Source organism: Manis pentadactyla, chromosome 12 (genome assembly GCF_030020395.1).
Source record: "Manis pentadactyla isolate mManPen7 chromosome 12, mManPen7.hap1, whole genome shotgun sequence".
Lineage (NCBI taxonomy): Eukaryota > Metazoa > Chordata > Mammalia > Pholidota > Manidae > Manis > Manis pentadactyla.
The window spans coordinates 56,450,676-56,572,571 of record NC_080030.1 but is presented as its reverse complement, the minus strand read 5'-3'; the positions used below and the strand labels follow the sequence as shown (position 1 = coordinate 56,572,571).

At 39.2% G+C, this 121,896-nt stretch overlaps 1 protein-coding gene and 1 long non-coding RNA gene across 7 annotated transcripts; one reads left to right on the top strand and one right to left on the bottom strand.

Annotated features, from left to right (window-relative positions):
- Positions 1-5,899: 5,899 nt before the first annotated feature.
- On the bottom strand, positions 5,900-110,645 carry SGK1 (serum/glucocorticoid regulated kinase 1). Of its 6 annotated transcripts, XM_036903734.2 has the most exons (14): positions 110,386-110,645; positions 68,167-68,382; positions 33,957-34,032; positions 11,208-11,283; positions 10,706-10,781; positions 10,188-10,292; positions 9,998-10,081; positions 9,749-9,880; positions 9,369-9,481; positions 8,888-9,011; positions 8,340-8,435; positions 7,711-7,866; positions 7,513-7,602; positions 5,900-7,103 (listed from the first exon to the last, which is right to left on the bottom strand). In XM_036903734.2, exons 1-14 carry the CDS (start codon positions 110,452-110,454, stop codon positions 6,936-6,938), a joined length of 1,581 nt encoding a protein of 526 aa, XP_036759629.1. In that variant the 5' UTR covers positions 110,455-110,645; the 3' UTR covers positions 5,900-6,935. The 6 variants fall into 6 exon arrangements, with proteins under 6 accessions (XP_036759629.1, XP_036759630.1, XP_057345240.1 ...); XM_036903735.2 differs by lacking the exon at positions 68,167-68,382; XM_057489257.1 differs by lacking the exons at positions 68,167-68,382; positions 110,386-110,645 and adding an exon at positions 35,840-36,049.
- Positions 14,452-16,148, top strand: LOC118921752 (uncharacterized). The gene is made up of 2 exons (XR_005028499.2): positions 14,452-14,842; positions 15,018-16,148. It is a non-coding gene; the product is annotated as an uncharacterized LOC118921752 (long non-coding RNA).
- Positions 110,646-121,896: the final 11,251 nt, after the last annotated feature.

Sequence of the window (121,896 nt, the reverse complement as noted above, 5' to 3'; positions counted from 1 at the left end):
ACTTAAAGGAATGTAGGAATGGTTGGAAGGGAGAATATTATCCCCTAATCAGGAAACTTGTGAAAACTGTTAGGTATGTGCTAGGCATGTGGTTGGAAAAGTAAGATGTTTAAAAATTTTTTTTTAGAAGGAAAGAGTGTAGGTAGGTCAAGTGAAACTGCTGAGCTATTAGCCTCTAAAGATTGTAGGTAAGTCAACAATTGTGTGTAATTGCAAAGGGCAACCTTAAAGCCAAGCCTTGGTTTCAGCCAGTCTGCCACATTATCTGTTCTGCAATGTGAAACCAGATTTCCGAGTCTTCATTCAGCACCATATGAAAAAGCCCACATGCAATATAAGAGTTAGATGGAACTAAAAATTTTTAAACACTGGAATTACACATTAACATTGGTTATCTCCAGAAGGAGAGAATTGGGATGGGTATGGCTGAGAGAGTCAGTTTTGAAAACTGTTACTCGTATCAACTAATCATGCTTTTATTTATTTGTTTTACCATGAGCATATTGTCCAGTTATAAATAAAAGAAAAATGTCAGGAACTGTCATTTCATTCACATTCTTTCCTCCTCCATGATTATTTCACGTTCGGTTTGCTGTATTTTAAAGCCATTGTCACATATGTTTAATTTGAAATTATTTTCTTTAAGTTGATCTCAAAGTGTCCACCATTTTTAGGTAGCATGTAACCCAGTTCACGCATCATATCATTGCTGCAGTTCTCTTCTCCATGACCTCGCAGAGGAAAATACAATCATTGTGTTCAATTTGGACCCTAAATCATTTCCATCTTAACTTAATTAATTTAATTAAATAAACTTTAATTTAATTAATCATTGCCAAAACAGATAGAGATCTGTGGTGTGCTTTGCTAGCCACATAGCAACACACTTGGAATCAGATGGCTCAGGTCTGGGTCAGGAAGGGCAATGACACTGGCTTCTGGAATGCTATATTATGAGTCAATGACTATCCAAAGTGGCAGTGATATAAGACTGAGCATAAGTGTGTTAAAATTATTAAGACATCATGAACAAATTGTCCATCACTCATCTGTTTTATATATGTGTATATAACGTGACACTGTGTCTTTATGCTATGACCCTTGGTATACTGTTCACATAAAGTGATTTCAGCAAGTACATTTTCCTGTGAACAGTCTGTACCTCATATACTGTTACAGCATCATCATCGTGCCTGCCGTGATACTAGGTGGAGCACAGAACAGATGCCACTGAAAAGAGCAAACTAAGAACCCTGCCTGTCAGAGTCCATGGTTTCCAAGATACATCCAAATATACAAACATATCTGTCTGAACACAATGTTATAGGTAAACACTCAGTAAACATCAAGGGTTGTTCCTCGTCTTGTTGCTAAAGTCCTTCATGGGAAAGATGTGGACAGCAGAGAAAACATATATAAATTAAATATGTTTGTATAGAGCAAGGAAGTAGTGGCCAAAGCAGGCCAGGGAAGGTCACACATAAGCCACAAGTCAGATCTTAGCAATAGTAGTTTAAGTGCTGGTTTTTGTGAGCAGTTAACAATTTTCATGCACTAGGAGAAAAAATCTCAAATTGGGCTTAGTTCATTTGGATGACTGTTTTTCTTAATGGAAGTATTGTTCTGATAACACCAGGTTAACTTTAACATCACCGTGCTCCTAAGACAAGGCTTGAGGCCTATGAAACAGGATATAGGAGCTTTTTGATAGATGAGGCAAGAAATTTCATAACAAGAGGAGGCGGAGATTGACTTCCGTGTGCCGCATGTAACATCTTGCCTTGCCAATTACATTGACTGATTATTGACTGGCAGATCCATTATGCCTTGGGGATGTTGAAGAAACTGGTGGGTAGCCTTTGTCCTAGACGCTCTTTCTGCAGCTGTGACAACCACTTCAGTAAGTCAGTTACCTTAATGAAATAAGCTACATTAAACGTGCGTTCCTTTTGATTCATCCTTGTTCTTCCTTCATTTCCAACAGCTCACTAAGCTCATTGGTTTGGGGGTCTTCAGAATATCTCTTCTCTATCCTTCCCTTGCCACTGCCAATGGGGTGAGCTGTTAGAAGTCCCTTTAGTGGCTTTCCCCACACTCACAACTCGTGGCAAGAGTCATCAGAACGCTCCATCTGATCACCTTACTTTTCTCATGGATAATCTCCAAATGCTCCTATATATCAATAAAGATATATGAAATCTGAACTTCCTTATGTGATTTTCAAGAGCATAAACGATGAGGTCCATTTCCCACCTCAAAATGATTTCTTACTGCTTTTTAAATATCTTTTTCTTTCTCTCCTATAATCTAGTACAGAGGAGGAGAAATTGAGAAAGTAGTGAGTGTGGAAAGAAGAAGCTAATTAGCATTCTTTAAATTCCAGTTCCTTCTGACATTGTCAGTGCTTTGAGGAGATAGGCACTGGCTGTTCATTCTCCCCTGAAGAAACTGAAGTTAGGAGAGGTTTACCCAGGTTACTACTTGCCCAAAGCTAAAAGAATGATCAGCAAAGCTGGGATTCTGGCCTAGGTCTGTCTGGGACCCTTCTTGCAGTATCTCATTTGTTGTGCTTCTGCAAGCTGCCCTCACACTCCCCCACCTCTAGCAACCAGCATGTGGGATGCCCTTCTTTCTGCCATACCTTTGAGATCCCGTTCCCAGGATAGGCTACCTGAACACTCCAGATCTTCCTAAACACTTCTGTCCTAACCTGCTTGAAAGCTTAGCCCCTTTGCCTGACCCTCAAAGTGGGTAGGGTGTCCCCATAACATCCTTTTTTCTCATCATACCAGATATCCTTAATAAACATCTTTACCGATATATAACAGAGACAAATGCACATAAGTATAAAGCTTGATGGAATACCAAGAATCGAAACCACTCCCTGAAATCACCAACTAGAAATTACCGGCACACACAAGATTGCCTGCATCATGTGCCCTATTGATCATTATCTCTGCCCCCCTCCCCTTTCCAAAGGTGATCATATCCTGACTACTACATAGATACATTTTCTTTTCTTTCAAATTTTATATAAATCAAGTCATACAATCTGGTTTCTATGTTTGGTTCTGAGGTTTATTCTCTGTCATCACATGCAGCAATTATTCATTCATTGTCATTGTAGTATACTGTTCCATTGTAGGAAAATCACACTAATTTGTTCACTTTACTATTGGTGGACATTTTGAATTGTTCGCATTTGGGGGCTAAGATGAATAGTACTACTATTCACATTATATTTTATTGAATACGTGTATATGCTTTGGGGAACTACTGGGCCATAAGTTATATGTACATTCACCATTAGTAGACAGTGCAAAACAGTTTTCCAAAATGATTGTGCTAATTTGCCCTCCCACTGCAAAGCATATTTCCAGCTGCTCTTCATCTTCATCAGCAACTGGTGATGTCTACATTATAATTGCAAATGCCCCCTCTCTTTCTCTCTCTTCACCTAGTATGACACCTAGAAGATACCTTAGTAGAAGTCTGGCAAAATAATAAGTGAATGACTCACAAACACATAACTGTTTGCCTCTGTACTCTGTTGTCATCTGTTAAGAACAATAATGGCTACAAGCATAGGCTTTGGGGCCTGACTGTCATGATCTGACTTCTTGTTTCACCACTTCCAGGCCTGCAGATTAGCTTTCTGTGCTGGTTTTTTCACTTGTAACATCACATTGTTCCGATGATTAAACAGATAAAGTACTTAGTACAGTGTCTGCTTCTGCTCAGTGGCATTAGCTCCTAATGCTATTATCTATCCTCAGGGCCTGCATTCCACTGGACTCCCTAGAAGTAGATTTGGTTAGTATGAACCATTGGCATCCCCCCTTGTGAAGCCTGCCCTAACCAGCCAACTCCATGGAAAGCCTCTGGATGTCTGAAGTTCTCTTTAGCTCTTACTCAGCCCCTGTCATATACATGGGGTGGTGGTCACAGCTCCCCAGGTAGATGACAGATTCCCTAAGTGCAGTGAATGACTTACTCTTCATGGCAGCAGTGGTTTCGAAGTCCCATTTTAACTTGTGGGAATCTTAGCTGGTGTTTCCCCAAATCCATATTTGAACAGATCCACAGCTAGAAGCTATGGAGAAGTGGATTGTTCCCTTTGCAACCATCATGCTCAAATGTAGCTTCAAATGCCAGCAGGGATGTGCCCCAGTCCCCTAGATAAAAGATAGCTCTGAACATACACTACTTAACATCACAGTACTTAGTAAATATTTACCTTTTTTTTTTAATTGATCCCTGTTCTTTCTAGACCTTCCTGTTCTTACCTTGTTCCCTTCCCACCCACTTGTGTTTGGTGTCCTCCCGTTTATGTGACAACACTTGGGACACCTCTGACTCTTATCAGTTCCCAAGCAATACAAATCAGATCTTATATAGTGATTGACTGTCGCCCAATAAGCCAAATGTCTACCTTTAAAGAAGTGAGAATCTTTTAAATCCATGACTAGCCTCTTTGAGTTAACCTATAATGAGACCGGAGATTCCCAGCCTGCAAGAACGATGTTCAGATAAAAATATGATTTAAGCACTTTTGTTTGGGGAATATATAACTGTTATTGATAATGAGGATGGGGGGGTGACAAGCAAAAAGTCTCCCAGCAGAGCCAGCAGCAGTCCTTACCAGGAAAATGCAGGCTTCAGATTCTCTTTGTCACTGTAGTTGACTTTGGCAGGGATTTAAAAATCCTAATATCTAATACCTAATACCTGTAACTCAAATGCAGATCTGGATGGGGGCCCACCTTCGGCAAAAAGCCGCTGACTTGCTTTGATCGCATCCCTTCACTGGATTAAGAGGGAGAAGGACTAAGTGATCCCCAAACACCTGCTCAGCCCTTAGGAGCCTTGGCAGGTGGGATGTGAGGTGAGATGGAAAGGGGAAAATAACACACCTGTCCCTGGGCAGAGCCTTGTGCACACGGAGGTCAGGGCAGAGGGAACACAGTGGTTAGAGGGTAAGGCTGCAGCCCCCTCAACTGTTGGAGGACTCCTTATGTGCTAGGCATTTGAGTGACAGGCCTAGAAAAGTGAGAAAGTCCAGACTGTTTGTACTCAGAGATGATCTCCTAATACCATGCCATCTTCCCCTTGCTCAGGGCAAATTATCCAGTTCAGTGGGCTATAGGAGTGGCTTCTGTCTGCCAGACCCAGAGTGAGCTGGGCCCACACAGTGCTGGGTGCTCACTGGCTCACGTCTTCTAAGCCAGGGATGTGCTGCTTCTTGCAGATCCTTCTGAGTTGGCACTGATTTGGTTCAGCTCTGGGTATGCTCAGAAACCAGAAGTCCTGGTTATGTTTATCCATTTATGTTTCTGAGGTCAAACATCCTTACCCTTGTTAGTGACATTCTCCTACACTTGCAGGCTACTGTGTTGACTTCCATTTCAATCAACTGCTTGATTGACAAAGTCTGCCTTTCCCATCAGGCTCTGTAAGGGCAGAGATTTGCCTGCCTTACTCACTGCTATATCCCCAGCCTCAGAAGAGAGCCTGGCCCCAGCAGAGGCACTCAAATATTTGTTGGATTACCTGCTACGTCAGACAAGCTAAATGTCAGGACAAACAGCTAACTTCACAGGGCAGGCAATAAATACAGGGAACATTACTTCATGGCTGTCCTTGCAAGACTGGTAAACTGAAAAGGATTTGTTGGGTTGGATTTATGAATGACTGACATCATAAAATGCTGCCAAGAGCACCTGGAGTATAAACTGGCTTTAAGACTATCCTACACTCTCTTGGAGTCTGAAGCTACAGCAACATTGGAGGCAAACCACTGAGATTGAAATTGCAACAGCATTTTGCTAATTTTAAATTTTAAACAGACCCATTACTGCCTCTTTAACTGAAATATACAAAATAACACACATGACAAAACTTGTAAATATTTTTCAAGGTTTTATTGCAAACCAAAGTTGGTTTATTACATTCACACAAAAAATTGTGTGGTGGGGAAGGGGGAGAACTGTACATATTATAACCATGTTAATTACAGTACTAAAATGGTGGTTTACATTACAAATACGCCTCTAAGTTTAAATATACTAGTGTTATAACCCAATGTACAGACTTTCTTTATACAATACATACAATTATCAGGAATGCAAAATAAAACCCATAAATAATGCCCATTTTACAGGTGACATTTTAAACAATGAAAACAACAGGCTTTGACCGACAACTGGGGCATTGGTCCATAAAAACCCTTTCTAAAAATAGAAATATTTGTAGCAGCAATGCTTTCGTTAAGCATCTGGATACAAGTCATTGCAAGACCATTTTCAATAAATTTTAGTTATTAACTATGTCTTACAAAAAAAAAAACCAGTCTACACATAAATTTATCTTCCAAATATGGAAGAAACAAACAATGTCCCACATTGTAGTGTCCTGCAAGTGTCACATTGATGCTTATAACTAAATCTACCTGTGATCAAGCATACCGCACTCATACCACTGTTCATACAGAAAACCCACAAAGAGAAATCAAGAATTGGAACAATCTGCAATAGGAAAAGCTTTGGAGCTAACACAATCTCGTTAGAAAAGGCACATTTCATAAGATTCGTTATCACGGCCTGGACAGACAGACCTTCAGCAGATCCTTCTGAGGACAGCGTCATCCCTCTAACAGGCTACAGCATCTAAGGCGGCGCTCTAACGCCCATTTCAGAGATAGCACCACATTGGAAGGAAGAATAAAAGTGAAAACCTCATGAGCTCACTGAGAGGAGGATGTGCTCTTCGGAAAGCTTCCAGCAACCAGGGTGCAGTAAGACTGCCAAGATGTGCAAGCTTCCAGAGATGTGCAAATTCTCTCTTAAAATGTCCTATCAGCTGGCAGCTCCGCCAAAATGCTAACTAAAACGTTTAGGAACACACATAACATCCTTCACAACCACCCCTAAGACTGTTCAGAGGAAAGAGTCCATGGGAGGTGCATAGGAAAAGCCTAGGAAGGCCTCGGCGGCTTCCTTGACGCTGGCTGTGAGGAGGATGCTGTCGGGAGACCTGCCGATGGAGTTGGGGACCGGCTCTTCGGTGAACTCAGGGTCAAAGTGCCGCAGGTCGTTGGGCCCACTCTGTGGAAGGAAGGACAAGATGCACTCAGTGCCAGTGTCAAGAATTCAGTGGAGGCAGGGCAGGGAAATCCTCACTTAGGCCTTAAATACTGGAGCTCAAGGTTGAGGGCACTGTATGGCAACTCCCATAGTAACTATCCATTTCTAGCACAAAACTCACAGGCCACACCAAGTTTAAATGGTGAGAATAATGTTCACTGTTTGTCTTTGGTTGATAAACATGTTGAAAAGTTATATCTCCTTGGCTGGGACAAAAATGCTACTTTTTCTTGAGGTACAATAGTGGCCTATGAAGAGGATATATGCCTATGTATTCCCTGAGGGCCCTCCCCGCTCCACCACCACCACGTCAGACTTAGAGGAGTACACTCTGGGCCTCCTTATACTTAGGGGAGAGACAGGTACTCACCACATTTGGGTTAAAAGGGGGGGTAATCTTCTTATTAATGAGGTCATCCCAGTTAATTAGGGAGAAGAAGACATGATTCTTAATCTCCATCTGTTGAGAAGAAACATGAGATGGATTTAGACAGGAGAATTCAAGGAGGGCAGGGAGGTCTCGTGCACTTCGCAGACAGCCCAGGACAACAGGAAATACATTACTCACAAAGTCGTCCTTGGCACCCAGCCGCTTTGTCCTGTCCTTCTGCAGGAGGCACTCCAGGAGGTGTCTTGCAGAATTTGTAATATTTGGCTTCAACTGGAGGGGCTTGTTCAGAATGTTGTCATACATCTCAGCTGTGTTTCGGCTATAAAAAGGAGGCTGAAAGAAGGGGGAAAGTTACTGAATACTTAATTGGCAGTTTTGTATAGTATACATTACCCAAACAGAAAAAGACTTAAGCTGCATTATATTACACTGGCTTTTACCAAGTCTATCCCTTCAGAGGTTTTCTTTGCCCCAGATTTTGAAATGTCCATTCTGCAACCCTTATCAGGGGGTATATGCTCCTGAGTCACCTTTATCACACTCATGTAGGTTAAGTGTGGTCCTATCTAATAACATGTGAATTTACCAAAGAAAGATCTACTACGTGAGAGTTTACCCTAAAACACTTACAAAAGAACCAATGTGCCTCTCTTATTTGATAAGTTTACTGATAAAGGGCAACACACAATGACCACGTGTGTGAATGGGGCCTGTGCATCCAGGTAAGTCTGGATTTAAGAAGACTAGGTTCTAGAGAGCATCCTCAAACCAGGGCAGTACTCCATGATTTTCAATGTTCTGCTCACCAGGCCATACAGCATCTCATATAAGACGGCTCCCAGGCACCACCAGTCCACGGTCCTGTCATAAGGCTGCTTATGAAGCACCTCAGGTGCGAGATACTGAAAGACAAGCCAGGAAAAGAGAGTTTAGACCCTGTGAAGCCAGGCACTCATAAGACCAGGTACACACTTTGAAAGGTCTGCAAGATCCTGGGTCCACTTGGAGGATATATTTCTTTAAATTACTCTTTGATAAGACTGCTGGACTTTGAGGCTGACTGGCCACTTACATGTACTGATATTTATAGGAAGCTTTTGGGCATCCAACAGATATCTCGCTTGGGGATTTAGAAACCTTTTAAGACATGGATCTTGCAAACAACTAGTTTTAATTAAAGTAGCACTAGGCCTTGGAATTTCTCATGCTCAAACAGCACATATACTTTACTTGCACTGGACTAGACTAGGAAGTCTCTGCAAAGAGCTTACTCTTTCAGTACTTGAAAGCATTCTTGCACCTGTCTCCCTGGAAGGGATGGGTGGACCAGGCCCCAAATCATTCGTGCTCCTACCTCAGGCGTGCCACAGAAGGTAGATGTCGTGCCGTTGTGCTCAATGTTCTCCTTGCAGAGTCCAAAGTCAGTAAGGACAATGTGTCCCTGTGAATCTAGCAAAATATTCTCTGGTTTTAAGTCTCTGTAAAAAAAAAAAAAAAAACAGGAACAGTAAAGTAGTTGCGTAAGTGAATTTCACTTCATTAAGAAATCCTCTGTAAACGTAATTGCTAAGGCTATCAGAAGCATTTTAAATTCACTGTACTGTAGTTGTCTGAATGAAAAAGGGAGTCCTTGTTCTGCTAATCTATTCTGGATTAGGCACAATCTTAGCTGGCTAGTTCCCTTGTGGCATGGAGTCAAGACGGCTCACATGCTGGGGATTTGGTATTAGGTTCCAAGCTGTACCTAAACACAAATTATTTTCAGGCTCTGTCAAAGGCTAGGACTGTGTCTCCTCTATACCCGGGAAAGCAGCCTACGGAGCTCTTCAGCTCACCTATAAACGATGTTCAAAGAGTGCAGGTAACCCAAGGCACTGGCTATTTCAGCAGCATAGAAACGAGCCCGTGGTTCCAGGAAGCAACGCTCCCTCTGGAGATGGTAGAACAACTGCAAGAGGCAGAACAAAGTTAGTCTGGCTTGCCAAAGCCTCATAACAATGCATTTAATTAGTCTTGACATATACAGCTAAAGAGAACAATTGCAGGAAGTGGCCCTAAATAGTCTATTAACAATTTGGAACCTGGTAGGTTAAAGGAAGCGCTAATTCTGGTGACTTTCCTTAAAATATCTCTTAAAAACTTTCTTTTCAAACTAAAACTAAGTAAGTAGGCTCTGCACAGACCTCCGGGGTTAGCTCTTATTCCCTCTGCTCACCTCTCCACCGTTAATGTAGTCTAGGACAAAGTACAACTTGTCAGCAGTCTGGAAAGAGAAGTGAAGGCCCACCAGGAAAGGGTGTTTCACATTCTTCAGTAGAACATTCCGCTCCGACATAATATGCTTTTCCTAGAAAAAGGACAATTAAGATTTAGCGGCAAATTTCAACTTGGCACCACAATGCCAAGGTGAAACCACCCAATAAATGTCTGGCTCCAACCTCAGCCCATCAAGCAAATCCCTTACCTCTTTCTTTTTCAGGATCGCTTTCTTCTGTAAAACTTTGACTGCATAGAACGCTTCTTCTGCTTTGTGTCTTGCCAGAAGAACCTGAAATTTCAATTAGAAAAAATCATTTTGCTGTCCACATCCAGGGTGAATGTAAGATGAGTACATGCAAGACTATAAATTCTGAGGCCTTCAGATCTGAAATTACCTTTCCAAAACTGCCCTTCCCAATCACTTTCAAGAAGTGAAAGTCAGATGGTTTAGCGTGAGGATTGGATGATGGACCAAGGTTGATTTGCTGAGAAGGACTTGGCTGGAAAACAGAGTTTTCTTTTAATATCCTTGCTTCACAGGAAGACATCAGTAAGCACAGGCAATGTCAAAAATGTCACATCAGCAGAAGACTGAGGCAACTAACCATACATCTATAAATACATTCAAAACTACTTTCATCCATACATGTTAGTATTTCAAATGAGTATGGAAATAACTCACAATCACATTATTGTAAGCAGATAAAACTTTATGCAATATGTCTTTTAAAATACTTCACTGACTCAATACTTAAGTACTTATGACACTTGTTATGCCATGAATGAACAAGGCATTCCTGACTTGATACTAATTTTCTAGAAACGATGCTCATTTAATTCATCAAAGTAGGAAAACTAGCTGACTCATTTACAAGATTCCTCCACAGAGGCATCACAAAAAGAGACTACTTACTGGAGGAGAAGGGTTGGCATTCATAAGCTCAGGCTCCTGAGGTTGGGAGATTTTCAAAATGGACTGAACTTCAGGGCTGCAGAGGAGAAAGGCACCATTTAGAACCTCCTACCTCACCACAAGGGGGCACTCCGACACCAAGAGTGAGGTTTGGCCTCAACTTTTCCGGGAGAATTCTATACTTAAACACACAATAATTCACTCAGTTGAAGAAAATAATAAACCCAGTTAAACACAGCCATGCGGGTTGTTCTTCATGGAGAGGGGGGTCAATGAGGCAAACATTTAAATTTTATTTTATAGCTCTAGAGCAAGTTAAACCAGCACATTAATTTTAACGTTTAAAATGTTTAAACTAAATTGGAGCTTAAAGAGAAAAAGGATTCCCCACCCCCGGAGAAGCCTTCGGCTTCCTGATAACCTACTGAGAATGGAATGTGTCTTTAGTGCTGATAAACTGAACATACACTGTTTTTATTTTCCCCAATCCCCACAAACTTACTGTTTGCACGCATAGGAGTTATTGGCAATCTTCTGAATAAAGTCGTTCAGGCCCATCCTCCTCTGTTTCATAAAAGCTGTGAATTAGGAGAAATAAACGTTTAGACGGCTTCGTTACATTTGACGCCACACAAGCTAATCCAATCGGGGCCTTAAAAATTTTTCCACTTCCAATCTCCTAAATGTCCAGTCTACTCCTACACTCACCGATGAGAATTGCTACCATTCCCCTCATTCTGGAGTAGGTGAGGGTGCCCTTGGCAGCCTCGGTCTTGACCGTCATCACCACCGTGAGGATCCCAGGAGACGGAGGTGACAGGAGACCGGCTCTGCCAACTGCCAACACTGGGCTCGCGCCGCGCCTCCCGCCTTATAAGCGCAGCGCCTCCTCGGGGGCGGGGCCCGCGGGACTGGGGGGGAGGTGGTGCTGCCTGGCCCCGCCCCCGGCCCGGCGGCCGCGCTTCTGGGCTGGCGGTCCCCCGGCGGCCGGCGGGCGGCGGGCGGCGCGACCCCGGCGGGAGGGCGCGCCCGGGCGCGGGGACCGCCCGCGGAGGGCCCAGCGCGGGGCTGTTATCAGCCTGCCTCGGCTCCCGGACCGGAGAGAGAGAGAGGCCGCAGGCGGAGGGGGCGGGGAGGGAGGGCGAGGTCGGGGTAATTTTCCACTTTTCTCATTTATTCCGCCCGGCGAGGAAATCAGGCGCGGCGCTGGACGCTGGGCGCTTTCCACAGGGTGCGCAGCGACCGGGTGGCTTTGTGCCCGCTCCGCTTTCTCAAACTCTCCCTTTAGATTCACTCCCGGCCCGGGCGCCGACCCTCCCGCCTACTCCGCTGCGCAGCCTCCGCGGCTCCTGCGGGGCGGCCGCACGCGGCCCGCCGGGTTATCGCTCGGGCGCAGGGCGGCGGCGCCCGGGCAGGGCGTCCCCGCGCGCCCTTATCTTCGGGTCACCATGGGGCCGGGGCAGCCGGCCGGTCTCCCGCTCCCACCGCCCTCTCACCCCCGCCTCGGTCCCTCCACCCGCAGAGCGACTGCACACACCCAGCCCCGCTCGCCGGAGCCGAGCCGCTGGTGGGGCGTGCGACCAGCCGCGCGTGCCGGCCGCGGCGCTTACCCAGGCCCGTCAGCAGGAAGGACTCGCTCCTTTTCTGCGCCTCGGCCCTCTTTTTGTGGCGGGGCCGGAGCAGGGACTCGAGCCGGGCCCTGGTCAGCGCGCCTTGCATCTCCCCCATGGGCCGCGGCGGCCGGGCGCGCGGCGGCGAGAGCGACCGGAGAACACTGACGTTTCCTTGAAGGAGCCGCCGTGACTCAGGCCGGGCAAGATTTCCTGCCCCGAGTCCCAAAACAAACAAATGGCCCTTGTGCACGGCCAAGCCGCTTCCGAAAACGCCTTTTTTGTGCTTTTGGCCAAAGCCAAGCAAGGCTGAAAAATCCCAGAACTTGGAAGAGGAGGAAGGAAGAAAGAAGGAAGGGGGAGGGAGAGGTCAGGAATGTGCAGGGGAGGGGGCGGAAATAAAATTCGTCTCTGCACTAAGGAAAAAAAAGTACAATCTGCATTTCACTTCTTTTTTTCCCCTAAAGTAATCTTTGAGAACATTCTGTCCCTTTCCGCAAGCAATTTTTTTCTCTTACATTTTTAATCCCCGCCACGCCGAGAACACGTGAGTTAGTGGCAAGTTAGAGGAGCGGTGGCTCGATGCAGAGGGCTGACCTAGCGCGACCCAGGGGTGGTGTGAGGTACCCCCCCAGCCCCCCGAAGGTCTCATCGATTCCCCTGGTTCTTTATCCTGCTTTCCCACCTGAAAAGTCTGCAAGGTCGCATTGCATTGTCTTAGATCCTTTAGTTTGTCCTGTCTCCCCTACCCTTCCTCCGGCTTATTTCAGGACTGACCCTGGAGTCTTTCTCTCAAGTCCCAGAGAAACTCGGACTCTTTTAACTCCTGAAAGATTAGCCGCGGGCCCCTTTGCTCCGGAAAGCAGAGGATGGAGAGAAGCTCTGCAGAGCAGCGGTGTGGTGTCTTCCAGTAACCCCGCCGCGGGGAGAGGTCTGGGAACTGCAATCTGACCGCCGGCGGGAGGACTCGCGCCAGCGCTAGCAGGGAAGCCACATTGAGCGGCGACCGGGCCAGGAGCCGGGAGACGGCTGCAAGTTAACTGAGATTTGCAGAGCCGGGTACCTGGCGCTTGCTGCTGCTGTCTGAGGTGGCTGCCCTGCCATGACCCCTTAGTGCCAAAAGCCCTGCCATTTTAGAGTTGCCTACTGTGTCCGACACACTCTGAAATACCAGCTGTCAAACCAAGAATAGCATGTAAGGCGGCTTTTTTGGTCCTGATCAAGGGTTTGTTTTGCGGACACAACCACTTCATTTGCCCTAATATGATCTGTAGCCTCAACTGCTTTTTGATTTGCTCAATTACAACAGCTCCACACTGGGATGAGAGAATTTATAAGCTCTCTCCTGGAGACTGGGAAATTTTGCTCAGCACCCAGTATTTAAAAAAAGCACTTATTAGTGCCCCCGGTTGACCTTGCAACCTAAAACAAGGTTTGGGAAATTGCAAATCATAGTAACTGGCCCACTTCTGCTTTGTCTTGCATGGATTCTTCATATAACATAACTTCGTTATTGCCAATGCCATACTCCATCAACTAGCTTAGCCCAGCCCAGCCCTGCTCCCACACTGTTCCATCCCCTTTTAAGACAGAAAATTCTGCAAAGACTACCCAGAAACACCAATCTGCACCAAGATTTCTTCTTGTTTGTTTTTAAAACCTTAATTAAGAAATCTTCCATTAGAGACTCTCCACTCTGCTCCATCTCCTGTGCCCTTGCCATACCAAGTAACCCCAAATCCTCCAAAGCATCTTTATTTTACCCATTCCATCCAAATTAGAGTAATAAAAGCAGACGAACCTTTCAAAGGGGATTTTATAGCCTCCTCTTTCATTCTTCAGGTTGCCTAGGATATGAGGTTGGGGTTTACTTTCTGAAGACTGGAGGTGGAGCTCAGTTAGGGCTGGAGTAGCTCCCTGTTAGGTGCCTGATAAGGCTGAGAGCTGAGATGACAAGGGAGCTCAAGTCAGAGGCTGCTGTCCCTGCTCTGTTATGAACCCAACTTTTTATAAAGGCAATTTACATACAGGAAGGGAGCAAGCTGCAAAGTTCAACACTGGTCCATTTATTCCCTCCGTTGCAACATCACCCAGAAAATTACAGTCATCAGCGTCCTTGGTTTATTACCACCCCTAGCAAGACATACAAGAAATGTAACTTGACTGATTATCATCACAAATCGGTCCAGAAAAAATTCAAAACACATGCAAAGGGTTCATTTTCTCAAAGCTCTGACTTTTGCATTCCAGGAGGAACGTGGAATTTAAGTTAGAGGGCTCGAAGTGGAAGACTGAAGAGGCACAACCGTATAATTTGTGGGCGGAAGAGACAAGGAAAGTCTGATGCTCTCCTTCCTCCCCCTACCCCAATGTTCAGCAGTTGGAGTCGGACGGTCTGCTAAACTTGTCATTTCACGTGGAGAATCAAGTTGTTGAGACTGGCTTTTCTTCCAACCGGATACCTAATGGGTGGAGCAGGCGCCCCCTGTTCTGTCCCAGCAACCTACTAAGACTTCCGAACAGGAAGGTGACACACGGCGGCGGGTGTATGGGGCCGGGGGAGGTAGGCTGGGGTGGGGGGGTACTGTGTGGGACGCGCGCCTGTTAGCTCTGTACAAGCTTTAGGATGCCCTGGAGCCGCTATTCAAAGGTTTGATCTGTTCTTCCTTCCCGTCACCAGCCTTTTTCTTTAGTCCAAACAGTTTTCCTACCGGGAGGAATCCGGCCCCTTCCCTTTAACTCCCCGGTGGCGAAGTGGCCAGAGTTGCGTCACCAGATTCTGCTTGTAAATGCAACCTAGAGGGCGATCGCGTTCTCCGGGAGAACCAGTCCGGAATGCTTGATTTCCCCCGACTTGCCTCCAGAGGATTAATCAGTTCCAGATAATTCCTCCACAGCACCTTGTGCAGCTAGAGAAAATACACACCGCTTGATAGGAGATACGCGAATAACCTTCTCATTCTCCAAACCATCATCTCATTCATCCCTCATCCTGGGAAAACTACAATCAAAACTCACCAATGGAAATGATTCAACAAGATGTAAAGTTTGCACTGAAACAACATTTTCCAGTGAATGTGTATTTTAATACTTCAAAAAATCGTTTTAGCTCATCTACTTTATTTTTCCTTAATGATGGCCTATAAATACTAAAACCTGAAAGGTTTACTAAGATGTGACCTTTTCCTTTCAAAGGCTCGGAAAACAAATTCCTAATGTTTCTGCACACATTAGAGGAAATATTTTGAAAAATGGTTTTATAAGGACCTCAGTATATTCCCTCTTGGACTACTTCTTAATAATGTCAACTGTGTTTATCTTCATTCCCTAGATAGAGTGTCTTCCATTGGTAACAGGGCAATATAATTGCTTTCTATTGATGAAAGTGCCATAAATTCTGGAACAACCCTGTGTACGGTTTAGGCTCCCATACTTACTGATTCATTGGTTGATGCTGATAGCATCCATTTCCTGCAGCATCACTGAAGAAAGTATATATAAATGCCAGAAAACATAATTATTACTCTAGAGAGTTTTTGTTGGATTGGTTTTTGTTAGAAGTTGTTACCAAGTGCATGTCTTTTTTACAGTATTCGTCAAACAGAAAATGATGGCAGCAAGTGAGTTTATTCAGGATCACTATTATAGATAAGTAACAGCTAATGGTAGTTAAATAAATGTCTATAGAACACACATTCTGTATTATCACCTTCTGCATTTGTACCCGTCAAAAGTGATGTGCATAAAGCACAGAAGATTGTGATACAGTGAACTAAGAGAACACAGAACCTAGAATAATAGTGTGAAGAGTTATTAAAACCCATAAAACTACATGTTTTATTATGACAAACTTTTTTTTTTTTAGTATGGAAGCCGTATGTTTTCTCTTATGGCATTTTTTAAACTCTAAGAATTAAGCACTTATTGTTACTTTTCTTCTGAGTTGAGCAGATGATAGACAAAATTGGGAAGTAGCAAAACTTGCTTTAGAATCAAACTTTTCTCCTTCTTGTTACCCTTCTTTGTCACTGAAGTTGACTCCTATGCCTCGCCTACTTCCCACCCATTCCACTGACATGCTGTGTGGTCCTGCAACCTGAAATATTGCCTGCCATCCTGTTTTCACCAATGACAACCACCTCCAAACCCAGCTCTCAGCTAATCACAGGAGATGTTAACCTGATCTTCCTCTTTCCTTTCTTCCTTCCCTTCCTTTCTCCCTGCCTCCTATCCATTCACTTACGCAAGAGTTTAACAAGCTTTTTAAAAGTACAAATACTAAGACAAAGGGACACATTTATGAGTCATCCAGGTATCTGACTCACAGAACCTACCATTCTAAGTGGGGAGACATACATGTACATTTTGACACAATATGATGCATGTTAAAACAGAGGTCTGAGCCATCTGTCATAGAAGAACAGAGGGAGAAATTTTCTGGGGAGAAGCAACAGGCTTAGAATTATTGAGGAAAGTCTCCACAAAGAAATGATATTTGGGCTGGTCCTGGAAAGACGAGCCAGGTACAAAAGAGGAAAGTCATTCCAGGCAGAAGAAATAGCATGAGTACCAAACTCTAAGGTGCTGTGGAGCACCTCTGGAATAATTTGGAAATATAGCCCTTACTCAGGCCTTACACACAAGTTAAATGTATATGGCCCTTTTACTGCTATCACTGAAATGGGAAACAGCACCTGGCAGTGACATGAAAAATATCCCAGTCGTCCCAAATCTGCTTCTCCCTCTCACTGCCTTCCTCACCATAAATATAGAATTAATAATGTCTTTAAAACATATCCATTTGAAAGACAGCTAATTATTGCCCTGTAGGCACCTCTGTGTCTGGTACAGCTCTAGGCATGGTTGGCTTTCATTCATCAATTTTTTGTAGAACTATGCACCAGATACTGTGCTAGATGCAGGAGACACAGCGGTAAATATGAGCGCATATGGCGAGGCACAGGTGGGGAATTACCTACAAAGGCAGAGTGAGCCCTATTGTGAGGAGCTCTAACAGCCACCAAGGAAAATCCCTGCATCAAGGCATTTAAACGGACACATTCCAATGGTTTTGGAAAGTTAATTCAAACCAAAATGTGATTCATAACTATTATTCCTTCAAAGGTTATTTGCCTTTATTTTTATTACCCTATCTCATTAAAAAGGATGAAATTTACATACACAAACATCTAAGAGAGTGTTGGAAGTTGTAATGGGAAATGAATGTAGTTAGATGGATGAACATTTAGAAAAGCATAGTTATAGTCTAGCACAGAGATTAACCATTTTTCAGAGGTCATAGCACCTGTGTTTTAAACCCTTCCACAAAGTCAGGCCCTAGGAAACTTGGCAGGAGGGTGGGGTGTAGTTTTGTAGTAAATTTCTCATTTCAGTCAGGTTGTAGAAGGGAGGCCAGTGAGAGTTCTTGACGAGGGAGGAATGGGAATCTAGTTAACCACAAACCAATGAATCTATGATGGACTGAAAACTCACCTTATCCCCATCTTGGAATGTTGTCAGTGTCTGATGTATCATAATCCAATGAACAATAAATAAAAATTAAAAATAACTGTCAAACAGAATACAAAATAAAGGGCAAGGGACAGCACATATTTGGCAGCTTTATATTTGACTCTCAGGATTGACCTGGAAAATGACATCCAGGAAACTTTCTATATGACTATAAAAAATAGTACAAGAATAAGTTAGAAAAATATTTTAAGTCAAAATCCATTACTATCTGTGACTTTCTGACCACAGAAGGACTACAGCTTTACTGAAAGAAAGCCTTATATATTATTGACATAGCTTTATTATTAGACATTTATCACTAGGCATTTATATATTGTCAGGCATTTGTTTTTAGAAAACTCTGTTAATTCAAAAACATTAATTTGTAAGGATAAAAGATCAGGCATTGAGGTACAGAAAGCCAGAGCTTTGGCTGAGAAGCCTCTCCCTTCTCTCTGTCCAGGGGGATCCCATGCATGCACTTACTTCCCCTGAAGTCCCACAGCCCAGCCTTGGTGTTCAGGAAGCACAGGGTTTGGAATTTTCTTTGCAGGCTGAATCCTTCTTGGGACACACATATGGAAGTTGCGACCTACGCAGAGGCAGTGTAAAGGGTTCTCTTCACCCCCACTTTATTTATAAAGTGCCCACAGTAAATAAGGAGCCTGGTTTTCTTGCAGACATCTGCCAAACCAAAGTGAAACCTGAAGGCTTTAATTTGCTCAGTGCAGATCTCTCCTTCAGTCTCTCCTATTGCTGAACTTATAATCAATCTAGCAAGAAGCAACAGAAGCTCAGGCCACCCCTAAGGACTGTTTCCTGTAAACCCTGACTACAAACCGCAGCAACAAAGTGAGATAAATGTCATAGTAACCAGCGGTGGGAAAATGGGGGACAGGAAGGCTGGCAGAGGGTTGATTGGTGTCATTTTAATATAAAGCAGCTTAGTGAGCTTCCTTTTGATTACTAACCCTGAAGGTAAGCTACGTAAAAGTTTATGTCACCTCCCACAGCACTCTCAGGAGTGTCCGTGACTTGCTGACAATAGGGCTCTTCGTGGTACACTTTAGTTGGCTAAAATCGTATTCTCTAACCCTGACTCTCAATCTGTATAATGGGGACACTAATACTTAATATCAATGGTTACAAATAATTGAAATAAAGAATTTAGTAAGTGTCCTGTTCAAGCTCACATAGAAATATGATGTGTCTATGTCCTTACCTCCACCCTACATATGCCACAACTACAAACAACACCTTACACAACACAAATTAAAATCATAATAGTTATGTGCTATATTGAAAGTGCACAGACAGTATGGGCCACTTAATCTTCTGGGTCAAGATCAGGCCTGTGAGATGGGAATTCCATTAAAGGCCTGATGGGTGAGCCATGTTGTTCTCCCAACTTCCCCCTCCTTCCTGAGTCTCCCCCACAGACAGTGATCCAGAATGCACGCTACCAAAGAACTGAATGTCATGATTACAGAATAAGTACTTGTACACCAAGGGTTTGAAGTACAGGCTAAAGTTTAGGGCCAAAAGGCAGGGGCTAAGCCAAAAGCCAAGCCCAAAGAGATTTTAATTGCTCATGGAGGATGGGAAACAATAGAATGTAAATAGAAGCTTATCAAGACTAGAGGCATTGAAAGCAGGTCAGGGAAGGCTTCCTCACCCACAAGATGCTTTTTCTAGGTCATTCAATTTATCCACCAGTTACAGACAGAGGAACAGTCTCCAAATGATTGTGGTCTGTTATTTTCCATCATATTGACCTCTATGGAGCACATCTTTTGTGCCAGCCACTGTGCCAACCCCTGGATCTAACAAGAATACCCAAGAGGGCATGGTCTACTTTTATTTAGTTATATTAAATAGAGCTTTTCCCAAAGCAAAGGTAAGCTCTCAGATATTTCTACTTTTTCTGAGGCCCAGTAATGCCTTAATGCCGTTCAAATACAGACTTGGGTAGGTTTAACCATTTAGAATATTCACTTTTACCAGTGAGGAATGAGCTGGAGGTTCTGTAGCACTAAAATTATGCAGTTCTGGGATATCTGGGAAAAGATCAATCTAAAAGGAACTTCTGGAGGCTCAGAACCACCTCACTGGCTTCCTTTAATAATGTCCACACCCACCTAATCCTTGGTAACCTTCCTGTCCTCCCCCCATTGTAGCCTCTTCTCAAGGATTTTGTACTCTTAGTTGTTTAACTCTCAGGTGCCTCTCTGGACCTTGCGTTCCTTGAAAACCAGACAGCACAACCCCCAATTTCTCACCAGCGCAACTTTCTCCAGCTCCCTCCCTGTGCACCCTGCCCTTTGCCCTCCAGGCTTGCACTGTCTTTGCTCTCTGTTCCTTTGGCATGCCAAGCTTGTGTCTGCCTTAGGGACTTTGTGCTTCCCCTCCACCTGAAGTGCTTTCTTTCTGATTTTCCCACAGCTGGATTCTTCTTGGCAATCTGATCTCAGAGTAAATATCACTTAGACGGTGAACCTAAAGTAACCAGCTAATCATCCTCTATCATTCACTCTGATTCAATTATCTGCCTATTAGATTACTACCTGACTTTTTTTCTTGGGTTTATTGTTTGTTTCCCCCCCACTAGAAAGTAGTCCCCCTAGAGAGATAGTGTCTATCTTATTCTCCATACTACCCCTGGTGTCCAGAAGAAGGCCTGGCTTATAGGAAATGCTTAATAAATGAAATCGTTTTATAATATGTACCTTACTTATTGTTGGGCACACAACTGGTTCTCAATCAAATAGATTCCCTCCCTTCACTTAATAATCAAAGGTACATTTCCCAGGTAGTCACTTTGCTTCTCACTATAAAAAGCAAGACAATATCAAACCAAATAAAATAACCCTTGGGTTTAGCTATTTTATTACATATTACATATTATGCTACTCAATTGCTTCTGAAAACGGAGGGACTAGATTTTATGAACGATGTACAATGAGGATTTTGAAATCAAGGCTACTTTTTTTTGGCCCATTGGGGTCATTAAACAATCATACTGAGTCATTTTTCAAGAAAGAGAAAATAGATGCTCCTTTTCACAGACATTTAATGGATACTCTGTCAAGTTCAGAGAATCAAACTATTGGGCGTGGCCATCTAGGCTTTCATCTGCCCAGTTTGTAAAGATGTCAAATGAGCCTCTTGTTCCCAGGACCACAGATAATCTCCCAATCGGTCAGAAAACATACCCTCTTTTTTTCTCTCCTTTTCACCTTGCTCCCCAAATTCTCCTTTGTTCTCCATGGACTCTTCTTTTTATGAACCTCCCCAGTTTTGTAGGTGTGGATGATCATATTCATGAGGCATTGGTAGTTGATTAAGAAGAACTGCCCTTTCTTTAGGGTTTAAAGAAAGTGACAGACAGCAAGCTATCTTTCTAGGAGTGGCACAATGCAGTCATAGCGGCATCCTGGTGCTCTCAGTGCTTCTTAGGACTCTGGTTAATCTGTATAAGTAGATGTACCCCAGTAGGTGATGGTAGCAAAATGTCATACTGCATTTACAGATACATAGAAATGAAAGGACAGATACTATTTTTATTAATGACACTGTATGAGTTTGGTAGAGTGCTGTCTGTCATTCAACCGACTTTCCCCAAGAGTTTCAGAACCTCTCATCCAGCCAGAGGACATGGGGGATAACATGGCCGTTTTCAAGAGTGTTTTCCTCCTATGTTGCAATTATCAAGTTCTTCCATAACTGTCATATTACCAGAAAGCCTGCATGAACACGTAATACAAAACCCTTCTGCTTTATTTTTTTTCTTTATTTCCTTCTCCACACTATGGCAAGGCCTTGATGAAAGGACTCCTATTGTGCACCATCTGTGTGTGGTTTTAAAGCCATAGCAGAATGACTGTTAGGTTGTCAGACATGGCAAGAGCCACAGCTCATGTGCAAGTGCTGTAAATGCTTAGTAACAAGTTGGTGGGTAATTGTATTTTCATATCTTTGTGATTATTTATACATACATAGGTATTAGGGTTCCCCAGAGAGACAGAACCAATAAAATCTATCTATCTATCTGTCTGTCTATCTATCTATCTATCTATCTATCTATCTATCTATCTATCTATCTATCTATCTATCTATCTACCTATCTATCTATCTATCTATCTATCTATCTATCTATCTATCTACCTATCTATCTATATCTATCTAGAGATTTATTATAAGGAATTACAGAGGTTGTTAAGTCCAAAATCTGCAGGGTGGGATGATGACAGGCTGGCGACCCAGGGGAGAACTAAGTTGCTGCTCAAGTCCAAAGGCTGTCCACTGGCAGAATTCCTTCTTGCCCTGGTGTAGGTCAGTTTCTGTTCTGTTTAGGCCTTCCACGACTGGATGAAACCCGCCCACATTACAGAAGCCAAACTGCTTAAGTTACAGACCAGTGATTTAAATGTTAATCTCATATAAAAAGTACCCTCACAGAAACATCCAGAATAATGTTTGACCAAATATTTGGACTCTGTGGCTCAGCCAAGTTGATACATAAAAATAACTATCACACATTAACCTGGCACCCATACACATCTTCTTAAATTATACTTAATCTCCATATAAAGACAATAGCAAGGCCATACGTCCACCTAACATGACACAACTATCCTGCATAGAACCCAAAACCTACTAATCCCTTCCCCAGAAAAGGATGCAAAGTTTTTGCAAGATGTTACTCTTCCCTTTGACAGCCTGTAACTTAAATACTATGATGTAAGGTTCACAATTCTTAAATACTGTGATATAAAGTCAATGAATCTTACGTTACTTGACAAGGGGATAAGAGGGGGGAGAAAACAAAGATATTTACTTCACACACACACACACACATTCATAACAGATAAGGAAGAAATACTCATAATTATAGTCTTTTTTTCTATAATTGGTCACATGGGTGTAGCTGATATTTATAACCATCTTCTCCCATTACCCATTTGTCCTCAGCAAGCACTTCAACTAGTCATGATTCTTCATCTTGTGGGGTGACCCACACTTTCATTGCTGATAGGGGCTGGGCCATCAGTAGTCCCGCGTGGATTGGGTTGTTGGAGATTTCCCTTGCCTTTAATCATAGGGCATCATACACCAAGAGACACCCTATGGGGTCACCTGTATTCCAGACATACTCTTCCTTACTTCCGTTATGGAGTAGCAGTCCAATTTCTCCTTGGTTGTCAGGATCTACCTCCCTTCCTTGCCTGTTGACTTAGGGGCACAAAGAGCCCAAAGTGGATCTGTGGCAGTCTTAACTTTCAGTTTAATGGAATCATTGCATCTCCCAGTGGAAGCATTCCCCCCTTTGAAACTAAGACCTCTAGGCCAGCAGAGCATAAGATTGGGAAGACAGAAAGCAAAACTGCTGCTAATAATTCACTGGAGTTAATAGTGAGCGGTGCCACTCTCATCACTACACCCTGATTTCTGGACCTGTGAATGCCAGTATGGGAGAAATAGCATCTTATACTAGATGCTGATTCAGAGCATAAATAACCTCCTAGAAAACCTTGCCCCAAATCTGCAAAGTACTGCTGTCTAGCTGGCACTGCAACTGAGTTCTCAAAAGGTTATTCCACTATTCTATCAAGCCAGGTGCTTCAGGATAGTGGGGAACCTGCTAAGACCAGCAAATTCCATGAGAATAGGGCCTACTGCCATGTGGTAAAGTTAGTTCCTTGATCAGAAGCAATGTTGTATGGAATACCATGTTGGTATTCTATTAAGTAGAATAAGTAGGTAAGGCATTCATAAGCTGGTGGATGGTTGTTTTGGCAGAAATTTTGCATGCAAGGAAGGCAAATCCATATCCAGAGTAAGTGGATATTCTGGTAAGAACAAAAGGCTATCTTTTCCATGATGGGAAAGTCAGATGTAATCCCCCTGCCACCAGGTAACTGGCTGATCACCCTGGGGAGTGGTGTGGTATCAGGGACTCAGTGTCGGTGTCTGCTGCTGGTAGATTGGGCAGTCAGCAGTGGTTATAGCCACATCAGTTTTGGTAAGAAGTCCACATTGCTAAGCCCTGGATAGCCTCCATCACTGCCATCATGGCCAATTTGTTCATTAGTCCATTCAGTGATGATGGGGGTGGCTGGGAAAGAGGCTGACTGAGATCCACCTAATGGGTCATCCTATCCACTTGACTGTTACAATCCTTCTCTGCTGAAGTTACCCTTTGGTAAGCATTCACATGGGACACAGATAGCTTCACATTTTTTGTCTATTCTAAGAGGTTTATCCACATTCCTCTTCCCCAGACTTCCTTGTCACCAAATTTCTAATCACGTCCCTTCTACTTCCAATTTTATGACTATTCAGCCAAACCATTGGGCACAGCCCATGAATTGCTATATAATCATGTCTAGCCAGTTCTCCTTCCAAGTAAAATGACCAATCAGGTGGATTGCTCTTAAATTCTGCCCACTGGGAGGGTACCGCTTCACCACTGTCCTTTGATGGTGTCCCAGAAAGGAGTGATAGCATTGCAGTTGTTCACTTCTGGGGTTTTACATACATATACATGTTAGTAACTTGGTGGTAACATCCATAATGTGAGTGTGACACACAAGCTTTATCACATACAGAAACATAACAAAGCAATAACCCCTGACTTGGTAGTAAGTACCTCAATTTTTATTTTCTAAGGATTCTACATCTTCATTTGCTGCCTTCTTAGTGCTTAGTAAATTTGAGTACATTTCACTATTTTTAGAACATTTCTGGCTACCTTTGATATCTGGGTTTTGTTGTTTTTCTTATCCTCCCACTCTCTTTTTTGGCTAATAATTTACAACTTTCTTTGTGACCCTATGGGATTGGACATACGCTAGCTTACCAAGCAAAAATTCAAAGAAAGATGACTGTGGATGCCCTAATTATACTGCCTGACCATCCACTTAATGTATTTGAAAATACTGAGTAAATATGTGGAAGGTATTGCCTTAGCACTAGCTAACTTTTATGGGAAAATCAGGGAGTCACCTTTTCACATTTTATATGTTGTGCAGTGGCATAACACATAATCACAACTTGGCAGTGTGAAGTTGCCAGATGCTCCATATGTCAGGGTATGGTACCTGAGTCCTGCTGACACCTAAAAATGCCCTGAAAGAATGTGACTTTTTGATGTCTGTGACTTTGGGAGATGCCCATTATGCCCCCATAACTGGCTACTCCTAGAATTGTGGGAGATTTGGCAGGAACCCCATTTCCCCCACAGCTTATCTTGAAGTTTTGAAGCTCATCCCCAACTCTGAAGGTTACCAAAAACCTCATGGTCCCCTCACCGCTAGCAAAAGTGTTCTAGGAACCTGTGCACATGTTTACAGTTTTCTAATAATTTGACACAGCAAAAGAGGAGGATTATTTTGTGCGATTACCTTTCCTGACTTCCTCACATATGCCTTGCATGTAACTGAGGTTCAGGAAACATTGGGTGTATTTGATGAATAAATCTTTCTGCTGGGCCCCCCATAATTTCTCCTACTTATCTGTATTTCTCAACTTTAGAACCATAAGATGAACATTAAAAAGCTTGATCCTGTATTCAGGTGATGCATTTCAGTGGGAGATGTTCATTCTAGACTAGTTAATATACTAGACTAGTAAATTCATTTTTGTTTTTATTTATGATATCCTGGATCTGAACTTCCATGATTAGCCCTCATAGCCTAATTTTCTTAGAGTGTATGGTCAACCATCAGACTCTTATGATAGTACTATTTGTTTTTGAGTTGTGATTATAGAATCCACTTAACAAATAAGATTAGTTGTCACAGAAGAAACTGACTGATGGTTTGGCCAGCAGTTTCAAATGTATTATTAACTATTTCTGTTTTATGTGTATGTGTGATGACATCAGTCTTCTTTCATAATCACCATTTCACTAAAGACATAGAGGAAATTTAAAAGAATAAAAATATGCTTTTGTGTAAGACCGTAATAAAATTACAGAGAAGAAATTAAGTAGATGTGAGCAAAAGATAGAAATCATGAATAATCCCTCACTTCCCAAACTAAATAAATACTGTGACTTAAGAAGTTATCAAACTAAATAAATTTGGTGACTTAAGAAGTTATATTATCTGTTTATGAACTTAATATTTAAAATTGTATCATACTCTATCCTTATTTACAGCAAATGACTATTCCAAAGAGACAAGATTTACTATCATTAGTATCTACAATGATTCTACTTCATAGTTCATAAAATATTGCTTAAAAATCGAAAGTCTTAGGACTTATAGAACATGATAGACCTACTTGAAATTCATTCTTCAGAGAATGTTGTTTGTATACCTTTTAGTATCAACATAAATCCAATTGGGCAAGTTCTATTTAATAAGCCTTGAGTTTACATTTTAAAGGTAAAAGTATTTTCTTTTTTCTCTTTATCACATTGTAAATACTCTGTTTTTATATCCACAAACTGCTCTTATAACATGGTTGATGGCCCACTGCCTTCAGACTTCCTCTTTTGTAATGAGAAGAAATAACCAAAGGGCAGAAATGAGTCCAACATACGTAGTTTCTGTCTAAGATCCATTTGCCACTCTCCTCTGGTACTTTCTTCCTATCTCTTCTCACTTCCCATTTTCTTTTCTCTGACGTTTATTTTCTTTAGGATTGTTGGTTTCTGTAAGGTGGACAGGGACCTTGTAAGGACCCCCAGGACTGCTATTCCTTTTCCATCTCTTTTCTTAAAAAGTTATTGAGAATTACAATTAATATTACACACATTATATTATGTATATACACACATATATAATATACATGACACATTACATTAATACTATGACAATATTAAAATTTTAATATTTGAAAACATTTGAAGGTACATTTATATAAAGATATCAAAGAACAAATGCACTAGACATAACAAGCTTACTTCCAGGAATTATTGTAAAAGGATCTACTACGGGGAGCCTTGTTAGAACATGGTACTGCTGGATTTAACATCTTATCTGCCTCATATGAGCCAATTATTTTTCCTCACACAGCATTCCTTTGTGATTCTCACACATGCTTTTCACAGATAATTTGTCTCCAAAAAGACACTGGATGAAGACATGAAGATGGATTATTGTCGACTCATTGCCATTTCTAAAAATAACCCAACCACTATTCCTTGAGCTCTGTTGTACTTATGTGCTCCTGTGTATGGACAGTTCACAGCCAGCATGCTGAATGACCTTTTCCCTCTTGGTTTTAAAGTTTGAAACTATTGTATGTATCTGAAAGTAGGTTTTTATTTGAACAGCACTGCCAGCCTCATTTCATGCTATTCATAGAACTGTAAAAAATTCTGTTAGGGTTCAAAGGACCTTAGGAGCTATGACTCTCTCTACAATTTTCCTGAGAACTCTTTATTGAGCTCTCTCTTTAATTTTCCACTGGAATCACCTCTACTTCCAAGGCTATCTCTACCATTGCCAACTAGCATCAGTTGGTAAAGTTTTTCCTTAGACGGTATGCCAATATTTTCATGAAAATGTTTGAAGGAATACCTCGTCTGCACATTCTAGAGCCCAGCACTACAGTGACATACTGATAAGCAGAAATGACCATGTTCTGCTCTTTAACTTCCACAATTCAGTGCATTTATTTTAAATAGCTAACATTGAGTGATTTTAGTGGCAGACACTATGGTTAAGTGTTTTTGGGGAAATTTCTCACTTAATCCTCATAATGACTATGAAAAACTGTTACTATCCCCTTCTGTAATTCTTAAGATCTGAGGCTTAAAGAGGTAAATATTAGTTGTGTCATGCAACATAACTAGTACTGGCAAAACCAGAATGCAAATCTAGGTTTTTCTGACACCTAAAATTCTTCTTTTTACAAGTAAAATAACCTCTCCCCTTTATGTTCCAAATGATAGTCCTTCACATATGTGTAGGAAGCTATTATTATTTTAACTTGTATTTACACTATTTTATTCATAGCCTTCTTGGCAGTTTATCTACCTGAGCTTTCAAGGGAGAAAACTTGCCTCTTTCTTCACAGAACTCAGCAGAAAGCCAGGCCGAAAGGGATACAGTATGTCTCAGTCCTCTAAAACAATCCCTGTATTTGCTAAATTTCTTCCTTTCCCAGCTCCCCGTGAACAATGGCAAAATCACATCTCAGTTTGAATCTCATCCTTAACTTACTGCTCTTTCCCCAAACATTGGTCTCCATTAAAGCTACATTTAATTGCAAAGCTCTACTCTTACCTTTTTGAAGCAGTAGAAAGAGAACTGGAGGAGTTCCTAGGAGCTCTGACTTCAGTTCTGTGTCTTATCATTTATGATACATTTTGCTTTGGGCAAAGCACTTAACTTTATATATTCTCAGAGTTAACACCCATTTTGTTAATCCCACGGGGTGACTGGGAAGATCAGCTGAGATTAGGTATAGAAGGGCAATTTGAAAACTTGTGTGTTATGTAATTCAATACCTAAAAGAACAGTGCAGCTGAACTATTAATATAAAATTATCCTCTAAGAGCCAAAATTTTAATCAGTGGAAAGAGCTGATTGCCACGTATTGCTGAGGAGGCAAGGTCAGGGTTCCCTGAGCTACACCACTCACGGGGTCTATTCCAAGGGCCCCAGCCCATCCTGAGCCACCTTTTTAAAAATTCTTTTGCATTTCCTTTTTATTGTCAATTTACAACTTCATAGAATAAGGGAGATTAGGAATAAGAAAGAATCTTAGTTTTGATTTACTTCAGTCAACTCTCATTTTACAAATAAGTTTCCTGGAGGCTCTCTGTCCTAAACTGTAATTCTTTTCTTATCTCTGAGCATCCCAGGTTTACACTCATCTCTATCTCCCTGTGTTCCTCATACCTGTGTCCAGCCTACCCCTCCAGGCCTATTCCTCACTCTCCATCCTGCACCCAGCCTCTCTGAGGGCCGTTTCATCCCTGGCAGAGCCTGTTTTCATTGCCCTAGTCTGCTTATCATGTATTATTTTAAAGTTGTAAAATAACTTCTCTTCCAATTTTGAAAACTATGTTTGTATTTGGCCAAATATAGTATTTTTGTTATTAAGGGAAAAAACTCCAAACCTCTTTTTCCATTTATTTTTTTCCTGTGATAGACCTGTAACCTCCTAGAAGACGGTCTTATGTATTACATATCTTGCTTTATGGGACACTCTTCTTAGGAATAATGGAAGCTGCCAAAGACTCAATATTTCAGCATGTTTAAAATAATAAAAGACATTAGGACATCTTAGCAGTAGCTACACTAAAATCCACTAGATTTAAAACATCTGCTATTGTATTAGTCTGATATAAACTAACAAAATGAGAAAAAAATGCATTAAAATATGACAAAAATAACTTAGCTGAAATTATGAAGTTGCATTAATCTATTTTTCTTGGATTTTTTAAATGAGAAAGTTTCCTGGTATTCCTTTAGCCATAATAAAATGTTCTTTAATGCTATGGAAATGAAAGATCTTAGACATGAACTGAATGATTTGGATAAAATGGTTACAAGGAAATACTGTGTAAAAATATTTTGAAAGAGTCTTGGGGAATCAGAAGAATCAGTCATTGTGAAACACTGTTAGCTCAGTCTTGAATAAAACAGCAGAAATAATGAGTAACTTGGGTTGTAACAAAGAGAAAGAAAATTCTGAGTTCAACAAAGGGAGAAACAGATTTTGTTCCAACTGTGAAGTCTCAGAAAGTTAACCTTAAGTTACTTACACAATCAGAACAAGAGAGATTGGGCTTCTCTGTGCTGAGCTGAACGGAGTCTCTAGTCACACATTCACACACTTGGCAGAAGCCCAATCATGAGGACCAGAGCTGATGAACTTGTGCTGTCAAACATAACTTAAATGCTAGATGAGCATGACTCTACGTATCTTTAAACAGAGGAGCTTGAAATGACATTTTGCTACTTGCTGGAATAAATAACTCATCCTTGAACTTGGAACCTTCTAAACCATTATAGATGGTTAAAGTCATGCAGAACTAAGTGTTTCTGCTTTACAGATCCTTGCTTAGAAAGGTGATATTTTATCTAAATGACTAGGTGACATCTAAGTTCTTTACATCTTGAGGTTTTTATGTCCAGCCATATGTCTATTCTCAGGAAGCTTATCAGTCTTGTGTCTGGAAACCCAGATAATGAAGACAGTGAATGATGAGCTTATGGTTCAGAGAGAAAACAATAAGCCATAGGTTCAGTAAGAGTATGAAATAGTAACAGTAATGACAAAGTAACATATTTTCTGCTATCCCCTTATAAACCCTACATAGATAGGGCAGAGTGACTCTGATTGGGTTTGTATAAATGACATAATTCTTTCTCCAAGTAAGGAGAGCTAACATAAATTGACACTAAGTCTATGCTAGACAAGGTTCTTAGTACCTTTACCTACATCATCTCCTTTAATGGCTAGATAATACCATACTTTGAGGGAAGAAGCAACTGCTATCTATATATAAATATGAAAGTGTTTTGCTTTTGAAGAAAAAAAATTTAGAAGTTATTTCCTTCACTTTAAAAATCTATATAATGAAGTCCTCCTTCTCCTTATATTAATTCAGTGATCTAATTTGACATAGTCTCTGAAATACTGTAATATTTCTGTAGTCCATATGTTTTCAAACTGTGATTCATTTCATTTCTACATTTAATACATAAACTATTACTGTTCCTGAATAAATATGAATATACCATTTTATAGTGATGTTTACATCCCTAGAAATTTGGATTAAATTTTAATATGTGATGAATCATTAGAAAATATAAAGAAACAATGCATAATACTGATAATATAGGGAAAATTAAATTTTCCTTCTGGGAAAAATTTGCACAATGATCCTTGACCTTTAATTTTTGCTGGAAAGAAAAGCAGACATTTTGAAAATCCCAAGAGTACAACTGCATCTTCTTGTTAAAAGCCATCTTCAAGTTAAAGCCCAGGGAGAACAACAAGGAGCTACATTTTCTTACTGGGCAAAATAAGTGCCAGTTAAAATCATGGCTCTTGCAAAAGAAACCTTACTGTTTAACCACTTCATTATCTGACTTTCTTTCAGCAAAGAACATTATCTGTTTTGCCAATAATAGTACTGGGAAAACACATTCTGAAAGTGTGGGGAAACTCATCCTACCTTGAAATTCTAATTTAAGGGGATGTTACAAGCCACTGAAGGACCAGCAATTGAAAAACAAAGGTGTGGAAACAAACAACTCAGGTTTCAAAGCCTAAAAGCAAAGATAATAGGAGAGAGCCTAAACTTGTGCAGCCTGTTTGCTTATTGTTGGAACAAATCCTGGGAATGCCTGAGAGAGTCCAACCCAAAAGTATGGATGGTAGGAATAAGGGTGATTGATTTTCTTCCTTTCTTTATTTTCCGTTTCTTTCCTGTGATGAACATATGCTCTTCTTGTATTATGATTTTTTAAAAAAATTACTTTTGTTTCTCCACCTACTATATCAGCATATGGCAATTGAGCTTGTCAGTCCTGTCCTCTGGTAGTCATGCAAAAAGACAGGAAGTATGAAAATCTAGGCAATCTCATCAGGTTTCAGGGTGTGTTAACCTTTGTGACTTCCTTACTTCAAAACAAAATAATTTTAAAATTTAACTTATATTTCTATCAACTAATGTGGACTAGTTATCCTAATATTTAACTCTAATAAACTGCATCATGAGACTATGCATTAGATTAATAAATAAAATACCCTCTGGTAATGGCTGGCTTTGTATGGAAATATTCCATTCACTGAAATATATTTTCTATAGGAAATGATGGAATCATTTTATCACAATTATTTCAGCAATTGGAAAAAGCTACCACAATAAAACTCATGCTGTGACTAGAAGCCTTTGTAAAGAATCCATTTATAGGCTCATAAATTTGCATGTTGCAAAAGGATAGCTGTGGATTTACTTTAGCTTACATTTACACTTCACAGAATTGAAGGCATTTAGGAAAAATCTTAGTTAGAGCATTGATATGCTAAAGGAGAAAGGGCACATTGCAGTGTAGAAATCACAGCAGAAGCAGTTGCATCCCTCAGATTCAAATTCTAAGCAAACTACTAATAAGAATGTCTAACTTCCTAAACCTGAGGGGTTTCCATCTCAAAGAATATAGATTCTAGTCTAGACCCATCATGGTCAAACTGATAAGAAGCAGTAAATAAATAAAACAGCCAGTGAAAGACAAGAATATTCAGGGTAGCAATAATTTAACCAATTGCTGACTTTGTATCAGAAGCTATAGAGACCAGAAGACAATGGGCTAACATCTTTAAAGTGCTGAAGGAAAAAAAAAATCACCCACTCAGAATTTCATACCTAGAAAAAATATCCTTCAAGAATGAAGTAAAGATGCTTTCATTTATAAAAGCATATCATGAAGATAAAAGAAAACTGAGAGACATCATAGTCAGAGAATCATTGAATTATAAGTAATGCTGAAAGAAGTTTTTCCAGGCTAAAAGAATAATCCCTGAGGGAAACTTGGATCTTCAAGAAAAAATGAAGAATATCAGAAATGGTGAATATCTGAATAAATACAAAAGATGTTTTTTTTTAATACATTGTACTGTAGGGTTTCTTTCATATGTAGAAGTAATATTTATGACAACAATAATATAAAAAATAGTAGGCCCAGGGTAAATGGACTGACACAAGGTTTCTAAAACAGTCTGTGAAAAGCTAGTTTTTGTAATCCCTACAGCCAGCAAGTCAATAGGCAAATTGATATTGGACTTTTTAAAGAGAGTCATATAATCCTAGAGAAGTCAGGAAAAGAAGAGCAGGCAAACAAAGAAGAGAAGGGACATGGGGAAAACAAGTAGTAAAATGGTATAGTTATATCTGACCAGGCTATTCCATTAAGTGTGGTTATACTACTAATGGGCCAAAATGATGGCATAAATAGGCCAATTCACTTTCATGTTTCTTCAAAGACATAAAACAAAACAGAACAATTTTTTTGTGATGAATGACACTGGTAATAAGTTTAGACCAGGAGCCTGGACTTTGAAAAAAAGCATCAGAGGGTTTTCCCACTGCCCTCCTCAGCCCTCCCCACTGCTTCTGCTAATAGGCATAGTCTTTGACTCTCTTTTACGAAGAGAAGATTAAAGTGTGGATTTCTCCCCTGCTGCTTCCCACAGGAGAGCCTCTTCCTAGGAAGTGTGATGCAGAACTGCGCCCACAGGCTCGCCATTTACCTCCAGGGCTGGCATTTTCTGGTTGTGAGCTTTGGGTATGTCTGCTAACTTGTTTCAGGGTCTGATCTCATCTCTCACACAGGGATAGTGAGGACAGGCTGCCCCTCCTACTTTACAGGGTTGCTGCGAACACTAAATTAGATTTTTGTGAATGCACTTTATGAAACTGTGAGGCCCAATAAGTATATTAGGTATTTAATGAGGCAAGGTGAAAGCTCTAGTATGGCTCACCCTCTTAAGTATTTTAGCTCTATCTGCCGAACCTTCTTTTTTCATTTCTAATGTCTTTAACCTTGTGTAATTAGGCCTCATGGCTCAGAGTGCTTGTGAAGAAGAATGAAAAGATATTTCCTATTTCCTATAAGGACCTACCCTATACTTTGTTTGAGCATGATTTTTAATTATACAACCTGACTCATATTTTCTGATCTCAGAAAGTGCCATTACTTTGATTCTGATTAGATTTATACTCCTGAATCGATATAATAAGTCACACCTGCCCTCCACTAAATATTCTGATGTATGACTCATCTTACATTTTTTAATCCTTTCGTTTCCCTGAAGAGAAACTGGGACCAGTGGACTTGCCTACCTTATCCTATTCCTCTGCCCTCCACTCCAAGAAATAGACTCATTCCTCTGTTTCCCCAACACTCAAATATACTTCAGAATCCATACAGCTGCATCTGATGGCATATATGCTTTAGATACTGAAAAAGAAGAGAAAATAAAGGGACTTATATTCTTTCAAAATGATTGTGAAGTATATTCCAGTCTTGGATGAGGAATAAACAACCAAACAGACAGACAAAACCAAATATTTCCCCCAACCTTTGCCTTTGTGTAGGGCTTTACTAGAGAATGCTTCTTGTATATCACAGGGCCAAAGTATATTTTTCCAATAATACCTGAATCATCATTAGTCCAGAAGGTTCTTGGGTCAGGCTTGGTCAGGATGTTGGCATGATTACATGGCTCTTTCACCTTGAAAACAAAAGGGGAAAAGAAGTGATGTGAAAAATGGCTTCACTGTTTCAGCTGTTTCAGGCCTATGGTTCTCTAGGCAAGAGTCCAAGGCTGAAGCTAACACATACAGCCTATCTGCCCTGTAACAGTCCATTTATAAAAGGTATGTAAAGTAGTTAAACACGAAAGCAAAGAGCAGGATGGTGGTTTCCAGAGGCTGTCGGGGGGGAGGAAAGGGAGAGCTGTTATTCAATGAGTGTAATATTTCAGTTATGCAAGATGATTAAGTGCTAGAGATCCACTGCACAACATTGGTCTGTAGTTAACATTACTGTACTGCACACTTAAAAATTTGTTAAGAGGGTAGATTTCATGCTAAGTGTTCTTAATATGATAAAAAAAGATATAGGAATAGATCACCATCCTATGTCTGTTAGTATATTAGAGAGGCACACAAAATATTTGATACGTAAATATGTCAGTGGTCTACATTTCAGCAGTGGAATTTTCTGGTAATGTGATATGATTTTAATTGATAAGAAACAATTTTAGAGGTAAAGTTTTCATTTAAAAAAACCCATTAAAATGTAAATCTCAAGAGAAAAAAAGAATGTGTGGGTCAATTCTATGGACCACATTTTGAGCAGCAAAACATCCTTCAAAGTTCACTAACCAGCCTCAGTATAAATTCCTTCAAAAGAATTACCTATTCCAGTAAAGTACTGCTCCAATTGTTAGAGAGTTCTTCAGAAGTCAAAATCTGGATCTTTAAAACTTTCCTCACTGGTTCTAGCTCTGTTTTGAATTACACAGAACAGATCTACTCTCTCTTTCATAAAATGATATTTCAAATATTTGAAAGTAACTATTATATCTGACCTTAGCTTCCCATTCCCAAGTAAGCTGGCCCTCTTCCTTTCCACTGTTCCTCATGAAATGGTTTTAAGTCTTTTTACTGAGGTCACTCTGTCACAGAATTCATCTTCTCTCACATGTTGGCTGGTCCTCTGGGAGCACGGTCCCAGGTAACAGCCACTCGAATAAGGAATTGGTTTTGAGACTCTTGGACTCTGCAGACTACAAGCATTATTTCCAGATATGAGTAATTAAAATGTTTCCAAGAACTTATAAATCTAATATACTATGTAAATAAAGCATGCTCTATTACTTAACCACTTTTTAGTACCCATCTATTCCAAAAAGTCCTAATTTATTTTATAGCTATGGACACATTTGGGGAAATCGCCATGTATGAGCATTCTTTCTGCATTAAGCTTGAATTATCTTGTGTCTGCAGGTGGTTTTGCTGTGCCAAAGGTCATTCCTCCAAATCTCATTTACTTATGAATGGGTCTTCTTTTTTATTAAAGTATCCGTGATATACAATCTTCTGTTGCTTTCAAATATACAGCACAGTGGTTCAACAGTTACTCATATTATTAAATTCTAACTCCCTCTAGTACAGTTACTATCTATCAACATAGTAAGATGTTACATAATCATTGACTATTATGAGTGGTTCTTTATCACTGTTTGTTTGAAAAATCTTCTACATGTTGAAGCTGTTAAATTCAGAGTCATCAAGAATTCCTTCTTGCACTTTGTGTCATTATCACGCAGCTATAACATGCTATCCTCATGATTCCCAAGCACCGAAGTAACTACAGCAAATTATCTTAAGAGTTTATATAGTATATTTTTTAGTGCACATTTATAGAAATCCATTAGTAACTATCTTTACTGCAACAGTTTATAAGCAATGTGTTAAAACTGAGTCTGTAGCTAGTAGATACTACACAGAAGAGAAAATTATCAGATGTCAAACCTGCTGAGTCTGTGCAAGACCCTTGTGGCTGAAGAAGTGACCAGCACTCAGGTCTGACTCCTGGCTGAATCCACAGTGAGTTCTTTGGTTCTTTCCTTCTTTTCTAGGGCCAGAATATACAGTAGGACATGCACCTTGGAAGTGTGATTGAAGGGGTTGAAAGGTAATGATGTAACAAGAAGAGCAGAACAACATTACGGAGTTTTTAAACATCTTTATTAGGGACAATTTCAAGTATATGTCAGAGTAAACAGTATAATAAACCTCTATGTATCTATCATCCAGCTTTATCAATTACCAGCATTTTAACATTTTGCCAACCCTATTTCATCTATCCCCCTTTTTTAGGCAGAAATATTTTAAAGCAAATACCAGACATCATGACATTTCATTTTTGATTTCTTAAGAGTGTGTTTTTAACAGATGACATTTTTGTTTTGCATAACCACATGCCATTGCCACAACTAACAATTTCAAGAATAATTGGATTTATTAAATTTTAATGAAGTCATTAAATTAATTTTTAAAAAAGAGATCCTTTAAAATTGTGAGCTCTATGAAACCAGTGGAACTTATCCTCACTTATTTAAATCCTTACAAGCTTTCTGAGGGACAGTCATCTTAAAAAATTATTTTTCTGATGGAAGTGATATTGTCTTTCAACTTAATTCTAATGCATCCCTGGAGGGAAAGGAGGGAACATTTCCCTGCCTGGTAGAATGGGAAATGTTGGCATGTGTAGGCAAAGAGAGGATGATCATCTTTGGAAGGTAATCACAAGTGCTTAATTCCTACAGTTTTGAAATTTAGAAGTACTTCCATAAGTTACAACAATATTAGAACATTAGAAAGATAGGGGCATTTGAATAAGGACAGAAGGATTATAATATTAGAAAATAGAGTGTAGAAGAATATTACATTTAGGGAGATGTCAGATGTTCATAAGTTTTTAACACACTGGGAATGAACCTGGGAATAAATCATTAAAAGTTCCACTGACATGAGAAATGTATGAAAGTCTCAATTTTCCAAAATGGTCCAATGGATGGAAAATTGGAAAATTTGTGGGATTGCTAGAAAGGAAATGGTTATGGTTATCCTTCTCTATTCCATCTCATCTTGATTTAAAGAACATTGGTCCAAAATAATAAATATACATGCATATATAAAAAATTACAAAATCACCCGTGATAAAGATATAGGGAGAATGAATCAGAACATATTGATTCTCTCTGATGTTATGTATATGCTATTTATTCGCACTGGTTTCTTGTATATGCTAAAGTTGTTAGTTCTTCCTAAAATATAATAAAACTCTCAAATTACTTGTTTCTTATTTGCCAGGGAAGTTGATTCTCTCCCACCTCAGGTTACAAAATGTTAAAAAGTAAGCAAGAATACTTTGTATCTAGGGAAATGAAATTTTGTTTCTTAAAACTATTTAGTGAAGCTTTAGAAAATGTCCCCCGGAAACTATCCCAGGATATAAAGCTATCCTGCAAATATTAATTTTGAATTCAGTTCTGTTTATCCAGGAGGAAGAAAAAACTTCTTTGATTTTTTTCTCATGGATGGGTTGATTACATCCAACAAGTACTGATGAAGCACTTGTGTAAGTCTAAGATTCTGGGCTGGTTGTTATGAGGACACAAAATAAACTCAATGAGTGATAGGACTTTACATTCTGATTTGGGAGCAGGACATAGACATCCACAAAGCTATACAGAAACTGACACCGAGTAGCTTAAATCCAATGTGAAGAATATGGTATACCTGTTAAATTTTGTCAGAATTTAAAGGAGAAAGCAATAGTGTGTGCAAAGTTGTCAAGTAAGGCTTTAAAGAAGAGGGAGGGCTTGAATAGGTTTTTAAAATATGGACAACATCTGGACTAGTGGGCAGGCAGGAGAAAGGTATCCAAAATGGGCAGGGCAAACAAACAAAGGCATTAAAACAAAGCTTAACAAGACATGTTTAGACAACCATTGGTTGAACTATTTCATGGGAATTGAAGGCTCATAGTAGAAATGATTGGAAACTAGACAGAAGCCAGATGGAAAGCTCTGAATGTCAATGTCCTTCACTCTGAGGGAATTCAAGAGCCTTGGCAGTTTGCACAGAAGATCAGAGTTAGAAGAGCTGAGGAGGGGGGAAGTCTGTTGTACATCAGAGGAAAGCTGATGAGAGCACAGTGAGCATGGAAAGGAAGGGATGGGTTTGAAGGGCAGCTGGAGTGATTTGGTAAGATTCGATGCATGACTGAAACCGAGGGAAGATGGAGGAGTCCAAAAAATATTTCAGAGCCTGGGAACTCGGTGACCAGGAGATTGTGGCCACAGCATTCCACAGCTCCAGCAGCTATCGGAGGTCCTCTGTACTGTGCTTCAGCGAGCATGGCAGACCTGCGGAGCACATGGGGCTCTTGTTCACATCCTGGGCCTGCAGTCCTCCTGGAAGCACAGAACCCCTCCTGGCTCCACCTGGGACTTACCCAGACTGTATTACCTCTGGGTGGGTAGTGGTGAGGCCTTACTCACACTATTGTGGACAGGTGGGTTTCTCTGGTTTCTATCTCCAGGCTACAGTCCTTCACACATGGCAGGATGAGACTCCACTCACATGTATTTCACTACAGCAAACATCCCATGATTTGCGAATCTGCTGTCACCAACCTCCACCCTCATAAAGATGGCAGTTTGCACAGGACAGCAGGAGTCTGGTCTAGAGATTAGTTAAGGAACCTCAGCAGAGATCACAAGTTTTACTGTTTTGGTCTCTGAGAGCTAATGATTTATCCTCATTCAGTTGCTTAACATTAATTACAGCCATATAACATGAAGCATAGGGACTATTCTTGGACCCTGATTTCAAGTAACTAGACAAATGTCTTCCTTTTATGGCTTTATTTCATTTGCATTCTTATTGGCTTTTGACATTTTTCAATGTGGCCCTTGTGACTGTGAATTGCTTAAGGCAATTTACTACCCCGACCCACTTGCTTATTTATGTTTCCTGCTCAGCCCAGCAAGCATTCCCATTTCAACCTCTGGGTAAAATCAAAAGATTCAGGTGAAATTAAGTATATTAATTTAAGTCAGATGTTTTCTTTATTCTACACCAGTAGTAAAATACAAAGGATCGGAGATTTGGGGGAACTGGAAGAGATCTTTTCTCACCTCCCTCCTTGCTTTATGGACAGAGGAGAAAGAGGACCAGAGGCTAGCTAGCTTAAGTCAGTAACTGCCTGAGGGCCAGAGTATGAGTTTTGACTGTTACATTTCAAGAAGTCATTTGAGAATGGAGAATGGTTTTTTATAAGCTGGATTTATCTTCAAGTGTAAAATTAATTCAGTGATACATTTCATGCAGTAAATATTTGTGGATAGCCTAGGTACAGTGCTGGGAGCCATGGCATAGACTAGAAGGAGGGATGTGTCCCTGCCCTCAAGGACTTATTTTCTAATGCTGGCAATCAACATAAGCTCTATGGAGCCATAAGTAGGGTGACATGAGTAGGGAGTGAGGCAATAGGTGGTCATTTTAGATACTTAAAAGGAGTCCATCCTCTCACATATTTTTTCAATAATATCACCAGCGTCAACAACCATGCATCTGTGTTTAAACATTAAAACATAAAGCAAAGTAGACACACAGATGTGGTTTGACTGGAATCCAAATTGAACTTTTATATGTTCTCTACCAATTAACCAACTCTTCAGTAAGAATTATTTGGGGACATGGAGTTTGTAGATTTTGCCTGGCTCAGAAAAGGACATGCCTATTGACTAGATCATTGATTTGGTAGGACTCAAGAGATGTTAAAGTGGCCAAAGTTAATGGATGACAGAATAATAGTATTTTGCAGGTAGAATGGATTTAACATCTGACTTAACTCAGCCCCCTTATAAAGAATGGGAAAACAGAGGTAAAGTGACTTACTGAAGGTCACACAGATAGTCAGAAGTTATTTATGTTGTTTATAATACATCCACTGTGATTAAAAGAAAACTGTGCATTTATTTAAGATCAAAATTGAAAGAAATAATTAAATGTAATAATTAAATGTGTTTTGGAGTCAGACAGACCTGGACTGTAATATGACAGCTCCACACTTGGCTATGTATGTGACCCTGGGCAATTAACATAAGCTCTCAAGCCTTAGTCTCCTTATCAGAAAAAACTGGCTAAATTAGAATTAGGGTTAAGGTTGTGGGTAGGGCTAGCACTATCTAGGTTCAATAATTGGTAGGGCTTATTATTATCCAGAGTCATACAGTCAAACAGGTAACAGGAATATAATGACTTAGAATGGAGGCTGGAAGAGATAGGATCTTTTGATAGAGAAACTTGGCTCTGTTAATTGATCCATCTATATGCAAGTAATATTAGCAAAAGTAAAAAGACTTCTTTCCAGGCATTGTGCTTGTTGAGCCCTCAGACTACAGACTAGACCTTTCTTTGCCCAGATACCTACATAACTCTCATCTCCTACAGGTACCTGCTCAAATGTCATCTTCTCAGGGAAGCTTCTCCAGACACCCTGTTTAAAATAGAATTTCTTTCTCCCTTCCTGCTTTATCTATATATCACCATGGCACTTAACACTTCCTCACATGTAATTGTCTTACTCATTTTTCTAATGGTCTCTTGTAAATTTCATGAGTCCTAAAGGAATGCTTTGCACACAGTGAGGCATTCAATAAACACTTGCTGAATGACTGAATTTTTAATTCCTAAACATTTAAAAGTGAAGACTATAATCTCACTCAATTTAGAATTGATATTAGAATTAAAGATATTAGATATTATAATCTAAGATATTAGAATTACAGGAGGTAGCTATTGTGCCAAAATGTTGTAGTTTAACATGTGTCTTTGTCTTCTGGTGTTTTAATCCTCCAGAACTCCTGGTATTGGGGTATGGAAGTAATTTAGAGTGAGGTTAACTCAGAGTGCAGGCGACCCTTGAACAATGCAGAAGCTAAGGGTACTGACCCCCTGTGCAGTCAAAAATCTGTTTATAACTTTTGACTCCCCCAAAACTCAACTCAACCACTAATAGCCCATTGTTGACTGGAAGCTTGTCCAATAATATAAACAGTTGTTTCACACATATTTTGCATGTTATATATATTATATATTGTATTCTTAACATAAAGAAAGCTAGAGAAAAGAAAATTTCAAATTGTGACAGATCTCCAAAATTTTTTCCAGTATACTTATTGAAAATAATTCACATATAAGTGGATCTGTGCAGTTCAAATGCATATTGTTCAAGAGTCAACTGTAGGCAATACTTCCATGAATAATAAAGAGTGAAAGAAACTACTCTCCAGCCTAGCCTGACATTGCCATTCAAATCATTTTTTTTCTTTGCATAATGATGCAGAAAATTATTGGAAAACATTATTAATGACTGGCTGTGTTCATCTTTCAGACTATTATCTGTGACTACAATACAGCATGTGGCTGGGAAAAGCAATCCTCAGCAAAAAAATCCTGTTTGCATAGATTCAGGCTCAAGTCAATAAATTATTTGGATTTTTCCATGAATAGTCTATGCCTAAGCCATGACTAGGTCTTTCTTTCCTCCAATTAAGTCACTTTTTTCCTGTTCTCAATCATAGCTACACATTACAATGAGAAACCTAAATGAATATCAGTGCTGGGATCCCACGTAAGGTGAGAGGGGACTGGGGTGTCAGTGAATTTTTTAACTCTCCAGGAATCTCTAACATGTTTAAACCAACTTCTACCAACAGAAGCAATAGGGATTAAGTGGTATTTACCCACTGGGTGCAGGGAAGAAACTAAGTATGTCTGTTTCAAGGTCATTGTACCATATAAGGTTAATATAAAGAATGATTCCCAGGTCTAAGTTAAACAGTGAACAAGCATCCACCCTTAGGCTTTATGGAAGAAAGAGAATGTTTTGAATATCTCATTGAAAGTGACAATATATTTTAAAATATTTTTCTCCTTGAGCTTACCTCCAGAAAGACATTTGATGAGAGGAGGAAACCAATAGGAATCTGGATCTGGATTTTATGTGAAGTTCTAGGAGAAGTGTTCCTACTACTTCCCTATACAGAAGCTATGGCAGGAATTTGCGATGATAATTTGCTCTATGCTATAATTCTTCATGTTTAATTGCACTTTAATTAAAAAGACTGATATTCAATCTTCCAATAAAATTTTAGCCATGGAGCCTAAACTGTCTAATGCAATTGCCAATGAATGCATAGTTTCTTTTATCCTCTGTGAATGGAACTAGACATCTCCATTTAAATATCTGCTGTTTTTCTCATGCAGTAGGCTAACTGTACAGTATTTAATGGTCTACAGGTCTAAAAACATTTCTTATATGCTTTGGCTTGCACAGAGTGCTTCTGCAAAACCAGTTAATAATCTGGCCATCCCAGGAGTCCAGAATGTTGACTTAACTTTTTACAGAGGTTCCCAGATGTGCTGGAAGACTCACTCAGTGGATCCAGCCAATAATTTTTTTTTTTAGATTTTATTTGACCTTTCTTGTATCTGATATTAAAACATGTTAAAAACAATACCTGGCAACTATGAAATGCATTTTTCACATAAGCAAAAACATCACAAATACATCTTTTACAAAGTTTTGAATGGCAGAGATGGAAGGTTTTCATTGCGAAACTGGGTTAGAAGTGAGCCAAGTTAATCATACATTTTGACAATGATCCTTCATCCAACATCTCTTTGGTATTTAGTGGGTAGGTCATTAGGCCCATGGAGAAATAAATGGGAGAATGTCCAGGGAATGAAAAACATATATATAACATATGGAGAGATGGATAATTTTACTAAGCACTGAATTTCAACTTTAAGAGGTGCAGGTTCTGACCCCAGCCATTTTACTTGAGGGAATTAACTTCTGGGAAGTAAGCAGAATAACAATGTGAGTCTGTGAGAGTTCCAAGAAAACCATGCATTAGTTGATACACTTTGCAGGTATTTTCCATATTCAGCTTTACTTTCACCTTTTCTTTCTACCTGTTCTTCTTTTTGATTTATTTTTCAGTGGTCCCTAGGAAATCCTTACATGTAGTGAGTTTGCATTTTATCATTCCTCATAGCACTCTTATAATATTTATGAAATATAATTGTGGATCCTGTCTTCAGTCAAGGATTAAAGAGACGTCCCAGATATTTAAATGAAAGAGACTGCTGCTGAGGGGTCACTGATGCTACATTTAGCTGTCTTAAAAACGTAAGTGAGCACCACTACAATCTGGTATCGAAGTTTTTCCTAGACCTAGACTTTCAAGCATTTCAAGTCACACTATATTTAAGCATAATAATTACTAATATTTTTATGGAGTGTTTACAGTGGGCCAAGCACATTTAATATCTCATTACTCGGTTAATTCTCAGAGCAACCTCTGGGCACTCTTGTTTCTCTTTTGGGGTAGAGGGAGGGGAAGTGTGAACAAGTTAGTCTTTAAAATCTTATCCAGGGAGGTGACATCAACCAAATGGCAGAGTGGGCACCTCAAGGCTCCTGTCCCTGGACAGAGACATCAAAAGAGCAAGCAGAAACTGTCAGAAGATTTAACCGAATCTGTTACAATTCTGGAAAAGAGTCAAAAGTTTACAGCAACCAAATGAAGGCTGAATGGAGAAAAGGGGAGCGGCAACGTAAAAATGGTAGGAAAGCTTTGTGGTGTTTTTATTGTCCTTACCCCCTCCCTCCCTCCCCAGCCCAATGGCAATCTCTCAAAAAGCCAGCCCCCATGACACGCCCATTCCTAGTCGCTAGCCCTGGAGTGGCTGTCTCTTTAAACCTGTCTGGGAGCTACCAAAGGGCTGATGCAAGTTGCTCATCACTCAGCCAGGCCAGGAAAGCACCAGGTGTTGCTGGAGAACCTTGTGAGGTAGTAAACAAGCTGCAGCCTTCTAGGGTAAAAGACGACGCCTAATGCCAAGGAAGAAAAGCATGCCTGTTCTATGTGCTTCATGCTAACTCACTCACTTTATGCTCACAGCTTCCCTATAAGGAAGCAACTATTACCATTGTGTCCATTTTACAGATGAGGAAACTAAGTTAACTTGGAAAAGGTCAAAGAAGCTAGCAAGTTCAGGCTTTTAATCATTACACCACAATGCCTTCAAATATATACATCCTTGAAGTCAAATGACTTAGTTTATAACTATAGGAAATGAGTATATTGATAAAATCTTACTTGAAAATTTCATTTGCAATTTATTCCTTTTAATTTAGGGCTAATTTATGCCTTATTAACCTGTTCAAAAGAGAGGAAAGAATGGAATTCATTCTTGATACCATCAGTGTTTATTTTCTTCCCAGAGGGTGTAAAATATATTGCTATTTTAATTATTAGTTTGTTTTTGAGGGGGGAAAAAAAGATGAGAAAATAGTATACCCTTTCACAAAGCAATGGTTAAAAAGTAATTAGGGACAAATCCCCATTTCCAGGAAATGCAAATGAAAAAGGCCAGAGTGCAGCAGAAAAAAAACAAAAATATGTAAAACAAAGCCTTTTTATTGCTTATTATTTATAAGTTAGATATTCCTAGACTGTAAACACTGTTTAAGAAGGGACTGTGTCCTGAGTTATTCACTAGTCAATTTCTGGTGGTTTAGCATGGTGCATACTAGCATGGGCCATAGTAGGCCAACAACTGCTACTTTTTAAAAGAATGAAAGATAAACCATGGTTTTACTTTTATATATATCTTACTACAACTCAGTTCTGCTCAAAAGCAGAAGAGTGTCCTGGGTAAAGAGCTATAGGTGGTTGCTTATGTCACCTTCTTTTCAATGTATCCCAAGATCTCCCATGGGGAAGTCCAAACGCTGTTTATAAAGAGCACGAAAATTCAGTATTGTACCTGCTACGGCTAGTTGCTTCAAATCACTGGGCTGCAGAAGAAAGATACTAAAAATAGATTTAATGCAAGGCTTTGTCTCACGTGTACTGTGCTTGTTAGTTATCTTGACTTGGTCCACAAACCTCCCTTACTCCTTCCACTGCGTATTTTAAGTTACCGAGAGTAAACTTGTAGTAAACCTGTCACTCTATCCTGCTACATTTACTCTATAACCATACAAAAGTGTCAATTCCATTTATAGTGGTCATGTATCTTAAAGAAAATGGAAGGTGATCTTTTCTGAACATTCAGGAAAGTAATCCATTTTTTTTAAACTAAGTTGATTTTTGAGGGAAAAGGCAATTCCTAATTATCTGATGATGTACCTGAGGAAGACCTGTCACCAGACCCACATCCTGTAACCACTACCACCAGTTTCTCTTGGGTTTTTCTGAAATTGCCCAGGCATGTCCGCACAACATACACCTGCAGTGATTTCTTCTGTGTGTGTGTGTGCATTCGCACACACATCTCTGGGTTTTGTTCTTTGTAGAGACTAGCAAGAATGAGGCCCCAGAGTCAGGAATAAGGAAATCAGGTATAAATAAAAGGGAAGGTTTATTTAGAATCTTTGTAATTTCTTTCCTGAACTCACCGCTTCCTTTTTTAACACCTTGTTTCCCAATTAAAGCCATTAAATAGTTTGTATGCAAAAAGGTATTTAGTTCAAGGCGTAAGAGTATAATGTGATGATTAACAGGACTTGACCTTGCAATACAGCTGCTGAGTAAGGCTGGAGGCCAACAGCTCAGAACACAGCTGTTTGTTTATGCAGCTCTCCTCAAAATGAGTTAGACTGCAGCCCTTGATGTTATAGAAAATCTGCCTCAAAGATGACTAAGGCAGATTAGAATTTAAGCAATGGTTTATCACTGTACTCCTCAAGTCATCTAAGCTACTTATTGAAAACTTAAGTCCCAAATCCTTTGCCCATGTATTTTAAACAATATGTATTTGACTCTTCCCCTTACAATAAGATAAGCAATGATGTTATTTGGTTAGAATATTCATGTTTGAAAAGAAACTGATATTCAGAATAATACACAACACTGATTTTTCAAATGGCAATATTCAATGTTGGCAAGGTGTTAGTAAAACTGGTAATCATGTAGATTGCTCATTGGAATTTAATTTTTAAAACATTTTCTGAAAGCTATTGTAATGTATTTTCAGGGCTTTAAGATACTCAGTACTTTTATCCCACTTATCTGATTTTAGGTTATTTACCCTAAATAAATGATTCATAAATCTATATGTACAAAACATCTTAACATTATTAATAATTACAAAACACTGGAAGTAACCTAAGGCTTAAAGGGGAAATGATTGCATAACATATCCACTATGTTCTTGGTGCCTCTTTAGAGTTCTTAATATGAGAAGAAATATTATTCATATTATATTAAATGAAAGGAATCACAATATAAAGTTGTATTTTAATGTGTATAGAAGACAAGTTAAGCATGAAGCAGTATTTATTGTTTTACTATAGTGGGATTATAGGTGCTTTTCTTTCCTACTTCTTCAATTTTTAATAATATTTTTGTATTATCTTCATAACTCAAAAATGATCTAACATCTATATCTGTAAATATATCATTTGTCTATCTGCCTATTTATTTTAGTGCAAACAGAATAGTTTTGTCCATATCTAGGAGATGGAGTAGAGGGATGAATGTTCCAATGATTGGAAAAGGCCCTGATATAAAGTATTACTATAAAAAATATGAAAAAATGATATAAATTTTGAGGCTACAATCTCTGACTTGTTTTTAGCATGGAATGACTGATGAACTTGAATGCATGTGTACCCCACCTCACCTACAGTTTTCAATTCAAGGTTGGTGTTCTCAAGTTTTTCTGGACTTGTGCATAGATAAGGCTCTTTAGTACCAATCTATGATATTCATTTTGTGTCATTGGGAAAAGGGGGACAGGGAGTGTCAAGCTTCCCCCATGAAGATTTTATTTTCAGTCCTATGGGCCTCAATCATTATTTCTGATGTCTAGTTTCCCCATGGACCTGGTTCTTTCCCAAGACAAAGGAAAATTCATATTCCAGGTCAGCACTTTGTTGAACTTCCCAAAGACAAATAGCGAATAGGCCAGGCAAGGTTATCACTTCTGAAGGCCTGAAACTTCAAAGGATTAATCAAATTAATTAACTACAAATTGCTGCTCACTTGCCTATGTTGTAATTATTTTCCACCAGCTTTCCAAAAAAAGGAAAACAATAAACCTGGGACTCAAATATAATTCAAGCAGAAATAGCCTAAAACATTCCTAAAAACTCTAAATTTGTTTATAATCACACTGATGCCAAACTAAATTGGCATAGTTATTGTACTAGTATTATTATTATTTTTTTTTGGCCAGAAACTTGCTGGAAAAACATAGAACTGGAAAATTCATCCAAGATTAGACAGAGGGAAAACATTATAAAAAATATTAAAGAGAAATACAATAAAACTATTTTATCTATAGTTATAATTTTTATAAATGCTTCTTAGCAAATCTACCTATGTATCAGTGTTGGCATTAAAATGTTTACTCTGTATTGATATCCTATTTGAAACCCATCAGTTGTATTAAAAGCAAATCCAAATCTAAACAAACCAAAAAATGCTTTGATTAATATTACACATAAAAAGACCAATATACAAATAAATGTAGAATGAGAATATGATGTGAAGAAGCTGTTAGATAATCTCAACTTTGTATTGTCCTGAAAGGTGAGCTCTGCAGTCCATATTTAAAGACTGCTTGGAGAATGGGAATTTAGAAGATAACCACAAAGATGGCGAAGTGATTCAAGTGTTGGAAAATAAGACCAATGAGGAGAGGTAAATGGGACCATTATTCATTTTCTTGAAGAGAAGGCCAGATGGCAGCTGGATACATTCTTTGAGCTTATAGAGCTTTTTATAAGGAGGTGGCTGGCTAAGAACACTGAGTATAAAACAAGGGAAAGCAGATTGGGTTTGAAGGATGAAGGCTTTGCTTAGACAGAGTAAGAGTGTTTAAATGTCAAAATGAGATAGATGCAGGTTGAGGTTGTGCAATCTGGCATGGTATCTTCTTTGCGTGGCTCTGCCCAAAGGTGACAGATGTGCTCACATCTGTTCTAGGCCTAAGATTCAGGTCCCTGGAGAGAATCTTCTTAAAGTCAGGGAGTTAATGTAAATTCTGAAACCAAATTAACTGAACACATTAAACACAAAGAGGAGAAAGCAACTAAGATCAAGATGAAAAATGTGGCTCCAAACCCTTTTGAGAAAAAAGACAATAATGGAATTACTTAAAAATAATAAAGTTCATTATAAAAATGTTTAGGGAAGTTTTGGAAGGAAGTGGAAAAAATAGATATTTTAAAAAAAGAACAAGATCAAATGTTTCACCTAAACTCTAAAGTAGGTATTTCTAATTAACTTATTTTTCTAAACATAACCTTAGGAATCATCACTTCAAAACATGGAGAGCTTAGGTCAGCCTCGACGGAGGCCGTATGCTCAGTCTGTACACGTTTGCACAGGGCCACATGTGTGTGAGGCTCCTTAGTTGGAATTATCTGATTATTCCATTGGTCTCTGACTTTTCTGTATGAATTTTAATCTCTAGTGAAAGGACTGTAGTATTGGCAGGTTTGTCCCAAAATAGACTGTGAGTCAGTTATGAAGGAGGGATTCCAGGAACTAGAATTTAAGAGTGAAGATGTTTAAAAATTTACATGACTCAGTTCCAACATATTTTACATACTATTGGGTACTTTCTCTTCCTATAATCGCTTCTATGTTTCATCTGTAGAGTTTTTTATTTCCATCAATAGCCCTAGAAAAGTGATTTTTAAAAAATCATTCAGAGATGGTTATTTTGGGGTTCCTTGCCAGCAACTCAGATATCTGAAAGAGCCTTATTCTCAGTATTGAATGTTAATGGATTTTGAGATCATTCTGCTCATTGCAGAATGGAATGGCTTGATACTCGATGAGTTTCAGTTCTCCCCTGTCAAAAATCAGGAGGCTATTAACACTCAAGTTCTCATGGGATTCAGGTAAAAGCCATTGCTTCTATTTTCACTTTCTCTACCCATCCCACCTTCATTATGGCTGAACAGCAAAGCACCCAGAGCCAGCACCACCAGCACTGCTGCTGCAGTATTTATAAATGAACTCATTGTTGAGTGAAAACATTCCACTTGTAGAATTCGTTTTCATTGGCTTCATTTTCACAAAGTAAATGCAATCTCCTTTATATACATTATTTTTAGGAAGGTGTTTTTCTACTATTTTGTTTTCTATTAGCTTTTTCCCCCCTGCCCTATGCACAGTCTGACTCCACTGAAATAGCTTGCCACCAAAAAATTCTCTTCTCTCAAAAGATATACTGAAGAGAGTAAATAAGTATGTGTTCACAATCCCAGAGATTCTAAATTAGAATAAAGTTGCCATTGAGAATAACATATAAATAATTCACATAACTTGCAAAATTTTACACACTTGTAAAAGTGTGAATAGAAACCTTGTTCCCCAGTATGACAGCTCTTCAATTTATATGATTTAATAATTCTGATTTGGAGTACAGTTCTGGAGTCTAGAAAACCCTTAAAGAGATTATCTGTATCTCTGGGAAAGGATTGTTTTCCAGCTGGAAAGATAATCTTTCTTCTATTCTCCCGCATAGAAAAGTAAATAACTGACTTCCTGTCTAAACACACCTGGATTATTTCTCATGAGAGTAAGAAATCATTTGATTTATGAATTAGAAAAGTGGCCATAAGGTCTTTGGGAATCATTGACTTTAGATGTAGGAAGGATCTTGGAAATCTGTTTTAAGTCCTTCATAAGTGACAAGAATTGCATATGAAAACCGCTTTTGAGAAGCCAATTAGCATTAAGAGTGAGGTAAGTTTCCTTTCAGCTTAATTACTTCTATATAAAGAACTTCTAATTTCTATATAAAGAAAGGGAATTCTGGCAACTACTTCCCATATGGCAGAAATCCAGAACAGACCCAAAACAAAGGAAGGAGGGGCCAAAGCCAAATGAACGACATGAAAACTTTTTTAAAAAGTGGTACTAAAGAATATTAATTCTCTCAAAATATTCCCAAAGCCAGTTAGTTTTTTTTTTTAATTCCCTTAAAACTTTCATGCATCAAAAGATGTTCCTGAGATACTAGCATGGAAATAATTAGAACTTTTAATTAGTACAACTGGGAAATGAGGCAGACCAGCCTTAATAAGTTGGATCTCCAATCTGGAACACATTAAAACAAAAGCTCTTTTTTTCCCCTAATATCAAAGTACATCCTACTGATGAACACACAAAATGAGTTATTTTGCAAAATGTAAAGAGTATAATTGGATTAAGAAAGGAGATACTTTGGAACTCTGAGACCTGGGAATTGGATTGTCTTAGATGTTCACCACTCCATTTCTAGAACACATTGCTCATACAGCAGGGTTTTAACTACTTAAATCCTAAACATCTTTAAATACTGCATAATGCCTATTTTGAGGATCAAAATTCAAAATAAAAATTATTAATATTAGAAGCATGCTAAACTTTTCTGAATATAGTCTAACAGCTGGATACATACTTGTCAGGAAGACAGCTGCAGCCATGTTACTCTAGATTGACAGTAGCAAGCACATCTGGAATCCTAATGATCCCAGGAGCTTTGCGGCCTTTGGGCGACAATCATCTGTGCAAAGGAAATCTGGACCAAGTGTCCCACCCAAGAGAAAGAACCTCATTGTGCTGCTATAAAAAGCAATCGGCCCTTCTTCCCTCTGGTAACACGTGAGCTCATCAACTAGTGAATGATCAATGGAAATATATGTGCAAAGAGTGTTCACTAACAGACTTGGATCTAAAACTAGGACGATCTGACAGTTAAGAAAGAGGGATATATTGGGGAAATAATTCCTTTTTTTTGAAAGGTAATAAGCAAATTCTGTTACCTTTATCTAATCTTTCATCAATTTCTGCTGATAATGTCAGTTAATGGCTCCTCCAGGCCTCAATTCTTTATCTATAAAATGAAGGGGTTGGGCTTTATGAATTTTATGGCCCCTTCTAATCCTAACTTCTGATCAGCTTCTGAATTTACAGGATATAGGCTAGATACAGAAAGGAAGGTTTATTGAGGAAAAGAAATGACAGGAAACATTTCAAGGTGGCTCTAGGAGAGAAAGCGTGTTACTTGACCTCATCAAGTCATCGGGGGAAGAAGGCGGCACTCAGAGATGACCTCTCAAATGATTATAAATGGGTTTTGTAATCCCACCAGCAAATCAAACCACTGTCACCCCTGCTCTAAACTGTCTACAAACTATGAACAGCTTGCTGGATCCACCCCACATTAAACGCACTGTGGGAATCTCGGGCAGATGGAGGGAGAATGTACAGCTTCAGCAGATAAGGATGGTGTCTGCCTCATGAAGAGCAGCGGTGGGGGCACGAGGCTGGAGGGCACGAGGGAAGAGAAGGGCAGGGCATCGTCAGCGAGAGAAATCAGGGGCAGACAGCCTCAGTAAGGGGTAACGCTTCATCAAGGGTTCAGATACTTGGAGAAGTAGTTTAGGGTATATGTGAGGTCCTACAAATGGCCATGCCGGTAGCTTGATGAAACGGTGGAGCTAGAGAGGCATGGAGACAGAGTCTGAACATCTATAAAGCAGAGAAAGATATTTTGGATCAGCTAAATATGGCTCTGAATTCTGGTTCTACCACTGAATACCTTGTGTATCTTTGGACATGTTAAATAATGTATTTTACTCATTAGCTGATTGGAAATAATATTTATTTCTTAAAGCAGTTGTGGAGGTTACACGAGATAATGCATGTTGAGTGTTAAAGACATTTACTGGTGCACAATAGATATTCAAAAATATGGTAGTTATTATTACTACTCTTATGGTTATTGTTAGCAGAATCATAAGTATGAATATTGAATTTGTCTAGACTGTTGGTGAGAAAGCAGAGAGGAAAATTGTTACATCAGGCACCAAAGAGATTAAAGATTAGGAAGTGTCTTGGAAGCTGTAGGTGATGACAGTATAGGGCACAGTTGAGTAAAGGTAGGGAAGTTCTCGAAGGCCAAGTTAGAGAGTACCCGCCAAGCTCTTGGCCTCCAGATGGAAGAGGCTGGAGAAGAAGTCATTTCCACCTAAGGGTGTCAGAGAAGATGTGTCATCTTTAGTAGAAAGTGAAATCTCAACTAAGGCATCCTTTTCCTGCAGCTGTTTCTTTAAGAGATGTTGGGTCCAGCGTATCTGGGGAATGCTCAGGTTCTTCCCTCTTGGGGAATCACAGAGCACATTGCCCAAATGAAGGCTCCGAGACATTTAACCTGCCTGTTTCAAAACACACTTGGCCAACAAACGCTCTTTAATATATGGCACATACTACAATCTTGCAAAACAAGATGAGAGGGCTGGGGGAGGGTTTTGAGGAAAAGTTTCATAATTTAATGGAGTTTTATGGACAGAAGTCTCAGAAGATGCCGTGGAAAGGGGAAGCCAGGGGACTAATTGTGCCACTGAGTGAGAAAAAGGAAAACCAGAGATGAGTGGGATTAAAACTCCAAGAAGGGATGGAGTGAGCTGACGGGACTGCCGCGTGCTGGTTCTCAGGAACAGTGTGAGGAACACGGTGGCAACAGGGTGCACTCTTAATCGAGATGTCTCTCTGGCTCAGTGTTGAAACGGAACTTTGAAATAAGGCATAAGAGTGAGGTTGATAGGTGGCCTGGGCCAGTTGGGGAGCTGCTCTGCACATGTGAAACTTATCCAATGTTGCCTTAATGCCCTTTGAATATTTAGACTTTATTACACCTGCATACCAGTCTGTTCTTGAGTATGAACTAGATTATACAGCAACAGTCGGAATGGGTATTTCAGTTCATGATAACCTTAAAAAGATTGTCATCAATATCTTTCCTTATTCAGCTTTTTGCATCAATACCTTTGATTGTATGGAATGTATTCACTCAACAGTGAGTTCATTTATAAATGCTATGGCAGCAGTGCTGGGGATGCTGGCTGTGGGTGCTTTGCTGTTCAGCTATAAGGAAGGTGGGATGGGTGGAGGAAGTGAAAATAGGAGCAATGGCTTCTACCTGAATTCCATGAGAACTTGAGTGTTAATAGCCTCCTGAGATTTGAGAGGGGAAAATTGGAACTCAACAGGTAGCAAGCCATTCCATTCTGCAATGAGTAGAGCTACCTCAAAATTGTCATCAATACCTTTCCTTACTTAGCTTTTGCCTTCTGATTTAGGAAGTGAAGAATTTATAATAATGGGTTAGTATGAGAAAAATAGAGAATATGTGCCATCTTTCATATACTAATGGTGAAGTTTTATACCTACTGCCTGAATGGCCTATTAAAAGTCAAGTTAAAATTATCACTGGGACAATCCATTATACACCAAGTCACGGCTTTGTTCTTTTCATTGTAATTTACAGTTTCAAAGTACAATCCTTGAAGACATTCGAACAGTAGTAGATTTCTAATCTATATTTTTCATTAACTCTGCACAAAGGAATTGTACTGTTTGGTTTATTCTCATAAAGCTCAAGATGTTGCTCATTGATATAGAGAAAATTGTTATTTATATTTTTAAAATCCTTTTGCATTTCAATCTTTATCTTGTCTTTTGAAATAAGTGTTTTATGAATTAGGTGTAAGAAAACTAAGTCTTAGTGAGATTAAAATTTAAAATAATAAAGTCAGGCTTGAGAAAACTCAATACAATAAAAAACTCTAGGAGCTGTGGTTTTTGGCCATAATGATTTAGTCTTCTAGGCAGCAATTATCTCCTAGAATAAAGACACACCTGCCTGAGGTGCCTCCTGCTGCGAAGACATAGAGAATCTGCTCTTCCAGAGGGGGCTGCAGGTCAGTGGGATAAAATGTCAGCAGAATTATTTTTCTGTGAGATCATTTCAGACCACAGTATGTCTTGGGTAAATAATGTGTGCGGTTTTGTTAATAATTGGTATTCAGAGGCACTATAACCTTCAGAATTGGGGGTAGGAATCCTAGAAGTTTTGCCCTAGAGAAAACCAACTTGAAAATCTTTCCTCCAGTTTTCCTACTGGTTTAGCTCGAGACTCAAAAATGAGACATAACAACTGGGACAAGAAATAAGTTGATAAAACACTTTGATTAATAAAAGCTCAGTAACTCTAGAAAAGTTACACTGACACAAGTTCATTTAGTAATATACTGACTTTGCAATCTCTACTTCCTTGTTTAATTGTCTTTTTGCTGAACAAAGAGACACAGGACACAGTCCTATGATTCATAAGTATAGTAGCCAATGAACACAAATTAAAAAGGAAAGAGAAATAGCACTGTGCACATAGTTCAGAATCACCATGTAATTTTCATTGTGTAGACCTGTTTGATTTCTTTTGGGCCTGGGAACCTAAGGTGGAACTTGGGGGCAGAGAAAGCAGAGAGAAATGAAATTAATGTCCATACATCGTCTCGTTAAACATCACGGCATCCTTGTTTAGTTTGTTTTTATAGACGGGGAAACTCAAGGATACAGATGGTCTGCAGGTCAGAACAGGGCTTTTAACTGAGATCTAACACCAAAATGATGCTTAAAACATACATGGGCCAGGGATAATTTTTTTAGCATATTGAATAATATCACATTGTATGCCCAGAGATAGGACGGGCTGACTGGAATGTTTAGGGGTTCTTGTTCTTTCTTACTGCCCCTTCCCGTGCTTGTATATCCTCTCACTCCCTATCTCCTCCTACTCACCCTCCAACACCACCACCCACGGTAGAGTAAATTTGTTAGCCATTTTGAGAATATTTTTGTACTGTAGAGTTGAGGTAGAGGAAGGACGTAACGTGTTCCAGAGCAGAAGGGAAAATCCCTGTTTTGATTAAACATCCTGTGTGGCCACTGTGAAGCTCGGATTTCCCCAAAGCGTGCTTAGGGCTGCATGCTGCTGCTTGTCACACGGCCCCAATTCGAAGTCATATCTGCTGTGGCCTTTTGCAAAAGTTTTCTATATATGGTCACACAAAGCCACAAACACAGAACCCAAAATGGAATTCACCTTTGAGATGCTCACAAGATAGTACTGTTTTATGAATTGACTGCACGATGTCTGCCGTAAGAGGAAATGAACCTTATTAGCTTAAACTCACACATCCTCTCAGTACTGGTGACTGAGGTTAATAATATGGTTACTTGTGTTTGGGTACGAATGCAGCTTGACTGATTGGGAAAGCAGGTGCTAGATTGATGTACCATGCCTGAGACCCATGAGTCATGTCACTGATTTACAAGCTGTCCTTACCATGAGAATGAAAGCCAGAGCCAACTCTGTGTCATACAATTTACGCCATTCACTGAAATTACAGATAATTTCAGCCTGTGCATTTGCAAAATCGTCTATGCCATCTTTGCTTTAAACATCTTTTGTACTTGGTATTTCTGACTTGTCTAAACAAATATTATCATTCATAGTAACCATTACCAATCCATTATGAAACTTCATAAGAGTACATGCAGCTTTTAGACTTAGTCCATGAAATAAAGCTTTATAACTTCTGCCAGCATCTTTGATAAACAGTTGAGTTCTTACAGCTGTTATGATTTCAGTTATGAAGAAAATTGGAACTTTTGCATCCTTCAATGGCTACAAATCCCTAAAAAAGGCACTTCAAATTTTGTTTCCTTTAACCTCATATATATTGAAAGCCATGGGTCCGATTAGTGTAAGTTGATTAGAGCATTGTGCTAAAAGGCCAAGGTCTCTTGTTCAAGCCCAAGAAAGGTCAGTCAGATTAACCCTTCAAGTCTGTTGAAAATTTGTTCTATTAGTCTTCAGTGAGATTAGGCCAGAGAGTATAAACAGATCAGTACAAATCCAGTCTTTAATGCTTGCAAATGTAGCTCAAATCACACTCAATTCTGATAGAGGGTCAGTAACATCATCTTCCCCTACAAAGACTGATGATACTCGTACAGAAGCATCTTAGAGACATCCACTCTCTTGTGTCTTTTACAGCCTTTTGCTTACTCATGTACAATCCATCCTAACAGAGAGAACTTCCAGACTGATTTAGGTAGGCTCTGCCTCTCTAAGTCACTGCTGTAACATAAGCACAAAATGAAGTCTGTGATCATTTGTATCACACCCAACCTGTCTCCTTTCTCTTTCTCTTTATTCCCTTCTCCCTCTGATTACTATCTTATTCAAAATTTTTCACTTCTTCCACATATTAATTTTACCTTTTCTCTTCTGTCACTAATTAAGGACAAACTTGGCAATTAACAAGGGTTGTTCTTGGTTACAGACTCCTCTTTTTAATAATTTTTTTCATTGCAGTAATGAGAGCTCTTTGGTTAATATTACCCTTTCCCAAATCTGGAATCTTTGTTTCTCTTTGTAAAACATGAATCAGGTTTATTGTATTAAATCTCAGGCATATTTGTCCTTAACAGGGTCAGAGCCATAAACCTTAATCCAAAGCCATAAATCTCCAAAGGAAGAATTTCTGGAATTTGACTCTCTCCCACCCATTCTTTATGCCTTATGATAACACTGTTGCTGTGGTTGAAACATTTAAATGGATCTTTGTTTCTTGAGGATAGCATATAAGCTATTTAAAATGCCCTGCGAAAAGCCTAAATGATCCTGTTTTCCAATTCAGCTTTATTTTCCTTGCTCCAAATTTACTATGTCTTTCAGGCTTTTGATTATTTGTTCCATCTGACTGGTTTCTCATCCTTACCCCTCCTTATCTCACTAATTTACTCAACCTTCACTTCTTATTTTAGATTTCTCTTCTGCTGGGAAGCCTTCATTGACCCCCCAAAGAGTGGGCCATAGGACCCTCTTAATGTGCAGTGTGTTCCTTCCCCTTATTGTAGCTACCTGGTTATTTGTTAGTATTTCCCCCTCTCTTGGAAGCATTGCATGGGATACTTACTATCTAGTCTGTAATAGAAAACACTATAGAGAAACTGAGGCTCTGTCATGGGTTGGGAGTGCATTTAACATTCCTTGTATCCCTGTCACCATTTTGTGTAGGTGGCTGCTACGTGGAAATGCCTACGTGGAAATAAAGCCTAAGCAATTATCAGGACTTTAAAAAAAGTCTGAGAGGTCTGCCTGCATGCTGGTACCAGATTGCTTGTTTTAAAATTGCTACTGATAACATGCAATGCTAAGTCAAGAAGAGAACTATAATGGTCATTAATTTCATTCTTTCTCTTTTTGGTACCACAAGGTTAAACATTTTCTAATCTACAAAGGCTTATAACCCCTGCTCCCTATTACCTAACTAGGGAGTCACCTGTCTGTTACTTATCTAATCCAGCAAGGGTTGTTCAAATCCTGCATTTTCCCAAGTAGAAATCTAGGTGAAATCTCCTGAAATGGTCATTTTAAAATCAACTCAAAAGGGAAACAACCTATCAGAGCAAGAGAAGTTGAACTGAGAATAGAATTATGTATTCATAGTTATCAAGGCTGATGGACATTAGAAAAGTACGCTACAATTATAGATAGCAAGCTGTGGAGTTTGACTTGATTTCAAAGGTTTTTATTTTTTATTATGTTCTTATATCAATGTCTGCTACTCAGGGTCACAAAGAAAAGTTTAATCTTCTTACGGAATTTAGCTGAATCACTTATATAATATTTGTGTATTTCTGCTGGTTGTGATGATTTGCTCAAGAGATGATGTTACCCAAATTGAGCTTTGCCAGAATCTTCCCTAGAAATAGATTGATTTATTTGCCAGCTCACAAAGACAAGGGGATCCAGCATCAGACACAAGTGAAAATGGAATGATGTATTTATCCTGAACATCATAGATAAATGTGTGTCTTGGCACATTTTGGTGCTTTCTTCCAGGTCCTCTGAATAAACAGAATGAACAAGTCATTCACTTGATGAGAAAAGGAAATATCAAGGTAATAATCATTTTCACTTTTTTTCGTTAGTTTATATGAAGAGTCTTTTCAGATTCCCAAAGACAAATTTTAAAATTGTTATACTATAGAATATCATACTTCTATACCATAAGAAATCATCATTAAATCTTTCCCCAAATTCTTCATATTTTTGCTTAACTTGTTCTTTGTGGAGGAGATTACACTATAGGGATGTCTCTTAATAGATTAAAGTCTGTCATTTCAGTAAGCAATCCAAAAATATGTGTATAATTGTAAACTTGAGGAAAAAAGAGAAGTAACAGCAAACAACAAATCAGGTGGCATGCAATTAAGCTTTGCTTTATCCTCTAAATTCAGTTCTTGCTTGTAGACTTTTAGTAGTTTGTAAAAAGTCATCTTATAAAATTTTCAAAGTCTCTAACTACTAAGAAGGGATATTATTTTAATGGGAAATAGCCATATGGTTTCTGGGAAAGGCTATACTAATGAGTTTAATCAGAAGCAGGGAAGATTTGGTTACATACAACAAGAGCCAGCAAAATATGCTCCAACCCAAGGGTAAGTGTAACCACTGGCTAGGGATTTCCAGGAGAGGCCAGGGAGTAACTTTCCTGTTAATATTCAAAATAGCCTGGACGGATTCCCTTACCCCTTTCTGGACTTACCGCCTGGGAAGTTGGCATGCCAGTGGGAGGTAACTCATAGGAGAGTTCAGGGAATAGAAATGAACTTCACTAAGAGTGCAGGCATAAACTTATTTTACTCCAAAGTCCTGATTCTAAAATTTAATTTTTGTGACCCAAATCATGTGTTTAAATACATCAGAGTCTGTGTCAAGCTGTGGGTAAGGCAGCCCTTTGGTCAGTGCCTAGAGGGGACAGTGGGTGATCTGGAGTTCATGGCGCCTCCTCTGCTGCCCTGGATCCTGGCAGACCTCCCTTCCAGACTCCCAGCCCACACCTCTGGAAGAGAAGGGCAACACTGTGTGTAGGAGGCCTCCTGGATCTAAGAGCCCTGGAAATAGGGAGGTACTCCTGGGAGAGGAGGAGCCAGCTTCCTGGTTATCAAGCTGTCTGGCAAGATACTAAATGCTCACATGGCACAGACAGAAAGCCATAACCACCCAGGACCTGGCATTCTTCTGCATGCCGTCTTCCTGTTGGCAGTCGGGTTTTGCTCAGTACATTTTGGGGAGGAAGAGTGTGCCTATTTTAGCTTTAAGGTAACAAGATATTCCCTCTCTAATTGTACAAAAAGAAAACCAGGTTCATTTTTGAGAATGTAATAACCAAGACTCAGTTTGGGAAAAAATCTGCCATGGATAGGATTGAAAGAGAATTTAAATCTACATAGAAATAATTCATTTAAATTGACAAAAAGAAACACAAAATTCCAATAGATAAGCGACAAGAAAGAATGAAACATTCCCATGGGGAATGACAATAAATTTAAAAATGGAAAACTTCTTTATAACATTTTTGATAATCAAAGAAATGTGCACTATATTATTGAAGTATCATTTAATTAAATTAATAAGAATTAAAACACACCACGTCCTTTAAGGGATAAAGTGCTAGCGGAGTAGGTCTTTCAAATAATACTGGTGGTATTTTTACTAACTTAATTCTTTCGATATCGCTTTCAAAAGTATTTTGGTAAGAACCATAATTATCTTCAAACTCTACTCCCTTACTGGAAACTGATCTTAAGTTTTTAATTTATGTCAAGGTTATTCAAATTGAGGGGAAAAAATCATTTGCAGCCTTACCCAAAAGAGAAAAAAAATTAATAAAATGAAAGTGCTAACAGTGGGTATACGATTACATGAAATGACATCAATTGGCTTCAGTGCTAGCCATAATGATAATTATGAAGTTTATGTTACAATGCGCAAATGTTTCCGGTAAATGTTAAGTGAAAAATGGCAAAAAGAAAAAAAGGCAGCTTCACTATCATATATATGCCATAACAGCAATCATGTGCAAAGGTAGTACATATGGGGAAAAATTGAAAGAGAACATGCAAAAACAAAAGGAGTTGGTATGAAAAGAAAACGGAATTTCTTTTAAATGTCTCAATAATGCCATTATTGCATCTTACATGCATTTTTGAAAATAATGGGGAAAAATAGGGAGAAGGCAGATTTATATTAAAAACATATGAAATCTAAAAAATGGAAATTTCAGCTAACCAATAGCTCTTAGAAGGAGCTATAGGATAAAAAGTTAATCCTTCCTCTGGCTTTTAGCTGAAGAGAACTGGTTGAATTGAATGTTACATAAGACATTTCAAATTATTAGAGATACAGAAAATGAAAAAAATTTTTAAAACTTCAAAGAGAAACCAGTAGGGTTTTGCCTCTATTTTCCCTGACTGAAATCAACTCTTTTTTTCCCCACAAATGCTGCCTTTCTAGGGAAAAGAATTCTGAGTTTTGGGGGTAACACTATTTTTTTTTTTCCAGTTCTACCTCAGCATTAGAGTAATGATATTCGGGTAAGTAATGGCAATAGTAATTATAGGGATTCGCTACCCTTAGAGTGACCCATTCATAATGTTACCTGAGACATATTATTTTACAGGTAGTATTCTATTATTATTATCATATTTTAATTAGGAAAGCTTGGACACATAATGAATGCTTACCTTAAGGCTGATTTACTTGATTTAAAGTTTTTCAGTTTTTATTACCCTTCAGTGTATTTGTCAACTAATAGCATTTCAAGTGCTGTTTATGATTTTTTAAGAGCTTCCATTCTCCCTTTTGATCCCCATCCTCTCATCAGCCCTGTGAGGTGGGCAAGGCCATTTTATTCTTCAGGGTTTGTAGGTGAACCTCACGAGATCAGGTAACAGGTGTAAGGTCTAGTGATCTGCCAATATTAGGACTGGATGTAGAACCCAGGTTTTCTGGTCCTGGGTAGAATGTCATACACTTGGCCGCATTCTAAGCATACAGGCATACCTCATTTTATTGTGCTTCACTTTGCAGATACTGTGTTTTTTCACAAATTAAAGTTTTGTGATAACCCTGCATCAAGCAATTCTATTGGCACTATTTTTATAACAGCATTTGCCCACTTCGTGTCTGTGTCACACTTTGGTAATTCTCGTAGTATTTCAAACTTTTTTGTTGTTTGAATTGCTGCAATCTCATGACAAAATTTTAACAGATGAGGTGTTGCTTCTTATGAATAAGCAAAGAAACTGGTTCCTTGAGATGGACTCTACTGGTGAAGCTGCTATGACGATTGTTGAAATGACAAGGATTAAGAATATTATAGAAATTTAGTTGATAAAGCAGCCTCAGGGTTTGAGAGGATTGACTCTAAGATTGGAAGAAGTTCTACTGTGGAAAAAATGCTATCAAACAGCATCATCTGCTTCAGAGCAATTGTTCATGAAGTGAAGAGTCACTGCATGTGCCAACTTCATTGTTATCTCATTTTAAGAAATTGCCTCATTTGTGGAGTATAACAAGGAAGCAAAACCAAAGGAACAAAATAGCAGCAGACTCAGAGACTCCAAGAAGGGACTAGTGGTTACCAAAGGGGAGGGGTGGGAGAAGGGAGGGAGAAGGGGATTGAGGGGGTATTAGGTTTAGTACCCATGGTGTGGGGGATCATGGGGAAAACAGTGTAGCCCAGAGAAGGCAAATAGTGAGTCTGTGGCATCTTACTACACTGATGGACAGTTGGAGTATGGATGGGGACTTGATAATATGGGTAAATGTAGTAACCACATCGTCTTTTCGTGTGAAACCTTCATAAGAGTGTATATCAATAATAACTTAATAATAAAAAAAATTTCCTCAGTCACCCCAGCCTTCAGCAACCAACAGTCTGTCAGTCAGCAGCCATCAACATGGAGGCAAGACCCATGGTTCAGCAAAAAGATTGTGATTTGCTGGAAGCTCAAATGATGAGCATGTTTTAGCGATAAAGTATTTTTAAATTTTGTTATGTATGTTGTTTTTGTAAGCATAATGCTATTGCACACTTAATCAATCACAATATAATGTAAACATAGCTTTTATATTCATATTCATGTGATTCGTTTTATTGCAATAGTCACATTATTGTTGTGTCTGGAACCAAACCTGGAATATCTCCAAGGAATGCCTGTACAGAGCAAAGGAAAAAGGCATTTTCTTGTCCCTCCCCTAATAGTCTAATCTTTTGTTTTATGTAATGAGGGCTTTCTCAAGAATTACATGGCTTAAAATTTGCTGTAGAACAGGACTATTGTGGGTGATAAGCTTAGAAATCACCAGACATTCCCCAGAGACCATAATATATTATGTTAAGAGCAGAAATCTGGCGGAAGACGGCAATCTAAAGCACTATTACTTTATTCCCTAGAAGCATTCATAAAAAGCCATTTTTATTATATAAATGGAAGGAAACTGGAAACCTATAAAGCTGTATTGTTGATTTAGTACATATTTTATAACCTTTTCTTAAGAAAGATCAGAAAAACTTAAGATGATATGAAAGTAAGTGAGTGTGGAAACCGTTCTGCAGCTGACCACTTTTTCTGAGCTTCCTGGGCTTCAAAGGTGTAGTTCCATGATTTTGAGAAGAAATATAAAAGTAACGGTGCATCTCTTTGAGCTGTGGTTGCCTAACAGACGGCATCTGAAACATTGAACAAGCTATGTGGGCAGACTCTCTTCCAGAGCTGTGTGAAATCAGCTTAATTAAAAGTGCCTATTACTGTCTTTGGTGATTTACTGAGGAGGAAGGAGAGGCAGTGACCTTGTATTTAATCATGTCTAAGGCTCAGTGTTATTTCTTGTGTTTGTAGTAACATGATTAATAAATTCTCCAAGTTGGATGGCTCCTTCTAGTAGACTGACTTCACTAGACCTTAAAAACAGCACACAGCGCCCTGGCTTCAGCTGTTGGCTGACTAAGCACCTTTTGAGCTGCCTTCAGTTGAAAGGAAGACAGAGGAATCTAAGGAAATCCTCACTCAGCCAAATCTACCCCGTGTGAGAGGGCAAACTTAATGAGAATCAGCTGTGAACCCTTGGCATGCCGCGCCTGTGGAATGCATGTGATTTACAGCCAGCATAGGCTGCAGAGTTCTCTTAGACTCTGCTTTTCATGTTAAAAAAAAAAATGCATGAACAGAACTTCTTTTTCAGCTAATAAAGGCAAAGAGAGAAAAGCACATTAACTTTACAGTAGGTATGCAAGATCCTGGGAGGAGATAGGAAGAAAAACATGTTAGATTGAATGACTGCAGGGAGCTTGGAGAATAAACGGACCCCCCACACAAACATCACACAAGGCAGGGCAAAATAATCAGCAGACAGAAGTGTAAGCAAGGTGTTGCGGGAGCATCCAAATTATGTTTTCCATTTTTCTCCAGGAACCTTTTTTTGTAATGATGGAATGGCCTCATGATGTGAAACCACCTCTGTGATGGTGTGTGACTTTCTACTAATAATACTGAGTTGTAACTATTCACTTTCTACAAGTGAGTTTCCTGGTGGGCACTGTATTTTCTAAAACCTATGGGTAAGTTATTATTATGGTCTTGAAAAATTCAACCAACATAGACAAAGCTGAAGTCTTTCTTGACTATTTTTTCCCATCTCATCCCCTCTCAATTCTAATCCCTGGAAGGTGATAATTAACATTTCAGTTTGATGTACATACTTCCAGATCTTTTTATTTGTATTTACACAGACACACAAACACATGTGCACACACTTACAGACACATACACTACATGTACAAAAACATGGAGAAATATGAAGTTTTTAAAAAATAAATGTGATAATGTTACATACATATGCATCTTCAACTTGCTTTCCTATTTAATATATCTTGGGATATGTCAGTATACAGATCTCATTTTTAACTGCTGTATAATATTTCATAATATGGATATACCAATTTAGTAATTCCTTGTGAGTTTATAATTTTGTTATTCACTGACATTTCCATTTTTTTAAACCATATTTAATATTGCAATGGATATCATTGTACCTGAACCCATAATTACATAAGCAAGTATGTATCTAGGGTGGATATGGAGACAGATTTGCCCATTTAAAAGGCATGAGATTTAAAAAGTTTTAATAGAGGAATATTGCCAAAAAACTTTTCTACCAACAGCATTTGGGCCCATACTTTTACCAATAGGACATTATAAATCTTTCACCCTTTGACAATCTGATGGATTAAAAGCAAGTGGGATTTCATTGTTTCAGTTTGCACTTCCTGGTGGTGATGTAAGCACTTAAAATAGTTTTAAATATCCCTTTGTATTTTCTATGTAAATCCAGAATTGTTAGTAAGCGTGCTTGTGGATTCCAGGTGGAAAGATTGGCCTATAGGAGTTGGCTTTCATATTATTGTTAATTTCTAATTTTATTAACTTGTGGCTAGGTGATGTCTGTTTTTTTGGAATTTGATGAGATATGCTGTGTGATTTTATTATTGGTCAGTAACTGTTCCATGTCTGTTTAAAATAATGTGTACTTTTTGTTTATAGAGATAAATCATATTTGGTTAATTATTTTATTAAAATCCTCTATCCTTACATATTTTTAGTCTTCTTGAACTGGGAATTTCTGGAAGAAGTATGGCAGGAATTTCCCTCTGACATGAATTTGCCAATTTTTCTTGTGTTTCTATTAGTTGTTGCTTTGAAGACTTCCATGTTATGTTGTTAAGTGCATAAAACTTTGCAAATGTTTTATCTTCTCAGTGAATATCTTTCATAAAAGTGAAATATTCCTCTTTGTTCTTTTCAAATATTTTTGTCTTGCATTGTATTTTGTCTGAAACTTTTTTTTGCCAAAACCACTTCCCTGTTATTAGGCCTCTACTGGAACATCTTTATTTTCCAACTTAACTGGGTCCTTTGGAATACATAAGCTTGCAGTGTCCCCATCTGTGTCGGCAGTTCCTGGATGTGATCGCTTTGGACTTGGGTTCCTCATCAACTTTATAATACTACCCACCTTCTGTTTTTCAGAGATTCTTAATTATTCCTTATCCATACAATGGCATACCTTGTTTCCTAGCACGATTACAAATTAAAATGTGTGTATGTGTTGTTCTGTCATTTAAAGAGGAAGGAAGATGACCTTATATGTTGAGGCTGCTATCTTGTTCTAATCCTATGCTTTCCGTAACACCACGTTTCCTTCCCCACTCCCATTCCAGAACACTCCTTTCTTTTCCTTCCAGCTTGGTTGATCTGGATATTGAAAGTTCTGTGAGAGAGATACAGTATAGAATAGGGTTTGTGAATGTGTTCAATCGGCAGGTACCCAATGAAAAACTACTTTGGTTTCTATCTCTTTATGGCTTAAAAGTTGATTTCAGATTGAAATGCAGCAACTTGAATTCCATTAGTATGCATTATATTCTGCGACAGCTTACATAGCTCTTAGTTATCATCTTCCCATCTTATTTCTAGAAAGGTCAGTTTAATTTAGAAACAGTCCATCTTACATAACACTACTAGTAACATCACAATATTGCTATCCTTCTGGGTGATTTACTGGCAATATGTATACCCTAGTTTCTTCCATGGGAGAAACATGCTTAAAACCCACCAACTAGACTACTGGCAAGACCTGGCACAAACTACTTGCACTATAAATCTTAGCAATTTTTGGCCATTAAAGGTAGCATTTAGAGTGTACTACTTTTAAAGTCAGGGGGAAAAAAACCCACAGTTATTCATAAAGGACCAGCACTGTTTGCTTTCTTATTTTCTTTAAAACATTCTCACCTCATTTCCGTGTTTTATCTTTACACATCAAATAGAGTTTATTTTCATGTATAGGGCAACAGGATTTCAGACTAAAGAGGGCATTAAAGTTAATTAGGTTAGAGCTATCTTATAACGTTTGAGAGGTTTTGAACTTGCTCAAGTTCATATATTGACCTTGTGGCCAAGTTAGCACCAGAAGGTGGGTTGTCTGATCCCAGCACACAGGTTACAGTTACAAAAGATTTTAAAAATCCCATCTCATCTGCAAATTACTAAAAAACTCCAAGAAAGGAACTGGATGGCAAGCATGTATGATCTCAACTTTCATAGGAGGGAACATTGAGAGGGAAGGATGCATTAATGACTTGCTTAAAATAATCCACACCAGGAGTTGTCAGGGCAACAACCTGGAGTCTTTTTTACCAAGCCTCCATATTTTACAGCCTCTCTGTCTCTTGATCACATAACTCTTCTTCCTAAAAGGACGGAGGTGCCTTCTCAAGGAACTATTTCATAGTTTAATCCCTATAGAAACATAAAATATAGATTTTTTAAATTGTTAAAATATAAGTATCTTCTTGATTTATGGTGACCTCAGGAAAAACCCAGCAAAGTCAGAACCAGGTAATCCATTGTAAATTGGAGAATGATTCACCTGTTAGTCTAGATAAAGTAAAAGGATGAATCACAATATTGTGTTAAATTTCATCCCATTCTTTGTTTATTGTATTCTCTTGTATGGAATTCTATTTATTCATTAACAAATAGGGCATACACCAAAGCCTCAAGTAAACATTTAGTACTAGGCATTTGTGCTTTGTATAAGATTTCTAGAGCCCTCTCTCTGCCTCTAAGTCACAAATAGTTCTTTAGACTCTAAGAAGTTAGCAAACTCTTTTAGACTCTAAGAATTAACAGTCTGAAAATTGTGGCTGGTAGCCTAGTCAATGTTTTTGTAAATAAAAGGTTTATTCAAACACAGGACCATTCATTTGTATATTATCTATGGATGCTTTTCTTACAAGGGCAGAGCTGAACAGAAATGACAGAGACTGTATGACCTGGAAAGCCTAAAATATTTATTATCAGACCCTCTGCAGAAAAATCTTGCCAATCCTTGCATTTAGAATTGATTTGTTGATTTCTGTGTCCAATCTGGACTTGAGCCACCATCTAGCTAAACAAGAAATGCCCTTTGACAAATGTCCACAGGGCAGCAAAGTGCTAACTTAGTTGTGGAAGTCTAATTCAGTGTTGCAGGTTCACAGGCTCAGCTAATAGGCAAATCAGCAAACAAGATATATATATTTGCATAGCACCTTATAGATTAGGAAATATTTCGTATGTGTTATCTCTTTTGATCTTTTCAATAACCCTAGAAAGTGGGCAAGTAGGTATTGTTTTTCAGGAGGAAACTAATTTCTGGGACATTGCATGTCCCAGAGTTAAAAGGAACTCATTCTAGTGAGTTCAATCTTTCTTTTAGCAGCTAAAATGATTCCTTATCTCCATGAAAGGCTTACTTAGAGAAAAAAAGGAGGGAGGAGTTATTAACATTTATCATCTTATGTTGCTCTGATTTGAAATGATATATTGGAAGATCAATTATAATTAACTGTACTTTGTCCTAACATGTTGTGTCTTCTTAATGCTGTGTTTTTATGTCAATAAGCTGGGAATGAAAATAACAAGGATTTAATTTAATGGTTTAAAAACTCAAATAAATATAAGCTAATTGAGTTACAAATTAAAAACACAAGTTTAAGTTTCTAAAACCTTAGCATCTAAAAGATATGTCAGTTATCTGTTTTTTCTTTTGGATAAACAATATTAAAAAAAAAAACCTTTGCAGTAGCAGAGAACCTAAGTTTTAGTAAAAATATGAGTATATACAAAAATATGTGTATATATGGGAAAAATACTGAAGTATGGGTTTGATATAGTGCTGTTATGGGTCAAATCATGTTGAGCTAAATATTTCAGTGGAGGCTACAAACAACTGTTGTATTTCCTGCATTATATAAGAACTGATCTCTGTGTGACCAAACAAATTATCAGGAATTTCCAGTTGACTCAAGCATTGCTATATCACTCTTGGCACAGCATAAAAAGTTAGTATAACATACTGTATGAATCCAACTATATGACATTTGGAAAAGGCCAAATTATGGAGACACTGAAGAGTTCAGTGATTGCCACGGGGTGGGAGAAGGGAGGGTGAATAGGCAGAGCATAGAGGATTTTGAGGGCAGTGAAAATACTCTGTATGATATTGTAATGATGGATACAAGCCATTGTAAATTCAACCAAATCCATAGAATGTACAGCACCAAGAATGAACCCTAGTGTAAACTTTGGACTTTGGGTGATGATGTGGCGATGTAGGTTCATCAGTTGTAACAAGTGTACCACTCGCTCTGGTGGCAGATGTTGATAGTCGGGGAGGCTGTGCATGTGTGGGACAGGGGCCATATGGGGAGTCTCTATACTATCTCCTCAGTTTTGCTGTGAACCTAAAAACTGCTCTAAGAAATAAAGTCTATTTAAAAAAATTAGCACAGTGAGCTAACAAAGGCCACAATTCTATATCCTTCTTGGAAGCTTTTTGAATGTGCCCTAAAGAAAAATTCTTTTTTTGGCAGAAAAATTTACTATAAAATGAGTACAGGAAGAACAAAGGCCTAGAACGCTTTCAGGAAAACGGATCCAGAGCAAAGATGAACTTACTTCACACCCAGATTGAGTTTCCCATGAACATGACTCCTTCTCCTGAGGAAGAACCCCTTTTTGGAAAGCATGGTCTCCCAGGCATGTCTGACACAGGGAAGGCTCAAAGTCTGGCTCCCCTGGAGGGATGTGCACTACCGAGGGGCCCGTGTACTTCAGGCTGGGGCTCTGATGCTTGTCCACACTGACCATTGGACTCTTGATCCATCTTCGTACCTATAATATGCAAAAGAGAAGACAGAACAGATGCATTTTACCTCCTCTGATGTTTAATGGGGCTTTGGTGGGAAATGTGGTGTATGAATACCCATGTAAGGAGAATTCAACCTCACAATTTCTTCATCTTTCAGCTCTTAACATAGGTTAATGCTGACCAATCCCTTTCCGGTGTCTGTATTTTTGGCTAGTCATTTCATCTCACTGAGTCTCTCTCCCCATCCATAAGATTGCAGCAATAATATTTCCTCCTAGGCTGTTGTGAAGATTTAAAATGCTTCTAAATGTTCAAGTGTTTTGCCTGGGACAATAGTGTTCAGTAGATGGTGACTATTTTACTTCAACTGTTACTATTATGATTATGCTGACAGAAGGTCGACAGTGGATAGCCAGTTTTCTTACCAGAGAAAATACTACCCTAGGATGATTAGCTTAGGACCTATTTGCTGCAAAATGAATTAACAAATATTTTACTGTTGCAAAAACTTGATTGTAGAAGAGTTGCTTCTGGCTAAGAAATTATCTTGCAGTCTGTTTAATTCTAAAACTCACCACTTGTCTGCCTTGCAAGTAAGCTTCCTGTAAGGAACAGAAAAAATGTAAAGCTATTCCAATATTGAAAGGGATACTACTTTATTGTTAGAATAATAAATAAATTATTCTTCCTATTGAAGTAGGAAAAGCACTGTCCTAAGTCTTTGACACTCATTGTCATGTTCAATCCTCACAGCAGTCTTACATGATAGGTACTATTACTCATATCATTTTACAGATGAGAAAACAGCACAGAGACGTGAAGCAAATTTTCCCAAGACACAATGCTGGTATCGAACAAAGGCAGGAGCCAGGAACCTTGAATCCAGAGTGTACTTCTTTACAAGAATGTAATTTTGACAAACATTAGAGTATTGTAGGATTTGTGGTTGTAATACTTGAAATTTATCTTGATTTAATATGTCTTTTCCATGCTTTTTGTAACTCCTGAGGATTATTTTATAGTTAACCAATTAGTGAAATTAATATATACTGAAAGGATGAAGAAATAAAATCTCAATACTGAATTTTAGTAATTCTACAGTTAAATGTTTTTAAAATACACTAAGAATAAACTAAAATTGTAATAGCAAAAGAATGTTTAAGCAATTTAAGAGAATATTATGCCACCACTAAAAATAAATATCGTGAAGATTCTGCAGCAGTATGGAAAATGTTTAGAACATAATTATATGAAAAAAAGCCAAATACAGGATTGTTCAATCACTGTAATTACAAATACAAAAATATATGTACTATCTATAGACAAAGCAAGAAAGTAACAGTCAAAATATAGACTTGTATTCATTGTTAGTATTATGGATGTTTTCTCTCTTTTTACAGTGTCCTGCCCTTTAATTTTTTTAATGTTTGCAAGCATCTCAAGCAATTAAAATCATCAGATTTCTTTTTTTGGTTACATATGTGTTTTTTTAATTGCTTTGATTGTGTTATATTTATGTACTCTTTTCAATAACCATTTAAAATATCTTTTTGAGTTTACTATCCTACTGTTAACATTTGGGATATTTCCACTGGTATTTCTCACCCTCTAGGTCCCTATAAACATATTATAGGTGCATTCAAAGTGTTTATTTGATTCATTAATTAATGTCTAAATGAAACTCTAAAAGTTTGAGACAATAGAATCTCTCTTCCTGATGTCAGTACCAAATGTGCTTTTGATCAATCTAAAAAGTACTAAATTTCATTAGGATGGAAAATGTTTATTATTCTTATTTAGAGAATTTTGAACTTGAAGTATGGTGATCTTTCCTGACTAGTTGCCAACTTTGTATTTTAAAAATGGTTTTTAACAAAGGACAGGAATTTAGAGACATGTCTCACTTCAAAGTATACAAATGATCTATAAATTTAAATAATCTGCTGGCTATGAGAAATTATAGGAATGAAGACTCATAAAGAATTAATTGGAAAAGGAAGAATCATGAGGAGCCATTTCAACTGGTATCTAGCTGAGGATTCCCAAAATACTTCAGATAACCCTGAACATAGGCCGTCAAACAACCAATAAGTGTTTTCATAGAATTTCAGAGTCAAAAGAATCAAAGATATTAGTAATTTGTCCTGTAAATTATTATGTGGTCAAAACTACACCTACTGGTTTAAGCAAATCATCAAGCTGATTTCTGCTAGGATATAAACTGGCAAACTCAGAGCCTTCAGAGGCTGGCAGGAATAGGAAATGTGTAAAGGCCTATGACCAGGGTATGAAAATAGGGAATAGTGGGGTCTGTGGCAAAGTAGACTGTATGCTTGCTAAGGGCATTTCAGTCTCAAATAAATAACAAAGCAAGCAAACAAACAGTTCAGAGCCAAACAAAACTGTAGTCAAATATATCCCACACCTTCAAGGGTTACTGCTTGACCCCTGAAGTTATTGTACCAAGCAGAATAAGTATGAAATAGAAATAAAATGATTTGATAATCTTCTAAGTTTTTAAAAAAACAATCTAATGCTTTCAACTTTTATTCATTTGTCTAACATTCATTACTGAAGATCAGCTATGTGTCAGGTATAATCTAAGCATTGACAATAGAGCAGTAAAGACAGATCCCAAAAAACCTATCTTCATGGAGCTTGAGTTATGGCTAAGGGAATACATTTATTTATTAATGAAATAAATTCTTTCTTTAATAAAATAAACAAGCATATATGTAAGGGGAAAAATAAAGCACAGACAGTGACCAGGGTCATTTCGGGTGGGAGGGCTCAACTTTAAATGTATGAGAAAGGCCTCCCTGAGAAGAAGTGTTTTCAGTAAGGACCTGAGAGGTGATAGGTTTTAGGCATTAAGGATATGAGATGTCCAAAGTGAGCTATCAAGTAGGCAGCTGGATCATGAAGCCTGGAATTCAGGGGAAAGATTCAAGCTGCAGATACGAATTGGAGACTTGAAAGAAATAGACATATTCTACTGGAAAAAAACTAATGACTTCCCTGGATCCACTCATTGAAGTATGTGTCTAGGTGTTAAGCTCCTATTCCTGAGGTTTGATTATGAGAATCTATTGTGTTTCACCTGAACTCACTGAAATACGTGATTTACTCAATCTTCTAATAGCTGGTATGTGCTTTGCGCCTTAACACATTCCGCTGGGGGCAAGCTGTGGGTTGGGGTGATAATGCATTAGAAAGGCTATGATTCCAAATAACCATCATCAAATTAACCCATTTTGAGCCTTATGAATGTGGGAATATGATATTCCCTCCCTTTTCACAGAGAATGTGGCAAGGGAAATTTAGAAATTTTCTATTTCTCCAGAAGCATCAGGGAGAAAGGTGTTACAAAAACATACACAGTAATGCATTTCGTAACAACTGTTGCTGGCATTAATCGCACGCTTTGTCTGTAAATGCTAAGTCCTCTCACCGGCTTCAGTAGGTCCCCTCCCGCTACTATTACACATTTTACTGCCTTTGTAGGCTCCCAGGTGTTTTTCATGGGACTGATTAATGACATGGCTTACTATGTTTACTTGATTTTGAGAGAGTGGTGGATTCTGAGTGAAGGCGGGAGGAGGTGGGGGCGCTCTTCCTGGGCCTCAGTCAGGCAAGGTGCCCTCCAAAAGCTGCTGCGTGGAGAACCGCTCCCTGAGCCCTGAGGGAATTCAAGCTGCAACTGGCCTATTGTGTTCCTTCAGGCGGTGAATTGCTCAGCTCGGGAGAGTAGCTGACGAGCCAGCGGGGCTTGGGGAACTCCTCCGTGACCAGGCACAATGGCTCCGGGGGTGCAGCGGCTGTGTGTGCGAGGAGAATGAATGCCCAGATAAAGCCGCAGCCCTGCGTCCTCGGCCACCTGGGCCAGGGTTTTATTCAGAGCTACAAAACCATTTGTGGACAGCACTGTAAACAAACATAGACAGGGGCGAGATAGCCTCCTCGCCGTGAACAAATCAAGAATTCCCTCACTGGGATTTTATAGGAGCCTGCTCTCCAAACTGCACCAGGCTTTTTCTGAAGCAATTACCTCTCAAGACATCCGGGTCAAAGAGTGAGGCCCTTCTTTTTAACCACACAGCTACTCTTGCTGAACAGTCTTATGAAAACATTAGTCTAGTTTCTTTTCTAAACCTAGTCCGCCCTGATTCTAATAATTTCTTTTTTTTTGGAAAAAAAAACAAAGCAATAACCCCTCAGACTAGAAAATCACGTGATTAAAGAGATTGGCCAGCTTCTAGGGATTTTCCACTTGTGGTTTCTCCCTATTATGTGATGTAAACAGATAATTCTTTTAATGTAAAATGGTTTAGCTTATGATGATATCAACCACTGCAGAGAAATTACAGCGTCTCAGGACTTAAGGCTCATTCCTAAGGCAGACAGGCCCTGCTTGTCTCATCGTAGAGGTTGAGTTTGTTCTCCTCCATTCTTGTCCCACTGCAATGAAGAACTGAAAGGCAGAGACACAGTAGCAAAGCAGGGAGAAACTCCAAGGGAGGAGCAGGCCAGAGTCGAGGTAGACAACTGGATCTGTTAGGTGGGAGGCCTTTATATTGCATTCTGGTTAGGAGGTGCATCTTGGACTGACAAGGTGGGGTTGTTTGATTTACAGGTGTTTTTATATAGTCATCCCTCTGGGTGAGCCTGTCCTTTCCCCCAGGCTGCAGTGTGATCTGGGCAGTTCTTAGTTCCATTAGATTGTGTCCCCTTTGGGATCTAGTTGGGGAGACATTTATCTCCCTGCAAAACCTTTGTTGTCTTCACATGGGACTCCCACCTGGACAGAGTTTGGGAGGCTTTTTCTTTGAACTTAATCTGGATGGCTTTCTCTTTGAGCCTTATCTTCCCTTTTCCAGCTGTTCATGTCTATATGTCCACCTAACATTCCTAACATCATCATTCCTTTTCTTGCCTGGGAGTGAAGAACTATCTTGTCCTTAAAATCCAAGTGGACTTGATGTAGGACACAACTTCTGCAATTTCCCCAGGGGCATTTATTACAGAAAACTAACTTTGTTCACATCACGCCACAATAACTTTCAAGTTGGACATAGTCAAGCAAGTTTTCTACTGAAATTGTTTGGATAATTCAGTTGGTTATAAAAAAGGATCTCTGCACCTATTTTTTTTATAGCAGAACCTGCCAGCAGGCTGATTATGACATGAATGTAATTCAGAAGATGGTCCCTGGAAGCAGGTTCCTCTGACGCTGGTGCTTGGGGCTGCTTCACAGCACAGCTCCTAAAATGTAACCGTGCTATAATATAAGGTCGGTGATATTAACCTGATTCCTCACCCCAGCTATGTGTGGTCCTCTTTTCTCTGACCACCATAATGCTGATCACTTACATAAAACCATGGGACTTTTACTCTCACTGGTTGTTATTATGCCCATGTCATTTTTCCAACTTGTCCATAAGGGTGAGGACAGCCTTGTAGGCTTTTTAATTCACTAGAAGCTGGCATATGGTCTTAGAAATAAGCAATAAAAGAAGGAATGTTTGATTATTTCTGACAACTGTTCATTTATAGATCTTGACATGCTTTGCTACCAGCCTTTATCAAGGTAACAAATACATTCTAAATAACTATTTCCCTTTCACAAAGCAGGCACCCTGAGGAAACTAAGTGGCTTTTTTGGAATTCTGGTCCTTCTATGTTATTGCTCTTGAGGATTTCCCATCCTTTTCTCTAAACACTGACTAAGGTACTTGCATCCCATTATGGATTCTCAGAGTCTAAAGGTGTGTTTCCCCAGGCCTAGTATGGGGGGTAGAGTGGCAGAGAGGACTGCGGGGAAGAGGAAGGACATGGAGAGGTGCACACTTCTCCATCCTCTCCTCTGTTGCTGTGCACAGTGGGGGCGCCACGTGTTGCTGTGGGGACTTGACACCAAACACCGTCCTTGCCCTGAACTTCCTGCTCCTTAAACATAAAACCCCCTTCCTCCTCCTTCCCACTGAGGCACCCACCCCACCCCACCCCACCCATCACATTTTAAACAAGCTCAGTAATTCACTGACATAAGTCTTCCCTTTGAAATGGAGGAAAAGTTTTTCTTCATGCGTCAAGCCATGTGACTGATCGTTTTAGTGTGAACCCATCTTTCCTGGATTTAGAAAATGTGGGAAAAAAAGAAAGAAGTAGTAGGAGAGAATTCTTTCATCTCCTGTGTCTAAGGGACAGTATGTGTTATTTGCTTTTGGAAATGAAAAATAAGGCTCAGAAAATGGCAGGTCTGGGCTGGGCCCTGGGAAAGAACCTTGGCCCACCTGTCCACGGCTAATCCCCAGGAACTTTGGAACCTCTCCCTCCTGGCTCCTCCAAGAAATCCCCTTCTCTATAATCTTTAACTTCTTCCTCTCTTGGCTACTGTCTCTTAGCACATTCAACACATTGTTCTTGCAATATTTCTAAAAGCTAGCAAGCTGAAAGCACACACCTTTCCACCCACCGACTTCCTGGTTCAGCAATCCTCCTCCACTGCCACCGGAATGCCTTTCCTTCTTAGCCAAGCTTCATGAAATAATGCTCCCCATTTCCTACCTCACATTTACTCTTCAACCCATGGCAGCTTATTCACTAAGTATCTGTGAATCACCTCATATTTGCTGGGGCTAAAATGAAGAACATGACAAAAACATCTCACTTCATGGAAACAAGTTTTCACTAAGATGCCAATAAACCTCATTACCAAATCTAAAGGACACTTTGCAGTACCTACTCGCATGCTCTGCAGCATTTAAAGGTTTCAACCCAAGTTCAGCTACCTGCCCGGCATTGTGCTGGGAGGGGGGAATCACAAAGAAATGCAAGTGCTTGAGTGCCCTTTGAGCGAGGGTGCTCACATTCCAGAGAGGACTGGCCCACGAACCTGTGTTTCATCACAGCATGGTGATTGTATAATGTAGCAAACAGAAAGCATGAGCTCTAGAACAACACTGCCTGGTGAAACGGCCCACACCACTGCTTTGGCAACTGACTGAGCCTTCCCAGAGGTCAGTTCCTGCACTTGTAAGGCGGTGACAGTAATGGTAACTACCTCATCTGGGCTTTGGAAGAACTGAATGAGATGATGCATATCAGCCCGGGGCTTGGCACTGGGTGAAAATTGGTTAATATTTGCCATTATAGTTATGGGTCCATATCATTAGACAGTTTTATAAAAAGTGCTACGGGAGAAAAGATGGAGAGTGGTTGGCCCCATTGGGAGAAATCAGGGGAGGCTTCCTGGAGGAAGTGGTGCTTAAACTGAGTCTTGATGTCCGAGTTAAAGGAAGTCAAATGAATTGAAATGGAAAAGACATTCTCAGCAGAGAGGATGGCAGATGCCAAAATAGAGAGGCAAGAATCTGCAGGGGATGTGTAGAAAATGAACCCAAAGAGGAGAAGTAAGATGAAGGCTGATAGAAAGGTTGGGTTAAGGGGCAATAAGTAGTAAACAGAACTGTGGGATGGTCAGATGTGGCTTTCAATGTCGTATGAAGGATGGATTTAATATGGTCAAGAACACAAGTAGTTACATGAGTCAGGAATTTATTATAAAAGAAATAATAGGAGTCAAGCAACAATTGTAGCAGTTGGAATGGGAGGGAGGAATAAAGCATCAAATGTATCTATCACTTAGCTTTCAAGTTTACATCCTTTTCTCCATCCAAGTATTAGTATTTTACTGTCTTTCATCTGGATTCCTAAAGCCATCCCCTAAATATCCTTGCCCTTTTAATTTGTTCTTACAGAGACCACAGCTTTCTAAATATAAAAGCCTGTCCCCACCTTAAACTCTTAAACGGTTCCCATCACCAGATCTGTGGCTTTCAAACCTGTACCATCAGTATTGATGTGATGTAAGAAATCCCTGTACACATACACATCTCTAATAAACATAGAGAGACATAACTGAAACAATTAGTTCCACCCCAAAATTTGTCCTTTTACCATGAAATGCACTGATATTTTCTATTCTGGTTTACTCCTTTAAAATGCTGATTACAACCCACCGACTTGATTTCATGGCCCATAAAGGGTGCCAAACAAATTCAAGAACACCTAAATGATAAAATCTAAATTCCTAGGTCTGGGATACCAAATCCCCTAGGGTCTGAATGCTCATGCTGCATTGTACCCCCAGTGCATCCAGATCTTCCACCGTGTCATCTAACCTGCAGTTGTCTTAAGGACTGTTCTTTGAGTGTATGCAAAGCCTTTCCCCTGACCCACCTTGTCCAATGGGGAATTCCTGCCAAGAGTCACACATGTGTGACAGTCTTCCATTGTCTGGCCTCTTAACACCCCTTGACCTATTTTGATTATTTGTTTAAATGGGAGCACACCTTCCCTCTGCTTTACTTGTCTATTTCTTTTATTAGAATGTGAGTTTCACAAGGCCCAAGGCACTATTTTCTCTCACATGTACTTTAATGGGGCACTGGCAAAGCCTCTTTGCTGTGTTCCTTCTTCCTAGCCTATCCCCTCCTCATTTCCTGTCTGCCTTCCCTCTGAGCTGAAGCTCCCCAAGGGAAAGAGACTCACTGTTCTACCCCCAGAACTTAGCACAGCTCCAGCATATAGTAAGTGAGGAAGAGATATTTGTTGATTGGTTTAAAGCCAGGTATTATTTGAGGTACGGGGGAATAAAAAAATAAAAGGCAACTATCCTTAAGAATTAATAAGAAAATCAACCGTTGTAAAACAGTGTTAAAGCTTGTAGGAGTTTTTCTTTGGGGACAAGTGGGATAAAGCTGTGATGGGGATGTGTTTTGGATAGAGAGAGCAGGCATGCTGTTCAAATGCTTTAGACAGGTGTTTAAAGGCATGCTCATAGAGAGGGCTTGACTGGGGCCCACCTACAGTGTAAGCATGCATAAGATGACAGCATAGAGGTAAAGGGGGCAGATATCAAAGGGATCTGAGTGCTTGAATGCTGAAATTTATCCTTAACTCACAGAGAGAGAAAACATAAGGACTGTAAAGTTTACAGTGGTCTGATCAGATCTGCTGTTCTCTGGATGAATTAGAGAGCAGGTCTAAGGGAAAGGCAGCCTAGATTAGAGGATGAGCATTTGTACAGAGGGGGTCTCAAGAAAGTACATCTTCTCCATGTGTTTCCAAACCCACGAAAGCTTTTGAAAAAATGAAGGCTCGTCAGTGGTTTTAACATTTTTTAAATCTTACTTTCAAGCTCTCTCTATGTAACCAGGACGAAAGCCAGGGAAGGCTGAATAGGGCATGAAAAGAGCAGGGCCTTGGAGGTCTGGGGCTCAGTTGGGATAAATAGGAGGTCACCAGGCAGGCTCCGGAGAGGACAACCCCTGGGCATAAAACGCAGCGGAAGTGCCGCCTGCATTGCCTGTGAGAGCTCTACAGGATTGACTGTTTCCTTGTTTCCATTCTTCTACCCCACCCCAAATCTAACAGGGTGCCAGAGGTTTATTATTTCATGTAACTGTTAAATTTCTCAATAATCTAGAAATATTATGAATGTAATAGATCTTATGGTTAAGGGTATGGTCAGGTGTGACTCATGAAAGGTTACTCAACAGGAAGTGTAATATAGTTTTTGTTTTTCTGAGGGTAAACATCATCTTACAAATGATCTGGGATTTCCTCACAATTTACTGAACAAACATTTAAGAAATAAAAATGGTTTTCTACAGAAATGACAACTGTATGAATGCAAAGAGAACTGGATTGTAGTTCCAGCTTGGCAGGTACCTTGAGGATGTCACTTCAGCCATCTACACTTCACTTCCCTTATCTGTAAAATGAAGGACGTGGAGCAGGTAAGCCTGGCAGTGACTTCTAGCCAGGTCACAGATTCAAGGCTATCTGTTCACTGGAGCTCTGTTAACATGATTGGTAGGCCTCCCCACCCCACCTACAGTGGGCGGCACTCAACGCAGGTTTATGGAATGAACAAATGATCAGGTAACATTTCTTTCCCCAGTGCGCTTTCTCCCTGCTTGGCATTCCAATCACACTGCTCCATAATTTTGTATCACCTCCATTAGATAAACTAAAAAACCCCCCACAAGGCTGTTAAAATAATCTTACGGTCTTAAGGGCAGCTGTTCAAAAATCCATTTAAATTGCAGTGATAAAGACTGAATGAAAGTCTCATTATTTGAACTGTGTACATTACTTAATTGAATTGAAAGTACTAAATGAAAGGGAAGATGATTAACATCCAAATAGGGGCTTATTTCTACTTCCTGATGTTCATGCTCCTTCCTTGAGTCCTCTTATAAAAGGATCTGCACAGCACATTCAGTTCCAATTTTATTCAAACACAATTTTCCTCCCAATGATGCTTGCACTGTATTGGTAATGGTTTCTATTTCGTAGTCTATTTTTTTTCTCACTTCATGCTTTATAAAGAAAGTGGTAAGATGTAATTGTTCTCTGAAAACAAGAAGAGAGGGAAAGCTCATAAATACATATTTACCGAGTACTACTATGACCAACAACTGTATGAGGTTCTGAAAATGTGGAAGATGGAAGAAGGGATTGAGAATAAATTGCAGATATTTGAAGATCCTATGGAAATTGCTGAAATCAGAAAACTCATTGTGACCGCAGGACAATTTAGATGGAGGAAAATTACCATTAGTATGTGCTGTGTAAGTCGAAAAGCAACCAAAGATAGTTTTCAGGACGATGCATTTTTGTGGAATGCAAATAATGATAATAAAGGGTCAGAGTCAAAGAAAGATTCTAGCAGCACTTATCACTGGTGATCCCACCCTGTCCAGAAATGGTGTCATCTACTCATGGATATAAGTACCAACCAGCATGAGATGATTTGTTAAAGAAAAAAAAACAGAAAAAAAGGCAATGGTGTATATAATCCAGAAATATGCATTTAACACATTACTACAGTTCTTATGAAACCCCCAAAAGAAAGAGTAAATCCTTCAGCATTATAGAGTTTCATATATAACATTTTACATGAAAAAGTAGTTTATAGAAACTCTGATTATCATGCTGTGCCAATCTTTTACTATAATACCAACACTCAAGTCAGGTATTGGCTTTACATACACATTTGGAGTCAACAGGTGTTCAGTAAGCACTATACTGCAATCTTGGATCCAGTAGGATCCAGGCAGGGTCCCTTAGGTCTCTGCTGTCCTAAGCTTCACCTCTTTGCTTGCTGGATTGTATCGAGTTCTTGAAGATTTCTTTGGGACAGGCATGAACAGCTTGGTTGGCTGGTAGGAGGGGACACTCAGAGGCTCTGGACAGTGGCTATTTACTAACGCTCATAGAAATATTTCAATATTTCAAAAGCAGTATGGTTTATCATCATACCAACTGAGCATCAGCCCTGGTTTGGGGAAAGAGGAGATGGTGTTGGGGCTCTCTTTGTGGAAACGACAGACTGTGTAATATAGATTGCACCGGCTGGACAAACTGTCAAATTGCTTGAACTCAATTGTTCTTACAGTTTTGGATTTTGTAGTCTTTGTTTACAACCCCAAATGATGGTCACCAAGGTTTCATTTATTTTCACAATCCAACTGTCCCTGAGTACTTTACCAAGTGCTGGAAGATAACAAAGGCTGTTAAAGAAAGATCATTGGCTCATGTCCAGGGTTAAACAAAATAAGCCCTTACATATCACAAAGAAATACAGGGCAAATGTTTTGAGCATAAGGGAAACTAACCCTGACTAATCAAATAATAGGGAAGAATTTCCCAAAAACATGGATTTTTGTGGGTACTTTGGCTAATAAATTCGCTAAAACTCAGTAAAACCAAAGCTTAGAGTATTAATGAAAACAAGGAATTTGAACTCCAGGTCTGTCTTTACTGAACCAAATTTAATTGAGGAATTAAATGCTATTGATTGAAAGAAGAACCATGATCAACAGACTAGCTCAGTCACACATTTTCTCTTCTGAGTCCGTCCCACATTTAAAATTTGTTAGGGACCCAAGAGTCACAGGTTAAGTCGTGACGAAAAACCATCACAGCATCTACTCATTTCCTTTGTTTGTCCCCCTTCCAATCCACCCCACACTTTGCCGCTAGATCCATCTTACTAAAAATAGTTTTGGTTGTATTACTTCCTTCCTAAGTAGCCTCAACAACTCTTCATCATCTATTGAATAAGGACCAAATCTCTTTGTTTAGCATGTTACCTGGACTTTCTCCCTGCTTTGGCCTTAGCACAGATTTACAGTTCTGTTCCCTGTGACTCACCTCCCTTTGTGCCATACTACCAGCCAACACAGATTATTTGGTCCTTTCCTAAAAAATCCTCTATTTTTTAACCTTTGAGTCTCCGGCTGTCATATGTTCCTGTCAAAAGAGGTACATTTTTATTCTTCACCTCATCTCGGTTTTACATGGGCAAATCTTACTCAGACTTGAGTACTTGGCTTTAAAAAACATCTTCACGGATGCTCATTGCAATTGCATGAAGTGTCTTCCTCCTTGGATTTTACACGTCTTATGTGAGTCTCCCATGTTGTACAGCCACACTTGATTCACATACTCTTTCGTGATTCTAGCTATTACTTATTTGTATGGACAATTACCATGAGGTATATTCCCTCCTGGGATTATGGGAAATACAGAATTTTTTTTTTTTTACCATAATGTCATGCTAGAAGGGCTAGGAGGAACTAACTCATAACACGTACATGGAATAAGAAGACTTCATTCATACCCTGAGAATGGCCATGAGGGTTCAGTCTATAAAATGAATTTCTTTGCCACTGCTGTTTCTATTCCTCTTTCCAAGAGGATGTACCAGACCTTGAGGGCTAGAGTAAAATTCCTAACATGTCTTTGCACCAATGATTCCCATAACATTTATTTGATTTTGACATTTATTTGACTTGGGGAGTGGCCAATGCTTCATTTATAACTTCATCTCCAGTTATAGCTTCTCACTTTTTTGCCCATTTTATTCATTTTGCTTCTCTGATCATATCAGGCTTTAATATTTTCACTTTTCACCTTCTGAAAAATTGCTTCTTTAGTTATAGCTATTGCCTGCCTAATCATTTCCCCTGGAAACACACAAGGGCCAGCATGAGAATGTCTGGGAGTGGGAGTACTTGGCTCATTTTGCTAGGAATCCTCAACTCTACATTTCATCATTTTCTTCTCTTCGGTGAAGAGTTTCTTCCAGGCCCATTCGAACCTCCAAGAGGCCTTTCTCTGTAGAAATCTTTCTCTGCCCTTAGAGTATGGTTCCTATAACCATTTTACTACCTTTCCCTTACTCATGACTGTTTTGAGGGCACACAAAAGTTCCTCAGTATTTGTTGAATGAATAGATGGGTAAGGAAGGGATAGCTGCCTTATAGTAGTAATTTAGCTTCTTAATCTGTATTCCTTACTGGTTTTAAGTTCCTGTTGGATAAAGATTTCACTTTGGGCATGTGTGTGTCACTTGTCCACCAAGCAGTATTTTGCATGGATCAAATTCAGCAATTATTTGTTGTGCTAATTCCTAAATGTGTACCTGTCACCCCATGAAGTCTGAATGAGGTTGCAAACCCAATCTTAGGAAATTTCACAGCCTCATTATCTTACTCATTCGTTGTTTTAGTTTCTGTCCATTTTGGTGTGGATTTCAGTATCTTCATACTGTTAGAAGCTGTGATTTTGGGTGTTGTTTCTACCACTTATTAGATGTGTGATTTTGAGCAATTAACTTAATCTCTGTTTTCTCATGCATTCAGAGGTAATGATCAGACCTGTCTAACAAGGGGTGAAGATTAGAAAACAAGTTGATGGTAAGTATTCAGATGAATATACATACTGAAGTTTAATTAATTTTGTAATTATTCATAGTTCACTTTCCAAAGATGAACTGACTACCAGAAAAGACAAGCTTTTAGGCACTTGAGTTAACTTCAGAGAAAGTTACAGGCACTCGGCAAGTATGGGCAGAGCGAAGTCGATCTTGTGCAGTTCTATACTATAATCACACATATAACTCATACTAGGAAAGCCACTCATATGCTAATAAAGTTTAACAATGTACTTCAGCTTTTTTTACACTTGAGCTATGACAGGTCAAGTCACTAATTATGTTCCTCTTAATTGTTGAGTAAGAGAGAGTTACAAGCAGTTCAAGTAGAAAAAGTCCCAGCAATTTAGTTCACTCTAAGCCTTATAGGAATAGTCTAATCCATCTTCAGGACTACTGACTCAGGCTATATCAGTAAAAATATTGAGGCCAGAGCAAGGGACATGATGCACTGTCCTCTGTCTTGTTAAATCAAACCTGGGGTGCTGGTTCTAGACCTGTTCTTCTGATTTTTTGGGTATTGACGGACTAGGGAACACCTAAATAGGAGCAGGTAGGATGGGGCAGGAGATAGTGATGATTAGTTATAGGTATTAACTTGGCTAACCTGGTTATTAAATTAAACACTAATCTGTGTGTTGCTTTGAAGGAATTTTGTAGGTGTGGCCAGTATCTGCAGTTAACCGTAACTAAAAGAGTTTATGTTTGATAATCTGGGTGGGCCTCATCCAATCAGTTGAAGAGCTTTAAGAACAAAACCGAGATTTCCCCAAGAAGAAATTCAGTACAAGTTTGCCTTGTACATTTCAGACTTGCCCTGCCTGCCATTGCATGAGCCAATTCATTGAAATAACTCTCTTCATATGTCTCTCCTTATGGTTCTTTTTCTCTGAAGAACCTTAACTCATGCAGACATCAAAGAAGAAAGATGAACTTGAAAAATTCAGCGAAGCGGTAACAACAGTTTTCTGGAATTTGAATGGCTATTATGTGAAAGATGAACCCACGGATGAAGGTAACAGCAAGGCACATTGGGGCTTCCCATATACTAAAAATTAAATGAGGGTTTCTATTAAAGAAGGTAGCTGACCTTCAGGGGGTACATCAAAGAAGAAAACTGACCAGTCTTTCACTCACTGAAATAAAGTGCCAAAAGAATGACTATTTTTTTGGGGTGGGGAGGGAGGTGTTAGGCATTCAGTGGGCCCCTCCCTTATAGCTCTTTTATAGCTCTTTGAAATATTATTTGATCTTACAACTGTTCTTCCCAGAACTTCCCTGTGGCTCATATAAACAGTATTTCTAATCTGTGGACCACTGTATTAAACCTGAAGTTCCTAGACTCATCTTCTGAGTAAGGCTGCACACTAATTCTCATTTTGTAGAAGATAAAGCTGATGCTTTTCTGAAGTTGTCCAACCATTCTATAATAGATGAGGGCTTGGAAGAGGTTAGCAGGTTCATAAACTTTTAGTCAGTGCTTTCTTTACCAACTAGACAGCATCTCTCAGCCAAATGGATTTAGTGATAAGCAATTTCTGAAGGTAAATTCTGGTGCACTAAGACCCTCACCTCTTAAGATTCAATCACCAAGACCAGATGATCACCCCACCCCTTAAGATCCAATCACCAAGACCAGATGATCACCCACCCCTTAAGATCCAATCACCAACGGCCAGATGGTCGTACCACCCCTTAAGATCCAATCACCAATGCAGAACACACCCTACACTTACTCCTTAAAAACGCACCTCCTCACCCTCGAGCTGCTCTCTCCACCTAGAGACAGCCATTAAAATCTCTTGTGTGGGTCCGTGCCTCCCTGAGTTATTTCAGAGTAGGGGAGGGTTGCAGGAGATACCGTTTCAATTTCCACAAATTTTTCCGTGAGATTGGAGCCAGGAAACCAAATTCTATGCCACATAAGCATAGATTTGAGAGCTGAATGTTTAAAACGGCTACCTCTGAAATCCACAAATGGCATTATTATGTTATAAATCCTAATGCTTCTGTCTGAATCTCTCAAAGCTATTGAGTGAATCTTACGAAAATAATTTAAAAGCTAGGAGGTGATCACCCAACTATGCCTTTGAAATATATACTTTAAGTGTGTTCTATGCAACCAACTCTGTGTACTATCATTCAAACACATAGTCAGGAAGGGTTTCTTCCTTGAGTTTTACCTTCCCTGATGTATGTATATAGTTCATGGGATTGCATGCTAGAATTATTTTTTTCTACTCTTCAGCAACTTTAGCTGAAATATGGAGCCAATATAAAATATAATTACAATATAATAATCATTCCTTGCCACTGGAGATGAATATAATGGATTTCCCTCCTTTTAAATGAGACACATTTTTTAACTCTATTAGTTCTTAGATGGAAATCATGCCTGTTTTAAGTCTCTATGTCCATTTATCTTGAAGAATATTGTATGTGTTCTGGTACCAGTTAACATAATCTTGTTTCTGCTTTCTCTTATTTCATTAAATAACATACAATTATATTAATATGGTAGGATGTAGACTTTGAAATGTTTTTAAATGAAATTCTAAAATGGGAAAAGTATAATTTCATATTGATCTGAAGAGAGATACTAAACCTTAGAATTGAACATGTTTTTCACTACTTTCCAGCTCCTAAAATCTCCATCATGCCATTGATTATTTTCTCTTCCTCATTTTCCTGGAAATAAAGAAATTTTAAGCAAATACTTAAAAATTTCCAGAGCTGGCATGTGGTGAAAAAAATATTTTTAGTTTTTGGCTAGAACAAAAGTTCATTCTTCGAAATTTAAAGTTATTCTAAAATTCAAGTTCAATTGCTATTAATTTTCTAGTTAACCTAGGTTTTCAGACCTTATTTTAGTATTCTACATATGATAGCCTGGTAAAGAAAGTGTATCTCAGAATTGATTAAATGACCAATTTAGGTTACAGCATAAAAATAGGCAAATAGAAAAATTTTAACTTTTTCTTAAGCACAACAAAATCAGTTTTCCTGTAATTTCTTGCTTTCCTAAGACTAGGAGAGTTCTGAGGAAAAAAAAAAATGATGGTCTTATTTCTTCTCGCCAGGTTGGTAATTTGGACTGGGGTGACTGAGGTTTCCCTTACATAAAACAGTGAGTGGCGATTTGTCCTGGTCACTCACGTAGATGTTGGTGACAGTCTGGGCTGCCTGAAGCATCAGCCAGATCATCTGGCTCCACCCCAGGCTCCAACCCGAACCCTGACCACATAGGGCCCTGCCTGGGCGCTGGGGGCATGGCCTGGAAGGGGTGTGGTCTACAGGGAGCCGTGCCCATGCAGGTGTGGGACGTATTGCTCCTTGAGATGTCTCACCAAGGCCAATGGCGGCAATATTACATAGATGCGGCCTTAGGGGCAGTATCACTCACTGCCAGGGGGCCCTCCTATCTCACAGGCTCCCTCAGGTCTCTCAGCTTCCGCTAGGCCAGTGGCTGTTAAACATAAGCCTGCCTCAGAATCACTTGGAGGGCTTGTTAAAACACAGATTCTGGACCCCGTCTTCAGAGTTTCTGATTGAGTAGATCTGGGGTGGGGACCAGGGTCTGCATTTCTGTCAAGTTCCCAGGTGAGGCTGACGCTGTTGTTCTGGGAGCCCCACTTCGAGGACCACTGCTCCAGGCCTGCCACAGCCCTTGCTGTTCCCCTCTGTGTCCTTCCTCTCCTCCCCCAAATCAAGGAGGGGTTTTGCAGTCCTGGTATCTTCTCTTTCCTCATAATGTTAGTTTTAAGATAAAATGAAAACACATTTTATCTCTTTGCCGCAGGGCCAAGTTGTCAGCACTCTCTAAAGTGACCATTTACTAATCTGATTAGCTCTTCTGAGTGTGTCCCAGCCCTCTAGAGCCTGTTGGTGCTGGTGCAAATGAGGTCAGCTTAAAGTTAACAGCCAAATTATGTCTCTAGTCACTATATCCCTGCAGAGTGTCCCCAGAAATAAATCCACTTGCGTGTATGCATGTGTGCATATATGTGTGTGTGTGTGCTCTTTAACCTCATCTTTAACCTTTAGCTTCCAGCCTGCTTGCATTTTCTTGGCTCTGCACAGCCTCCTTTGTTGGTGACTGGCATCCTTATGATGCTTTAGCTGCTCTGTGTCAATGTTGGCATGAGAGGGTGATGATGGGTGCAGATAGTTAGGAGGCTGGGGAACACACCTCTGCCCAGCTGTGTCTCATTCAGCCATCATCAGAGCCCAAGTAGCATGATTCATGCTCAGAGTTTCAAAGCCACTGGAGAACACTGCCCTTCAGTGTCCTGTCCTGACATCCCCTTCTCCACCATTACGCAAATGCATCCCTTGATGTGGGCAGGGAAACAGATGCTATGCATTCTCTCCAACCTCACTCCTTCCATTCTCAAGGGCCTGTGCCCTCTAACTAGTCTCTTATCCCCATATAGTGCCTTCTTCTCCCTTCAATCCAAAACCAAAAGCACACATGCCTGTCATTCAGTATAAAGATACTGGGCACCCCTTCTCATTCCATAGATGGATCGAGCTAGTTTAGGGTTCCCCTGGGACATCATGCTATTATCAATGCAAATTCATTGCTTTATATGTCTGAACATTTTTGAAGGCTATTTGTGAGGTGCTGGTAGTGGTATAAAAAACATTCAATTAAAATGGGAGGCAGTTAACTGTACCAAAGGCCTGTAACTTATTAAAAGTGACATAGAGACAAAGTTCTCTAGAAAATAAATATTAGGAGCAATGGATTCAGACTGGCTGAGAGCAAGGATCTGCTAAAGTGTTTGCTTTCCAAAGTGGGGCCCATTTCACCAGCAATTTTCTGAAGACAAGGGTGTCTCCTACTTTACCTGACCTAGGACTGACTCTAATGGATAAAATGCTAAGGAAGGGAAACTAAGAGGCCTCAAGGGCTGTCTACAGATTATCAAGGCTAAAAGCTGGCCTGCCAGAGAGGACAGCAGGCCACAGGTTCCAGGACCCTGGGGGATCACTTAGGCTTTTCTGAGAATGGGGAAAATGAAGGCTAATTAAGTTAAAAACTTGCCCAAGTCAAAACAGGCACACCTTGGTTATAGTGACAAGAACATGAGCACTGGCATTTGGCAGACTGGGATTTGAGTTCTGGCTGGAATACTTGCTATAACCTTGCTCATGTTACCAAACCCTCAGCTTCAACATCCTCATTTACCAAGTAGAGATACCCTTTCACTGGCAGAGCTATTGCAAACACCAGATTAAATGGGGGGATAATATTCACCTAATTAATCTCAGTTTCTTACTTTCCTCCTTTCATTCCAGATGGAGGATTAGAACTAAGAACCCGGGTCTCCTTGGAGCGGGCTTTCTTACATATGCAACCTCTCTTCCTCCCGGGTGATGTTACTGTGCTCTTTCCGAATCATCATCATTATCATCATCATCAGATGCCTACCTACAGGACAGAACAGTTACAGGAGGATTGATAACATTTGTGAAAACACTCTGTGAACTGTACAGGCTTATACAAATGTACAATATTATTAAAGGCTCACCAATTTGCCATGAGACAGTCACACTGGCTATCAAATATACTAAAATCCAAATGATTGACTGAGAGGTTGTTTTGCTCAGTTTTCACTGGATTTTTGGTGCCAAACATTACCAACGACTATGTTTAACAGAGTAATTTGTGAGTGATGAAATATCCAAAGTCACAGAACCTGAGTTTGATGTTTCTCCCCAATTCTAGACTCATAAATGTTCAGTACTCAAAAGAATAAGGACGCTTACTTCAGTAAAATGAAGTCAAATTTCTATCAATGATTCCAGCAATAATGTCCCAAAACACTAAAAGCAGCTTTCTATTATTGAAGGCCTATTGTGTCTCAGGCACTGTGTATTTATCACTTACGCATAATACCTGACAAGGTCAATATCATCACCATTTTATATGTGAAAAATATTGAGGCTCAGAGAAGTTGCTTTCTTGCCTAGAGTCACATAGCAGTTAGGAGGCAGAATCCAAGTCCAACTCCTTTCCTGGTCCTAGCTACTCCCTCCTGCTGCCTCTCCACAGAGTGTGCTTGACCTCAGCAACAAATATTCAAACACATTTGTATCCTAGCACCTGTCATGTGCACTATGCTTGACATAATTAAATAAATTATTTCTAACACAAGTTCTTTGAGCTCAGGAATAAACAGAAAGAACATTTACATAAATAACTATAACACACTGTACATTAGAGAAGAGTTTATTAGTTCTGGGTGTCTGCCACACCTCTGCTCCTTCTGAGGAGAAACCAATAATGTGACTTTGTCACACTGGCAACAATCAATTGATCCGAACTAAGCTTGGAGGCAGCCCGACATAGGCTGCTGTTGCCCTGTGAGAGGATTTAGTATGTGAATTCTTTCCATACCTACTCTTCAATCTGATGGGGTTTTGAGGGGAATATGACTATAAGACATTCAGAGAGAACCGTTGGGGAGCAGCAGGATGAAAGTTGAGGATGGATAAGCATGGATAAACAGCAGGCATTTCAAGAAATAATGAAGAGATAAGTCTGGTTGAACCAGAAGGCTCCTATGAGAGAATGGTGCAGAACAAGTCTGGAGAGAAGACATCTAAAACTAAGCATCTTTCCCTGGTATAAAATGTGTATGACTGAAATCAGGTTTTCTAATTAGCAAAGATGTGTTCCAACCATTTTATGATGAAAAGTACATTTGTTCATCCTCAAAGGTCCCTTAACAAAAAGGAAAGTGTGTATGTGGTCACCATGGAGGAGCCTCTAAGAACCATGAGGATTACTCTAAACCAGAAGTGGTGCAAACAGAGCAATCCATAAGATGACATGTGATACTGGGAAGTCCTCAATACCTTTTCTCAAACCCAAATTGCTTGGTATCCTAACTTGTTCTCTGCATTATGTATGTCTTCTATGCTCTTAATAATTTTCCTTGGTCTATGTCTCATCATCCAAGAAGACCAAGTCAACACTAGAAAATGTCCATATGCAGGAAACCACATTTTATTCCATTGCTCATAAACCATTACTCATAATGATCAGTGTCAGTTTAGCTATAGCAACAGATGTTAAAACACACATGGAGACTACAAAGGCCCTTTTTTAATGTCAATTTAATTTAAACCTTAACCTCAGATTTTTTCCACAGATACAGTGAGAAACCACAGGATCCTCTTGTCCTAGTGTTCCTTCCACGCACTGCAATAAAAGTTCTTGTTTTGGAAACAGAGAAACCTTCTGAATCAGCAGTCATGGCTCATTGTGTTTCCATGGTCACACCACATGTCCCGTACATTAGCCTTCTTAGGGGGGCCTAGGGAAAAATGTGTCTACATCCCACACCCATTAGTTTCACTGTGGAGTTGTGGCTCCACATTTCAGATGGAAAGTAGGTAGTACACTAAAATTGCAAAATCCTTTTTAAAAACCCTTTAAGAATGGCAATGAATTTCAACAATATTTACTGAGTCTTTACTAGGGAAAAGCTAGTGTGTTTCTTAGGGGGATAAACAGATGTATAATTGAATAAACATTCACTATGCAGGAAATGTAGAGTCTGGAAGAGTGCTTTTCAAAAGAAATGCAATGTGAATCACATACGTAATTTAAATGTTCCACTAGCCACATTAAATGACGTAGAAAGCAAGATGACGTGAACTTCAATAATTTAACCCAATATATTTAACCCAAAATATTATCATTACAAAATGTAATCAGTAACATTGAAAAAAATTAAAAATTAAAATTAAAAAATTTAATCAATAAAATTATAAATGAGGTACTTTATATTCATTTTTTTCATACTAAACCTTTAGCTTCTGGTATGTACTTTATACTTACAGCACATCTCAATTCAGACTTGCCACATTTCAGGTGCTCTGTATGTAGCGAGTGGCTACCATATTGAGCCCTAGAGGTTTAGTCCTTGGAAGAGATAAAGACATAAATGATAAGCTCCATTTGACTTAAGGAAAGGAGGAAATTTTCCATGGAGGAGACAGTGTTTGAAATTGGTCTTCTAAATAATGGTTATGAAATGGAGAGATACAGAGTGCAGTTCATGCTAAAGGAACTGTAAGTGCATCAGCTTGAGGAAGAGTTGTGGGGAATTGCAGCTCTGTTCAGTAGAGGGAGTTTCTCCACATGCTTAAGATAATGACACAACTCCTTAAGGTGGTCTATGAGGTCCTATCCAGTTTTTTACTCTCCAAACTTACACATACTTTCAGGCTATCTGCTCCAGCAAGACAGCCTGTTTGCCATCTCTCATTACCTTCCCATTTCTGCACACCTGGAATTTACCTGGATTAGCTCATCATTTGGCTTGTAGCACCTAGCATAGTGCTCAGCAAACAGTCCTTAGGAAATACATTTGAGCACATGAATAACTGTAGGGGACATGCAGCGAAGAAGATGGGGAGGTGGGAAAGGTTCTGTTGGGATACTGCGACAGAGGACTTTGGGGGCTAGCTTAAGGATTTGTAATGAATTCTACGAGCAAGCCAGTTCTATACCTGTCACTTACATATTAAATGCTTATCTGCAGGTCAGCCATGTGTGGAATGGCTTGGAGTGAGGAAAGATAAGTGGTGGAGAGCCGTATTAGGAACCTTTTGAAAGATTCCAGATGAGAATTCATAGGGTCCTGTACTATAGGAGAGTGGTGGGTATATGCATTAGTCACAAATTACACCAAAAAAGCAAGTAATTTTGCAGAAATTGTACACTCTTAGGGGTGAAAAGAACTTCTGCCATTTTATAGATGAAGAAAGTGAGATTCAGGTAAGTTACTTTCCTTTAATTAAACTTTACAGTTCATTACTCTGCACAAATGGATTTTGTTATGAAAATGAAACCCAGGAATAGATTATGTTACAGGACAAGGGGTCGTGTTATAAACATTAAATTTAGCAGATACAAAAAGCAGGCAAAATGATGAAATTTGAATTAATATCAAATGCCAAAATGCATTTGAATTATAAAAGAAGTGGCTTTAAAAAGTTTTTGACACAGCATAACTAACCTTAAAACACTGACATGGTCATGCATTCAGTCAAAGGTTCCGATTTAGCAATTACTTAAGTATTTCCATTTTCTAAGAATGTTAGAAGTACTACCAGTACATATTTACAATGATCCAAATATCAAAGGATTCCCATTTGATAGAATAAAAAAAGACCAAAAGAAGGAAATTAAATGGCAGCACCATGGCCACAGAAATTTATTCTCTAAGTCATATGTTATCTTCATGATTAGATAGCTCACTTATTTGTAAGCTTTGTTCTCAGCTAAACTACATATTTTTTTGACTGTCTCAGAAGGTGAAGAGATACTATTTTTTAATTTTCAAAGATTTAAATTCTGGCAATCTACATGTTAGGTAAGCAGTAAAAGTCTTACCTTTTCAGGGGATTACTCCCTGATAGGATAAAACTAACTATAAATCAACAATTAAAGCATGCTTTAAGTATCCTTAATTTTGATCATTTAAAGGGTGTCAGATGATCAGCTATGGAAGTACATTTTTCTGATAATATTGCTTTCTCTTAAAAAAAAGCAGTTCTTGTGTGGTGATCTCCACTAAGTTCTTCACAATGATATAAAGGGCATATCAAAGTGTGAGCAAAGGGTCTGTTTGTGTATATACAGAGGATCAAAGCCTAATTTGGCTACCCAGAAAACGAATTAAGATACGATATGAAGAAGAACTTCCAACATCAACATTCTCTGGAAGAGTCATTCCAGAAGATGAACATCAAAAAACTTCAACAAAGATCCTGGCACTGTTGTAGTTGTAGCTGCATTCATCCCACCGGTTCCTGGACTTGCCATGGGAATGAAGAAGGAGATATTTAAGCTGGCCTGTGCATACAGTAAAACAACAAATTTGACTGGATCTATACTGTCGGAACTCAACCAAGAATTAGGAGAAGTGCAAGTTGCAGTGCTCCAAAATCTTGCGACTACAGACTATCTACTGTTAAAAGAACATATGGGATGTGAATAGTTCCCAGGAATGTGTTGTTTTAATTTGTCTGATTTTTCTCAAACTATTCAAATACAGTTAGACAATATCCATCATATCATTGATAAGTTTTCACAAATGCCTAGGTGCCTAACTGGTTTTCTTGGTTTCACTGGAGATGGCTGGTAATTGTAGGTCTGCTTTGGTTATGTAGCTGTATTCCTATTATGTTAATGTGTGTGTGCAATTTAATTAGTAGTTTAAAACCTATACATGCTTATGTTACTCTACAAGAAGATATGTCAAAGAAATAATCAATCTTCCCATGTTTTCTTCTGTCTGCTACTTCTATAGCTTTTCTTCTTCCTTCCTAATTACAACCCTTAAGTAGAATTCGTGCCTCATAACGAAATTACCAAGTATCATAATTCTTCCAAGTGGTAAAGATACCTCAAGACAAATGCTGGGCATAGAAGCCACAGGGCATAAATCTGCAAAGAAGTAAAAAGCTAACCTTTTCAAACAATATGGCTTCTCTCTCACTTACCAACTTAACATTTCCCTGTATGGCCCCGGAAGATGACTGGTTAGCCAGAGACGGGTAAGATTCCTCAAGGGAGGAACAACCTAAGACAGGCACAGTCGCAGGGGGGCCATCAGGTGAGAAATCGGGGATCAACAGAGGTGAGGCTTAGAACCCCACCCCCCGTTTTGAGAGAAATCTTCTGCATCCGTGGATGTTTTGTTGCCCTTGTCTAGCTTGGATTAATACTTAGTCTACAGGCACACACCTGATCATCTACATTTCCCCTCTTACAGCACTAAACTATGTTTTCTACTTTTATCTTGCATCTACCTACCACTTCAGCATTTTATTAAAAATAATAATAATAATAATAACAATAATAATAAGGGAGAAATGTGGGATTCACATATAAATCAAGTATAAAAATCAAACGAATATTCATATTTGACCTGATTGTTTATAGTTCAGAATGCGTGATCAACACCAAAAGTTTCTGTGATGACTGCCCTTGTACTATTCACCATGTAAGAACTTATTCACTATGTAAGAATTTGTTCACCATGTAAGAACTTATTCGTTATGCTTCAGAAGATTGGAGACTGTTGAGAACTAGGCTTGGGGTGGATTAATGATTGTGCATTGAGTCCCCTATACAGAATTTTATTGTTGTTAACAACCATTTGATCAATAATATGAGAGATGCCTTCTCAAAAAAAAAAAAGTATTAGCTTTTCATTGAGAAAGATTTGTAAATTAAAAAATTTTAAATAGTTACAACTAACTAAAATAACATTGCAAAAGAATATTAGACATAGTATTTCATGAAGCTTTGCTGGCCATAGTGTCTCTGAATGGTGGACCTTTGAGGTTAAAGGCAAACAAGAGTATTAGAAGATCTGTTTATTTATTGGTTGAACTAACATTAAAAAAAAAAAATCCAGCTAGGCTGTATGGTTGACACTGCAAAGTCCAAACAGCCTTAATTGAATTGAGGTTTCACTTTATAATCAGTTGTTTTTGTAGTGTGTAGATCAAACTTTGATGTCAAATCTTTAAACCTCAAGATTTGATACATTTACTTTAGTAAAAACTTGTATTTTAATGTCAAAAAGAACAGAAGTCAGACCACTTATTAAAAGATTACAATTAGACTTGGGATCCACATTGATTATTTTTGTGAGTTAAGAAAAGTAAAGAGTGTAAGGCCAAACTCAAGGAAGCATGGATATGACAGTGATTTATCAAGACACTGAGGATATAAATCAGATATAATTATCTGATTTTCAAAACCTAGTCATCTTCCCTTCCTCAAGTGGTCTCATAATTCTTTAATGATGCATGGCAGAGAAATGTTTATGTCAAACTGAAATGTGGACAAGGAAAGATAAACGGTAGGTCTGGGTAATTATTTGAGATGCCAATAGTCCTCTTGAGATTTTCACTCATTGACTATACACTTTTTCCTGGAGGTGCTAGGGTAATGAAAGGCATCCAGTTCTTGGGAATTTAGTAACACACATTGTAAAAGCTCTACTTTTGTACCCATTCACAGTCAGAAGGAAGATTTAGGTCTTTCTGAATCTTGCAAACACGTGGCTGTGCATGTAGGTCAGGCCTGAACAAAAGCAGGCACACAATCCTGTGTCAGTGAGGTCTACCCTAACCTCTTACCTCTCAGCCCTCCCTATTGTCCCTTCCCATCTTTATTTTTCTTCAGCACATTTCTCATCTAATATAGTATGATTTACTTTTTTTGCATTATATAAAATACACATATTAGACATAATACGATACACATAAATACATTTACCATTTTAACCATATTTAAGTATGCAATTCAGTACATTCACATTGTTGTGCAACCATCAGTACCATCCATCTCCATAACTTTTGAATCTTCTCAAACTGAAACTCTGTACCCATTAAGCATAATTCCTCATTTCCCCTTCCCCCCAGGCCCTGGCAACCACCATTCTCCTTTCTGCCCCTTTCAATTGGAATACTCTGGGTACCTCATGTAAGTGGAATTGCACAGGGTTTGTCCTGTTGTGACTGGAGTGATGTTTTACTTTTCAAACATTTTGTTTATTGATTGGCTCACTCCTCGAGAATGTGAACATCCAGGGCAGGTAGATCTTTCTGGTATTCTCTGCTCTCTTTCCAGTGCAGGAAGCCTCCGGGACCTGTAGATCTCAATATTTATAAGTGAATGATTCAGGATGGGCCACAGTGCTGCAATGGGGCAACAGTCCACACTGAACAGGGGACTACTGAACACACACACTGTGGATACAACAGGGACAAAGCCACAGGGCTGGCTTCCAAGAGCTCGTGCCTGTACTTGAGTGACATGAGTGAAAGGTAATCATACTGTAATGAAATCAGTTAGAACTGAGGAAAGTTCACTGTTAAGGAAACAGACAGGAGGTGCTCCCGGTCTTGGAGGGTCAGGGAACAGGACTTGCAGGGGTATCTTTCAACCAAGCTCTGAGGGATGCGTGTTTGTTGTTCAGGACAAGAGTGTATCATTCAAGGTCTGAAGAACAGTCTAAGGAAATGGAATAGGTGCTCTTGACATTTTTTGAGCCTAGAACCCTTTTGACAGTGTGGTGAAGGTTACAGACCCCTACCTAAAATAAGTTTTAACAAATAAAGTAAAATATGTAGGATTACAAAGGCAATGAATTAAACTGCAGTTAGCAAAATATTTTTAAAAATTTAGTAGTCTGTAAATACTCTTAATACTATATGGGGTTCTTTGTTAATATATTAGATAACAAGGTCTGGATGAGAGCTAAATGACTATGACAAATTTCTCAGTAATGATAAGCATTCATGATATATTGTGAGACCTTCAATAACTGCCACATGATATGAAAATATCTGTGATTTCTTTTAGTGACAAAATTGCCTGGTCGTACCACTGTGGTTGTTGGCTACATTCATTATTGGATGAAATACTAAATTTCCATTAGAGGTTAATGAAAATAAACATGTAATTTTTTCCATCTAAATTCCTGAATTCCACCCACAGACATCTCTCTCCCCAGGGCTCAGGGCCCTTGGACCACTGCAGAACTGTGCAACTGGGAAAGAGGTAAGCTATTCAGCATGTTTGGAGAACAGCATTCTATGGACAAGGATGAGGAATAAGGAGAAGGCAAAAGAGATGGGGGGCATGAGAGGTAACAAGGGCCCCATCTTAGTAAGCTTTATATGTAGTACTAAATAATTAGGACTTTATTTTGAGATGTATGATGAGCCATTGAAATATTTTAAGCACAGGGTTATCAAGCTGCAATTTGTGTTTTAGAAAGCTTTCCCAGACTGCAGTTTGGTGCAAGACTAGCAGCGTGAGGCCAGTTAGGAAGTAGTGGCAGTTCTCCAGGAGAGGATGAAGGTGATCTGAGCTAGGGCAATGGCAGTACAGACTCTGAGAAAGTGAATGGAAGCAGGAGCCCGCTGCTGCTCAGAAGGGAGAACTGACAAAAGGGGCTTTCCTTTCACTCCTAGACCACAGAATCTGACAAGGCTAGCAGGAAAACCGAAAACCCCATTTCCACTTTCTGAAATTCCTACTGTAATAGATGGTGAGCACAGAAAGCCAGTGAAAAACCATAGCAGTTGCCAGAGAAGTGTTGTGATATAATGTAGAGAGAATCGCCCACGTTATCAATTGATGTGGGCCTTCCTATCTGTGTGACCATGAGGGAAGTTACTTAACCTTTTTGATGCCCAGTCTCCTTGCTGGTAAAGCAAGAAAACCTGCATTCCTGAATTGTGAAACACAAGGGAGAAAAAAAATCATCTAACATTTTCCAAGTTAAGTGCTATAAAAATGTTAAGTATATTAGAACCAGCCAATAAAGGGTAATTATTACTAAAAGTCAGTATTTACAAAGAGTCGAAGAGACATTTTGAAGAAAACAATCCATGCAATTCATAGTAGCTGGGTAAGCATCCTGGATCACATGAAACTACAGCTGGCTATGGAAAAATATGCAGACTTTAGCTAACTGAGGCATAAGGGTGAGGGGTTAGCAAAGCAGGACCTTTCAGGAGGAACAGAAGAATGAAGAGATGGAGGCCCAGTTCATTCCAGAGATAATAAGTAGAGGTGGAGAGTTATGGCAAGGAGTGCAATGTAAGGCAAGTATGCTGATATGTCCCGAGTATTGAGGACACTGAAGTCTATCCAGACAGCCGGCAGACAGCAAAGCACTATGGTCCCAACATTATTATTATTCTTCTCTGGCCTAGCAAATCACTTAAAACAAACAAACAAACAAAAAAAGATTCCCAGTCCGGAAAAAAAATTTCCAATCTGGAAATACTCACTGTTTGAATATGTCTATTTATTCTAGTTTCAAATAAAGAATTAGGCCATTTCCTTCTGACAGGGTTTTGGAGCCTCTAGACCCTTTTCTAACCCCTGTGAAGTTTTTTTTTTTGCCCTGAGGCAGGTGGGGATAAATAACATGGTTTAAAGTAAAGCATATTAGCATCAGCTGTTTTCAAGAGGGCCTGAAGATCTCAATTCTTCACAAAATGAAGTGCTTCTTTCATTCAAGAAACAGAAAGTAAATCAAGAGGAGAGAAACAAAACATAGTAGTCTATCAAAGTGTAAACAAACAAAGTAGTCAATGTCTAAAGAGAATAAAGGAGTTTATTGCCACAAAGAAGGAACCTGGCTTTTAATGTCCTTTGCACCTTCTCCCTGTGACTCTGAGCAAGTTCTTCTGTCATGTCCTGTTTCCTCAGGAAAAACTCACTACTGTGGAAAAGCTATTAATCTGTCTAAAGTGCTGTAATCTCTTCATGGGAAAGTCAAGGAGGAGAAAGGCGGGACAAAGGAGACATGGAGAGAAGAGTAGAAGACTTTATTTAAGAGTCTGAAAGAAGGTGACGGCTTGCACCAAGCCCCTGGAGCTAAAGAGAGGGGGATGTTTAAAAAAATTTGTTTCAGAGGTAAACTCAATAGGATATGTCAGTGAATTGCATCGACGTTGGAAGGAAAGAAGGAGTAATTGCTGGGTTTCTGGCTGTGACAGATTAGTAGATGGCAGTTTTGTTTACTGAGATGAGGATAAACGGAGAAGGAAACAAATTAGGTAGGAAGGAAAATTGAGAGTTCATTTTGAACATGATTAGTCCAAGGTGTCTATGAGACATTTCAATGGGAATATTAAGTAGACAAGTGGAAATAGGGATCTGACATTCAGAGAAATGATACATTTAAGGGGGATATAGGGATTGTTTATAAAGCTCAGGAATGAATGAACTTGTGTGTTGATGGGGAAGAGGAATGGAGAGGAGAGAAAAGACATGGGAAAGAAAGAAAGATGGAGAACCAGAGGGAAAAAGAATGAGATGGTGAGAGGGAGCGAGGCTAGTTACTCAAGGTTTGAGGCCGAGCCACTTCGTAGTAGAGGCAGGACAGAGCAGGAGGAGCCTGGAAGGAATAGCCCCGAGGTGGGAGGAGAACCTGGACAGGGCTGTGTCACAGAAACCACAGCTGAGTCTTTATGGGGGGAGTGACCCCACGGGAGGCAGGCTGAGAAAGGCAAGTCAAGGTGAAGATGGATATGTGTCCGTATGACAAAAGAAATACAAAACCAAAGCGTTTGATCTTAAGAGTTAAGGAAAACAGAGGGATGAAATGCCTTGCAACACAAGTTTTCGAACCTTCCATAAGGAGTATTTTCATGAAAGTGGAGCAATAAAAGGATTTTAAACAAAACTCATGATGTGGAATTTCAAGTGGATTTCAAGTCTTGACTGGGCAGTGCAAAGTAGATGAGAAAACAAAACTTGGCATTAAATTCAGATAGACTCTCATCAATGGCTGATTATATGTTGGACATAGGGGTCTGGGTACTTGTTCCTCCCTCGGTGCTTTATGCACATGTAACTAAAAAAGCAGAGTCATTTAGTGTTACTTGATTTAATGAGATCCTGTGCAGATGAAATGCCATTTTGTCAATGAAGCCAGACCATTACAGTTGCTCTAGGGACAAATATCTTTAGAAGATAAGTTAATTATGTTTACTAGTTCCTGAGCTTCTGGAAACAACTAATTCAATAAAAGTGTGAACTTGCAGACCACGCAGAGGTCTTTTGAGAACTGTCCTTTAATCAATAAAATCCAAAAGCAAAGAGGTTCCATAGCAGCATGTCTACAAGTGGACTCATGAGTAAAATCACAAGTTATACCATGACAAAAAGTATAAAAAGGAAGGCTAGAAAGGTAGACCGTAATTCTGAGGTCTGTCTTGATGATATCTAATATGTTTTGAATGCTAAGAATGTACGAGGCACTTAGGCTAAATATTTTACATAAATTATATCATTTAATCCTTGCAACAGTTTTGCGAAGTTCTATGAAGCTCTATCAAATAAATGTTCTTATTAAACTCATTTTACATATAAATAGATTTAGAACATTACACAGCTTACCCAATGTTACAAAGCTTATAAGGAATGTAGTTAAGAGTCCAGCTGGGTTTGTCTGATCCCATATTAGGAGCCTTAAATATCCTTCTCCTATAAGGGTTTGGGATTTCTGCTTTTTGAGTATAAATGAAAATCTTTTGATTAAAAAAGGATATTGATAAATTCAGTACAGTTGGATATAATCAGAACAATTACATGAGTTTTAGTGGAATAGAAACATTCAATGATTTCATTTTGCCACGCTTGGCATTGAAAGATGGCATTTATTTCTCCTGCTCTTGAATGTGAGCTGGCCCTGAGACTGTTTCGACAAATCAAATGCAGTAGAAGTGACACTGTACAATCTCCAAGGCTGGGCCTTAGGACAGCTGCAGCTTCCGCTGCTCCTTGAAGTCTATCCACTTAGAAGTCAGCAGCCCTCTAAGAAGTCTGACTATCTTAAGACCATGATGTCATGAGGAAGCGCAAGCTACATGGAGAGAGAAAGAGGTCAACAGAGCAGCAGTGAGGTACCAGACTTGGATTTTCTGGCCCAGCTTAGCCACGCGCTAGATGTGGAACGACCCAGCCCATGTCATGGAGCAGAACCATCTTAATGAGTCAACCTGAATTCCTAATCCACAGACTCATGAGCAAAAGTTTAAAAAGTGGTTGTTCTGATCACTAAGCTTTGGGCATTTTGTTATGTAGAAATAGATAACATAAATTTAACATGGTTGGATCTAATTAGACTATATTTTAGTGGGACGAGCAGAACACATTCCTATAGTTTTACTTTGAGTCCAGGTGGTTTATGGTGTATCTCTGAGATAATAAACCTACAGTTTAAAAGGGAGCTCTGATTCAAGGCTTCCTTTCATCTGGTCTGAGACAAGCATTTTCAAGATGAAAAACCAGTAGAGAAGCACTTCATATTTTAGAACTACATTTCTTCTGTGTGTGCTGTTTATCACAGAGTAATGCATTAGTATCACATGCTTTCTATCTTATTAAAAACATGTGAGGCAACTTACAATGAGCTACACATAACAAGAGGGTTAAAATAAAAACACAACATTAAAACTAAATTCTGCAACTGGGAAGTTCTTTCTAAACATTTGTCTAATTTGTTCGCTGAAATTTACCTTTAAACTGAGCTTTGAGTTTCCTGGCAGCTGAAGCAACCCTGGGGGATTGTATCGTGCTAAACAGGATTTCCTCCAGCAAAGGTCTATTGCTAAATTGTAAGAGCACTTTACTGTTTGGATCTCTTCACAGGGAATGGTAAATGATAGAAGGGACAATGGCCTTAAAAGAGATGTCATTTAGAATACAAATATGTCCCAGAGTCTTAACATATGCCTCTGTTTGAAACAGAACAGAATAAAATGTAAAGGACTTTTTATTTCTATGTGGGTTTTTGGATTAATTCCTCTCTCCTCTCCCTCTTAGATCAGAATTTCATAATTTCCTTTTTATTTGTTTCAATAAAGAATTATTGAGACCCCTCCAGGAGCTAAGCTCTGAGGGTATAATTGTAAGCAAATGAGAGAGAGGGTCCCTACTCTCATAGAAATCATAGTCCAGGAAGACATTAATTAGTTAAGAATATCAGTTAAGTAGCTACACCAATGTGTGTGATTACACATTGACAGATACCATAACAAAAGTACAGGAAGCTATAAAGCTTGTGTAACAGCAAGGTGTGATCCAAGTTCCTGGGGATGGGATAGGATGGAGAGAGTGAAGGAAAGTATAATTTCTTATTTGCCCATACCCTAATGCCTGACTGACATATGGAGGTGCTAATTCACATCAGTCATGAATAATGAAAATACCAAAAAAAAGAAAAAAAAGGAGTGGTGGGTGGTTGTTTCAATACTAATTCTGAATCTGTTGTTTGAAGGATAATGACTTTAGGAAGAAAGGCATTTTTAGAAGTCTTTATTGCTCTGATTTTTGGAAAAGAATGAAATGCATAATACAAGAGCTAATTGTCAAGGTGTCAGAGGAAATTATCTGAAATTCTATCTGATTGAGATTAGGTCTGAAGGTTACTCAAACTCCTGATTTAATACACTCATTTTGTACTAGAAGACTAATTATTAGCAATGGTTTCACTATCTTATTAGCCACAGTGTAAGAAGGTGTGGGCCCTTTTATGTAAAAGTTGACTAATAGTCAAATAAATTAGATATGACTGCATTGCTAAAGCTGATAACTAAGGCCCTGGTTACATTAAGTGCCAGGTCCTAGTTCTTACTACGTATCATTTAATCTTTGAGGTCAAATGGTTCAAAGCAAAAGCAATTACATTGATGTTCTTCGGAGAAATTAATTTACAGATCCTTATTATTTAGCTGTAAGTTCTTAAGTGCTGTATTAGACATCCCACCAGCCATCTAGTGCCTAAAGCTTTATTACATAACCTTTAGCAGCATTTTTTTTCAACTGCTATTCCCTTCCCACTTCTATGACATTACCATCATTTTATTTCTTAACATATTCTTGCCTACCAAACCTGTCTCACCTGACACTCTCCAGTGTTATACATTTTCTGCAAAGTGTTTCCAGGACTTACTAGTACATTTAACAAAGTAAAATCTTCTACCTTAGAGTCCATCCTGTTGGAGATGCTCCACTTCAGACAGAAATGAAGCTTGAATAGTAAGGAAAAGCCTGTCATGGATTGAATTGTGTTTTGCACCTCCCTAGCCCCCCACCAAACTCATATATTAAAGACCTAATCCCAGAGCCTTAGGATGGGAACTTACTTGTTGATAGGGTCTTTATGGAGGTATTCCATTTAAAATGAGGTGGGCTTTAATCTAAGATGGCTAATGTCCTTATAAGAAAGGGAAATTTGGACAGATACGTACAGAGAGAAGATGATGTAAAGATACAGGAGAAAACGGCCATCTATAAGCCCAGGAAGAGGCCAGGAGCAGATTCTCCCTCACAGCCCTCAGAAGGAAGCCCCGCCCACACCTGGGTCTCAGACGTCCAGCCTCGGGACTGGGAGACAATACATTTCTGTTGTTTAAGCCACCCAGCTTGTGGGACTTTGTATGGCAAATCTTAGCAAACTAGTACAAACTCCATGTTCTTATGAAAATCAGTTCGTTTTTAGAAGATCTTCTCACTGCTCACCCAAAGAAGTGGGTAAGCAGAACTCTGGAATTTGCTTACGTGAATTAAGTGCCATAGCTGTCTCTGATATCTCTTAACTCCTTAAGCTTTATAATTCCACTAAACATGTTCTTCAGTAAACCGTTAATATTTACATTAGTCTTTTCTTGTTAATGATATGTATTCATATCTTTTATAGAAAAATTGATATGAGATATAAAATATTCATAAATCAAGACCTCCAACTTGTGACAAGGATGTTTTAAAAAATTATTTACATCCAGTATCATAAAAATGCCAAATGAATCATCAAAATAGAACCCAGTTTAGACCTTATTGCTCACATCTGGTTTCTAACAAACCTAATCAAACAAAAATATCCTTTCATTACCTGCTTTAGAGTGTATTAACTTATTAATGCATTAGCTCTTAATCTTTCCTTGTTTTCATTTGCTGGAATAACCAATGGAACTACTGGAAGCACAGCAATTTGCTTTTATTGACCCATTTTAAACCTATATTATTGAGTGTCTATTATGCACCAGGTACTCAGAACTATGAGAAAGATAGACAAGTTCTCTGCCCTCAGAGATTTTATGTTCTATCTTTGAGAGTAACTGTATGAGACTGTAGAGAAAGTTCATTTTTAATGTCTTTGTTTTAATACACCTTTCTACTCCTTTGATATTTAGCCTTTCTCCAATCTTTTTAACCACTCAGGAAGCTATTTACTTAGTTTTCTTTCCCATAATTTTTTCTATACTATTACCCAAATTAATACTGGTTTAGAAGATTCAGGATTCAAAGGAAATTCGGTCAAATTTCAGAAAGATCATTCTATGTAAAAGATTGTATTTGCCACTAATAAGAATTCAAAGTACATATTCTTACTTGTTTTTAATTCTCAAACTATTAACTTTTTTTTTTTTTCCCTTGACATATTTTCATGTTGGTCCTGCAACAACTTGAGGACCCTACTTCGGAACCCTTTTCACCTTGCTCTTTCCAGAAACTGAAGTCTTTGATCTGTCAGGGTTGTCCACAGCGGCTGAGCTCACTCTAACAGACCCACAGATAACAAGGCATTCCTGAAATTACTGGGTTAGAGGAACATGAGTTCTCGGTTTCCTATGGGGTACAAGTCTAGGAGCATTTCACCTCAGACTTCTCTCTCTTTTGCCTTGATGTGAGCTTTTCCTCCAGAGACAAGATGAGGGAGAGAGGGAGAGACAAAGAGAGAGAGAGAGAGAGAGAGAGAGAGAGAGGCAGAAAGAGGAGGAGGAAAGAAGGAGAAGAGAAGAGAGGAAGAAGGGATATGGCCAGCCAGTTCTCCAGGCAAATGCCTTCTTGGGTGAATGCCCTGACCCAGGAAGGGGGAAGAGACCAAGGTGACCCCAGCGCTATAAAAATAGCTAAGTGGACTCTTGCCAGAAACATGTCACAGCAGGCTCTGGGAAGCAATTAGAGTAATATTTTGGCATCTTGCACTACCTAGAGGAAGATTCTCCTACCGCCCTAGTTACAGCCAAGATTTTCATTTGTAAATACGTAGGAAATCATTTTAGGATGCTGCAAAGAAATAGGTGTAAATAAACTAGAGCACTAATCTCTCCAAATGCTGGCACAGTGGCTGCGGAGCCAAGGCCGCGCCTCCCTCGCCCTGCTGTCTGCCCTCCTGCTGTCCTCTTCCCGCCTCCTTTGCTTCTTCCACACAGAACCTTTTCAAATTGGCCAGCCTCCCTGTACTGCCAGGGAAATCTGGCCCCTTGCTAGCTTGCCCTAAGACCAAGGACCTCAACTGCCTTCTCATTTCTGGGCCAGGAGGACGCACTGAGACTATGGGCCAGAGCAATTTCCCAGGAGGAAGGACGCGGGTCTCCAGAGACACTGTGCATGCTGTCACTTCAAGCCCTGCAAACTTAACTTTCCTAAATCCCATGAAAGGATAAAGGTCCTTATCCCCGTTAGGGTGAGGAGCTAAGGAACTCACACTCAGGCAATCCAAAGAGCTGGGTACTAAGGCTCTAAGAAGCAGGCAGCAAACAGCATCCCACTGGTAAGTCAGGATCTCCTTATGTGCCAGTGTTAAGAATGTTGACATTTACCATCTAACTTTCTGGTCTTGCTTCTAAAAAATTAACTGGCATTAAAAAGCAAATCACACTGTAAAACTATGCCTCCATGATATTTCCTCTCATGAACTATCTTTAGCGTGACCTAAATTACTAATTAAACTTTTCTATTGATCCAATTCCTTACAGTTCTTTCTCTTACGCACATTTATAATCAGGAATCTCCAACCAGGGACATGTGTTTCAATGGTACCCCACCCCCATTTGAGCTTTGCTTTATCTTGTTAAGCATTTATAGGCCATAAAATATGGGTGAGCTCAGAATACTTCTTGCTCATGTGTTAGAAGTGGCACCAGCACTTTTGCACCTGTTCTTCAAAACATGGAACTTTCAAGGAATTCTGCTTCATTTTCCTTTCAAAATATTTCCTTAGCGCTGGAGCAGAGTGAGAGCCCAACTGTCATGGCACTTTCTGGAGAGCTTCTGGGATGACAAAGTGTTTACTACTTGAGAACGGCTCCTCACCTGCATCCTAATAGGCACTGCCCAGCGCAGCCCAGCTTGGCCAGCCGGACTTGCGCCTGCTCCGGTCCCAACCCTCTAAAACTTAGGAGTCGAGGTGGAAAAGGCACCTTGAGTCCAATCTTTTCCTCACATTCAGTGACTCCTAAGACTACATTGAAAATGAGGAAAAACAATAACTGGAAAGAGCTATTTAGGATTCTAAGTAAGGGGAATATATAAGGTAAATACAGTAGAGTATTGAAGTCAGTGATTTATATTAATATAAAATAAAGAGAGATTAGTGAATCATTACTACATCTGTCATGTTTGGCCTGACAGGGAAAGCATTACAGAAAAGAAGCTGTGGTTTGGGCCCTGGATCAGCCAGCAAGCCGAGGTCCAGCTTCCTTAAATACCTGCCAGCTATTAAAGGTGGGGCCAACTTGAACCAGACTTAAGTTAGTTTTCAGTCTTCATATATACAAAATTCATATCCAAACATTGAGAGAACTGAAATGTGTTAGATTCCCAAGCCATTAATCTATTTCAAGAAAGAAGAATGGGGAGGAGGGGATGAGACAAGGACTTAGGGACAAGTTAACACAAAAATTCATTCATTCATTTTTTTCATTTAACAAATAAGGTTTGACAAGTAGGGGACATAGTGAATGAGGTAACAGTTCCCCCGTCCTTAAGGCCCTTCTGGCCCTGCGGGAGCTACAAATGAGTAAATAGTCCTAATACTGTGAGCTGGGCCATGTGTGGTGCTGCTGGGGCACACGGAGGGGGGCTCAGATGGCTCAGAGTTTAGCTACTTTTGCAGAAAGCACAGTAGGAGCCACTGGAGTCTGCTCCATGGTTCCAGGAAGTATAATCAAATATCACTGGAGAAATCTAAGACTTCTGATGGGCTGGCAAGCATTCCTACTGCCCTCAGGAGTCATTCAGGAACTTTAACTCTCTGCAGGTGTGGCCAGCACCCCATATAATCCTTCGGGTCGTCCTCCAGGTGGTGTCCAGAGGAGAGGCCCCTGCAGTAGTGCTAGCAGGTGGCATGGTGGCAGTGTACCCCAGTAACGCAGATGGAAAGGCTGGGGGCATGAAAGCTGACTGCCTGCGCTGAACTCTGGGCACACGACTTCCTACCACTGTGACCTTGGACCCATTACTTAACCTCTCTGACCCTCAGTTTCCTTGGCTAAAAAATGGGCAAATGGGGAGATTATGAGGATTACACAAGTAAAGTGTTTTGAACAGTGCCTGACCCTTAATAAACACTCAATAAAAGCTAGCCCTCTGAGAGACATTAAGGGTTTCACATAAGAAAGGACCCTGGTTAGTATTCCAACTCAGATGCTTAAGCAAGCATAATAGGGCAGTAAAGGGAAATAAAATGTAAAGGGATGCCGTTCATGGAACAGCTGTGGTGAATAACCATGTCAGAGGAGCTTAATTTCATTTCTCAGCTCTGCTGGAGGGAACATCATAACCAGGTCGAAAACTTTTGCTTTGTTCCCCATCATTTTAAGAGCAAGGAGGAAGCTAGGGCAGTCATACCTTTTCACTCCTCCTCTGACCACCGCGGATAACTTCACAGCAGGCGGGATGTCCAGTGGCTAGGGCCAAGGCCTCTGGAACCAGGCGCTTTCATCCAGAGCCTGCCTCTGTCACTAACTAGCCGTGTGATTTAGAGCAAATTCCTCTACCTCCTTCCACCTCGCTTTCTCATCTGTGAAATCGGGATAACAATAGTATCTACCTTAGGATTTTTGTGTTTGGGAATTTAAGTATGCAATACATTTAAGCCTCTTAGAACAGTGCCCAACAATATTAGTGCTATATGTGATAATTATTGTATAGTTTACTGTTATTCAAGGACAATACAAGGAAGTGTTCAAATGCACAAAATCATGAAATCCTAAGACAGAGGTGTCACATAACTAGATTTCGTTCCTACTCTGTTAAAAAAAAATGAATGAATGAGATATGAAGCAGTGAACTCATTACCATAATGAAAAGGAAAACACACTAGATCTGGAGGTAAAAACCCTACATGTAAGGGGTGACTTAGCTCCATTCTAGCTGGTATAGGAGATTCTCCTCCCAGGCACTCAATTTCCTCATCTTTAAAACAAGGGAGGTCAATGAGAGCATTTCTAATGCTCGTTCCAAATCCAAGATTCTATACAGCTAGATAGCCTCTGAAATTCCACAAAAGGTAATTATGGCTATAACAGTCTTTTTCACATACTTCTTGGGTTTCCAAAAAGGATTCTCAAGTTGAAGAAAATGTCATTTGTTGGTTTTCTCAGTCATAATGCAAGAATCCTTAATCCATGAGAAGGGATTATCTTTAGCAAAATTGGTAACTTTAAAAGCTCTCAGATTGGGAGAACACAATTGAAAAGGACATTTTCCATTCATCCTCAATGAATTTGTAGACTCTAACACTAAAACATAATCCATAGGCATCTACTACTAACTTATCATTAACACATAGCTAATGAATGTAGAACTCTTATCATGGAGTTTAGTTTAGCAATTCTCAACTAAATGAAATTAAGCTGATTTAGTTGAGCCTTTAAGACTTAAATCATAAATCCAAAGGATTTGGGGGACAAGCAGGCCTGTCCTCGGATTATGAGTGGGAAAGGAACTTTAAGAGGCTTTTTGATGAGAGGCGGCTTCCTTTATAGGTTTGATAAATTGGGTGGTGGTATAAAGACTTCACCTGGGGAAAAAGGAAGGGTGTGTTGTGTGAAAAAAAGGCTGGGAGCATGACTGGAAATAAAATATTTGGATTATGAATATGCGCTTTGGGTTAAACAAGGTTTAGATTTTGGCTTTGCTACTTTTTAGCTGCATGACCTTGGGCTGGTTGTTTAATCTCTCTAAGTCACACTTTCGTTAAATTTAATATTTTTTCTTACTTCATAGGGTTACTCTGAGGATTACATGAGATAATATATGTAAAGCCCTTGGCTCATAATATTTAGGACCTAGGAAATGCTCAATAAATGGGGCCTACACTTGCTCCCTTAAATGAATAAAGGGCAGATTATCTATATCATCTTTTGGTAAGGTCCTTATGTTTCCTTTGGAATGTTTCAGAGGCATAGTACACACCAGTTAAGCCTTCTGCAATCACAATTTGGGTTCAAACCTCAGGTCGTTTTAATGAGTCCTAAAAAACCTATGGGTTTTTCCCAAGATCTATTCATGGTTTCATGTGGGCACAGGACAAAGGTTCACTTTGTAAGCCTGTCCAGCTAGGTTAAAAATAAAATATGCAGGAATGTGTGGAACTTCAACAATAGAATATAGGAAAAATAGATTATTCTTAGCTGAAAACAAAGGCATTCTAGTATATGAATATCTATGTAAAAGTATAGAAATGGTCTGGAAAGTAGACAACACGGTAACGAGAGTTACCTTTTGGGAAGATTGGGAGCAGGTGGGATTTATCTCAGTTTTAATGTTTTACTCATTTGTTTACACATTAGTTGCATAATTAAAAATCAAAAAACAAACTAAGAGGAGAACTCAAAGCAAGACATGGTACAAAATGAAATGAACTCTCAGAACAGAGAACTTGTGGACTGTACCAGTAAACAAGAATCAAGGAATTTACTGCTGAGGCTGCCCATGACTTGATACAAAGTCATGTTCTCCTTAGTTTGTCATCTGTCCTTGAGGAGAAAAGAGAGCAGGAGGGGAGAATTGTGATCCTAATCTGACGACTGATGGACCCAAGTTAGAAGGCAGATGAAGGTTGCCAGATATCTTGGTGTATGTAAACTTCTTTTTTTTCTGCAGATTCTTAGATAAAGCATCAGTACCCTGGCTAGTTCTTTGCAAAAGTCAAGGACTACTGAGGCTCCAGATGAAAGTTATTGGTAAATTATGCTTTGAAGCAAAAGAAACCAGAGGTAAATCAGTATATTTATTAATGCATTTCAATAGCAAAGAAAATAAGAGACAACTTAAAAAAAATCTGTGTAACAGCTATTTGATTGATTAAAGATATGTGAATGAGGAGTTTTAAAATATCACCCTTACTCCCCTTCCTCATATCACCAAATAAATTAATTTAAAGAGAGTAAAGGGTTTAAGTATCAAATTATAGGCTATGGCATCTTTTATTAGCAAAATATTTGTTTACCTTGGGAAATTAGTATTCACAAAGGGCTCTTTTCTTGGAAAGAAATATTTTCGTTACAGGGACAACTAGGAAACATTGGGTAGCTCTGAGAAGTTGCTCTGACCTGCTTTTTAATTCAGCCTGCAATCCCCACTACAGAGAGGCCTGGCCTGGTGCTTGGGCAGCAGGAGCAGCAGCCAGGACAAGGTGGCTTTGCTTTGTTGCTAATGCATATCTTTTGGCGCATGGACTTGAGGGAAGATTTTGCTTTACTAATGAGAACTCAGTCAAAGGCGAATGGGAACCTGCCCTGACATCTCTGGCTGGGCCTGATGTGCTATTTCCAGTCCTACCTTCCCAGCTTGCTCATTTGGTGCAGGGAGGTGGTCCAGCCAAGCGAGTAATTCAATGTGTTCTGCTGGGGGGGCTAAGTGAAGGACTGTGTTTCAAGTACAGCACAGAAAGGACCTGAATGAGGGGAAGGACGAATTAATGGCAAGAGCCATTTTGATGGAATTGCCCCAGAGAATTAAAAAGGTTGGGCGTCTGGGGGCTGTAGGATGCTTCCGTTGCTTAAGAAACTCTCCCCAAGAGTATCAGTCATCAGTCGCTTAACAATCATTCATTTCTCACCTTCCACTTGTGTATAAATTTGCAATTTACGCAGATCACCAGTGTGACTATTACAATGAACTGAGTTTATTATGGAACACACAGAAAAGAATAACCTATTTTTTTTGCTTGCTTGCAAGCAATGTAATGTTAATACTATGAATGGAAAAATAAGGAATTTAAGAAACAAATGGGTACAGCAGCACAACCCCATATTACCACTCAAGTTCAAGCCACCCACTGCTCTCTTCCTACAAGAAAGGCAGTCATACCAAGCAAAACTGAAGCAACTTGAAAGAGGACTGAAATACAGGATTCCATCATTTCTGTAAAAGGTCATTCTAGTTCTTTGCTATTTTTACCATAGAGACTCCGCCAGTTACTGGCTGAATGGGTTTGGGAAGCCAGAAGCTGCCACTTCTGAGACATGAAGATGATAATGCAGCCCTTGAGACTGAGTCAATGAATGGTGGGGAAAAAGTTGAACCCTTCAAAGATAAGAGAAACAGAGCCTGCTGACATAGTCCCTGACTATATTACTAGCCATAATTGCACTCTGGCCAGTTCTCTTTGAAACCGCCTGTAATCTTGTGGCTTGACTGAGAATTTCCCACTCCCAGCTCAACACGCTCAAGACATCCCGGCCCTACCCCCAACCCTGCCCCGGCGCCGCCACCCGCATATTTGCATCAAGGCAGGTATATTATCCCGCTGGACCACCGCTTCCGGAAGCAGGGCTTTCATTCAGGGTTCCGCAACAAAACCCTGGGCTCACTTCAGCCCAGCAAGCAAAGGCATTTCAGAGAAGAGCAGAAAACAAAAGAAACAAAACCTGTCCTTACCCGCTTCTTAAAAAATTGGAAGGCTGAGCATTTCTTGACTGGGAATCCATTCATGTCTTTGTTTACCATTTTCCACAGTGGGGAGTTCACAGTTGTAGATCCAGGGTGGCCCCCGCCTGGTTAGTGCATCTGGCCGCCGGCTTCCCTCCTGGAGACAGTTAATGAAGACCGAGCGGGATGGAGGACCTAGCGGGCTCAAGTCTTCACTCCCACAGTCTGCAGCACCGGTTACTGCTGCAACCTCGCCCCACTCTCAGCTGCCGCCGGCAGAGGCTTTTCTCCTTCCATCGTCGCTCCGAAACACCGGCGTCACCGCTCCAGGACCCCGGGAGGCGGCCGATCCCGGGGAGATGCTCCTGCGGCTGCCGAGCGGCGCAGGGCGACCCCGCGCCCCGCCTACCTGGCTGCTCCGCGACGGGGGCGCTGGGCGAGCCGCGCTGCTCCAGGTGATGCGCTTCTGGAGGCTGCCGGAGAAGAGCTGTGCGTGGTTGTGCAAGTTCCAGTGGGAGCTGTAGTTAAGCAGCCGAGAGAAGGAGTAAGGAAGAGCAGAAGCCAGAGGGAGGGAGTAAGGGAGGGAGCGAGGGACGGAGGGAGGGAGAGCCGCGCCAGGAGGCCGAGGGAGAGAGAAAGCGACGCTGAAGACGCAGCGATTCCTGAACATCTGAGCGGCGGGTGGAGAGTGGCTGCAGCGCAGGACACGCTGCAAAGGCAGTTGCCTCCCTTCGGGAGGGCTACTGGAATAGCGTTTGTCTTTTCTTTTTGATGTTAGGACCGTTTAAATCAGAGTTTCATATAAAATGCAGACCCTTTTTATTTTTCGCTCACTGATATTCTTTTGATACTATTTCTGAATAAGTCTCTCAATGGAAATTGTAATCAAATGTATTCCTGATCTGTCCAAATGCGGAGAAAAAAGAAATAAAGGGTAAGCGTAGGTGTAGCAATGGACGATCCCTCACCGTACAGAACCTCCTAGGTGCCCTCTCCCCACTTGTCATAATGTAGAGGGCAGCGTGAAGGTAATTGTGTCTTTCCCACTTAAGAAGATTATTGAAAAACAGCACAATGGACATCTACAAAGTGTTTTATGCCAAAACACAATGAGCATTACTGAAAAGTATTACTGAATCCATTTCATGAACAGGAAGGACTGGTGAATAAGAGAGGAAAGCATTCTTCTATCCGTTGAAAATCTACCCCCCCAAACCCTTACTCGTGTTATTTCTTTGCACATTCAATTCGTTTTAAAAAGCCATTTAATTTGTGTGTGGTCTGTCCATTTGTACTCTTTGGTGTTGGTATTTTATGGGGACTTTTAAAAACTAAAGTTGATAGTTAAATGGAGAGAGCAAAGAAAATAAACTTGGTATCTATCGGGCACGGCTCCCACTTCAGTATGTGGCTTTCTGCCTGTCACCTGGCCTCACGGTGCCTCTGACAGTGCCTCATCAGCGTCCATGAAATGCCAGCAACCGCTCACTCATTCATGCAGTCATCCACTAGTTTGCTGTGTGTCATTTCATTTACCCATTAAATAAAATCCAAAATGTAGCAGGTGTCCCCGGGATGTGCAGCTTTTTCCCAATCACAATGGAATAAAACTGATACATAAAGGAAAGGCACAATGCCTACTTGATAAAACTAATGGCCAGCCCATTAAAAACAAAATACCTAATATTGTCAAAATATTCATATGACAGTCTCTGGTAAGAAGAGAAAGATACAGGTTAATTGGGGAAGAGATGCCTTCCTTTCTTTGAATTGGTATACATTTCTATAGTAGCACCAGGTTTTTTGGGAAATAATGATGAAATCTTGTTTACTTAATGCCTAAGGTTCCCAAAGGAAAAATGCAGCACAACCAAATGATGATGTTAGACTGAGGGAAAATGAACTGTTCATTTTGGAGAGATATGTTACGTTGTCCAAAAGGCAAGGATACATTCTTTAGTCTACAAATTAATAGGTTTTATGGTTCTTCTAAAGAGTTCACTTATAATTCTGGTAGTTCCAAGATAATTTTTGAGGATGACAGGAATGTTCTTTACCATGATTATGGTGGTGATTGTATGACCATGCATTTGGCAAAACTCATCAGGCTTCATATATGAGAAAGAAAAATTTTGCTGTAAATATAAATTATAGTTCAATAAACTTGATTTATCCAGGAAGTCATAGTCTAGTGGAGTGGAGAAGCACACATTGTGGTAAGAATTTCTTTCTTTCTTTCTTTCTTTCTTTCTTTTCTTTCTTTTCTTTCTTTCTTTCTTTCTTTCTTTCTTTCTTTCTTTCTTTCTTTCTTTCTTTCTTTCTTTCTTTTCTTTCTTTCTTTCTTCCTTCCTTCCTTCCTTCCTTCCTTCCTTCCTTCCTTCCTTCCTTCCTTCCTTCCTTCCTTCCTTCCTTCCTTCCTTTCTTCCTTTCTTTCTTTCTTTCTTTCTTTCTTTCTTTCTTTCTTTCTTTCTTTCTTTCTTTCTCTCTCTCTTTCTTTCTTTCTTTCTCTCTCTCTTTCTTTCTTTCTTTCTTTCTCTCTCTCTTTCTTTCTTTCCACATAAAAGCATAACCCCATCTCGGTTTGGAAAGGTGACGGATTGGCTTAGAATGGGTCTGGGGAGGCCCAAAAAATTTTTCTCAAAGAAATAATGATAGTGTAGAGCATTAAAGAATGAGTAGAGGTCAGCCAGATGAAGGAAAAGAAGCATATAGAGCAGAGGTTCTGAAGAGATCAGGGGACCTATTCTTTTAGACTATATTTTGATCATGGGCCATGCTGGGCATTCAATGAATGGTTTTCAAATAAATTAAATTAAAGATGTTTAAAGTTAACATTAGTGACCCTGCCAACAGACTATTCGTAGGAACTGATAAATACCTTTGAGATTCTTAAACCAGTAAAAAAACTCCCACCGTTACCTGTGCTGAACTCTAGTAAGAGCAAATGACTTTCAATCCTCACCATTTCTTCTTTAAGCTTCAAAGATATTGCTACCCTGGGATGACACATCTTTTTTATGAAAATCTCTAGTATTGTAAAGAATCCCTTGAACCTGCATTTGCTTTTTTGTAACATATTCATTTTTTCCTGCCACCAGATTGTTTAAACTATAACACAAAGAATTAAGAGAAGTAGTGAGGTAGGACTGATTGATCACTAATGGATTCATGAAGTAGAGAGACTGCTAAGTTGATTTGGAAGATCTGGTTACTAAACTCCCTTTTCTGGTTGTGTATCCTTGAACCAGTCCCTTCAGTTTAGTAGACACAGTTTTCTCATCTGTAAAATAGTAACAATAGAGTTCATACCAATGGCCTCATAAGGCAATTGTTATTACCAAGTTGGATGTGAAAGGACCTTGCAAAATATTAATAACTCTACATTTCTGCTTTTACAAAAGAAAGAGACGTATATTGCTGTAACACTTTTTTAGAAAGTTTATCTTTCCACAGATTAAAGTGTTCTTGTGTGGTACATTTAGTTGTTGAATGGAATGTGATTCTTTTTTCTATAGCAACCTGGAACACAGAAGATAATAAACAAGAAAATATTTGTCTAGTGACAAATGTCCCTAAGGAGAAAGGGACACAAATAGACCACATCATGAGAAATGTTTTACATTCCTCTTTGGCCTGGATAACTTGATCATATGCTTCAAACTCCAGCCAAAATGGTAGTGATGTATGTAATTACAAACTAGGAAAGCCCATTGGGAATTCTGGGTTAGTTTTTATATATATGAAAGACCTTTTTTTTTAAAAAAATAAAAGAATCCTTCGGTATAAAAAGTAGATTTCTTTTCATTTAATTCATGCATATATCAATGAAGAACTTAAAAAGAAAAAATAAAACCTAAAATATCAGTTCACTATATTTTTTTTGAGAGAAGGAATTATGTTATAAACAAAAAGAATCAATACCAGAATGGATTCATGGCGTTTTGAAGAAGAGATGCAAGTAGCAATGGATTGTTCTCTCTTTCGTAGATAAGACTGAACAAGGACAAAGTGCAGTTTGTTTCCATTCTCACTATGTTAACAAAATAGTCATGCAATTGATAAATAACAACTTCCTTATAAAGTCAGTATTTATCAACTACCTTCTAATTGGCAAAGAGGTAAAAAAATATTTCCAGTGTTAACTGATTTAACACCATTTACTGAATGCCAAGTCTGTGTTAGTCATTGCATTTATAAGAAAGAGAAAAAACAAATAATAAAAAGACCTGCATTTGTCTTAGCAAATCCCATCTAACAATAGAACTTAATTCATCTTTAAGGTATTTGATATTTTTCTAGAGATATGGTTTTGGCCATATCACCAAATAAACCAGACTTCTATTTATCTCTATTATATGAAACATTTTTTAGATAGAATTACAAAATTTAGTTCCCTAACTCAAGTGAAGCTGTAGCAGCTGATTAAAAATTCACACCCCCTCCATGTATCTCTTTCTGATACTTGCTCTTTACCTGGGCCTGATCTTCCACATGGGCACCGCCAAATTCACACCTTTCTCTCTTGGTTTTTTCTCCCACATGTTCTATATAATAAAATGGTACCAAAGTATTTATTTACGACTTAGCCTCTTCTGACACAAGGCATAAAGAAATCCCTGTAGCAATGTGACAACATGCAGCCCAAGGGGACAAATCAATTTGTTAGCAATTGCTCATTTGAATATGATCATTCATTCAGCATGAACAGTGAATGTACAACTCTCCTGGATTTCACATTTATGCTTTTGGTTTTATTTCCATGTTTTAATCATACAAAGAACATGCCAAGATTGTTTATTTTAAAGAAAATATACTAGTTTGAGCTCCCATTTAAGGGCCTGTCATTATAGTTATCTCTGTCTCCTCAGTGAGGGTATTTTCAGTATCATGGCAAGACTTTGTCATTGCGTAAATCTCATTGATAGAGACCTGGTAAACATACAGATACACACTTCTACACACAGATGCACACATGTACAATGTCAGCAGAATTGAAAAAAACAGGTCAGTAGAGCATTCTGCAAAGGTCATTATCATTTATGAATTGGATTGCCTTCTGAATTACATCGAGAAATGAAGTAGATGATAATGGATTTTACAGCCTTTTTATAAATTGACATAATTTTTTTGAACTCTCAGTGATTCTTCTCTTTTTTCTTTCAACACTCAACCTTTGAGGTTGGGTTCAATATAATTCCTTAACTGAGGCCAGAAAATCCCATTTTCAATTTGACTTGTCCAAAAGATGTTCATTAGCTACTTTTCTACATGCAGCACAAATGAACCATAGCGTGGGGGGCTTGCTCCTGTCGATGTCTCACCATGCTGTGTACATGATGGAATAGGCTATTGTTATTGGTATTGATTTAGAAGACACTGGAGAGAAATTAGTAGCCCATACCAGATGCCTGTTTTCTCCACTCTATAAGCATGATCTCTGGCTTTATCTCTATGTGCACATGAAACGAAAAGCTGAGTCAATTTCTCAGATAATTCAAATTAGCTAAGAGTTGCAGAGGAGGGAGAGTGAGCAGGGTAGATAATATCCAACAGCAGGAGCAGCCCTGGGAAAGAGACAAAGAACTGTCTCACATCTTAGAATTATAGAAAATGCTGAGCCTTAGGGTGAGTTGATGACTGGCTTCAATTTGAAACTCTCTCAGAGTTTACCTGGGGTTTATTTGTTTTGTAAATTATGCTTATTTAAATTGAATGCAATTTTATTTCCTCTGCCTTATTTTGTTTTCATGGGAAATGTGCTACCATGAATATAGAGACAACTTAAAATTACTGGAGTGGTAATAATAAGAATTGGAACTAATGGGATCCCTTCTGAAGTTAATATGGTTTAGTAGAATTAGCATGGCTTTGCTGTAGATAGATTTGAATCCTGCCTCTACAACTTACTTGTTATGTGACCATGGGCCAGGTAAAATAGACATAATACTACCTATCCAATTGATTTGTTGTAAGAATTAAAGGGGATTTAGTACACACACAGATGCACATATGTATACATGCACACACACATATCTATATGTGTATCTATATGTATACATGTGGTTTACAACTATATGTGAGTTTTAAAAACATGGCTGCAAATTCCTCAATTCAAATTCCTATTAACAAGTCAGGTTTATGACCCCTCTCCTTGGATCTAGGTGGGCTTGTGGCTGCTTTAAACTGCAGTATAGTGGAAGCGATGCTATGTGATTTCTGAGGGTTGGCTACAACACATTATGTTGCTTCTGCTTTGTTCACTGAAACAGTCTCGCGTGGAACCCTGAGCCACCATGAAAGAAGTTTGCTCAGAGACTGCCATACTGTGAGGAAGCCCAAGCTACACAAAGAGGCCAGGGATAGGCATTCTGGCAGTCTCAGCTGAGCCCAGCCTTTGAATCATCCCAGCCCAAGCACCAGACATGTGAGTGGCAATGCCTTCAGATGATTCTACCCCTGAAGGTTTGGGTTCCCTCAGCTGCTGGAGGTTTTTCAGTGGAGGTGCCAGGCTTCATGCAGCACAGATAGAGTCTGTGGGTGTGGTGTTGTTTTATATCACTAAGTTTGAGGTAGTTTGTTATGCAGCAATAGATATATATTCCCTGTATCCCCTCCCTCACCTCTAGGAACATGGTTCATGCTCAATAAATAAGAACACAAGGAGACCTTCAATGCCAAAAAAAATGTTCAGTTAGTAATGGTTAACAATTTAGATGAGAAATGGTCAAATTGACATTAATAATTGGTGAGGAAGTTGTAGGGTGTTGCTTTCATTTAGGCAACATGTCTTTGAGCTCTGTATGTTGTTATTGCCTTAGTCAGCTGGGGCCACTGTATCAAAATACCATAGACTGGGTGGCTTAAACAACAGAAATTTATTACCCCACAGTTCTGGAGGGAGACCAGAAGTCCAAAATCAAGTTGCCAGCATGGTCAGTTTCTGATGAGATCTCTCCTCTAACCTGTAGATGGCTGCCTTCTTGCTGCGTCCTCACGCAGTAGGAGGAAGAGAGAGTGGGCAAGCTTTCTGGTCTCTTCTTACAAGAATGCTAATCTCATTATGATGGTCCCACTCTTACAACTTCATCTAATCTAATTATCAACCAAAGACCCATCTCCAAACACCATCCTATTAAGGGTTAGGGCTTTAACACACTAATTTTGACACATAGTTCATGCCCATTCAGTCAGTTCATTCAGTTATTCTGTGATGTGAAATTAGTTTTGGTACTGATGCACTCTCAATTGCCAAATTAATTTCAAAAGTGAATATTATTATATTGCTTATCCAGTAAGTAATAGGTAGGAAAAGTTGTCAAAACTCAGTCCATGTGACAAAGAGTTGATATAACTTCTATACATAAAGCTCCTATACATTTATAAGAAAAAGACAACTTAATAGAGAAGATGCCTAGGATATAAAAATCAAATCAGTAAAGGCATAATGCAAAACAACAAAGATGTATGCAAATCAACATACGTAGAGATGCTCAAATTTCTAGTCATTAGGCAAATGCAATTTAAAATGACAAGATAGTATTTTTCACTTATCAGACTGGAAAATATTTAAAAGGCATTATGTAGTCAAAGCAGGCCAGACTCTACTCTCATATAGTTGGGGGGAGTTTGAATATTTTTGAAGATAATTTAGCAATGTTTGTACAGAGTTAAAATGTGCCTATCCACCAACTTGGTAATCTTACTTCTAAGAATAAACCCTTCGAAAATATACATAACCAGTATGCAAGACTCTATGTATAGGGATACTTAATGCAAAGTTGGTTGTAATAGCAAGAATTTGGGGAAATAGAAACATAGAAACATAATTCAATGCATTATACAACCATAGTAAAGATTGTTGTACAGATATTAAAAAGTATGAATCTAAAAACTTGTGTAATATATTATCAAGTTAAAAAAATGTATTATCCTAATGTTTCCTAGAGAAAAACAACTTATTTTTGTGTGAGCATAGAGAAATGAACAATTGCTATACATCAAGTAGTTAAAATCAGTTCGTTCAGGAGGATGGTGGACACAGTTCACTTTTTTCTTTATAATAAACTGCTGTAGTTTTGTACTTATTACAATAAAGTTGAGTAACATTGAAAATCCTATAGTTTACCAAATATACCCAGACCATCTCATTACCAGATACATCATTTTGGTCCTTTGAAAGCTACCATCCACTTATCTTTGATTTTAGGTGTTGTGCTTGGTGTTAGTGCATTTACAAAGAATAGTGTTTGACCACAGCCAGCACCTACAACTGTAGAATGTAACATAGAGCTAGAACAGATCTTAGAGATTTTCTAATTGAGCGCTTCATTCTATAAATGATGAAACCAGGCCCAGAGAGAGACAGACTTGCCCACAATGACATCTTAGTTACTGACAGTCCCATTCTGACTCTAGCCAATCACAGGTATCTATCAAATCTATACAAAATAGAGCAGAAAATATAGTAAAATGCATCCATCAAGCAAAAGAACAGCAAGTATTATTGACAATCCTATTATTCCTTAGGTGCTGGGCTCAGGACTGGGCATCTGTCACATTTCTTTAGGCTGTAACTCATTTTCTTTAGACTCAGCTCTCGGACATCAATGCTTGTTTTTATAATAGCCTATGTGACAAAGCTTGTGTGGGGAATTCTAGCTGGTGACTCTTCTTTTTCTTTGCCTTCTCTTACTGATCATAAAATCAGTCAAGCAACCTCTCCCTACACTAATCTTCTTACTCAAAAGAGATCAGCTCCTCCAAACAGGATTTTGGTAGTGATTAAGAATTTAATTGAATTTGCATCACAAGTTTTCATGAAACTTTCCATTCATTCCTGAAGTAAAGAGATCTAAAAGGAGTGGAATGAGTTTTCCAGATAGAATAGGAAAAACCATTTTGTTAAAAATATAATACTCTGAAAAAAAGCTGGCTGCTTTGTAAAGTTCTGTGCATCTGAAAATCATTGGAATTGTGAAAGGTTAGACACTGAAATGGCTAAACACATTTTAGTGACAGGATTTCTCATTTGATTTGGCTTTTTTTTCCACACTATCTTGTCGTTGAAGTGCAGACTTGACATCTGGGCAGAAGCTATTGAATAGGGCAGGGGAAGACCAATATGTTCTTCTAAAATGCTGTTTATTTATAATTTAAAAATACTTATTACTTATCTAGCCTATCATTTTACATTTCTATTTTTAATTTTTAATATAGGGTTTTACTAGAGAGTTCTGCCTAGAATTCTTTCTCAGCTCTGGCTGAACAGAGTACCAATACTTTAGCTTTTCTGGGAAAGCTTAAAGTATACTTAAAGTGGGTACTCTTATTTTTACCCAGTGTGTGCTATTTTTATAATGAAATGGACCATTGAAAGGCTTTTAAAATGTAAGATAAATGCATGTTTTATTGCAAGGTATTCTAGATGGTGCACAAACATGAAATCTTAAGGAAAAAGAAAGGACCTAAGACAAAACTTCCCCTCTCTTTGTAAGTGTCTATATTCTAAGCTGTATTTATTTAGTCTACTAGGTGTATATTACCCCTGCTTGGATGAGGAAGGGGAGAGAGTCTAAATAAAGGAGATGAGTTTCACCCCTTCATCTCAAGGATTCAATATGCATATTTAAATCAATACCAGGATAATAAGCACACAGTGCAGTTCTGTACTAGAGGCAGTGTGGCCAGATGGCTAGGAGTAATGATGCCTGGGTTTGAATGTCTCCACTGCATCTTAGCTCTGTGACTTGGGACACAGACCTTAAGCCTTCTAAGCTTGTTCCCCATCTTTAAAGTACAGATAATAGTCGTACCTGTGTCCCTGAGTTCTTACAGTCTTTAAAAGATATGTGTAAACTGTTAACAGAATGAATGGCATGCTACACGTCAGTAAGTCTTGGCTATTATTGTTTTTACCTGGAAACGTTGATAGAGGAGGTTCTCACTGAAACCACTCGCTACCAAAGAGCACACAGCGCGCAAGGCAGGAAGGGAAGTTGTGAGTGTCAGTATGCTCGGAGCTAAACCAGAATCCTGTTGACTAATTAATTGGTATGTTTGGCTTTCCCACATGTTACAAAGGGAACACTCCCACTCTCACCCCCAATTTTAGGCAGGATCAAAAACTTAAAATTTGTTAAGAAGTATGTGGGCAAAGGAAATGAATGAGAGAACTGGGCCCCTTCAGGACCTCAGCTGAATGGGGCTCTTTGGAAACGTGGCTTCTAATCACCTGTTGCTGATTATTGTCACATGGAAATGTCAGCCCAGCCATGGCAGATCTTCTGATGTTCTAGAGAAGCTCAAAAACCACCCATTCATGTAAAATTTTCCTAATTTAGAAAACTCTCTCAAAGACCCAAAAAAAAAAAATCTATAGGCTGGATCTAGCCTTCCTAGGTTCTTTGTTGCCTCAGGGGATATATAACAACTTTTTATTTCTAGTTCTCCACCACAGAGGAAGAAAGAGATTGGTGGGTCTCTCAAGTCTGGGTTCCTGGACAGGGCAGGCTGGGCAGTTTTGCCCCATAGTGTAGCCAGGGGTGAGATGCCCCCTAGACGTGTGTGTGTGTGTGTGTGTGTGTGTGTGTGTGTGTGTGTGTGAAACTAATCAATATCCCACAGATGGTGACATTTATATAACTTAAGTGTGAGGGAACAATTCATATCAATTACACATGCAAACAACTAGTTTTAGTACCATTCAACTTCCATTGTTTTGTCTGCAGACATATTATACAATAGGGAAGAACCAAATTTTACTAAAAACGGACAGCATTTATTGAAACAGCTGCTTAAGTAACATTTGAGGCTGTGATTTCAACCAGCACTCACTCCACAACTGTTTATCAAGCATCAACTACAAGCTGCTCTCTTCACACCCTTTCTCTGGACCACCTTGCAACAAGCAGTGTGAATATATTAGAGTACAATAAGTGACAGTAAAGGCAAAGGGGCTCATATGGATTTGGGGGCAGCAGCCTTGTCCTAATGAATCCATGTTTTTAACAATGATCAAATAAGCAAAATCTCATTCAGAAAACAACACCAAAACTGACTGACTGTAAATGCATGACTGTGTTTAAGTAGAGAATGAAATGAACCACTGAGAGGTTATTTTATTTGCCCTGTGTCTAAAAAGAAAAACCAAACCAGGTTGAGAAATTAACACTTCCTTCAGCTTTTTCTTCTTCCATTGAGTCTTATAACTCCATAAATTCAAATTTTCTGGACAAAGTCAGATTAAATAATATTTAATAACCAATAATAACGATATCACTTTTGCTTCCCAAATTTCCATCTTTAATGTTTTCTGAGAAGACACTGTGTTTTACTTTTGCTTACCATAACAGATTCAGCTTGCTATCTCTCCACTGGCTTGTCCCAGCTCAGGAACTTAATTTACATTCTAAGTAAACACAGTGTGGACATCTGACCATGTGCAACGCATTGACTGAAATCCTCTAGGCTCAGTCGCCACTTCCAATTTTGAGGATTCATGATCCATTTCTACTGGAAATG

Coding starts and splice junctions, on each gene's coding strand:
- SGK1 (XM_036903734.2), bottom strand. CDS start 110,454: ATGGTAAACAAAGACATGAATGGATTCCCAGTCAAGAAATGCTCAGCC. Junction 10,082..10,187: donor GGAAGGGCAGTTTTGGAAAG/GTAATTTCAGAT, acceptor TTGAAATTTCAG/GTTCTTCTGGCAAGACACAA. Junction 8,436..8,887: donor CCTTCTGTGGCACGCCTGAG/GTAGGAGCACGA, acceptor CTTGTCTTTCAG/TATCTCGCACCTGAGGTGCT.